This window comes from Phocoena phocoena, chromosome 17 (genome assembly GCF_963924675.1).
Source record: "Phocoena phocoena chromosome 17, mPhoPho1.1, whole genome shotgun sequence".
NCBI lineage: Eukaryota > Metazoa > Chordata > Mammalia > Artiodactyla > Phocoenidae > Phocoena > Phocoena phocoena.
This window is the reverse complement of record NC_089235.1, coordinates 39355509-39499687: the sequence shown is the minus strand read 5'-3', so window position 1 is coordinate 39499687 and position 144179 is coordinate 39355509. Positions and strand designations below refer to the sequence as shown.

General features: G+C 41.4%; 1 protein-coding gene across 1 annotated transcript; it reads left to right on the top strand.

Annotated features, from left to right (window-relative positions):
• The first annotated feature begins 34463 nt into the window (after positions 1–34463).
• CDH17 (cadherin 17) lies at positions 34464–133153 on the top strand. Its single transcript, XM_065895095.1, has 18 exons — positions 34464–34555; positions 45969–46039; positions 58659–58757; positions 74772–74906; positions 75835–75973; positions 78167–78325; positions 78433–78632; positions 82658–82789; positions 83104–83254; positions 88445–88660; positions 92317–92393; positions 94513–94704; positions 117974–118218; positions 121730–121860; positions 124006–124245; positions 128891–129007; positions 129142–129255; positions 132258–133153. Exons 2-18 carry the CDS (start codon positions 45989–45991, stop codon positions 132356–132358), a joined length of 2499 nt encoding a protein of 832 aa, XP_065751167.1. The 5' UTR covers positions 34464–34555; positions 45969–45988; the 3' UTR covers positions 132359–133153.
• Positions 133154–144179: the final 11026 nt, after the last annotated feature.

Below are 144179 nucleotides of genomic sequence, written 5' to 3'. Positions count from 1 at the left end.
AAATGAGACCCCGATAAGTGCGATTTTCTCAGTGACCCAGTTGGGCCAGCACTCAGGTTTCCTGATCCCAGTTCAATGCTCTTTCCACAAGAGTAACTGCCCTGCCACCTTAGTTGAAAGACTTAGATACAGGTCTTGGCTTTGCTAAGTATTAGGGAGCCTCAAAATCCTCATACGTAAAATAAGAAAAATGATACCAACCTCAGTGTTTTTAAGATGACGGAATGAGATAAGTAAAAGCGCTTTGCAATCTCTAAAAGGTCTTAAAATCTCTACAACGTTATTAAAGTGCTTTGCACGTATGAGGTGGCCTTAGGGCTTGTTTGCCCATCAATGGCTTCAACAGTGTTTGAGGGAAAATCACTGGTGTCAGTCTGACTGGCACGTGGAGAAGATCTTCCAGAGTAGGTGGGTCTCTCGGTGCCCACCCACAGCGGATTGCCCACCCCCGGTGTAGACACTCACCTACTTTGCTGACATATTGGACTGGCCTTGATCACTGTCCCTTGGAATGTCTAAAGCCAGTTAAAAAACATTAGCAGTTGGGGAAATGCCAATGCTATCTCTTCTGGCAGCAAAAGGAGAGAACTTGTAATTTGATTTTCTTTATTGTGTCTAGTCTCTGTACAGACTGGGAAATGAGAAATGCTATTTTAGGTGTGGAAGATGAGGACGACTGACTTGTAAAAACAATCAGATTGATAGTGACCTTGTCCATTTACCCGCTTTTAGGTGGAACAGTGTTCCACCCAACAGATAATTGAGACCCTAGGGTTTCATAGGTGCTTCGGGTTCTAACTGTGAGTATAGGAAAGAAGACAGAAGTGGACACATGGAATCCACCCCCTTTATGAGAAGGAAGATGCAGACTGTACAGCCGTGTGAGAGGGTGGCTGAAAAGATGAGATGAACCGAGAGGAAGCTGGGTTCTGAGTCCATCTGCCTGGGTTTGAATCCTGGCTCCACCTGTTCCCAGCTCGGTAACTTGGGCAAGTAACAATCTTTCTCAGGCTCAGTTTTGTCATCTGAAGGAAGAAATTGAACAAATGAATTAAGATTATCTACTTCTCAGGTTTTTGCAGGGAATAGTGGGAAAGTGCATAAAAAGTGCAGCTCCTGACACATGATGAAAGCTTTTAGTGATGTTTAATTATTTTCTTTATTCAAAAAAAAACCAAGAGCCTTCAGAGACTAGTCTTAGGAGGGAAGTCTGGAAGTAGGGAGGGGCTGTCTAACAAGAGACTGTCCTACTCTGTTATTGTAAATTCTCATTTTCCCATTGGGCATTCAATACAATTCTGATGGGTAATCCAGCCTGAATGCCCTGCCCAAAAAGTGGACCAAACTCTCTGCCAAAAGAGTTCCCCTTAGCAGCTGAGAACAGGCTAAAAATTTCAAAAAGCCTTTAGTAAGTTCTGAGGTTGCTAAGTAGCCTGTGTTCTGCATGTAAACAGAGGCGGAGGGAATTAGCTCGCAGTCCCTGAGGATGTATGTGGGGGGCATATTGTCTCAGCCCTCTTGCCTGGATTTCTTGTTTCCAAGCTTCCAATCCTCCAAAAGAGGATTCCCTAAGTTCCCAGACTCAGGAACTACCGCCTAGATATCTTGACATCAAGTTCCAGAGAAGCAGACGCCTCCTCTGCTCTCTGCTGTTTAGTGTTTTCCGTCTTAATCCTAGTTTACTGAGTGAGATACAGGCATCTTCCCTCCCTAGATGCCTGGCCCGATGTGTCTCTTCCTCATGTTAGGTGAGATTCTTGCCTTACTGCAATGTGGGGTTTTATCTTTTAAGGTCCAGCCTCCATGCCACATGCCAGCGTTTCCCATAGTGTGATCTCTGGTCCCTTGCACTCTGTGGTATTCAAGTGAGTTACGGTGAAAAGGGAGAATTCCACGGTCAAATGTATTCAGGGAAAATTAAGCTATAGAAAGTAAAATAGGCTTCTTTTAAAAAAATTGTAGTAAAATATACAGACCATTTACCATTCTACCCACTTTTAAGTGTAGATTTCAGTGGCATTAGGCATATTCATATTGTTGTGTAACCATCACTGCTATTCAGCTCCAGAACTTTTAATCTTTCCCAACTATCCATTAAACACTAACATCCATTCCCCTTCCCCCAGGCTCCTGGCAACCACCATTCTGCTTTCTCTCTCTATGAATTTGATTATTCCAGGTGCCTCAGATAAGTGGAATCATATAGTATTCGTCCTTTTGTGACTGGCTTGTTTCACTTAGCATAAGGTTTTCAGGATTCATTCACACTGCAGCATGTGTCAGATTCACATTCCTTTTTAAGGCTGAATAATATTCCATTGAATGTGTCCACAAATGTATTCCACATTTTTTTATCCATTCATCTATCAAGACACTTGGATTGCTTGTACCTTTTGATTATAATGAAAAATACCGTCATGAACATGGGTGTACAAATATCTGTTAGAGTCTCTGTTTTCAATTCTTTTGAGAATATACCCAGAAATGGAATTGCTCAATCTTTTAGGATTTCTATTTTTAATTTTTTGAGAAATCTCTATACCATTTTCCACAGCGGCTGCACCATTTTACATTCCCACCAGCAATGAATGTACAAGTGTTCTGATTTCTCCACATTCTTCCCAACACTTCCTATATTCGGTTTTTTTTTTTTTTGGTAACAGTCATCCTATTAGATATGAAGCGATATATCAATGTGGTTTTGATTTGCATTTCCCTAATGATTAGTGATGTTGAGTGTCTTTTCATGTTCTTACTGGCCACTTATATACTGTCTTTGGAGGAATGTCTATTCAAGTCCTTTGCTGATTTTTTTTTTTTTTTTTGTGGTACGCGGGCCTCTCACCACTGTGGCCTCTCCCGTTGCGGAGCACAGGCTCTGGACGCGCAGGCTCAGCAGCCATGGCTCACGGGCCCAGCCACTCCGTGGCATGTGGGATCTTCCCGGACTGGGGCACGAACTCGTGTTCCCTGCATCGGCAGGCGGACTCTCAACCACTGCGCCACCAGGGAAGCCCCTTTGCTGATTTTTTATTGGGTTTTCTTGTTGTTGTTGAGCTGTGGGAGTTCTTTATATATTCTGGGTATTAATCCCTCGTTAGACATATGATTTGCAAATATTTTCTCCCATTCCATGAGTTGTCTTTTTACTTTGCTTATGGTGTCCTTTGATGCACAAACATTTTAAATTTTGATGAAGTCCAATTTACCTATTTTTTCTTTTGTTGCCTGTGCTTTTGGTGTCATATCCAAGAAATTGTTACCAAGCCAGTTTCATTTGCCTGACATGCAGCCAGCCAAATGTAGAAATAGAGAGGTTTGCAGCAGAGAAAGTGTTTATTCACAAGGCAGCCAAGTGAGGAGATGGGAGAACAAGTCTCAAATCCACTCCCCAAAGGTGAGGGCCTTGGGATATTTATGGTGTAAGGAAGTGAGGTGGTCTGAGGAATGGGGAAAGATGATTGGAGGCAAGCAAAAGGTAAAGTAACTGGTGTTCTGTGGCATATCTGAGTTATATGCTTCTTCATGGGATGCACGTTCAGGAAGTGGCAGCATTAGCATGATCTAAGGGTGGAGTTTGGGGCCCTCTAACATCAAAAGTCATCCGTCAAACACTCACGCAGTCCCAGCTGGATGGCTGGTCATCAAAATCGGTTTGATCTGGGCAAGACTAGCTCCATGTTCCTGAAAAACAACTTCAACAGCTGTTACTGTTGAGGACCATACATCAGAGGCGTTATCTATAGGGGACAGTTAAAGGAGTCTTGTGATATATCGTCTAAGCTCCATGAAGCTTGGAGGGTATGCAATTTGCAAGAACAGTTAAGGTGAGCTTGATCAGTGAAGGCAGGTTACAGCATATTATTTATTAAGCAAGTTATGGTTTAAGAGTTCTGATGACTGCCTTTGGTTTCAAAATCCTTGCGGAATCCAATGTTATGAAACTTTTCTTCTATGTTTTTTTCTAAGAGTTTTATAGTTTTAACTCTTATGTTTGGGTCTTTGATCTATTTTGAGTTAAGTTTTGTATGTGGTATAAGGTAAGGGTACAACTTCATATATATATATATATAATTTTGCATGTGGGAAATAGGCTTCTTGCATCACCTAGAATTCATTGGTTGCAAGCAACTGAAACTGAGATAGGCTGATTATTGGTATAATTCTAGATAGTTCATAGGAATTAAGGGAAGCTCTGAATGGTAAAATCTCTGGAAGTACAGAATATGGCAATGATTTAGGAATCTTAGTAACAGGAACTCATGGACTGTTTCTAATGATGCTGTGATATGAGAGACTTAGCTCCAAAAATCTTGCATGTGTCATATTTGGCTGGGAGGCCTGTAAGTGGAAGTGTGTGTGTGTGTGTGTGTGTGTGTGTGTGTGTGTATTGAGGATGAGGTAGCATTGTTACTGAATTATCTCAACAAGCCCAGATGAAATGCAGGGTTTGGGTGGGTGGAAGGGAGAGAGGGAGTGATTCTCCAAAGGAAAACCAGAATGAGGTTACAAAAGGAAGTGGGAAGGGGTACTGGCTAGGCCAAACAATAAATACTTGCTACTTTATACTGAAAACTTTCTCAGAAGCTGACTGCTAATGAATACATTGTGAATCTCAAGGAGGCAGGAATAGAATATGGAATGTTTCCCATATCTATTTGTCTAAGATACTCTTAAGTGCATCTTACAGGATTGATGTTCCATAGAACATGTTTTGGGAAATGCTCTCATATGCTAGTAAAAATAGCTCTGTACTTGTACAATAGCAAGTTCAATCCAGGTTGACTCTTTTCTTCAGTGGGTAAATTAGACACAGCTACATAAAGAGCAAGGACACATACATTCATGTCACATACATCCAAGCACTGAGCTGAAGTGGGTCTGGACTTCCCAAGTTCGTGCTGGGAAGCTAGGGGTCAGATTCAAGTAATCCTCTTTCATAAACTCACAGATTTAATGATGACTTCACATAAGCCAAGCAGAAAAACAGTTCACAAAATTTTTTTGGTGTACATATTATCTATGTGATGGGAATACGTTTCTCTGTGACACTGAGATGTGAGAAATGATACATTTCTGTATTTTTAAAAATAAAATTAAATCTTAGTTCAGTACTTTCTCAGCAGGGCTGGTCTTTTTTGGGAGACCACCACTCCTTTGGCTTATTCATGATACTATGGGACTTATTCAAGGCCCAAACAGCTGGTCTCTAGGGAATGGTTATCTTCATCACTGTTCTGCTTTCTGATACACAGTAACTCCACTACGTGTTGATCCCCCATGTATTGGGCACTGACGCTCTAGGTGGCCTCCTGAGATGCCCCCACCACAGTGCTCTTCACCCCTGACCTCATACCTGGCATAGGGCTCTCAGTGTGGCTTCCCAAATCTCTTAGGATTGGCTTTTGCAGGCACCCATGAAGCCAAACCCAAACTCAAGTCCTTTTGTGTGTGGAGTGGCACAGTGGAATGCTGGGGTAGACCTGCAGAAGCCCCCTCTCTTTCCCAGGATCTGGGATTCCAATCCCATTTGACACTGAGCCATTTCTCTTTCTTACTTCAAAGCATGAACACCTCCGTCTCCTCCTCCTCTGTCACTTAGTGATCCAGCACTTGGGGTAAGGGGAGTGTAGCCCAGCAATCAAACTTCAGTCTCCTGAGACTTTTGAAGATCCCAGGGCTCTGTCCCCAGAGGTTCTGATTCAGTTCCAGAGTGGTGGGGCCCAGAATAAACTCCCAGGAGAGTCTGATTCAGCAGGTCTTCTGACCATACTTTATGGGCACTGGCCTAGATCTGGAGACAAAAGCCTGACAAGACTCCTCGCGGTGGAAAGATCTCAGTCTTTTGAGATGCCATAGTTGGTCTCCTAGTTTCCAAAAATGGACAGCATGCTTCTAAAGTAGCAACATACAACCAATATGGTTCAATTTCCATATCCTCATTGAATTTGCCATGACTCACCTCTGTAGAGCTGTATTTTGGAAATCCCTGTGAACAGAGAGAAGAGTGTCTCGCTATTGTGGCCTGGTAGGTCCTGGCAGGACCTTGGCCAGGTGCCTGGTTTGCTAACTCTTGATGTCTGACAGGCTGTGGGCTTGAAGTGATAGGAAGCAGATCAACGTGGGGGATGGACAGGGGCCTGTGTTCACGGGCATGGCTTGTCTTCCCCAGGGCACAATTGTGAATCCGCCATTAATCTGGGATCCTTTGTGACTTTCAGAATGGTCAGAATGGGTGCCTTTTTATTTTGTTGCCAGCGCCTCTTCTTCCTGCTTCTCCAAATTCCATGCACACATCCGTATTTCTATTGTTTCACAAATCCTGGTGTTTGAGAAATGAATGGCTGTCCAGCAGGACTGTAGTAACCCCCTCAGCTCAGGGAAGGAGGGAATGATGTTTTCTTTTGGTGTTGTTTGTTTTTTGCATTAGTAATTTTGTATTTGTTTTCTTTTTTTTTTAAATTAGTTGTCTATTTTATACATATTAGAGTATACATGTCAATCCCAATATCCCAATTCATCCCACCACCACCCCCCACTTTCTTCTCTTGGAGTCCATACATTTGTTCTCTACATCTGTGTCTCTATTTCTGCCTTGCAAATCAGTTCACCTGTACCATCTTTGTAGATTCCACATATATGTGTTAATATATGATATTTGCTTTTCTCTTTCTGACTTACTTCACTCTGTATGACAGTCTCTAGGTCCATCCACGTCTCTACAAATGACCCATCTTCATTCCTTTTTATGGTTGAGTAATATTCCATTGTATATATGTACCACATCTTCTTTATCCATTCAACTGTTGATGGGCATTTAGGTTGCTTCCATGACCGTGCTATTGTAAAGAGTGCTGCAATGAACAATGGGGTGCATATGTCTTTTTGAGTTATGGTTTTCTCAGGGTATATGCCCAGTAGTGGGATTGCTGGGTCATATAGTAATTCTATTTTTAGTTTTTTTTTTTTTTTTTTTTGCAGTATGCAGGCCTCTCTGTTGTGGCCTCTCCCGTCACGGAGCACAGACTCCGGACGCGCAGGCTCAGTGGCCATGGCTCACAGGCCCAGCCACTCTGCGGCATGTGGGATCCTCCCGGACCGGGGCACAAACCCGTGTCCTCTGCATCGGCAGGCGGACTCTCAACCACTGCACCACCAGGGAAGCCCTATTTTTAGTTTTTTAAGGAACCTCTATACTGTTCTCCATAGTGTCTGTATCAATTTACATTCCCACCAATAGTGCAAAAGGGTTCCATTTTCTCCACACCCACTCCAGCATTTGTTGTTTGTAGATTTTCTGATGATGCCCATTCTAACTGGTGTGAGGTGATACCTCATTGTAGTTTTGATTTATATTTCTCTAATAATTAGCGATCTTTTCATGTGCCTCTTGGCCATCTGCATGTCTTCTTTGGAGAGATCTCTATTTAGGTCTTCTGCCCATTTTTGGATTGGGTTGTTTGTTTTCTTAATATTGAGCTACATGAGCTGTTTATATATTTTGGAGATTAATCCTTTGTCTGTTGATTCTTTTGCAAATTTTTCTCACATTCTGAGGGTTGTCTTTTCATCTTGTTTATAGTTTCCTTTGCTGTGCAAAAGGTTTTAAGTTTCATGAGGTCCCATTTGTTTATTTTCGTTTTTATTTCCATTACTCTAGGAGGTGGATCAAAAAAGATCTTGCTGTGATTTATGCCAAAGAGTGTTCTTCCTATGTTTTCCTCTAAGAGGTACATAGTGTCTGGTCTTACATTATATCTTTAATCCATTTTGAGTTTATTTTTGTGTATGGTGTTAGGGAGTGTTCTAATTTCATTCTTTTACATGTAATTTCATTCCTTTTACATGACCAGGAATGATGTTTGTTAATTCCAAAACTTAAAGCCAGGTGGTAGGTGATTCAGGGCTCTCTGAAGCTGGGTTTCAGAAGGCAGAAATCAGGGCTTTGCTGGGAGCCTCTCAAGGCTTGGATCAGCCTTGCTTCTCAGAGGGTCAGGTTTGAGGATGAATGACCCGCATGCCACGTGCAATAAGCTGGGATGAATGAGAATGTGCAGTGGGAATATTCTTGGTAATGAGGATGGTGTTTTCTAGAATGTGAACCACGAGGCAGGACACTGGAGGCCTGGGACAAGCTTCAGCTCTTCCACAAATGTCTCATCACCTCTATGCTTCAGGATATTTTCCTCTAGAAAGTAAGGAGGGTTGGGCTAAATCTATTAATTCAAAAGTAAATGTTTACTGAGCTTTGATGATGCACCAGGCTGTGTGCTAGAGGGATGTGACATTAAATAAAGCCTGATGCATGGTCTTGTGATGATGCTTTCCAAGGTCTCCTGACGCTCCTGCATTCTGTGAGTCTATAAATGATGCCTACTCATGGCAGACCTTGAACACTGTGTTTTCACATGCATTATCATGACTGCACTGTGAGATGTGTCATCCTTCCCACTGCATGGGGGTCAAGTGTCTTGTCTAAGGAGACACAGCTATGAAGCAGCAGAACTGGATTTGAATCCTGATTTTCCAGTGTGTCCCATTGTCCCCTCTCCCCTTACTGCCACCCTGTGATTTTCCTGACTTAAAGGTTCAAAGTAAGGAGGAGTAAACTGGATGTGAGTGAAGACTGGATGGATCCTTATGGTGGGTGGCTGGTAATTGGAGAACTAATTGCCAATTGATAGCTGACCCTCCAGGCCCTGGATTTTAATTATCATGTAAGCAGCCATGATAAGCTTAGACTCATTCATTGGCAAAAGGAAGTGTGTGGGATGTGCAGAGGTTTCAGAGGGACCTTTAAGGTAACCAACAGCTCAAGTGGAGTAAGCAGAACAGCCTAGAGATGAGTCTGCAAGCTGCAGGGCCCTAGGAGAGGGGGCTCTGACAGCCGGTGAAGTCAACATTGCATGACAGATGCTAATGGACAAAGGTCATGGCCTCCATGGAGATGGGCATGAGGCATGCTCTGTGTCACTCACAGGCTTGCCCAGAAACCCAGGGACCCGAACCAAGTTGTCACCAGAGCCGCCCTCCTATAAAATACATGATTAATTATGATAAAATCTTCTTAAAAATGTAAGGCTCCAAGCTGGGTTTGCAATTAGCATGAAGAGACGGTGCTTCACATTCAATTAATTTTTATCTGACCTGCCTGATCTCCTGCAGCAAAGCTTGGCCACTGCCTTAAGGATTACATTCTCTGCCAGGGCCAGGGGGAGCTGCAGGTGGGGGTCCTTCCAGACTGGAGAGTGTATTTGTGAGGTGTGCAAACCGATCAGATGGGAGAATAATGAGATTCACTGTCCTCTCCCCTCCACCCCCCCACCCCCTGGAAACCTGGGGAAGTAAAATCGAGCCTGTTCTTTTGGAATTTGAAAGACAAATCAGGTGGCACAGTTTTTTCAAGAAAGCATATTTTTTCAATAGATGCAGAAAAAGTTTTTGACAAAATTCAACACCCATTTATGATAAAAACTCTCCAGAAAGTGGGCATAGAGGGAACCTACCTCAACATAATAAAGGCCATATACAACAAACCCACAAAAAACATCATTCTCAATGGTGAAAAACTGAAAGCATTTCCTCTAAGATCAGGAACGAGACAAGGATGTCTACTCTCACCACTATTATTCAACATAGTTTTGGAATTCCTAGCCACAGCAATCAGAGTAGAAAAAGAAAGAAAAGGAATACAAATTGGAAAAGAAGAAGTAAAACTGTCACTGTTTGCAGATGACATGATACTATACATAGATAATCCTAAAAATCCCACCAGAAAACTACTAGAGCTAATCAATGAATTTGGTAAAGTAGCAGGATACAAAATTAATGCACAGAAATCTCTTGCATTCCTATACACTAATGATGAAAAATCTGAAAGAGAAATTATGGAAACACTCCCATTTACCATTGCAACACAAAGAATAAACTACCTAGGAATAAACCTACCTAGGGAGACAAAAGACCTGTATGCAGAAAACTATAAGACACTGATGAAAGAAATTAAAGATGATACCAACAGATGGAGAGATATACCATGTTCTTGGAGTAGAAGAATCAATACTGTGAAAATGGCTATACTACCCAAAGCAATCTACAGATTCAATGCAATCCCTATCAAGTTATCATTGGCATTTTTTATGGAACTAGAACAAATCATCTTAAAATTTGTATGGAAACAAAAAAGACCCTGAATAGCCAAAGCAGTCTTGAGGGAAAAAAACGGAGCTGGAGGAATCAGACTCCCCGACTCCAGACTATACTACAATGCTACAGTAATCAAGACAATATGGTACTGGCACAAAACCAGAAACATAGATCAATGCAACTGGATAGAAAACCCAGAGATAAACCCACACACCTATGGTCAACTAATCTATGACAAAGGAGGCAAAGATATACAATGGAGAAAAGAGAGTCTCTTCAATAAGTGGTGCTGGGAAAACTGGACGGCTACATGTAAAAGAATGAAATTAGAAAAACTCCCTAACACCATACACAAAAATAAACTCAAAATAGATTAGAGACCTAAATGTAAGACTGGACACTATAAAACTTTTAGAGGAAAACATAGGAAGAACACTCTATGACATAAATCACAGCAAGATCTTTTTGATCCACCTCCTAGAGTAATGGAAATAAAAACAAAAATAAACAAATGGGACCTAATGAAACTTCAAAGCTTTTGCACAGCAACGGAAACCATAAGCAAGATGAAAAGACAGTCCTCAGGATGGGAGAAAATATTTGCAAAAGAATCAACAGACAAAGGATTAATCTCCAAAATATATAAACAGCACATGCAGTTCAATAGTAAGGAAACAAACACCCCAGTCCAAAAATGGGCAGTAGACCTAAATAGACATTTCTTCAAAGAAGACATATAGATGGCCAAGAAGCACATGAAAAGTTGCTCAGCATCACTAATTATTAGAGAAATGCAAATCAAAATTACAATGAGGTATCATCTCACACCAGTTAGAATGGGCATCATCAGAAAATCTACAAACAACAAATGCTGGAGAGGGTGTGGAGAAAAGGGAATCCTCTTGCACTGTTGGTGAGAATGTAAATTGATACAGCCACTATGGAGAGCAGTATGGAGGTTCCTTAAAAAACTAAAAAGAGAATTACCATATGATCCAGCAGTACCACTACTGGGCATATACCCTGAGAAAACCATAATTCAAAAAGACACATGCACCCCAATGTTCATTGCAGCAGTATTTACAATAACAAGGTCATGGAAGCAACATAAATGCCCATCGACAATGAATGGATAAAGAAGATGTGGTACATATATACAATGGAATATTACTCAGCCCTAAAAGGAATGAAACTGAGTCATTTGTTGAGATGTGGATGGACCTAGAGACTGTCATACAGAGTGAAGAAAGTCAGAAAGAGAAAAACAAATATTGTATATTAACACATGTATATGGAACCTAGAATAATGGTACAGATGAACCAGTTTGCAGGGCAGAAGTTGAGACACAGATGTAGAGAACAAACGGAGGGACACCAACGGGGGAAAACCGCGGTGGGGTGGGGATGGTGGTGTGCTGAATTGGGCGATTGGGATTGACATGTATACACTGATGTGTATAAAATTGATGACTAATAAGAACCTGCAGTATAAAAAAACAAACAAAACAACTAATACTAAACTTTCTTTGGGTTATTTGTATGGAAATATGTTAATATAAATGTTTCAGACATTACATGAAATTTCTAAAAATCTTATATGTTCTGGTATAATGTTATAAGTCATAATTCTAGTTATTACTTTAAAATGTGTATCTCAGAAATAACCAAATTTCCTTGTCAATTGCATTATTATGAACTTTCCTCAAATCTTTATCCGAGGTCATTGTTAAGTCTTTTGTCATTTACAGACAGTTCTGGGTGTACTCTGATGCTTTTGCAAAAATGTTCCTGTAAAAGGGTTTCATCTTCAAGGAATTCATGGAAAAGACTCTGACAAGTACAGGTTTCTGGTAACTGCCTATACTGCTGAACTGAATGAATAAGCATTTTCAGAACTCTAATGGAAAACTGATGAACTCATAAAAGTGCTAACAAAAGATCAAGATAAAAAAATTAATTACATGGGACTGAGTGAACTGATGAGGATGATTATAATTTTTGTGACTTTCTGTTTGAATAAAAAAAAAATCCCACAAGGACTCAGAGGCAAAACATATACAAATCAATTTTCACTGCAAAGTAAAGGAGCTGTTACAGTGGAGGACTACAGGACTGAATGTCAATATTATGACATAGTATGAGTGTGTTTCATGTTCGGTAATTGCAATCATTGTTGCTTTTGTTGTGGTCATCCATTTACAATGCTTAGTGTCAGTTTATTTATCTCTTGTAAAAATAAAATACAGTGTGTGTGTGAGAAAAACAAGCAAACAACAACAAAACAAACAAACAAGAACGCATATTTTTAGGGGAAAACTTCCAGTATCCAGAGATGATGTTGACCCTGCACTGGCAGAGGGAGAGGGGCAGGAACACAAGCCATGGGTTCCTGATGTTTTCTGTGATGCCCCAGCTTTAACTTGCCCATGTCTTGATTTTCCCCTCCCCTGCGCCACGCAGAGGGTCGGTGCACACGCTGGAGTGGGTGAAGCTTTCTCCGGGCTGCACAGCCAAGCACAGGCTCTGGCGAGAAGTGCCACATCTTGGGGCAGAATAGGACCACTGGGTTGAGCAGGGAATGCTAATGTGACCCCTGGGCTGGTCTCCTGATCTGAGGGCCCAGTCCTACCACAGGGAGGAGGACGGGGTGGTCACAGGAACCCGGAAGCACTGACTCTGGTTGAAAGCCGGGCGGATGGGATGGGGGAAGCCAATGGAATTGTTCACCAGAGAGAAAAGTCCGAGGCGGCTGGTTGGGATGGCACTTGAATGGGATGGGAGGATTTGGATCTCGGGATTTAGGGTCACTTTATTCAACCTTTACATAAGGCTGGAGTACAGTGGAATGCCACATTCCGGGAGGCCCGGAAGTTTTGAGTTTCAGGAAGAAGTGTTCAGAACTCCTACCTCCTAATCAGATTTGCTCAGAAAGCTTGAGTCAGACGCAGTTCCGCCTCCTCCCTGTTGAGTCATCTTCGGGAGGTTATTTAACTTTCTAATCCTTACCTTTATAACATGAGAGTAATAAATATCTCCCTGTTAGGGCTGATGTGAGGGTCAAATGGAATAATACCAGCATACCCATGGGTCAGCTGCTGGGGTGTCCTGAGCCCTCTAGCCTGAGAGACTCACCTTTTCCTTGATACCCTGAAAGTCTTACCTGAGGCCTACTCCACACACTGTGGCTTGTCCCATCTCCCCTCCTTCAGGGCTCTCAGAATTCTTGGGGTGATTTTGTTTTCCTCCTGATGGTTTCTCACTCTGATTTCCTGCCTCCAAAGAATTTTCAGGCCCCTTCTGCATCTTTCCTGCTGTAACTGCCCTCCTGTGACTCCCTGACCCCTGTCCCTTTTATTTACTAGGAAAAGCATCATTACCATGGTGGTTGTGTTTACTGAAGATCTGGGTCTAGTTGGGAGTGGTTCAAGAGGGTTTACAGCACAGACCAGACAACAACCTAAAGCTGAGTGTTAGGTATTACCCTTCTAATGTCTCTCAGCCATTCCACAGGCTGTCTCACTAGTCATCTGTATCAGTTAGCTATTGCTACACAACAAACTACCCACAATTTTTGGTCACAATTCTGTGCATTAGCAATTGATGATCAGCAATGTGGTTCTTCTGGTTTCAGCTGGTCTCTCATATGGATCGTCAGTTAGCTGTGGTCAGTTTGCTGATCTTGGCTGAACTCTCACATGTCCGGGGGCTTGGTTGGGACAGGTAAGCTCTATTACATGTGGTCTCTCAACTTGTAGCAGTTAAGCCCAGGTTTGTTCACATGGCAAGTGAATGGAAGCATGCAAGGTCTCCAAGATGTAGGCCTACAATTGGCACTCTAGTACTTTTACTGTATTCTGTTGGTCAAAGCAACTCATAGAATCAGCCCCGATTCAAGAGGAGACAAAAAGGAATCTCCTTTTGGATACAAGGAGCTGTAAAGCCACATGGCAAAGGTGTGGATACAGGGCAGAGTGAAGTACTGTATCTATGTTTTGTAATCTATGGCTCCATCTTTTCCCCTCAGGGTCTCTCCTATTGTCTTATTGTTGGATCTCCAGTCTCTCCTCCTGGACTGTCTGGATCTCTTTCCAAAGAGATCTCTTCTCCCTCTTCTAGGTTCCCCAACTCTTCTTCCTACTTGAAGAAGACTCCAACTTCTTGTAACTTTATTATGCAAAATGTTTATTTTTCTTTGTTGACAATGTTTTCCTTTCCAATCATGTTCTCACCAAAAATAGTCCTAAGTGTGTTGATTAAAGTATACCAGTGCTTCTCAACCTGGGCATTGGAGTCACCTGCAAAACTTTAAAAAATTACTGATGCCTGGATCCCACCCCCAGATGTGGGGTAGGCTTTGATGTTGGTATTTTAAAAAAATCTCTCCAGGTGGTTCTGATATGTAGCTAAGGTTGAAAACCAGTGGAATAAACAAAAACACCGTGTATCTCCAAGATGAATTTTGCTCCTTTTTTAAAATGTGGACATCTTAGAAGCTGGATTTTTTTTTTAATGAGCAAATTCCCTTTTCATACTACACTTGTGTAGTGTCCAGTGCATTGCAGATAGCTCACTAAATATGAGCCATCATCAGTGTTACTATTGCCATCAAGGATAGGACAGTGTGTTGGTAAGGAACGTGGGCTCTGAAGTCAGAACATTTCACCTCTCTCTGCCTCAGTTTCCTCATCTATAAAATGTGGATAATTAAAATTCTTACTTCATAAATATCTACTTACCTCATAGGACTGTTGTGGGGATTGTCTCAATGATTGAACTTAGACACAGAGTAAGTGTTCAATAAATGGTGGGTACTATGTAATTATTGTTTTATTCTTTCATCACCCCATTTTTTTTTAACTGAGCTCAGTTTTCTTTCTCTTTGGACCAGTTTCCAAATCAAATATGATGACAATGGATGGGGAGAGGTGGTGGTGCAGTTACACTGGAGCGTGCTGGGGCTGGAGGATGAGGAAGAGAGACATTTCCATTGCTTGGGGGAGCCCTCAGCTCTGCCAAGTCTAGATTAGTCACAGCATTAAGAAAATTCTTTCACAAACTTGGGAATTGTCTTTCTTTTCCAAGTTGAAGTTTTCTTCAGCCCAAACATTCATTTTAATGGAGGGAGCTTCAAACTTGTGCAATTACTTGAGTAGTGCATCGTTGGCACATTTAGCTAATTCAGATGTCCTGAAGATAATACATGTGAACTAGGATACGAAAATCTGCCAGGAGCCTGGGCCGGGTCTGGGTGCCCGCCTGGGTGGTGGGGTACAGTCAGCACACTGAGAGGGTAGTGGGTAGTTCAGAGGACATCTTGGAATCACAGAGAGAGTCAGCGGGACCCTTTGATGTCTAGACCCACATACAGGGTAACAGAGTCTTAGAAGAATTAAGCATATCCAAAATCATAACTGTGACTGGTAGAGCTCAGACTAGGGGAATCATGCAGATGTTAACTGTCATCGTGTCCTTCCTTGTGCCAGGCTTGTGTTGGGTCTCTATCTTTACCACCTCAGTTATATCTCACAATTCCAGCAAGTAGGGATTATTGGCTACATTTTGTAGCTGAGAAAACTGAGGCTTCAAGTTATGATGTAGCAGCAACTAAATGAAGAGTTAGGTCACCACACAGTAAGCCTGTGACACCACAAGGACTGTTTAAAGCATTGGAATGACTTAAAAAAAAAAAGAAAGAAACTCCTATAAAATTTCTGTTCACCCAGAAACAAATTGCTCACCTATGTGTAGATGCAGAATGGAATTAGCTCCATGGTACGATTATAGGAAGACCATAAGTTAAAAAAAAATCCTTTCCAAAAACTGAAAATCAGAAAACCCAAATCTCACTTCAATTTCCTCTCACCTTACTCATTGATATTGGAAAATAAATTAGAGCTCAACTTAAGGCTTTAATTTCTGATACAATGAAATCATTCTTGAAAGAAGCTAAAACTCAGTGTGACCTGAAAGAGGCAACATGGTATAGGGTAATGAGCAGTGTGATCTCATATTTTAAAGAACCAATTTGGGTTAAAACCTGGCCAGCCCAGAACAAGTCACATATATGGAAAATTCTGGAGGAAAGGGCATGGACAAGATCTTATTTGTTGGAAAAAAAAGTCCTAATTATAAAATATTTAGAAAATATACAATTTTATTATTATTATTTATAAACAAATGTATGGGGATAAGGAAAAGATAAATCTCAACAGCCCTATTAATGTCTCACAAGCATAAAAGAATTACAAAATTAGGATGCCGTAGAGTAGAGTGGCTAAGTTTTTAGACTTGGGAGTCACACTTCCTGGTTTCATATCCTGCTTGTATCATGTTTCTAGTTATGTTACTTTGTGTAAGTTTACTTAACTTCTCTGGGGTTGGGGACCCCTGAGTTAATGTATTATTATCTTCTTCCCAGTGCAGGATTCTCTTAATAGAAATCCTCTCTGAATTGTTACCTTATTGCTAGTAATATGTTTTTTTGATTTTAGGCAACCACTTTCCTGGTTTCTGGTCATTATCTTTGCATCGGAATGTCTGGGATTACCTCTTGTCAACTTTAATTCACCACTTGCCCATGGTTTCCTTGGCTTAGACCAGCTGCTCTTGCATTGTTTTTCACATTAGTCATGATTTGCAGAGCTTTGGCAAATGTACAGCAAGAGGCACTGTGGAGGGGAAGGCAGTTTCTCCTGTGTCATTCCCACCAGAAGGTGGTCATGGCATATCTGCTTGCTCTGGACGTGTCTGTTGGGTGTGTAACTCATGGATGGGTGTGTTATTTTCATGTCTGCACCCAGTGGCTTTGCCAAGCACTCAGCCTCTTACCTACTCCAGGTCCTCCTGGAGATAAGGCACTGCACTAAGGCAGGAACAAGGTTATCTGGGGGCCATACAGAGAAGAAAGAGATGACTGCTTTCCTAGCCAAAATACCACCACAGACAATTTTTTTTTTTTTTGGTGGTACGCGGGCCTCTCACTCTTGTGGCCTCTCCCGTTGCAGAGCACAGGCTCCGGACGTGCAGGCTCAGTAGCCATGGCTCACGGGCCCAGCCGCTCCGCAGCACATGGGATCCTCCCGGACCAGGGCACGAACCCGTGTCCCCTACATTGGCAGGCGGACTCTCAACCACTGAGCCACCAGGGAAGCCCCACCACAGACTTTTTATTAAATTAATTTTTTGGGGAGGAGAGTTGATTTACAATGTTGTGTTAGTTTCTGCTGTACAGCAAAGTGAAATCAATTATACATATACGTATATCCACTTTTTTTTAGATTCTTTTCCCATATAGGTCATTATAGAGTATTGAGTAGAGTTCTCTGTGCTATACAGTAGGTCCTTATTAGTTATCTATTTTATTTATAGTAGTGTGTATATGTCAATCCCAATCTCCCAATTTATCTCCCTCCCCAATCCCCCTTGGTCCAACACAAACTTTTAAAAGCAAACAGCACAAATGTTTCTATTACCACGTTCTTGGATTGGAAGAATCAATACTGTGAAAATGACTATACTATCCAAAGCAAACTACAGATTCAATGAAATCCCTATCAAATTACCAATGACATTTTTTACAGAACTAGAACAAAAAATCTTAAAATTTGTATGGAGACACAAAAGACCGCAAATAGCCAAAGCAATCTTGAGGGAAAAAAATGGAGCTGGAGGAAACAGACTCCCTGACTTTAGACTATATTACAAAGCTACAGCAATCAACAATATGGTTCTGGCACAAAACCAGAAATATAGATCAATGCAACAGGATAGAAAGCCCAGAGATAAACCCACACACCTATGGTCAACTGATCTATGACAAAGGAGGCAAAGATATACCTGGAGAAAAGGCAGTCTCTTCAATAAGTGGTGCTGGGAAAACTGGACAGCTACATGTAAAAGAATGACATTAGAACACTCCTTAACACCACACACAAAAATAAACTCAAAATGGATTAAAGACCTAAATGTAACATTGGACTCTATAAAACTCCTAGAGGAAAACATAGGAAGAACACTCTTTGACATAAATCACAGTAAGATCTTTTTTGACCCACCTCTTAGAGTAATGGAAATAAAAACAAAAATAAACAAATGGGACTTAATTAAACTTTAAAGCTTTTTCACAGCAAGAAAACTATAAATAAGACAAAAAGACAACCCTCAGAGTGGGAGAAAATGTTTGCAAATGGATCAGCAGACAAAGGATTAATCTCCAAAATATATAAACAGCTCATGCAGCTCAATATTAAAAAAGTGAAAAACCCAATTAAAAAACCCATGAAAAGATGCTCAACATCACTAATTATTAGAGAAATGCAAATCAAAACTACAATGAGGTATCACCTAACATGGGTCAGAATGGGCATCATCAAAAAATCTACAAACAGTAAATGCTGGAGAGGGTGTAGAGAAAAGGGAACCCTCTTGCACTGTTGGTGGGGATGTAAATTGATACAACCACTATGGAGAACAGGATGGAGGTTCCTTACAAAACTAAAAATAGAATTACCATGTGACTGAGCAATCCCATTACTGGGCATATACCCTGAGAAAACCATAATTCAAAAAGAGTCATGTACCCCAATGTTCATTGCAGCACTATTTACAATAGCCAGGTCATGAAAGCAACCTAAATGCCCATTGACAGATGAATGGATAAAGAAGATGTGGTACGTATATACAATGGAATATTAGGAATGAAAAGGATTCCTTAAAAAGGAATGCAAAGGATTCCTTAAAAAGGAATGAAAGCCATAAAAAGGAATGAAATCGGGTCATTTGTAGAGACGTGGATGGACCTGAAGACTGTCATACAGAGTGAAGTAAGTCAGAAAGAGAAAAACAAATATCATATATTAATGCATATATGTGGAATCTAGAAAAATGGTACAGATGGACTGGTTTGCAAGGCAGAAATAGAGACACAGATATAGAGAACAAATGTATGAACATCAAAGGGGAAAAGCGGGGCAGGGGGTGATGGTGGTGGGATGAATTGGGAGATTGGGATTGACATATATACACTAATATGTGTAAAATAGATAACTAATAAGAACCTGCTGTATAAAAAATGAATAAATAAGAAAAATAAGTTATGCAAGTGAAAAAAAAAAAGAAGAAGAAATAAAATAATAGTACCTTGAAATTGATATGATGATGCTCTCATCAGGCAAGTGACCTCTTTGGAGGGCTCTAGAAGACCCCTGGTGCTTGGCATTATGATGTAGATACTTCCTTCCTCACTTTGTAATGAACCTTGATCAAGTGTGTGTGTGTGTGTGTGTGTGTGTGTGTGTGTGTGTGTGTGTGTGTAAGAGAGAGAGTGATTGTGACAGTTAAGGGACAACTTGGCTGGGCCATGCTGCCCAGATATGTTGTCAAACATATGTGTTTCTGTGAGAGTGTTTTTGGATGTGATTAAAATTTAAATTGGTGGGCTCAAGTAAAGCAGATTGCTCTCCCTAGTGTGGTGAGCCTTACCCAATAAGTTGAAGGCCTGAACAGAACAAGACTGATTTTCCCCTGGGCAAGAATTCTGTCAGTCGATGGCCTTTGGACTTGAACTGCTCTTCCTGGTTCTCCAGCCTGCTGGCCCACCCTGCAGATTTTGGATTTGCCAGCCTCCATAATTGCATGAGCCAATTCCTTAAAAGAAATCTCTTGCTGTTGGTTCTGCTTCCCTGGAGAACCCTGACTAATTCTGGTGAGACAATAAGAGTATCAGTGTTCTCTGCTGCCTTGTATCAGCTGAGGGACTTCACTTGATAACCCTGCTCATAGCACTTTTTTCACAAAGATTCTGCATTTTAGAAATACTGTAGTCTTTTTGTCTTGTGCCTGCTTTTCAGTATTTCCTTACTTGGGATAAATTAAAAGCATAAAACAGGGAATAATATGGTCATTATTAGATTGTACTATGTTCAAGGGAATCTTAATTCAAACAAAGACCAAAGACACACACCACTCCTCTTCTGCTGACAAAATAAAAGACAATATAAGCCAGTCTCCATCAACGTAGTTCTATTATAAGGACCTACAAGGCAAGGATCATTTTAATAATTATAATATGATAATAATAACAATAGCTGCCACTTAGGAGCCCTTACCAATTATTGGGCATATACAGGACTTTACATATATTATTTCCTTAAACATGATAACAGATTTGAGCAGCCTCCCCAAATGTACCAGGGAATCACTGCAGGCTCCCAAGTTGTAGTGTTTAGTATCTCCCTAGGAACGGTACATTTTGAAAGGGCTATCTCCAGATGATTTTCTACTAGATTCTTTCCAGTTTAGTTTTATGTATCTTCAACTCTTCATGTGGTAGAGTAAATATGTATGGTGGAGGTTTTGTTTACCTAGATCCAATGACAGAAAAGCCAGCATCATCAGAGAATATGTTTATTCTGGGTAATCAAGTATTCTGGTTATATAGATTTCACATAACCATACACAGCTGAACAGTTGTCATAAATTTAATTCAATAAGATATACTTAATGCTCTGCCTCTGGAATGTAATTGCATTTTGATGGGTCATAAACCTCTTTAGGATATCTCACTGCCTTTGGGTCGTCGTCACAGTCATCAATTCTCACTGTATTGTACCACTACTTTTTTTTTTTTTTTGCAGGGGTATAAACTTTATTCCTAATATTTTATGTCATAAGCTGGGCAATAGTAACATGGGAGTTTAATATATAGCTTACATCCTTCATGCCTAAACTGTTTTAAACAAAAAACAAGAACAAAGATTCATGCAGTCTCTGCTTCCAGAGAGACCTGGTTTTGAATCCTGGCTCTGTTACTTACAGGCTGTGCAATGCTGAGTAAATCACCGAACTCCCCTAAATGTTAGTTTGCTTTTCTGTGACTGGGGATAAAAATAGAAGCTACCACATAGGAATGCTATAGAATATTGAAATAACAGGATACATTTAAAGCTCTTAGCATACTGTCCTGTTCCAGAATAAGTGCCAAAGAAGAATAACCTCTGTTTAAACATGCTTTAAATAGTCTCCTTGATTTTTTTTATGCTCTTTTTTTGACATCTTTATTGGAGTATAATTGCTTTATAATGTTGTGTTAGTTTCTGCTGTATAACAAAGTGAATCAGCTATACGTACACATACATCCCCATATCCCCTCCCTTTTGTGTCTTCCTCCCACCCTCCCTATCCCACCCCTCCAGGTGGTCACAAAGCACCGAGCTGATCTCCCTGTGCTATGTGGCTGCTTCCCACTAGCTATCTATTTTACATTTGGTAGAGTATATATGTCAATGCCACTCTCTCACTTCATCCCAGCTTACCCTTCCTCCTCCCCACGTCCTCAAGTCCATTCTCTACATCTACATCTTTATTCCTGTCCTGTCCCTAGGTTCTTCAGAACCATTTTATTTAGATTCCATATATATGTGCTAGCATACGGTATTTGTTTTTCTCTTTCTGACTTACTTTACTCTGTACGACAGACTCTAGGTCCATCCACCTCACTACAAATAACTCAATTTCGTTTCTTTTTGTGGCTGAGTAATATTCCATTGTATATATGTGCCACATCTTCTTTATCCATTCATCTGTTGATGGACACTTAGGTGGCTTCCACGTCCTGGCTATTGTAAATAGAGCTGCAATGAATATTTTGGTACATGACTCTTTTTGAATTATGGTTTTCTCAGGGTATATGCCCAGTAGTGGGATTGCTGGGTCATATAGTAGTTCTATTCTTAGTTTCTTAAGGGACCTCCATACTGTTCTCCATAGTGGCTGTACCAATTTATATTCCCACCAACAGTGCAAGAGGGTTCCCTTTTTTCTATACCCTCTCCAGCATTTATTGTTTCTAGATTTTTTGGTGATGGCCATTCTGCCCAGTGTGAAGTGATACCTCATTGTAGTTTTGATTTGCATTTCTCTAATGTGTATCACTACTTTCTAATCAATAGGATGCTAAATAAATGAGCCTTTATTGCATTACTTGCCACAGGGGAAAAGGGGCTGTGTTTGTCTATAAAAATATCATTTGAGGTCTATTTAAAAGTGTTATAAGGTAATGGGAAATAGGAGCTGTGAAATATACTTTCTCCTTACTCACTGCCCACCAGCACCTGTCGGGCTTTCTGGATGTTTTGTCCTGGATTTGCTGCCCGGATAGGCGACAGAGGCATACATTGTCTTCTGAACTCGCTTAACTTCTGTAACAGGTATTTATCCTTTCCCTGATGGTGCTCTTGCCCTCATTTCAAGGGGTAGGATTTTCACCCAGGAAATGCTCTGTGCATGGTGCCTGCAGGGACACCAATCACTGGTGTCCACAAAGTGCTGCCCAAGGCCTACCAAACCCAGACAGTGGAGGAAGGGTTTTGCAGGCGGACTTCCCTAGGTTCGAGGACAAATGAAGTCACTTGCTGGCTGTGTGATCCTGAGAGGATAATTCGACCTCTCTGAACCTCTTTTTTCTTATCTGTAAAATTGGGGTGATAATTCCTGTGCCATGGGGGAGGGGAAGGACTGTGAAGATTCAGTGAGGTAATTAATATAAAATGCTTAGTATGTGGTCTGGAATGATAATTCATGAACGGCAGTGAGTCTAATTGCTTGTAAACCCGCCGTCAGCTCAGATTTCCCTGACCATTGAAGACACAGAATCTCAAATTATGCTGTGAAAGGCTAAAGACATCCCCAAGATGTCTGAAAATTCCTGAGGCTTAATCTCAAGTGGACAGTCTGCCCCTTCCCCCTACACCCCCTTTGCTCCCAGGTCTCTAGCTCCTCTGTCTACAAGCACTACTTCTGTTTAGACGCTAACAAAGGAGAACAGTTCTTCTGTTTCAATACTCAACCACTGCGCCACCAGGGAAGCCCCACTCACCCATGATTGACCCAGATCCTTTGCTCAAAACATGATCAAGAAGGTAGGGAAAGCCAGGGTGTGTGTGTGTGTGTGTGTGTGTGTGTGTGTGTGTGTAACAAATTTTTTCGTTTTAAAGTTTTCTAATAGAATATGTCAAAATAAACAAAAGTAGAGAGAATAATGTAATAAACTCCCATGTACCATCATTGCCCAGTTGCTTTGGCAATTATCAGCTCATGCCTAGTCTTGTTTCATTTCTGCTGCCCTCTACCATACTACCCTCCCCGACAGCCGGAATGGATTCTTTTGAAGCAAATACAAAATAGCAAACCACTTCATCCATAACTCTTTTTATGTGTATTGCTAAATGAGAACCTTTTAAGAACTGAAACCACGTAACCATTTTCACACCTAAAAATGGACAACAAAAGAATTTCCCTATTTATATATATATATTTTCAAAAAAGAATTGGTTTGGGGGATTTGCTGGCAGTCCAGTGGTTAGGACCCTGTGCTCTCACTGCCGAGGCCCTGGGTTTGATCCCTGGTTGGTGAACTAAAATCCCACAAGCCTCAGGGTGTGGCCAAAAACAAAAAAAAGAAATAATTGGTTTGTTTCAATCAGGTCCAAATAAAGTCCACACCTTCTCTTAAATTTCTTTTAATCTATAATCTTTTTTTCCTTTTCAGTTTATACTTGGAAGAAACAGTCATCTGTCCTGTAGTTTCTCACATTTTGTATTTTGCAACCCTGAGTGTCATTTCATCTGTAACTTGTTTCTCTGACCAACATTTCCTATAGAGTAATTCTATTTTTTTTTTTTTTTTTTTTTTGCGCTACGGAGGCCTCTCACTGCTGTGGCCTCTCCCGTTGCGGAGCACAGGCTCCGGACGCGCAGGCTCAGCGGCCATGGCTCACGGGCCCAGTCGCCCCGCGGCATGATGGGATCCTCCCGGACCGGGGCACGAACCCACGTCCCCTGCATCAGCAGGCGGACTCTCAACCACTGCGCCACCAGGGAAGCCCACCTATAGAGTAATTCTTTAGACCTACAGTCTAGAATGGAAGGTTTGATCTGATTTAAGTATAATTTTTCCATCAAGAATTCTTCGTAAGTGGTATTGCATACTTCTTTCAGGAGGCAAACTGGGCGACCCGTGGTCTGTTTGTTGTAGTTTATCATCTTTGATTAGATCCGATTTTTCAGTAGGGATTGCAAAACGGTAATATTCTAATTCTATCATTCCTTCATTTATTCACTGGAAGACTTCAAGAAAGAGAAACTTTTCCTTAAAACTATTTGGTTACCCTGAGATACAGTTTGTATGGCAAGCGCAGGTTAAATCCTTGATTCTTACATGTGTTCAGAATAATGAATTGGTTCTCAGGCATCCTCCAAGGGGGATCAATGAGTTTTGTTGTCAAGTATAATTACAACCTCATGGATTTTAACATATTTGATGTGTTTCAGTTCATTGCAGTCATTATTCTTGTTGGTTTTCAAAAATTTCACCTTTTGCCTCTGAGAACCTCTTTCTGTTTGCTTCTGAATCCTTTGATACAACCCCAGTATTTTTTGATAACTTCCTTGCTGTCCGTTATGACAAATGTTCTAGGTACATTTTGTACATTTCCTGCTCCAGACCTAGAATCAGCAGTTTCTCCAAGGAGGCTTAGTTCCTTCTGTGAAAAGCAATATGTAAAGATCACAAGCTGGCTTTAGGGCTGCTCACTGCTTATGAGTTGGTCATTGTTTCTAGGATGTTTCAGTGGACAGAATGATAAAAAATATTTAGGAGAAAATACATCATGAGTTCCTGCTAATATTTTGAATTTGAACTTAGTACTGCAGGACTTTAACTTCTTTGATTTTGTATTTGTATATTTCTACTCTTCTGCCTAAAATCTTGGTTCCAAACAATATTAACATAATTACTTTTGACTTTACTATCTACATTTCAGAATGATGATATTAATATAATTGCTAGCAGGATGATTTCTGAAAACAGTTCAAGATTTTTAAAGTGATTTTTGTCCTTAGGTTCTAACCCACTAGGGTTCACAGAAATATTACTGTTTGTTTTTTTCTTCCTTTTTTAAAATTTTATTTCATTTTAATTTATTTTTGGTTGTGTTGGGCTGTGCGCGGACTTTCTCCAGCTGCAGCAAGCTTGGGTCACTCCTTGCTGCGGTGCGTGGGCTTCTCAGTGCGGTGGTCCTCTCCTATTGCGGAGCACGGACTCCAGGAGCACGGGATTCAGTAGTGGTGGCTCGCAGGCTTCAGTAGTTGTGGCATGCAGGCTCAGCAGTTGTGGCTTGCAGGCTCTAGAGCCCAGGCTTAATAGTTGTGTTGCATGGGCCTAGCCACTCCTCAGCATGGGAGATCCTCCCGGACCAGGGCTTGAACCCATATCCCCTGCATTGGCAGGCAGACTCCTAACCACTGTGTCACCAGGAAGCCTAATATTACTGTTTTTAAATTACTTGGATTAGTTCCTCTCAGGTTATGCTTCCGACTCAATACGCAGCGAAGTTCATTTGTTTAATTTGCTTTCTATTTTTAGGAATAGCTTCTTTTCATTTTGATTTAATGTTGTTTTGTAGTTATGTAAAGAATTTACATGGTTCCAATGTCAAATCTATACAGTCAGTTATATTCAGAGAAATTCTAGCTTCTGTTCTTATTCTCTCCGCTTTGATCCCTCGCTTCCCCTAAGGTAACTATTAACACAAATGTGGTTTATCCTTCTATTTTCTGAAGTATAAGCAAATGCACTCTTACATGTGTTTATATATGTACATAATTTTGTATACATACAAATATATAAATTTGTGTCTTCCCCTTCCTCATTATTAGATAAATGGTATCATACTATATATACTTTCTTCAATCCTGCTTTTTTCACTTAATAGTTATCCTAGAGATTGCTCCATAATGGTATACAGAAATCATCCTTGTTCCTTTTAACTGCAAACTATTCATCGAGTGAGTGCAGCACATTTTATTCAACCAGAACCTTATTGTGGGTATTTTCGTTGCTTCTAGTTTTTTTGGTTTTTGGTAATAACTAGTGCTGAAATAGATAACCTTGGACATACATGTTTGGATAATTTTTCCAGTGTATCTATGGGATATATTCCTAGAAGTGAGATTTCTAAGACAAAGGGTAAATGTAATTTTGCTAATATTGCCAAATTCCCATCCACAGCGTTGTAATACCATTTCGCATTCCCGCTGCTCTCACTAGCAGTGTATGAGAATATTTCTTTCTCCATAGCCTCTCCAACAGGACTTGTATTTTAGGTTTTTATTAATCTGATAGTTAAGAAATAGTCTTTAACTGACAATTGTTTTTTATTTTTAGTGAGGTACAGTTTTTCTCATATGTTTTGGGGCTATTCGCATTTCTTTCCTGTAAACTAGTGTTCATATTGCTTGTCCATTTTTTTTTTTTTTTTTTGCTGTACGCAGGCCTCTCACTGCTGTGGCCTCTCCCGTTGCTGAGCACAGGCTCCGGACGCGCAGGCTCAGTGGCCATGGCTCACGGGCCCAGCTGCTCCGCGGCATGTGGGATCTTCCCGGACCGGGGCACGAACCTGTGTCCTCTGCATCGGCAGGCGGACTCTCAACCACTGCGCCACCAGGGAAGCCTAATTCTTTGAACAATATTGGCTGCTAGGCCTGGTCTGAGCTGAGCTCCAGTAAAGCTAACCACTTCCTCATTAGCTCAGAGAGAGGGTGACCTTCCTCCAGACCAGCTGAGAGACAGACTGGATCCAAGTCAGCCAGGTGATGCCCTTGCTGCATGACAAGGGAGGTCAGGGGGACATCTAAGAGGATCCAGCTGGGGAAGAGATCTGGGTAGAAAGCGCTCTATGGGATAAAGCGGTTGGTGTTATCAGCGCATGGAAATGACACCCGGGCAGGTTTCACAGCCCGGGCAGGATTCCCAGCGAAGTAACTCTCAGAAAAGGTGGAGTGGAAGGACAGCTGGTGAGAATGCTCCTAGGGTGGAAGTGTTGACGTTTTGGCTGTGGCTCTGTGAGCTGATGCATCTGCCTAGCAGACTGAGCTGCGTATCTGATTGTCGTGCCTGGTAGGTAAGTAGAGCTGCGTAGGAGACGTATTCTACAGGAGCTCAGCCCAGGGCAGCTGTGAAGTGCTTTGATTTTTTTTTTTTAATTCACACCTGGATTCAAGCCTTGGAGAGTCCATTTTTATCTTCTTTGTTCCTCAGTTTCCTTATTTGTAAAGTAATAAAAATAATGACCTCACAGTTTCGTTGTGAGGATTAAATGAGATACTGTGCTTAGACCAATTAGGAAAGTGCCCGGCAAAGGCCCGCATTAGATCGGTGGGTCTCAACCTGAGCTGTGCCTTTGGTACCAAGAAGAACCTAGAGGTGGTTGCTGTCAGGTCATCAAACACCAATCCTATCAGAATCCCTATGATTCCATGCAGCCAGGGCTAAGAACCTCAGTCCTGAAACTTTATTATTTGTCTTCAGAAAATTCTTTCAGGGGTTAGAAAAGAGTGGTGGGTTTTGGTTAACTTTTAGTCAAGTCCTGTGTTGTTAACTGTTATTAGTTTTCTTTTGTATTTGTAACTTAGAGACGGTACAGCCACCTCTGTCTTGATATAGTCCTGGTTCTAGGCAGCCCCCTTTGTTTCTCATGTTTAGGGAGCAGATTTAAAAATAGTCCCTCTGGAGCCCTGCCTCTGTGACACACTGGTCAAGCTCATCAGGTTTAAATTAGGGGCATGGGGGTGAGTGGGATTGTAGCAGTTTAATTCAAGATGCTCTGCAAGGCCTCCCCCATGCTTTGTGAGGGAGACCTGGTGTTTCCTGAGCGTTCATTGGTGACCCCCGAGAATCTCTCCGCAGTGGCCCCCCTCCTCCCCTCCTCTGCACTGTGAGAAGCTCCTGAGGACTGGCAGAGGCAGGGGAACTAAGTGGATCGTAGATGTGAGATTTCAGTTCCTGGATTTTCTCATGTAGCAACTGGGAGATTTCAGGCTTAAGATAACAGAGGTTTTCCAGAAATTCTCCTGGGTTGTTACTGACACTAGGCTTAATATTACCCAGAGTGGAAAGACCAAAGGGAGAAAAAAATTTCTCCTTTTTCTTCCGAGTTGCTAGGTGTGGTCATGTAGAAAGAAAATTTTCTTCCCTTTTGGGTGGGGAGTGAGTTTAAAGGGTTTCTCTAGTGTTGAACTGCCTGACCTGAAACACTAGGAGAGAGACCGAAGGGCCTGTGGTCCGTCACACTGTCTTCTCCTTCCTTCTTTGCTCAGGGCAAAGATAATCTTCAAGTACTGAAATGTTCTTATTCACATTTTTAAAAGTAAAACATAAAAGAGGAGATCAAATAATAAGTAAAATAAGTAAAACAAGTATATTTAGGTGAAAATAAAATGATTAAAAACCCTCAAAACATCTATGATCATAGAACACAATGAATTTGTTCTGAAATGCCTGGTCTGAGGTAACTGCAAATGTTTAGCCTGTGTCTTGCATTTCATATCAGGGTGGGTTTGGCTGCAGGACTTACCTCTTCCTTTTTTTGTTAACAGCTTTATTGAGATAAAATGAATGCACATAAAGTTCACCCATTTAAAGTATAGAATTCAATAGCTTTTAGTATATTTACAGAATTATGCAAGCATCATCACAATGAATTTCAGAACATTTTCACCAGCACAGAAAGAAACCCCATATCCTTTAACTATAACCCTCCACCCCATCCCCCTACTCCCTGACCTCAGGCAACCATTAATCTACTTTCTAGCTCTATGAACTTCCCTGTCCTGGACATTTCACATGAATAGAATCATACAGTGCTTGGCCTTTTTTTGTCTGGCTACTTTTGCTTTATCCATGTTGTAGCATATGCCAGTGTTTCATTCCTTTTTATGGCTGAAAAATATCCTATTATGTGGATATACCACATTTTGTTTATCCATTTGGCAGATGAATGGACATTTGGTTGTTTTTACTTTTGGTTATTATGAATAATGCTGCCAGGAACATTCATGTACAAGGTTTTGTTTGAACGTATGTTTTCATTTTTCTTAGATACATACCTAAGAATGAAATTGCTAGGTCCAATGGTTTAAGTTTTTGAGGAAACTTCCAGAATTTTTTCCCAAAGTGTCTGTATCATTTTACATTCCCACCAGAAGTGTATGAGGATTCTGATTTCTCTACATCCTCTCCGATACTTGTTATTATGTGTGTCCTTTTTATTATAGCTATCTTGATGGGTATCAAGTAGTATCTCATTGTGGTTTTGATTTACATTTCGCTTACACGTAATCATGTGGACCATCTTTTCATATATTTGTTAGCTATTTGTGTACCTTCTTTAATAATGTCTATTCTTACCCTTTGTCTATTTTTATTAGATTTTTATGTATTTATTTTTGAATTGTAAGAGTTTTTTTATGTCTTCTAGCTACAATTCCCTTCTCAGATATGTGATTTGCAATATTTTCTCCCATCCTGTGGTTTGTCTTTTCACTTTTTCAATAGTATTCTTCGAAGCACAGATTCTTAATTTTGATGAAGTCCAATTTGTTTTTTCTATTGTTTGTGCGTTTGCTGTTATATCTAAGAAACCATTGCCAAATCCAAGGACATACAGATTTACCATTGTTTTCTTCTAAGGGTTTTACAGAGTTCTTACACTTAAGTCTTTAATCCGTTCTGAGTTAATTTTTCTGGATGGTGTGAGGTACGAGTTTGACTTCATTCCTTTGCATGTGGATATGCAGTTGTTTCAACACCATTTGTCGAAAAGGCTATTTTTTTCCCAGGAAATACTTCTTAAGGACAACATTTTCAGAGGCAGTCCCAATGTTTTGTTGTCTAGCGAGAGACTCATAAGCAGAGAAGGGAAACCAATGTTTATTGAGCCCCCAATATCCAAGTCATAGAGTCCTCCTAGACAAGGTTGGTGATTTCCAGGCATATCCATTGCCAGTCTCCTATTTGTACCCATGACAGGAATTACTAATCAATCACAGCACACATGCTACCAGGGCTAGCATGAGGCAGTGGTGTCCCAGGAGGATCTGTTTGGGAGGAATTTGGTTAATTTTGGATATGTTGAGTTCGTTGTGCGTTTGGGAAGTGTAGATGGCGCTCTGGCAAAAATTGGTTGGACTAAAAAGACTGAAGCCCAGACCAAGAGAGAGATCTGGGCGGTGAGAGAGACTTGAGACTTTGGTGTACAGATGGGAACAGATCCAACCTCCTAGAATGAGTGATGAGGCCAGACAACTTGGGATTGACCCCAGGAGTCTGGTGAGGCTACAAATAGGACTACCAGGGACTGGCTCGAGAGGTAGAAGAAAAACCAGGACTGAGTACTGGCAAGCAAACCAGGGGTAAAGGGCAATTCAGGGAGAGCTGTGGATAGTTTCAGATGTTTTAAGAGGTCTGGTAAGGTGCAGCCCGGAGAGCGTCTCTGATTATCACGAGGAGGTGTTATCACCTTGGCGAGGGCAGTTTCAATGGGGTACAGGAGGTGGAAACAAGATGCAATAGTCTGGGCAGTGAACTGGATGTGAGGAATGACCCATGCTGGTGAAATCTGATAAGAGAGACAGAGATAGGTCTCAGAAAACCAGCAAGCTTATTGTTATTTCTTGGAATTAAGAAAAATCTGAGGTCAAATAAAACATTCAGTAGACTGAAAAAAAATGTCTGAGGCAAGATGAGCATCTTTGTGTCTGTCAGATTCAATCTTCGTGTACATCAAGTCAACTGCAGTGTTGTATGAGACAGATCCTGCAGAAATGGATCCTAAATGATGGGGGGAAATTAATATCAAGCACAGGCCTTGCTAAAGAATATTTACTGGTGGATAAAGCACAGAATCCTTAAACTGTGTTTCTCAGAGAAGGGTCCATGTGATTACCCACATAAGGAATCCAGAGGGCTTTAAAAATGTTGATCCCTGGGATGCACCCCAGACCTACTGAACCAGGATCTCATGACATAAGGCCCAGTTTTAATAAACTCTTCAGATTTAGAAAGTTCTAGAAGGCATTTGTCCAATGTATGGCTGATGTGGATATTTCCTAACCATTCCAGTCACAGGATTCTCTAGCAGTTTCCTGACATGGGTAACTAGCGCCAGATCAAGGACCTTGTCTAATTGCCTGGAGCAACCATCTAGAGATGGAGTAAAAATATTTCTGAAATAAACAACTGCAAACCGGATCTACTCCTGTCAGAATAGAGAGCAGGGGAAAAAACCTCTTTATTAGCCTCAAACTGTCTTTTTTGAACATTTTTAGGTTGAACACAGGTGACTCTTAGCTAAGATTTTGCAACTGCATTATGTATGGTTCGGTGTTTCTTGGCATTAGTGATTTATTTTCTTATCTAACTCTTAAATCATTTACTAATTCCTTAAAGTGTCCTGGTTTGGAAAATTGCCCAAAACAACAAAAGAATCCCAAACTCAATCAAACCCACAGACAAGTATAAGAGCTGTAAAAGTAGGGGGTGTATTGCTTATATTTAAACGAACACTGTCCTGGCCAGTGAGAGGAATTAGGGAAAATTCTGCTTCAGCCTCAAAGATTCACTAGCAGAAAATGAGTTTCACCTCATCCCACTAAATAAATATGGAACAAAAGATGTAAAATATTGGTTTGAGGGGGTACAAAATCGTTCACTTGTCTGGGTTCCCATCAGCCTTTGTTGAGCCTGCCTGCAATCCTATTTGGAAATATGGAATTAAACAACTGAAAGGAGTTCAATTCTAAAAAGTATTTACTGAGTGCTAATGGAAGACAAAGTTTCTGCCATCATTAAGTTAACCTTAAGAGACAGATATCGAGTAATTTAAAAATATTATTGTTACGTATGTATGTATTATCCAACTTCTGTCAGGTGAGGCTGTATGTTGATAGGCCCATGATAAAATGTTCTCAAGACACATGATATGTAATGCAAATAAAGTCCATGTTAAAGTGTAAGTGCATGAAAAATGGAAAAATATAGCATTCGTAGACTTCATTTATCATGAGTTTTAAGTAATAGGAATATTAAAAATGTAACATACTTTGAATTTTAAGAATCATTCCAAATTTCATAAAGTTTTTATCTGGGAGGCTCTCCAAACTTTATTCATTGCTGACTAGCACTGTCCATAAATTAAATATTACTTACATATTTTCTAGGGCTAATGTTTGAGGAATGGTTAAAACATTATTATAGACAGAAGTGCTAATATGTTTTAATACCATGAAGCTGTTCGTCAGAAGTATTTGCCCAAATCTTTCCAATTGTTCACTTGTTTCCATCATATACATAATTTATGTCTACTTCGCTCTGATACAGGGAATTAGTAATCTTCATCAATTAGATTTTCCTTATTATTCCTATTATTACTGAGTCAGTATTAAACTACTGAACTAGAAATGCCTCATTTTTGTGTGAAAATGGGTTCCTAAAATGCAGTAGTGTTCACTCTGAAACACAGGGCAAAACGTGCATGCTCTTAATCTTTGGATTTAATCTAGAATTATAAAATCCAGATAATTTTATAAATTATAAATATATAATTTAATACATAAACGATGAAACACATAGCTCTGAGCACCATGCTAACCTGTTATCATGGAGAGCACAGGAAAAGCCTTTATAATTCAGAGATGCAATCACCTGTTAATTTCTCTGATGGCTTTTTTAGAATTTAATCAATCTGATGCTCTGACTTGGAAGCTACAGCCTAGAGGTAGCATAAAATATATAGGAAAGCCCAGTTCAGGAACTTGGCCATCTCCTGTCAGTAACGGCCTCACACAGAGGGACTTCTTCCTGTAGATTTTTTATTACTTGGAGCCAGAAGGAAAATAATCTGGCAAGTTCAACACTTGCGGTGAATAGGTTGGGCTTTGACTCAGACAGACGAGGGCTGGAGTCCTGATTCTGTAATCACAGGCTGTGTGACTTGGGCAAGAGGTAAAACCCCTCTGTGCCTTCGTTTTCTGTTTATAAGATGGAATCCACTTCAGGCCATGTTGTAAAGACTAAACAAGAAAACATCTTTTTAAACATATGCTATGAACATAGCTGTATAATATTGCTAAGAAACAAGGATTAAAAGTGATACATATATATACATTCTTTTACAGAAAACTTTATAGATTTAAACGTACTTTTTGCATACCTTATTAAAAAGTACAAAAAATTTACAAAGAAGAAGCAAACTCCTTTCAGAGCAATGCCATGAGATTCTTGTCATTGATTCGGGGAGGTGAAACATACAAGAGGAAGCTATTTGATTTTGTGGAACCAGGTCATTTCATTCAGCTCAGGGAGGGCACAGATGTTAAGAATGTGAGAGCTGCTTAGTCTCACTGACCTCATTTCCCTAAGTGTAGTTATCTTGGCTGTGAGACAGAGGAAGAAGGATCTTTCCTGGGCCTGCTGGTCCACTGAGTATGCTAACCACTGGCACACAACTAGATGGTTTCACTTCACGGTCCCCAAGATAAACGAGGCTTAGAGCAATCACTAAGTCTTCTCAAGGGGATCTGGGAAGCAAGAAGCCCATCTAGACAGTGGGCTGTGCTCTTGTGCTTTCATTGTGCTAGATGTACACCTAGCAGATGGAAAACACAACACAGCTCAGGAGAAGCCCAGAAATGAATATCAGAATGGATATCAAATTTGACACAAAGGTGACCTTGATTCTCATCTTTAGTGTAGATTCCAAGAGTGACTGAGGGGTGGGAATCAGGAATCTGTCTAAAAGAGCCCTTGCCTTAAGAAATCTGGGGCCATGTTGTTTAATCGGAAACCTCATTCTGAGTGAAAAAAGTAGTAACTTGCTCTCAGGCAAATCCATTCTGAGTGGTGAGAAAAAGGACTTGGTGTGTGGTTTGGGGGAAGGCTACTGCTGGTTGTTTCATGCAAACTTTGAAGAGGACCCTTGGGTTTCAGAAGCAGGTACAGCCCATTTACATCACTGGCTGTACCTTCTGAGTCATTTCCCATGTCTCTCGTGGCTGGTTATCAATGAACTGAGTCACTGCTCAGACATGGCACCCTGTGCTTGTCTGTGTTTAAGACGGAATCTACACAAATATATGTCAGCTGAGTCTTCTGTGCTAAGTGGTGGGGGAGCAAAATATGGATGAAACTCTTGGATATCATGGACCTCGCACTCTACAGATAGTTGAATACACAGAGAGTTTTTCCACTTTAACTTCTTCTTGTCTTCTAATTTATTAAACCTACATTCCAAAATTCAGAAACCTGTTTTGAGATGTATTAGATGTGAATTAACTTCTTTTGGTACAAACGCATTTCTTTCCTGGAATACAATACCTTTTATGACATCTGATGGTTCCTGAAAATCAATAAAGCCAGTCGATGGTTAATGTTTGACTGAAGGTGAAGGGAGAGGCTGGGGAAGCAGAGCAGAGCAGGGGAGTGTCCTCTGGGGAAGACACTCAAGTCCCAGCAAGAGTCTCAACAGTTGAATGGAAGAAAATAACTTTTAACAACCATTCTGTTACTTACAGAAAGGTAAGCGTTGACATGTCTTAACTATGTCGATAGCGTATTTCTTTAAGAATGACAGAATAGATGGTGAAGGGATTACTTAAGTTGCTGGACAAATTGATTCCTTGAGGGGTGCTATGTATCATTTGCTGGGAAGGAAAGTTTATTCCTAGTGTGATAAGTTTTGTTTACCGAGCATAATTTCTTTCGTGGTTTCTTTTTATTAGTCTATATCTTTTATAAATTCATTGGATGAAGTGGATTGGCTTGAATCTAGCTTGGTAGTGACATTAAAGAAAAGAATAAACTTTTGGATGTTTAAATGTGGATTACACCCATTCTTTGTAATTAAAATATAAAAAAAGTTCCTAGCCTGAGATGCCCTGGGGCTCTTATACTCTACAAATCAGGGCTGGAATCTCATTTTCACAAAGTGTCATATCTCAGATGTGGCCTTCAAAAATTAGAGTGAGATTCAATTCAGGATTTTTTTTTTTTTTTTTTTGCGGTATGCGGGCCTCTCACTGTTGTGGCCTCTCCTGCCGTGGAGCACAGGCTCCGGACGCGCAGGCTCAGCGACCATGGCTCACGGGTCCAGCCGCTCCGCGGCACGTGGGATCCTCCTGGACCGGGGCACGAACCTGTGTCCCGTGCATCAGCAGGCGGACTCTCAACCACTGCGCCACCAGGGAAGCCCCCAGTTTAGGATTCTTAGGACTGACTGCCCAGGACACAGCAGGGAAGGGGAAAGTCATAGGAGGAAAAACGCCCTTTCTTAAAAGAAGCGGAATAAGATTTGAAAACAGACAGATCTGCCTTCCCAATTGGGAAAGCAAGGCTGGTGTGTATGTTGGTCAGATTCTGGTCCTTCTTTCGGCCACATTGGCAGATGTAACATCAACTAATGTGTGATTATTTTGAGATGTCAAAACGTGTACAGCTTATTGGTGTCTTCAAAGGTCCAGCCCCTGCCTCTGTCTCAGTTTTTTCTTCATTGTGAGTGACTTTCTGGGAACAGATGCCCTCTGTGATGGGGGATACCAAAGAGGAGATTGGAAGAGCAATGTATTCTCTAATATTTTCTTGTCTTTATTTTTCTTCAAAAACTTAGATAGCAAAGGAGGAATAATTTGAAAGAAGAAGAAAGCATATGTTTAGGTGACATGGAAAATGGATGGCATTCAGCTCTCACCAGGAAACAAATGAGTCTTACTGAGTGAGGGTTTATCATGGACTGTTGGGTGTATAGTTTATGAGTCTTCAGGGTTGGGCAGATGGATTAGGCCAGTTTCATCATTTACCAGCCAGCAAGCACTGAACAGATTGCTTAAGCTCACTGTGCCTTAATTTTCTCATCTACAAAATGGAGATATTTGCCTAACCAAGTGATTGTGAGAGTAAATTAGATCAGCGTGTAAAGAACTCATTACCTTGTCTGACACCCAACAGACGTTCAATGAATATTATCTCTTCTTTCCATGAGAAAGTTCAAGCAGGTGACGCAGGTCAAACTGAGAAGTTGCTGTTTCATTCTCTAGGGGAAAAAGCCCAGTAATGCTGCAATAACTACATTGTCCATTGTGCAAGGGAGAAACCAATTCTATGCCAAAGAAGTGGGGTCCAATAATATGAGAGGATGAGAAAACACTTGAGTTTTTTTTTTAAATGAGACATTTTATTTATTTATTTTTGAGGTTTTTTGTTTTTTTTAACATCTTTATTGGAGTATAATTAAGCAATTATAATGGTGCGTTAGTTTCTGCTTTATAACAAAGTGAATCAACTATACATATACATATGTCCCCATATCTCTTCCCTCTTACGTCTCCCTCCCTCCCACCCTCCCTATCCCACCCCTCTAGGTGCTCACAAAGCACCGAGCTGATCTCCCTGTGCTATGCAGCTGCTTCCCACTAGCTAGCTATTTTATCTGTTTTGGTAGTGTATATATGTCCATGCCACTCTCTCACTTTGTCCCAGCTTCCCCTTCCCCTTCCCCGTATCCTCAAGTCCATTCTCTAGTAGGTCTGTGTCTTTATTCCCATCTTGCCCCTAGGTTCTTCATTTTTTTTTTTTTTTAGATTCCATATATATGTGTTAGCCTACGGTATTTGTTTTTCTCTTTCTGACTTACTTCACTCTGTATGACAGACTCTAGGTCCATCCACCTCACTACAAATAACCAATTTCGTTTCTTTTTATGACTGAGTAATATTCCATTGTATATATGTGCCACATCTTCTTTATCCATTCATCTGTCGATGGACATTTAGGTAGCTTCCATGTCCTGGCTATTGTAAATAGAGCTGCAATGAACATTATGGTACATGACTCTTTTTGAATTATGGTTTTCTCAGGGTATATGCCCAGTAGTGGGATTGCTGGGTCATATGGTAGTTCTATTTTTAGTTTTTTGAGGAACCTCCATACTGTTCTCCATAGTGGCTGTATCAATTTACATTCCCACCAACAGTGCAAGAGTGTTCCCTTTTCTCCACACCCTCTCCAGTATTGGACCTGCCCACCAGAAAGACAAGATCCAGCCTCAGCCACCAGAACACAGGCACTAGTTCCCTCCACCAGGAAGCCTACACAACCCACTGAACCAACCTTAGCCATGGGGGACAGACACCAAAAACAACGGGAACTATGAAACCTGCAGCCTGTGAAAAGGAGACCCCAAACACAGTAAGTTAAGCAAAATGAGAAGACAGAGAAACACACAGCAGATGAAGGAGCAAGGTAAAAACACACCAGACCTAACAAATGAAGAGGAAATACCTGAAAAAGAATTCAGAATACTGATAGTAAAGATGATCCAAAATCTTGGAACTAGAATGGAGAAAATACAAGAAATGGTTAACAAGGACCTAGAAGAACTAAAGAGCAAACAAACAATGATGAACAACACAGTAAATGAAATTAAAAATTCTCTAGAAGGGATCAATAGCAGAATAACTGAGGCTGAAGAACAGATAAGTGACCTGGAAGATAAAGTAGCAGAAATAACTACTGCAGAGCAGAATAAAGAAAAAAGAATGAAAAAAATTGAGGACAGTCTCAGAGACCTCTGGGACAACATTAATGAGGCATTTTAAAGCCCCTGTGATGTTTCACTATAAGCCTTCTGGTGAGGTGTGGGCGTGGCATCCTTTGAAACTTGCTAAGATGTCCCCTGGGAAAAGTCACTGTCATTCAAGGTGAAGATTGCATTTCTGGTACCTCCTCCATTCTTTTATGAACGGCAAAATGTATCCTGGCAGCAACTCGACTTCCTATTCCTTTGTCAAAGGAACTCTCTGGAGAGTGTGCTCTCGCTTTTCTTCCAGGTCAAGAGAGATGACTCTGAGAAGGAAAGCTGAGCACCACTGTGTCCCTTTCTCCAAAGGCTGACAAATAAGTGCTTTTATGGCTCTTAGTTTACACAGATAGACATATACATATTTATTTGTTGGCATACAACTGTATTCCTTCAGAAACCTCTGGTGTTGAATTTAGAAGGAGCTAGTTGTTCTGTGGTCTCCCCAATGATTAAACAAGGAAAGAGTAGTGACTTTTGTTAGGGGAATATCTATCTATCTATTTGTTACTTGTGAGAACAAACATGAATGTTTATTTAGGTATAAGAAATATTAACTTAATAAAAGCAGACATTCACCTAGTGGTTGAGGTTTTAACCATACTCAAGATGATTTTTTCACTTATGCATATATGATGGACAAAGCTATCCTTGGCTATTGTGTATGTGACACAAAGAAAACTTAATTTCTCTTAAAATATTCTGTAAGCCTGACACTGAGTTCTCTCATCCATGATATTCTGAATCAATGATTTCTTACCGTGTGTTAATTATTTTAAAACATTAGGACTTGTGTTTCTGAGTAAGAGATAAAGAGAAATCAGAAAAGTAGATTTATGCCCTTAAAGAATATTTAAACTAAGGATGAGCACCTCTTCCTCACACAGAGGGTCTGTGCTTGGTCTCTGCAGTCAGACTGACACCCTTTCCTCAACCTCGCTGAGCTGTTTCCTGTCCTGTGCGATGACAACAGGACCTGCCTATAGGATTGTTGTGAAAATTAAATGAAATAAGTCTTCCAAAGTACTTAGCTTAGTAAATGTTCATTAAATGCTAGTTTTTTAAACTTTCAATTATTAAAAAAAACTAGCTAATGAGTGAGATTTCATAGTGGTATGGCATCCTTTATGAAGATAGAACTAAATTTATTTCCGCCTTACTCTCTTGCCCATCCCAGTTGTCAATTATGATTTAATTACAGAAATCAGAAAGTTAGCCTACTACACTCGAGCATGACTGTGCATTTTTTCCATTAGAGTCCTTGCCTCAAGGTCACCTCATAAATGAGCTAGTATTATAGCAAGTCTTTTGTTTTGTTTTGTTTTAAATCTCAGTGTTTAAACCATATGGGATGGGATCTAATTGAGATTTACCTCGTACTGAATTTGTAAGGCCAGAATGTGTAGTTTTATTATCTTGACAAAATACTCATCTGTGCACTTTATAATACACAAAGAAATGTTGTATAATGCATGAAGCGACACTTTGTCAAAAATAATTAAGCCACTTTTTTGAGAAATAGTGATTTCTACCCTCCTTTTTAGGCTAGAAAAGACCCTTGTGATGTTGTTCTGCTAGATATGGAAGAAAGAAAGTCCTCCCTCTGTCTCCCTTGTAGAGTTTCTGGGGTGGAAACCTGTGTACCTCAGAGAACTCAACACTGACATCCTTCCTGCCATCCTGCTTAAGACGTCAGAGAAGCACCACGGGGTGGGGGGGTCGCCGTCTGTGTCCCCATGTGGGGGGCCTCCCTTCCCTCTGACCTCCTCACCCCTCCTGCCCCTTCCCTTGCTCACGCTGGGCGAGTGCCGGGTGGGACAATAGCCGGAATAGCCGGCTGGGAGTAAGAGTGAGCACACTTCCTAAAATATCCCTTAGAACTCATTATTATTTTCTTTAATAATTATGCTTGTAATTTGTATTTAAGTCAATCATAGAAATTTAAAATATTTTAAGAGGAGCCATCTATCCTCTCATAAGACTATTTACCTGATCATGAACCTATTGATTAAGTAAGAAATCACCCTTAATTTTGCATATGTGTAAATCCAGATTTTCATATGCTGAAAGATTGGCATACTTATTGCGAAGTTTAGGGAGGGGACAAAGTGCTTACATTTATGTGTATGTTGGGTGGGGAGGGGGCAATCCACCCTTCCTTTTCCTTCCTTGGTCCTTCCTTCCTCCCTCCTAATCAGTCTGAAGTGCAAGGCAGCAGCCCAGATTTTATGCCTGCCTGTCTGTTTCTAGCTTATTGATGGTCACTTTCATTGGGTCCTTAATTTGCCAAGAGTGCAAATTGGTCAGATCCTCCTGTGATTTTTTTCTAAACCTTAAGTGATATAATTGGTGCCAGAGGTTTGTGAGTGAGAACACAAAAGATGGGCATGATTGATCTGAACATTACTTGATGAACAATGGTGCGAGCAGCCTTTTCATCTGATCTTTATTCATATCTGGCCTTGCTGTATAATTTATGCTGCTCTTAGCAATATACAGTGCAGAGGTAAACTAAATGGCACACAGGATCATTTGGTGCTGTTTGGTTCTGGTGACGTTATGAATTCTAGTCACATTCTTTCCTGTCCACATCACCTATGATATTTGAAAACAAATTTTGCAGTCCTCTCCTCTGTACCTTCTTTGTCCTTTGGAAATGTGTGGTTTAGCCTTAGAGCATGGTGACGTGTTTTAATTCAAAGCCCTTAACTTTTCTTTTTTTTTAACGAAAAGGATGGGCCATGACTGACTCGATTTAAGGTTTGCCTATCACTTAGCTTTCGTAAGAGGGGGGAAAAAAATCAATGCTTATGTATTGATTTACTTGCAGAGTTTGAGAACTGGGACCTAGAAATTTCCTGTCCTTACCCAGATAAATGGCAAAATGACAGGAGTGTCTAAAAATGCCTCTTGGAGTCTCTGGAGCCCAGCAAGAGATTCAATCAAGCTTGGAGTGGACCCCCTGGGATGCCGTGGGCACTGCATGTATAATAACTGGATAAAGCCCCATCCGAGGCCACCCCATCCTGGGACGGCAGTGCCCCTATCAGTCAAAACTAGAGTTCCTTGATATATTAGTTTGCTAGGGCTGCTGTCACAAAGTACCACAGACGGAGTGGCTTAAGCAATAGAAATTTATTGTGTCACAGTTCTGGAGGCTCGAAGTCCAAAATGAAGGTGTCTGCAGGGCTGGTTCCTTCTGAGGACCATAAGAATTGGTCTGAGGCCTTTCTCCTGGGCTCTCAGACGGCTGTCTTTCCCATGTGTCTTCATGTTGTCTTTCCTCTATGAGTGTCTCCACATCCAAGTTTTCCCTTTTGATGACGACACCAGTCATATTGGATTAGGGCCCACCCTAATGACTTAGTTCTAACTTCATTACCTCTGTAAAGACCCTGTCTCCAAATAAAATCACATTCTGAGGTACTTGGGGCTTAGGCTCCAACATGAATTTTGAGGCAGGGGACACCATTCAACCCATAACACTTGGCTTGGTTGAAAAATGAGAGACTGCTGAGGTGAAGGTCAGAAGGAAATGAGGAGAGAGGGTACAAATCAGAAATAGATGTGCTGTAGGAGCCAAATCTCCTAGACTGATGGCCCTCTGAGAAGGCAGGCTCATGTCAGCATCTGAAGAAGAAGGGCAGCTATGGAGTGAAAAAAAACCTTTTCGAATTTTTGCAAAGATGTGTAATAGATTCAATGCCGCTAGATGTCTTATTTATCAGGATGCTTGTGCTTTCATAGAGAGAATAAAATATGAATAGAGTACAGGTGTGAAAGTAGCCAGGCAGTGTGATCTTGGACAAGTCTGGTAACTGTTTTGACCCTCACCTCTTGATTTTTGATCTTCGAGAGAGAAATTTTCACAGTACCTGCTTCATAGGGTTCTTATGAAAAATCAATAAGATAATTCATATAAATCTCTCAGCATGTGCTGAGACAAAGGGCTTCTAGTAGATGTTAGCTGCCTTTGTGTTGTTATCCTGGCTGGACACAGATTCAGGATATGGAGGGTTTCAGTGTTTTCTGGGCTACGGTGAATTAAACAAAGGCTTCAGCCCTAATCTGCAAGTCCAGCAGCCCTGATTCTGCATGTGTAAGTGGTCCAAGATTAAAGCAAGTGGTGGTGGCTTTTTAAAACTCCCCCTAAACCTTTGACCTCTGTTGCTAAGGATGTACTTGCCATCTCAGATAGTTGCCATAGAAACTGTCTGAATTTAGTCTTTGTACCTGAGGAAACCCTGACAAATAGCAAAAATTCCCAGCAGATGGTTGGATCAACTATTTCAGGTAGTTCAGACGAAATGTCACTGAATTATCTGGAAATCTACTCCAATCCTTTGCCAGGTAGGGTTTGTGAAATAATCTATCAAGTGTGTATGGCTTGGTGATTTTAGGCAATCTCAGTTACAAACCATGGTTTCCCTCCAGCATCATTATGATCCAGGATGTGGTATTCATTAGTGAAATTATGTCTGTAAAAAGAGGAAATATAGGCAAGACTTGTTTGAGAGGCTGGAGTCCTCTTCTGGAATAATCCTAGCAGTGGTGTAGTTTGCCTTGGATCATTCAGATGAAGGCTTTGCCTGGCCACTTCATTTGGCTGTGAGGGTGTTGCTGTGAAGGGTGCTTCTTGAGTATCCTTATGGCCAGGGCCATTGAAAGCTGGGAATTGTGATAGGAGCTCTCCTGTGGGACAATATTTAATTTCTGACTAAGCAAACTTGGGTGGCAGAAGGAATTTTTATTTGACAGACACTGTTCAAAATATTAACTTATTGAGTCCCATAATTCTCAAAAGTAGATACTATTATTATCCTTGCTTTACAGACGAGTAGACATTAGTCAGTGAAGGAGCCAGGATCCAAACCAGACAAACTAACAACCACATGGTATGATAGATTTGTCCACAAAGAAATCACGAGACCCTAGGCATGGGAGCAGAAAGCAATTCCTTCTGTTTCCCACCAGAAACCCTTCCGTGAAGGATGAAACTAAATGTAAATGACAAAAGAAAGGATGAGTGTAATGTTACGTTTACTTTTTAGGTTCCATTAAAACACCCCGGACAGTGGCCTGTTTGAGCATCTGACTAAAATAAGGCATTTAATTTATTTTTATTTGCTTTTTATCATTCAACTTACATGTCTTTGGAAGATTGAAAGTGCTAAAAAAAATCATTTCAAGTGGAGATGGTGTATATATCAACCAGCTCTTAACCTATTTACTGAACAGAAATCTGTTTGTGTATTTAAAAGAGAAATAATCCTCTTTGTCAACAATAAAAATTTATTACTTTGCATCAAAATAAATCTTTAGATTTCAAATTAGTTTCCTTTAACATTTTCTGTTTATTCTGAAAGCTCTTATAGATTGGACAAATTCATAGAATACCAATGTTAGACAATCACAAGTGTTTTAGAAGTTAAGAAACATCTGTTGAGAGCTTAGTATGTGCAAGCCATACTATGAAGAGCCATGAGAGGTTAAAAAAATATGATTTTAAAATGAGGCCTTTGTCTTGAAGGACTTTGTATTCTAGTAGTGGCAGCAACACAGACATGTAAATATGTGATAAAAAATAAAATGCAGGCAGGAGGGGCCTTGAGAGGAAGATGCTTCTGGCTGGAAATCAGGGAGATTTCATGAAGGATGTAGGTTCTAGCTCCATGAAGCAGACCTTGTACCCCTTACTTTGTCATCCCTGTTCTTAGCACAGTATCTTGCACATAATAGAATTATTAAATTCAGTGATTTTAAAATAACTGAATAAGTTGGTCTTAGATGGTAGGGTATGAGAAGTAAAAGTAGAAGTGAGAAAGGATAATCTCAATCCAGCTTGATTCAGAAAATATCAATTGTCATTTACTCCAGGTGGGGCCCTGTGCCAGGTGGGGAGAACAGCCAGTGACAAGTTGTGGAGACAGGGAAGCTCGGTGCAAAGTCCGTGGGGTGCTCAGCATTACTGGGTGTGGTGGGTGTGGGAGATAAGGCCAGATGAGTAAAGTGGAAGCAGCATTTAAAGGATCTTGAGGGACTTCCCTGGTGGCTCAGTGGTTGGGAACCTACCTGCCAATGTAGGGGACACGGGTTCGAGCCCTGGTCCGGGAGGATCCCATGTGCCGCGGAGCAACTAAGCCCGTGCAGCACCACTGCTGAGCCTGCGCTCGAGAGCCCGTGAGCCACAACTGCTGAAGCCTGTGCGCCCGGAGCCCGTGCTCCGCAACGAGGGTGGAGGGCCACAGCAGTGAGAAGCCTGCGCGCTGCAATGAAGAGTAGCCCCCGCTCACCGCGACTAGAGAAGACCCACGTGCCAGCAAAGACCCAACGCAGCCAAAAAAATAAAAATAAAAGTTCTTGAACGCTGAGGGGTTTGAGGAGAAAGATCCTCCAATGTGTCATTATTGTCTGTATTTTTACTTCTCTTAAGCAAATATTGGTTGATAGCTGATCATGTTTATTTGGCTAATATAAAAAAGACCAATTAGACTTAAGAATACCAATTTATTCATTTAGATACATTTCATATTGCAATATGCTAGAACCTGCGATTCTTATTTGTTTCTGTGTGTTTCCAAACCCCGTGAGCAGTCTAAAGCAGCAGAAAAATGTCTTGTTTGTGTTTGACAAGGAGCCAATTCTAAAATGATGTTTGGACACATCGACCAGACTAATTCTGTTGCAAAAGCTCATTTCTAAACATTCACAAAATTTACAGATCTAATTGCACTGAAGGGTTGTAGTCCTAGCTCTTCCTTAACATAGCTGTAGATCCTTGGGACAAGTTACTTCATTTATATAGCATGTACAAGCAATATGTACATTTTATACGTCTCTACATCTCTACACCTACAGCTACGTCTGTTCAGCTATCACACTGTGTAGGGTATAGCAGAAAGACTCGAAAGGCTCTTTGGACTTTGGCATCTGACAGATCTGGTTGGAAACATGGCAATATCACTTCCTAGCTATGTGTCTGAAGGTGAATGGCTTAACTTTGAACCTCAATTTCCTCATGTACAAAATAAGAGTAACATTTCCTAACTCATTATGTCTGTGAGAAACTCATAAGAGCACTCATTTATTACTGAGCAATTGCTATGTATTTTCCATTTGAGGAAACTGAGGCCCAGAGAGATTAAGTAATACACCCACGGCCACACAGCTAATGAAAGGCCAAGCTGGGTTTCTGGTCCAGGATGACTCAGAGTTTACCTTCTGTACCTCTGACATCCTGTTTGTAAAGGTCCCTCCACTAATCTACCCTATAGAATGATGCTTAATAAATGCTCATTTCTATCTTTATCTCCCAGGGCATTTGTGAAGCTAAAATGTGATAGTACTTTGACCTCTATAAAGTTCAAATATAAGCTATCCAAGAGTAAGGAATTAAACAATTTCAGGGTCTAAATTTTTAGAGTAGTTAGAATTTTATAACCATTTTCCCATGCTGATTATACTGATGATATAAGTTCAATGCAGAAAACTTTAAAAAATAAAGAAAAAGATAAAGAAATAAACCAAGATCATCCACAATCCCTAGAGGCAATAAAATAATTGGAATTTTAGTGAAGTGAATGCATTCTTCATTTCCCTGGTTTTTTGTTTTGTTTTGTTTTAGCAGTCCAATATTATGATAGGCAACAACCCTGCTTTACAGGCCATGTGGGAAATTTATCTCAGATCTTAAAATCAGTTAGTCATGATGTGTCTTAGGGTGAAAGTTATAATTTCTGTGAAATGCAAAGGCACGAGGAAAAAGGAAAAATAACATTGAACAGAATAGAAGAGGGGCAGAGTTTGGATTTTTATTGGGTTGCTTTTGAAGTAATAAGTACATTTTTTCCTTAGATGTATGGCATAGTTAACAGCAAGGTTTAGAAGAGCAAAGAGGCAGCTGGTGAGGTCTTTGAATGAAGGGTTGTGAACATTCTTGGGTTCTTTCTGCTTGAAGAAGCTCATCCATTTGCAGGTTTGAATCAGCACCACTAACATTTTAGTATCTACTTATTGTGGCATTTGTCAAAACATATATCCCCCACGCATATAATGAGTGAAAATTATACTTATTGCCTACCATTGAAGACTCTTAAATGAAGAAGACTAATAAAGTGAAGCGGTTAGTAAAGATGGAATTAGCCCACACTTGTTTCCAGATGTTGACTTGTGGTTGCTGTGGACAAGGTATCAGGAAGCTACTGGAAGCCCAGGCTGTTCCACAGAGCAGAGGCTGAACTTCAGGAATGCCTTCTACTAGGTTTATAAATGAATATGATCCAATGATCCTTTATGCTTGGAGAAGCATGGTTTTAACAGGATTGGCAACTAATCAACTTATCTCCGGTTTATTCACAGGAGTTTGAATAAAGAAAACCATGACGATGCAAGCCCAACTGCACTGCTTGTGTCTCTTTACACTTTACTTGGTAAGAGAAGAGAATGTTCCTTATTTATTTAGTAGAATATTCCCAGTCATCCTTCTACCCCGTACCGGGGAAGCAACGGCTATCATCATTTAAAAAATAGTCTATCAAAATTAACTCATTGTGAGCAAAGGACAATTTGCCCCGATGGACTATTTTTGTTGAAACAGCTACAAGTCATATGTCCAACCTTTAACCAGAGGTGCGCTTTCTCCTCAGCTCTTAAAAGCCAATGTCACTTCACGGGCAAGGTTTAAGCAAATCCATCTACTTAGCTTTAGACCATCGCATACAGCTCAGGGAATCTGGAAAGAAAAGTATACTGATACATGTGTTAGTCTATGTCCCTTAATCTTGACTTTTTTTTTTTTTTTTTAACTTTGACCATGAGAAATTACCACCGAAATTAAGAAAAGCATTTTCTCCATTTTTGACCCTGCTCTGCTCTGTACTTTTCTTCCCGTATATGGCTTGAAGTTTTCTGACCAAATTTGTGTTTAGTCACTTGTTGAGCTAACCCTATCGACTCGGGCTTCTAGAAATTGGAGCTGGATGGAACCTGGGGAGACCAGACCTTAACCTCGGGTAGAGACAGGGATGCTGTCTTCACTTTCCTTATGAAGCTCATAAAGGTTATACACTTGCCAATCTGTTGTATTATGAAGCAAGATTATGGGGAAGCATTTGCTTTCTCCCTAGAAGGAAGCTACTAGATCCTCATACCTCTAATCTTGGTTCCTTTCTTCTAAAACCCAAATATACCATATTGAATCTCAAGTTCCAGAGAGCCCCTGAGAGCCCACACAGTTCAAAATATTTAGAGTGAAATACAGCCAAACTTGTAAACCTACCAGAGCTCTCCCCTTGAGGGGAAAATCTGCAGTTCAAACCTTACGAGCAAGGTACATCCTCACAGACCAGGGCTTGAAGCGTGTAGCTAAGACTGCCTAAGGACTGGGTCTAACATCCCCACTTGACTTCTCTCCTCTTCCTACCCTCTCAGATGTCCTTTGCTATCTGTATTATCTCAGAATGGTGGTGAAGTCAGTGCCTAGTTCAAACTTGGCACTGTTATTGATTGGTGACAAGAACTTGGGTGAATTACTAAGCTCTGAACCTCAGTTTTCTGCCCTGTGAAATGGGTCTAATAATAGTACTTGCCTTATGTGGCAATTAAATGAGATAATGCATTTATCAAGCCCTTGAATCAATGACTCGCACAGTCTAAGGACTTGATAAATATTAGCTATTATCATTACTACCATGTTTTAAATATTCAGCGTCTACACTCAGATGGACTCTGACCTCCATGAGGAGAACTGTGTTTTAGTCATCTTTGCAGCCTCAGCACATAGCACAGTGCCCGGAACAAGTTAGGACTTAAATACATAATTACGGATTTATATTAGGAAACATTAGGAAACAACAGTGAGACCTAAGAGAGAGAGAAGATTCTGTCATGATAATTTGACATTAGCAGGATCATCAGCTTCTTGTCTGAGAAGGGGACATGCATTTTTCTTCCTAGATAAAGGATGAAAGTAAGTTTTCCTTTTTCCCTACTCTCACCCCAGTGGGATTTTTACCTGGAGTAAGAAATACTGCCCAAACTACTGCTGGCGGCAAGAGCCTTGCCCAGGAGACAGCCACGTGCACAGCTGTCTCTGGGTGAAGGAGGGAGGCTGAGGCCTGTGTGCTGGCATTTCAGGGGCATTGGGACGGAGCCATTTCTCTTCTGCCTTCACCGACCCCTATGCCCAGACCCTCTCCTGTGAAGGCTGGAAGTCCAGTTGGAACTTCTTTCCTTCAGCATAAGGCTTTATTCAGCAGAGGTAGCCATTTAAAGTGATTGCCAGTCATTTATTCTATACTATGAGTGGCTCTCCTGTTCTTTCCTGAAAACTGGTTCTCATAGGGGGTTAGAAACACTGCACGAATATATTATAAGGGCACTGATGAGAGGGTTTGGGAAAGAGTGCTGAGTAGGGAGACAGGGAAATCAAGGAGAAGCCAACTGTTTTGGAGTCTTGCCTGGGACTATGCTTCTTCTGGAAGGAAGAGCTGACATACGTACTATATAAACAGAGAACTCTTGCTGGAATGTACAATGACGGTGGCTACTAGGCAGGCAGATCTGATAACAGCATGCGTCCTTTGCTGGCCCGGAAGGCAGTGGAGCAACGTGGTGCAGAGCTGGGGCTTGGTGGTCCAACAGAGCTGGCACCATCCCACAGCAGCACCAGTTATATGTGCCTCTGCTGTGGGACTCCTCCAGAGCTTTCCTGATATTGTTGAGGATCAGAAGAAATGACATGTGTGGAGGTTCTAGTTCCATAGCTGCCATACAGGAAACACTCAAAAATATCAGTTCCATTCTCTCCCTACTTTTCACCTCTTTATGCAAGATGGTGGGTTTTATTCTTCCAACTCTTTTCACAAATTTCCACCATAGCATTCTTCCCAGTTATGGATGTATGGCTTGATGACTCATGACGTGCCCATGCATTTTGAAATCTTTATAGCTCAGATAGCCAGGTTAATGGGCAGGAAGAGAGATTTGTTGCCCTGATACGAGAACCCAACCCAACTTTGAACATTGCAACTGAGACTTATCCTTTATTTCTCATAGGTGAGCCAGCTCGTCTACCTGGGAAAAATGCAGGCTTATTTGTGAGGTTTGCCTGACTAATGTAGTTTTCCTATAGATGCCATCACTGGTGTGATCAGCTGAAAGATGGGCTGCTTGCTGATGTGAGCAGAAAGTTGATGAAGCCATTTGCTGTTAAGCAGTAGCCCCTCAAAAAGCACTGCCCTCGTCCTGTACCAACCATGGCACCTACATCTTGTGTCCTGCCTTGCAGAGAAACTGCTGGAGCTGGAGAAGATGTGGAAAGGAGTGGAAGGGAGGAAGAGCCCCCAGAGGAAAATACACTTTGAGAGGAACTGATGAGCTAGAAGTCTGTATAGTTATTGTGTCAGTTAAGAATGCTTTTAGCTACAAGCAACTTTAGAGTGTTTCTAGTCAATAGGGATTTATTTTTCTCAGACAACGAGAAGCCTGTTGTGGGCAGTCCCAGGCAGGTTTAGCAGTTCTGTGATGTTATCAGAGATTTGGGTTTCTTTCTCTTTGCTCCACTGTTGTTTGAGCTGGTTTATCCCCTTGTGGTTTCATGATGGCTGCCACAGCTACAGACATGAGGTCCATTGCTTGAGCAAGACGAACAGGGCAGAGGCCAGCCACATCTGTCTTTCTTAATCAGGAATACAAAATCTTGACCAGAACCGTTCCCTCACCTCCACCCAGGCACAGCAGACTCCACCTTTTGTTTAACAAACCAGAACTGGGTCACTTGGTCACCCTCCTAGCTGCAAGGGAGTCTGGGAAAGAGATCACTTGTCTTCCCAAGGGAGAGAGGCTGGCAATGGCTGGGGACAGCTAACCCAAGGGCCTGACACAACTCTGAGGGAGAGGAGACCAAATTCCAAAGTCTTCAGTGTTCTTTTTGTTTGTTTGTCTGTTTTTTACATCTTTATTGGAGTATAATTGCTTTACAATTGTGTTAGTTTCTGCTTTATAACAAAGTGAATCAGTTATACATATACATATGTTCCCATATCTCTTCCCTCCTGCATCTCCCTCCCTCCCACCCTCCCTATCCCAACCCCTCTAGGTGATCACAAAGCACCGAGCTGATCTCCCTGTGCTATGTGGCTGCTTCCCACTAGTTATCTATTTTACGTTTGGTAGTGTATATATGTCCATGCCACTCTCTCACTTTGTCACAGCTTATCCTTCCCCCTCCCCATATCCTCAAGTCCATTCTCTAGTAGGTCTCTGTCTTTATTCCTGTCTTACCCCTAGGTTCTGCATGACATTTTTTTCCTTAAATTCCATATATATGTGTTAGCATACGCTATATGTCTTTCTCTTTCTGACTTACTTCACTCTGTATGACAGACTCTAGGTCCATCCACCTCATTACAAATAGCTCAATTTCATTTCTTTTTATGGCTGAGTAATATTCCATTGTATATATGTGCCACATCTTCTTTATCCATTCAACCAATGATGAACACTTAGGTTGTTTCCATCGCCGGGCTATTGTAAATAGAGCTGCAATGAACATTTTGGTACATGACTCTTTTTGAATTATGGTTTTCTCAGGGTATATGCCCAGTAGTGGGATTGCTGGGTCATATGGCAGTTCTATTTGTAGTTTTTTAAGGAACCTCCATACGGTTCTCCATAGTGGCTGAACCAATTCACATTCCCACCAGCAGTGCAAGAGTGTCCCCTTTTCTCCACACCCTCTCCAGCATTTATTGTTTCTAGATTTTTGGATAATGGCCATTCTGACTGGTGTGAGATGATATCTCATTGTAGTTTTGACTTGCATTTCTCTAATGATGTTGAGCATTCTTTCATGTGTTTGTTGGCAGTTTGTATATCTTCTTTGGAGAAATGTCTATTTAGCTCTTCTGCCCATTTTTGGATTGAGTTGTTTGCTTTTTTGTTATTGAGCCGCATGAGCTGCTTATAAATTTTGGAGATTAATCCTTTGTCAGTTGCTTCATTTGCAATTATTTTCTCCCATTCTGAGGGTTGTCTTCTGGTCTTGTTTATGGTTTCCGAAGTTTCATTAGGTCCCATTTGTTTATTTTTGTTTTTATTTCCATTTCTCTAGGAGGTGGATCAAAAAGGACCTTGCTGTGATTTATGTCATAGAGTGTTCTGCCTATATTTTCCTCTAAGAGTTTGATAGTTTCTGGCCTTACATTTAGGTCTTTAATCCATTTTGAGTTTATTTCTGTTTATGGTGTTTGGTAGTGTTCTAATTTCATTCTTCTACATGTACCTGTCCAGTTTTCCCAGCAGCACTTATTGAAGAGGCTTTCCTTTCTCCACTGTACATTCCTGCCTCCTTTATCAAAGATAAGGTGACCATATGTGTGTGGGTTTATCTCTGGGCTTTCTACCCTCTTCCATTGATCTTTCTTTCTGTTTTTGTGCCAGTACCATACTGTCTAGATTACTGTAGCTTTGTAGTATAGTATGAAGTCAGGGAGCCTGATTCCTCCAGCTCCGTTTTTCGTTCTCAAGATTGCTTTGGCTATTCGGGGTCTTTTGTGTTTCGATACAAATTGTGAATTTTTTCGTTCTAGTTCTGTGAAAAAGGCCAGTGGTAGTTTGATAGGGATTGCATTGAATCTGTAGATTGCTTTGTGTAGTAGAGTCATTTTTCACAATGTTGATTCTTCCAATCCAAGAACATGGTATATCTCTCCATCTATTTGTATCATCTTTAATTTCTTTCATCACTGTCATATAATTTTCTGCATACAGGCCTTTTGTCTCCTTAGATAGGTTTATTCCTATTTTATTCTTTTTGTTGCAATGGTAAATGGGAGTGTTTTCTTGATTTCACTTTCAGATTTTTCATCATTAGTGTATAGGAATGCCAGAGATTTCTGTGCATTCATTTTGGATCCTGCTACTTTACCAAATTCATTGATTAGCTCTAGTAGTTTTCTGGTAGCATCTTTAGGATTCTCTATGTATAGTATCATGTCATCTGCAAACAGTGACAGCTTTACTTCTTCTTTTCCGATTTGGATTCCTTTTATTTCCTTTTCTTCTCTGATTGCTGTGGCTAAAACTTCCAAAACTATGTTGAATAAGAGTGGTGAGAGTGGGCAACCTCATCTTTTTCCTGATCTTAGTGGAAATGCTTTCAGTTTTTCACCATTGAGGACGATGTTGGCTGTGGGTTTGTCATATATGGCCTTTATTATGTTGAGGAAGTTCCCTCTATGCCTACTTTCTGCAGGGTTTTTATTATAAATGGGTGTTGAATTTTGTCAAAAGCTTTCTCTGCATCTATTGAGGTGATCATATGGTTTTTTTCCTTCAGTTGGTTAATATGGTTTATCACATTGATTGATTTGCATATATTGAAGAATCCTTGCATTCCCGGAATAAACCCCACTTGATCATGGTGTATGATCCTTTTAATGTGCTGTTGGATTCTGTTTGCTAGTATTTTATTTAGGATATTTGCATCTATGCTCATCAGTGATATTGGCCTGTAGTTTTCTTTCTTTATGACATCCTTCTTTGGTTTTGGAATCAAGGTGATGGTGGCCTAGTAGAATGAGTTTAGGAGTGTTCCTTCCTCTGCAATATTTTGGAAGAGTTTGAGAAGGATAGGTGTTAGCTCTCCTCTAAATGTTTGATAGAATTCGCCTGTGAAGCCGTCTGGTCCTGGGCTTTTGTTTGTTGGAAGGTTTTTAATCACAGTTTCAATTTCAGTGCTTGTGATTGGCCTGTTCATATTTTCTATTTCTTCCTGATTCAGTCTTGGCAGGTTGTGCATTTCTAAGAATTTGTCCATTTCTTTCAGGTTGACCATTTTATTGGCATAAAGTTGCTTGTAGTAATCTCTCATGATCTTTTGTATTTCTGCAGTGTCAGTTGTTACTTCTCCTTTTTCATTTCTAATTCTATGGATTTGAGTCTTCTCCCTTTTTTTTTGATGAGTCTGGCTAGTGGTTTGTCAATTTTGTTTATCTTCTCAAAGAACCAGCTTTTAGTTTTATTGATCTTTGCTATTGTTTCCTTCATTTCTTTTTCATTTATTTCTGATCTGATTTTTATGATTTCTTTCCTTCTGCTAACTTTGGGTTTTATTTGTTCTTCTTTCTCTAATTGCTTTAGGCGCAAGGTTAGGTTGTTTATTCGAGATGTTTCCTGTTTCTTAAGGTAGGATTGTATTGCTATAAAATTCCCTCTTAGAACTGCTTTTGCTGCATCCCATAGGTTTTGGGTCGTTGTGTCTCCATTGTAATTTGTTTCTAGGTATTTTTTGATTTCCTCTTTGATTTCTTCAGTGATCACTTCGTTATTAAGTAGTGTATTGTTTAGCCTCCATGTGTTTGTATTTTTTACAGATCTTTTCCTGTAATTGATATCTAGTCTCATAGTGTTGTGGTTGGAAAAGATACTTGATATGATTTCAGCTTTCTTAAATTTACCAAGGTTTGATTTGTGACCAAAGATATGATCTATCCTGGAGATTTTTCCATGAGCAACTGGGAAGAAAGTGTATTCTGTTGTTTTTGGATGGAATGTCCTATAAATATCAATTAAGTCCACCTTGTTTAATGCGTCATTTAAAGCTTGTTTTTCCTGTAACTGATATCTAGTCTCATGGCATTGTGGTTGGAAAAGATACTTGATATGATTTCAGCTTTCTTAAATTTACCAAGGCTTGATTTGTGACCCAGGATATGATCTATCCTGGAGAATGTTCCATGAGCACTTGAGAAAAATGTGTATTCTGTTGTTTTTGGATGGCATGTCCCATAAATATCAATTAAGTCCATATTGTTTAATGTATCATTTAAAGCTTGTGTTTCCTTGTTTATTCTCATTTTGGATGATCTGTCCATTGGTGAAAGTGGGTGTTAAAGTCTCCTACTATGAATGTGTTACGGTTGATTTCCCCTTTTATGGCTTTATTTGCCTTTTGTATTGAGGTGCTCCTATGTTGGGTGCATCAAGATTTACAATTGTTATATCTTCTTCTTGGATTGATCCCTTGATCATTATGTAGTGTCCTTCTTTGTCTCTTGTAATAGTCTTTATTTTAAAGTCTATTTTGTCTGATATGAGAATTGCTACTCCAGCTTTCTTTTGGTTTCCATTTGCATGGAATATCTTTTTCCATCCCCTTACTTTCAGTCTGTATGTGTCTCTATGTCTGAAGTGGGTCTCTTGTAGACAGCATATATATGGTCTTGTTCTTGTATCCATTCAGCCAATCTGTGTCTTTTGGTGGGAGCATTTAATCCATTTACATTTAAGGTAATTATTAATATGTATGTTCCTATTCCCATTTTCTTAATTGTTTTGGGTTCGTTATTGTAGGTCTTTTCCTTCTCTTGAGTTTCTTGCCTAGAGAAGTTCCTTTAGCATTTGTTGAAAAGCTGGTTTGGTGGTGCTGAACTCTCTCAGCTTTTGCTTGTCTGTAAAGGTTTTAATTTCTCCATCAAATCTGAATGAGATCCTTGCTGGGTAGAGTAATCTTGGTTGCAGGTTTTTCTCCTTCATCACTTTAAATATGTCCTGCCAGTCCCTTCTGGCTTGCAGAGTTTCTGCTGAAAGATCAGCTGTTAACCTTATGTGGATTTCCTTGTGTGTTATTTGTTGTTTTTCCCTTGCTGCTTTTAATCTGTTTTCTTTGTATCTAATTTTTGACAGTTTGATTAATATGTGTCCTGGCATGTTTCTCCTTGGATTTATACTGTATGGGACTCTCTGTGCTTCCTGGACTTGATTAACTATGTCCTTTCCCATATTAGGGAAGTTTTCAACTCTAACCTCTTCAAATATTTTCTCAGTCCCTTTCTTTTTCTCTTCTTTTTCTGGAAGCCCTATAATTTGAATGTTGGTGCATTTCATGTTGTCCCAGAGGTCTCTGAGACTGTCCTCAGTTCTTTTCATTCTTTTTTCTTTATTCTGCTCTGCAGTAGTTATTTCCACTATTTTATCTTCCAGGTCACTTATCTGTTCTTCTGCCTCAGTTATTCTGCTATTGATCCCATCTAGAGTATTTTTAATTTCATTTATTGTGTTGTTCATCACTGCTTGTTTCATCTTTAGTTCTTCTAGGTCCTTGTTAAACGTTTCTTGCATTTTGTCTATTCTATTTCCAAGATTTTGGATCATCTTTACTATCATTATTCTGAATTCTTTTTCAGGTAGAATGCCTATTTCCTCTTCATTTGTTAGGTCTGGTGGGTTTTACCTTGCTCCTTCATCTGCTGTGTGTTTTCCTGTCTTCTCATTTTGCTTATCTTACTGTGTTTGTGGTCTCCTTTTTTGCAGGCTGCAGGTTCGTAGTTCTCGTTGTTTTTGGTGTCTGTCCCCAGTGGCTAAGGTTGGTTCAGTGGGTTGTGTAGGCTTCCTGGTGGAGGGGACTATTGCCTGTGTTCTGGTGGATGAGGCTGGATCTTGTCTTTCTGGTAGGCAGGTCCACATCTGGTGGTGTGTTTTGGGGAGTCTGTGGATTTATTATGATTTCAGGCAGCCTCTCTGCTAGTGGGTGGGGTTGTGTTCCTGTCTTGCTAGTTGTTTGGCATAGGGTGTCCAGCACTGTAGCTTGCTGGTCGTTGAGTGAAGCTGGGTGCTGGTGTTGAGATGGAGATCTCTGGGAGATTTTCACCGTTTGATAATATGTGGAGCCGGGAGGTCTCTTGTGGACCAGTGTCCTGAAGTTGGCTCTCCCACCTCAGAGGCAAAGCACTGACTCCTGGCTGCAGCACCAAGAGCCTTTCATCCACACGGGTCGGAATAAAAGCAAGAAAAAGTAGAAAGAAGGAAAGAAAGAAAGGAGGGAGGGAGGGAGGAAGGAAGGAAGGAGGGAAGGAAGGAAAGGAAGAAAGAAAGAAGATAAAATAAAATAAAGTAAGATAAAATAAAATAAAGTTATTAAAATAAAAAATAATTATTATGAAAAAAAATTTTTTTTAAAGAAAAAAAGAAGACCAAAAACAAACAAAACCAAAACCAAAAGGACGGATAGAACCCTAGGACAAATGGTGGAAGCAAAGCTCTACAGACAAAATCTCACACAGAAGCATACACATACACACTCACAAAAGGAGGAAAAGGGGAAAAAATAATAAATCTTCCTCTCAAAGTCCACCTCCTCAAATTGGGATGATTCATTGTCTATTCATGTATTCCCCATATGCAGCATACATCAAGTTGATTGTGGAGCCTTAATCCGGTGCTTCTGAGGCTGCTGGGAGAGATTTCCCTTTCTCTTCTTTGTTCTCACATCTCCCGGGGCTCAGCTTTGGATTTGGCCCCGCCTCTGTGTGTAGGTCGCCGGAGGGCGTCTGTTCTCCGCTCAGACAGGACGGGGTTAAAGGAGCAGCTGACTGGGGGCTCTGGCTCACTCAGGCCAGGGGGAGGGAGGGGCACGGAGTGCGGGACGAGGCTCTGGTGGCAGAGGCTGGTGTGACTTTGCACCAGCCTGAGGCTCGCCGTGAGTTCTCCCGGGGAAGTTGTCCCTGGATCCCGGGACCCTGGCAGTGGCGGGCTGCACAGGCTCCCCGGATGGGGGGTGTGGATAGTGGCCTGTGCTCGCACACGGGCTTCTTGGTGGCGGCAGCAGCAGCCTTAGCATCTCATGCCCGTCTCTGGGGTCCGCGCTTTTAGCCGCGGCTCGCGCCTGTCTCTGGAGTTCCTTTAAGCAGTGCTCTTAATCCCCTCTCCTCGTGTACCAGGAAACAAAGAGGCAAGAAAAAGTCTCTTGCCTCTTCGGGAGGTCCAGACTTTTCCCCGGACTCCCTCCCGGCTAGCCATGGTGCACTAACCCCTTCAGGCTATGTTCACGCCGCCAACCCCAGTCCTCTCCCTTCGCTCCGACCAAAGCCCGAGCCTCAACTCCCAGCCCCGCCCGCCCCGGCGGGTGAGCAGACAGGCATCTCTGGCTGGTGAGTGCCGGTCGGCACCGATCCTCTGTGTGGGAATCTCCCCGCTTTGCCCTCCGCACCCCTGTGTCTGTGCTCTCCTCCGCGGCTCCTAAGCTCCCCACTCCGCCACCCACAGTCTCCGCCCGTGAAGGGGCTTCCTAGTGTGTGGAAACCTTTCCTCCTTCACAGCTCCCTCCCACTGGCGCAGGTCCCGTCCCTATCCTTTTGTCTCTGTTTATTCTTTTTTCTTTGGCCCTACCCAGGTACGTGGGGGAGTTTCTTGCCTTTTGGGAGGTCTGAGGTCTTCTGCCAGCGTTCAGTAGGTGTTCTGTACGAGTTGTTCCACGTGTAGATTGTCCTCTGTGTTCTTGTTTGTTACTATTTTTTTGTTGGACAACCCAGATCAACTTAATCAAGATTCAATAACCAAGGGATATAGTACAAGACCTTTTCCCCCATGATTTCATCCTAATTGTTTTGGGGTTATTCCCAGTGTTTCTATAAGATAAGAGTGTACTAGCTCCTCATAAAGAAATGGAAAATAAATTCTCTTCTCGCCAGTTCTTCTTTCTTTTTTGGTTTTACCTGTCCAGTTCCCCAAACCATTAACTTTCCGTATCATACTTCTAATTCTAACCTATCCCAGCCCTGATTCCCACAACAAGTAGGAGACCTGAAGAACCACTCGGGAAGGAGGGGGCACTGGCATCGGTGTGGGTGCTAGATCCTTCGTTCCAGAGGGTGCTCTCTGTGGTGGGTTTATGGCTGGCTGCCCCTTCTTGCATTCTGCCTGCTCCACTCTGCCTCGCGACTCCCGTTAGTGACCAGTCCTGGTGAGAGATGAAGGGATGGCAGGAACTACTGCCGAATGCACCCTCCTGCACATCCCCATGCTGCCAGCTTCCCACCCCCCTCCCCCCACCCCAGGCTGTCTTGGCTGCTTCTGCTGTTGTGTAGTGTGGGTAGTGGCTAAGAGGGCTGGGTCTGGAGTTGCAGGCTCGAATCCTGCTTCCTGCACTACCTGGGCAAATTACTTAACCTCTCTGCGTCTCAGTTTAATCACCGGTGAAACAGAGCTGGCAATAATAATTTACCCTATAGGGTTGTTGTTGGGATTCAATGTGTTTAGGACAAAGCTCAGCATATATTAATTTAGCAAGTGTGAGCTCTTCTTGTTGGGTGCCAGGCAAGCATTGTACTAAACACGTCTACATATTTTTTTCCCCTTAAAAATTCAATTGTCTTTGAGGTGCCTGAACTCTAGCGTGCTGGGAATCTGCCATGGATTTCCTTATAAACTAACAGGAGTGGAATAGAGGGGTTTTAAGAAGCTGGTGTAGGGGCTTCCCTGGTGGTGCAGTGGTTAAGAATCCACCAGCTAATGCAGAGGATAGGGGTTCGAGCCCTGGTCCGGGAAGATCCCATATGTCGCGGAGCAGCTAAGCCCGTGCGCCACAACTACTGAGCCTGCGCTCTAGAGCCCGCAAGCCACAACTACTGAGCCCATGTGCTGCAACTACTGAAGCCCATGTGCCTAGAGCCCGTGCTCCGCAACAAGAGAGCCACCGCAGTGAGAAGCCCTGGCACCACAACGAAGAATAGCCCCTGCTCACTGCAACTAGAGAAAGCCTGTGTGCAGCAACGAAGACTCAATGCAGCCAAAAATAAAAAAGTTAAAAAAAAAAAAGAAGCTTATGTAAAACCATGTAGAATTTAACAGCATAGTGGCATTATGGGAAGATCATGAACTTTCCTTCAGTTAGAACCCAGTGTGTGTGCCATGTCAACTGCGTATGGGTTTTACTCTGGGCAAGTAGCTAACCTCTGTGAGCCTCATTTATAAAACAGGAGTGTTAATTTCTCCCCACAGAGTGATTGCTTGAATGGTTAAATGAGAAAAGCAGTGTTAGGCTCTAAGCAAACCATTTTGACATAGTAGAACCTCAACAAATATTAGACCCCTTCCTGCCTGTTTTGACTACATTTCACATCGTTTTGAGCCAGGTTAGAATCTTAGGTTTCATATATCAGTCCTGGAACCATAAGAAAATCAACAAGTGACACATATACATTCATAGTAGATGGTGATGTTAATTTTTTTTTTTTTTGCTAATTTTCTTTTTCTTTCTTTTTTTAACAGACAACTGGATATGGCCAAGAGGAAAAGTTTAGTGGACCCCTGAAGCCCATGACCTTTTCTATTTTTGAAGGCCAAGGAACGAATCAAATCATATTCCAGGTAATGGCTACTCTCGATCACTGTCATCTTGATTTTGCAGGCTCCCTCTTTTACTCCTTTATCTACTGTACACCCAGAAATAAAATATAGGCATAGTAGATCTCATTATCAAGAATGATTTCAGAAGCGAGTGGCTTCAGTGTTATAAGACGTTGTACCTAACTTCCTCAATCGGACTTCCTCAGTGGTGTCTGGGGCAAGTACTCCCATCTCTGGGGTGGGGACCTTGGTGCCTGTAGACTCTGCCTCTTCCCCCAGGGTGGGAAGGGAACCTGTCTCTGGGGTGACATGGCCATCTGAGTATCTGTCTGTTCAATGAGCTGGCTGCTTGAAGCATTTGAAGATGCGGGTTCTCTGGATTGCTGCTGGAATGGTCTGCTTTCCTCACCGCCTCCTCTGAGCCCATCCCTGGGCCCTCACCCATGGGTTGGACAAGGCACAGTGGGAGGCAGTCATCTCATTTAGTTAGTTAACTGAGAAAGCATCAGATTGAGGGGTGGACTGCAGCCTTAAGGGCACTGAAATAATCCCGGAAATGTAATGGAGAGAGGGAGAAAAACAAACTACTGCATTGACCAGAAATCCCCTGGGGAAGCCTGCTTGGCCTTGGAGTGGCTGAGGATGCTTTGATGAGCCTCTGGGTGTGCCCATGATCTCCCATCCCGTGCACTGGGGGAGCAACAGAGGGTTGCTAAACTACCATCTAAGGTGGATGCCTTCTGTTAACTGTCCAAGCACTTGTTTCGGCAGTTCCCGTCCACAGAGGAGAGACTGAAAGCTGCCTCATGCCACCTTCTGTCATTTGGTACCAAATTAGTGCAAAGGGTCTCCATAGTATGAGCTGTTGGGGGTGCACGTGTATCTCTGTGCCCTGCTGTGGTTATTTTAGAGGCTTTGGCCTCTCCAGTCAGGGAAGCCGGCACTGAGCGAGGAGCAAATGCTTTGAGAGCTGGAGGCTAATAAGAGAAGAGTGTTCCAGCAAAGACACAGCTTGGACACCTGCCCTGTGCTGGGAGAGGGCAGGGCATGCCCCGAGTTTTAGCAGAAGGCCAGCAGAGAGCCTAAAGAAGAAGGTAGGAGAGGAGGCTGCAGAGACAGGAAGGGCCCTGACTTCTAAGGCTCTTAGATTTTCTCCTCAAAGCAGAGGGCCTGAATCAAGTTTCCATTCAGGGCTACAAACTGGAGGGGGGCGGGAAACGGAAGAGGTTGCAGAGGAACTGGTTGGGAGTCTATGGCAGGGCGCACACAAGTGGTGATCTCGTTAACTAACTTTCCCCCCCTTGCCAGGGAGCACTTAGTTATAGATATCTTGTTTCCATTTTAAAAATTCTGTTCAAGATGTAGAGAAAAAACATATGGACACCAAGGGGGGAAAGGGGGGTGGGATGAATTGAGAGATTGGGATTGACATATATACACTGATATGTATAAAATAGATAACTGATGAGAACCTACTGTATAGCATAGGGGACTCCACTTGGCTGTACAGTAGAAACTAACACAACACTGTAGAACACCTATACTCCAGTAAAAAAACATCCTGTTCATTTGTGTACTTTTATGCTTCATAAGCTGGTAAGAATGCTGTGGGCTAGGCACACGTTCATCTTTTTTTTCGGATTTGATATATTTGTATTTATTTTTATTGGGGTATAGTTGCTTTACAATATTGCATTAGTTTCTGCTGTACAACAGAGTGAATCAGCTATATGTATACATATATCCCCTCCCTCTTGGACCTCCCCCTCCCATCCCACCCATCTAGGTCACAACAGAGCACCGAGCTGAGCTCCCTGCGCTATATAGCAGGTTCCCACTAGCTATCTGTTTTACACATGGTGGTGTATATATGTCATTCCCAATCTCCCAATTCATACCAGCCCCCCCCCGCCCCCGCCCCGTGTCCACACGTCAGTTCTCTATGTCTGTGTCTCTATTCCTGTGTTGCGAATAGGTTCATCTGTACCGTTTTTCTAAATTCCACATATATACGTTAAGATACAATCTTTATTTTTCTCCTTCTGATTTACTTCACTCTGTATGACGGACTTTAGGTCCATCCACGTCTCTACAAATGACCCAATTTCGTTCCTGATGGTGCCTATTGTTATAAGGCACTATACTGGGTACTGAGGATACAAGATGACCCCAACACCATCCCTGCCCCCGGTGAGCTCATAGGGTAGTAGAAGGAAGCTAACAAGTAAGCAAACAATGTAGTGAAGGGTTCTGATTGGAGTCTGGTGGGCTGCAGAGGGAACCAAGTGCAGATGGAGAAAGAGGGCTCGATTTTAAGTGTGGGCGGTAGTGGTTGAACAGAAAAGGTTTCACTGACCCCTCAGCTGAGTATTTAAAGTTGAACAGGCACTCACAGACAGAAAGCAGGCCCTGGATACAGTATGGGAAAAAGCACGGGGGTGTGCAAATCAGCAAGAGAATGAAAGATAACAGGTGGTTTAGGGTGTGCAAAGGTGAGGCTGCCGAGGTTGGGTGGTGGGGATGGGTGTCCAGACAGGCCCTTTAACCTGTGGTAGGCTGCAGGGCACCTGTGGAGGGTTAAAGAAGGTGTGAAGGAATTAGACTGTGCTTGCACAGACCTACTCTGTGATCACTGTAAGTGTGGGATGAAGGGGGTGAGCCTAGAGGTGGGAAGGCTCTCGGGACAGTTTGCCATAGACCAGTGGGAAGCGGTGGAGGCCTGGTTTAAGTAAGTATAAAGGGGGAGTGGAGGGAAGGAGAGGGGTGGGAGCAATGCAAGGAAGTCACACCTTCTGGGGTTGGTGACTGAATGAGTGCCGTGGGCGAGAGGAGGTGTTTAGGGTAACTCCGAGGCCTCTGGCTTGCTTCACTGGCTGGTTAGTGATGTCATTCAGAGAGAGAGAGAGAGAGGGAAGGAGAGAGAGAGAAGGAGGGGAGGGGAGGGAAGATTTATGGGAAAGTCAGTAAATAAGTGTTAGGCCTATTGAATTTAAGGTAATATGTGGGGTTAGCTAGGTGGAGATGTTGAGGAGACAGTGGCCATGTGGGTCTGGAGATACAGACTGGGGAGCCTTCCTCACACAGGTGCTAACCCAGTGCTTGGGTGTGAAAGTCCATCTGTAGTAAGTATCTCAACGGCCCACAAGGGCCAGGTGATTGATGAATGATGCTATCTTGGGATAAGACAGGCAGTGGCAAAAAAACAGATGTAGAAAAACCCCCAACTGTGCAAACGTGAAATTAAAAGTCTTCTGATACTTGGCTCCAGCATGTGGGACACAGGGAATAGTGGGGACTGTGACAAACTGAGGGTACATCAAAAAGTATAGCCTTAATTCAATTCCAGACCATTTCACAAGTCAGAATTTGTGTACAGTATTACTGGATTCTATGGTTTTTCCACAAAAGTCAGAAATTTTTATATTTATGTAAAATTTCCTGATCTAAGAATATTGGCATAGTAAAAAAGTCATTTTATAATCTAAGCAAAATGTACTTGTGGGCCAGAGAGTCTGTGGTTACTTCTGCAACCTCTGTTTGAGGAGACTCTTGAGCAGAAGGGAGAAGATGTTCTGTGACTACAGGTCCACGTGCCATGGAACAGAGCCAGAACTGTACCTAGAGGCAATGTCCAGCTAACAAACGTCACACACCTGGAAACTGCTTCATAGGATCCTTCCACGGTCTCTCAGGAGCCCAGCCAGTAAAATCATTCCTTGGGTTACTCCACTTCTTTTTCTGTTCTTTTTCCATTAGCCACACTACAAAGCTGTCTCTTCTTGACAGAAAATGATAGCCCAACTGCCATGGCTGGATGCTTCTTGTTTATGGGTGTGTGTGTTGGAGTGGAGGAGTGTAGGCCACGAAGGGGATTTTCTTCTAGAATCTCAGAGTCTTTGTTCTAGAAAAGACCTTAGAGATTTTTGTACCAACTGCTTGTTTTACAGATAGGGAAACTGAGGCTTAAATAAGTTAATGGCATAACTGATATTAGAACACTGATATTCTCATGTTCTAGTCAAGCATATCATGCTACTTAACACCATATACAAAAATTAACTCAAAATGGATTAAAGACCCAAATGTAAGACCAAAACCATAAAACTCCTAGAAGAACACATAAGCAGAATACTCTTTGATATAAATCGTAGGAATATTTTTTGGATCTGTCTCCTAAAGCAAAAATAAACAAATGGAAACTAATTAAACTCAAAAGCTTTTGCATAGCAAAGGAAACCATTGACAAAATGAAAAGACAAACTACTGAATGGGGGAAAATGTTTGCAAATGATATGACTGATAAGAGGTTAATATCAAAAATATAGAAAGAGCTCATACAACTCAAGATCAAGAAGCGAACAACCCAATTAAAAAATGGGTAAAGGGCTTCCCTGGTGGCAGAGTGGTTGAGAGTCCGCCTGCCGATGCAGGGCACACGGGTTCGTGCCCCGGTCCGGGAAGATCCCACATGCTGCGGAGCGGCTGGGTCCGTGAGCCATGGCTGCTGAGCCTGCGCATCCGGAGCCTGTGCTCTGCGACGGGAGAGGCCACAACAGTGAGAGGCCCGTGTACCGCAAAAAAAAAAAAAAATTGGGTAGAAGACCTGAATAGACATTTTTCCAAAGAGGACATGTAAAAGGCCAACAGGCACATGAAAAGATGTTCAACATTGTTAATCATCAGAGAAATGCAAGTTAAAACCACAATGAGATATCACCTCACACCTGTCAAATGGTTATCACTAAAAAGAACATAAATAACAAATGTTGATGAGGAGAAAAGGGAAACTTCATGCACTGTTGGTGGGAGTGTAAATTGGTGCAGCCAAGGAAAACAGTGTGGAGCTTTCTCAAAAAACTAGAACTAGAACTACCATATGACCCAGCAATTCCGCTCCTGGGGTATATATCTGAAAAAAATGAAAATACTAATTTGAAAAGATACATTCACACCAATATTCATAGTAGTATTATTTACAGTTGCCAAGATATGGAAGCAACCTAAATGTCCATCGGATAAAGAAGATGTAATTATCTATCTATCTATCTATATATATGTGCACACACACACACAATGAAATACTACTCAGCATAAAAAAGAATGAAATTTTGCCATTTGCAACAACATGGATGGACTTGGAGGGTATTATGCTTAGTGAAATGTCAGACAGAGAAAGATAAATACTGTATGATATCACTTACACGTGGAATCTAAAAAATAAAACAAACTAGTGAATATAACAAAAAAGAAAAGACAGACACAGAAAACAAACTAGTTGTTACCAGTGGGGGGAGTGCAGGTGAGAGGGGCAAGTTAGGAGTAGGGGATTAAGAGGTACAAACCATTATGTATAAAATAAATAAGCTACAGGGAAGTCTTGTACAACACAGGGAATACAGCCAGTATTTTGTAGTAACTATTAGTGGAATATAACCTTTAAACATTGTGAATCACTATGTTGTACACCTATAGTTTATGTAGTATTGTACGTCAACTATACTTCAATTTAAAAAAAGGCCAAAATAAAAAGTAGGTTACATAGCAAAAAAATAAAGTAAAATCTGGCGTATACAAAAAAAAAAAAAATAGCATACTGTGCTCTCTCCATCTTCTTATGTGGAAATGATGTGGAAAACCCAGCCTTGGTAAGATGTACTTTGAGCTCTTTATTACAGTGGTGGGAAGGAGTTGTCCCACTTCCCTCATCTGTATCACTTGAAATATTCTTACCTGAAGTCAGGGAGGAACAAAGCAAGCTTTTTGCCCCATGAGGTTGATCCTTGGGTTATTAACATGTCCTCCAAAAAAAGAAAGAAAGAAAGAAAAAAAAAAGAACTAAACACCTACAGACTTCTCTCACTGAGGATTTTCAACTATCCCCAGCTCTGTACTCTCAGGGGCTTCCAGATCTAAGGATAGTATGATACATATCTCAGATAGGTAATTATTTTTCTTCTTCTTCTTCTTCTTTTTTGCTTCAAAGGAGTAATGTTATTTTATAATTCTCCCCATTTATTAGTTGCTTAGTACTTGATTTTTAAAAGTGCACATTAAAAAAATGAGAGTTGAATACAGGACTTTGGAATAAAGAGGTCAGGGATACCAAATAAATTGAGTCCGTTTTTAGTTTTCTTCATGATAATTAAAGATGATTCCGCAACGATGGCCATTTTACACAGCTCGTTCAGGAGGGCTTCTAGTACATGCAAGTGCATGTACTTGATACAGAGGAGGATCTCACGAAGTTTCAGTGACGACTAGAAATATCATAAGGTGACTATGGACAATCTATCAACACCTGTTGTTGTCACTGGACAGAGAATGCTTCCAGTTTTCCAATTCACAGCCGGAACCAAGCTCTCGGATCTTCCACTCGTCTTCACTGGCCAAAAGAAAACTTTGTAATGGCTGATATTTTTTCCTTACAATTTCAATGAAGCCTTAGATTGGATCACATGAAAATGTCTCCGCGTATCTTCCAGAACTCCCCAATACCTTCCTTAATAGCATATTCAGCACAGTTCTTGCACTCTTGGGATGTAAATCCAATTAATGCTCTCCCTGTAGTACCAATTCTCCGATCACTTGTCAATTTTTAAAATTTGAGCTTCTATGTAATGAGGAGATACATAATAAAAACGGTCCCCAAGGACACTGTAAGCCATGTATTGAGAGCCTTCTGAGGTTTCTGTAACTTCTTGATCTTCAAAACTCTCTACATTGCAAGCTATCTCCATTTTCCCTTCGTGAGGAAAAGCCATCGTTTGGACGCCCTTCAGTCCATTCACATTTGAGCCCCGAATGGCACTAGCGATCTGTTTTCCCAGAGCCAAGTCTTGATATCATCTTTGGTAACATTGCAGTTCATCACATACAGGCTAGCTATGATGCCTGATGTGAAAGTTTGTTTCTCAGTTTGCGGTTTCGCTCAGCTCCTGCCTCCCGCAGATTGGCTCTCGGCTGCTCTAGCGGCAGCATGAATCTCCTCACTGCAAAGCTGAAATTCCAATTTTGTTCCAACGCAACTGTCACAACACCCTGAAGCAAGCTGTTAAACCACATCTTCGGGCAGGTGCAGCTCCCAGGTCAGGTTTAAGAACACTGAAATCCCTCCTTGTGAACCAGCCCAGTTGCTTCCTTCTCTGGACAAGAGTGCGCTTCTCAGGCAGGTCAGACTCACCAAAGAGAAACACACTGCAGCCAGGAACACGTTGGACCAGATTCTCACCAAGGCTTCTAGCCACAGCTCCACACTTCCACTCCAACACCAGAGAGAGGGTAAATGGGAATCAGGTCCACTGCTCCCAGGCAAGGATGGATCCCCTCTTGAACCTCCATATCAATTGGCTGGAAGGCCTCCAGGCAGGCGGCCAGAATGGAATTGTGTAACTCAGCAAGAGAAGCTGCTATTGTAATGACTGATCTGTTGTCTTTTTTTTTTTTTTTTTTTTTTTTTTTTTTTTTTTGCGGTACGCGGGCCTCTCACTGTTGTGGTCTCTCTCGTTGCGGAGGACGCACAGGCTCAGCGGCCATAGCTCACGGGCCCAGCCGCTCCGCGGCATGTGGGATCCTCCCGGACCGGGGCACGAACCTGTGTCCCCTGCATCGGCAGGCGGACTCTCAACCACTGCGCCACCAGAGAAGCCCTGTTGCACTCTTGATCAGAAAATATATTGAACACTGATACCTCAGGATGTTTCTGTCCATTTTTTTTTCAAGAAAAGCTGCTTTCGCTGCGTTCTCAACAATGTATTATTTTCTTCTGGCTTCTGAAATGTTTCATAAACAGGCAGCCAAACGGAGCCCCAGTCTGTGTCCTGCGCACGCACCAGGCGGCACTTTTAGGGCGGCAGAGGCTCTCCGGGGAGGTTGCAGTGCGAGGTCTGGGCGGACACCGGCGCTGGGACCCCCTGCGCGGTCCCGCCCAGGTTCTGGTGTGGAGTGGCCCAGACCCACGTGGGCCGAAGGGTAACCAGAGGGACTCACTGAGGGCCCCGGGAGATTCCAGCAGGGGGATCAGCGTCCGCGGGCGGCGGGGCCCGGAGCTAGGGGCGGCCGGGCCCGGAGCTAGGGGCCGCCGGCAGCGGCGCCGCCCCGGGCCCGCCTCCAGCCTGCGACTACGCCGGCAGCTCCGCGGTTTGGGGGGACGCACCTGCGGGGATGGAGGACGTCGCTGTAGGATGGCCTCTTTTTTCTTTGTAATGTGTGAGATACAGCTTATATATCTTAAGATCTACCCTTTTGTTTTTGTTTGTTTGTTTTTGCTTTTGCGGTACGCGGGCCTCTCACTGTTGTGGCCTCTCCCGTTGTGGAGCACAGGCTCCGGACGCGCAGGCTCAGCGGCCATGGCTCACGGGCCCAGCCGCTCCGCGGCATGTGGGATCTTCCCGGACCGGGGCACGAACCCGTGTCCCCTGCATCGGCAGGCGGACTCTCAACCACTGCACCACCAGGGAAGCCCTGCCCTTTTAAAATGTCCAATTCAGTGGTTTTTAATATGTCACAAAAATGTACAACCATCACCACTATCTGATCCCAGAACACTTTCACCAGCCTCAAAGAAGCCCTGTACCAACTAGCAGTTACCCCCTATTCTCCTCTCCTCCCAGCCCCTGGCAAACACTCATCGACTTGCAGTCTCTAGAGATTTCCTTTATAGACATTTCATATAAATGGAATCATGTAACATGTGACCTTTTGTGTATAATTTCTTTTACTTAGCATAATGTTTTCAAGGTTCATCCATATTGTAGCAGGTATTAGTACTTCGTTCCTTTTTTTATGGCTGATTAATATACCATTGTATGAATATAATCATTTTGAATATCCAGTTGCCATTTGATGGGCATTTATGGCTATTATAAATAATGCTATTATGGACATTCATGTACAATTTTTGTGAGGATATATGTTTTCCATTCTCTTGGATATATACCTAGGAGTAAAATTTCTGGGACATAGTTAATTCAATTTTTAACTTTTTAAATAACTGCAAAACTGTTCTGCAAAACAACTGAACCATTTTACATTCCCACCAGCATTGTATAAGTGTTCTGATTTCTCCACATCCTTGCCAACACTTGTTACTTATCTGTTTCTTTATTGTATTGATAGCTATCCTAGTGGAGTAAAGTGATAGTTCTCTGTGGTTTGGGTTTGCATTTCCCTAATGATTAATATCTTTTAATGTGCTTATTGGCTATTTGTATATCTTCTTTGGAGAACTGTCTGTTCAAATCCTTTACCTCTTTTTAAATTGAATTATTTGTCTTTTTATTGTTGTAAGAGCTCTTTATATATTCTGCATAAAGTTTCTTATCATACACGTGATTTGCAAATACTTTCTCACATTCTATAGGTTACCTTTCACTTTCTTGATAGTTCATTTGAAGCACAAAAGCTTTTAATTTTGATGAAGTTCAATTTATTTTCTTTTTTGTTTGTGCTTTTGCTATAACATCTAAAAAACTCTTGCCTCATCCAGAGTCACAAAGATTTATGCCTGTTTTTTCTTCTCAGTTTTCTAGTATTAATTCTTAACATTTAGGCCTTTGGTCTATTTTTAGTTAATTTTTGTGCATGATACGAGAGGTAGGGATCTAACTTCATTCTTTTGCATGTGGATATCCAGTTGTTCCAGCACCATTTGTTGAAAACACTATTTTTTCCCCATTGAATTATCTTAGCACATTTGTCAGAAATTAATTTGACCATAACTACAAAAGTTTATTTCTGTACCCCTGATTTTGAATCCATTGATCTATATGTCTGTCCTTATGCCAGTGCCACACTCTCTAGAATACTGTAGCTTTGTAGAAAATTTTGAAATCATGCAGTGTTAAGTCTCCCAACTGTGTTCTTCTTTTTCAAGATTGTTTTGGTTATTCTGGGCCTTATACATTTTTATGTAAACTTTAGGATCATCGTGTCAATTCTACAAACAAGACAAAATAATTTTGATAGGGATTGTGTTGAATTCGTATCTCAACTTGGAGAACAGTACTATCTTAACAATATTAAGTTTTTCAAGTTTTGAGCACGGGATGTTTTTTCCATTTATTTAGATCTTCTTTAATTTCTTTCAACAATGTTTCGTACTTTTCAGTTTACAAATCTTGTATTTCTTTGGTTAAATTTATTCTGAAGTATGTTATTCCTTTTAATCCTATTGTAAATGGAATTGTTTTCTTAACATCATTTTCCGATTTTTTTTCTTTTTTTTCGTATATTGATCGTTTATCTTGCAACCTTACTGGACTTGTTTATTTGCTGTAAAACTTTTTTAGATTCCTTAGGATTTTCCATATGTAAGATCATATCATCTATGAATAGAAATACTTTCACTCATTTCTTTCCAATCTGGATGACTTTTATTTCTTTCTCTTTCCTAGGATTTCAAGTACAATGTTATATAGAAGTGACAAGATTGGGCATCATTATCTTGTTCCTGATCATAGAGGGAAAGCTTTCAGTCTTTCACCATTATGTATAATATTAGCTGTGGGTTTTTCTTAGATGCCCTTTATTAGGTTGAGGAAGTTACCTTCTATTCCCACTTTGTTGTGTATTTTTTTTTATCATGAAAGGTTGCTGGATTTTGTCAAATGATTTTCTGCCTCTATAGAGATACTCATCTGGTTTTGTCCTTTATTCTATTAATATGGGGTATTAAATTAATTGATTTTCATACGTTGAACCAGCCTTGTATTCTGAGATAAATTCCACTTGGTCATGATATATAATTCTTTTTATATGTTGTTGGATTCAGTTTGCTAGTATTCTGTTGAAAACTTTTGCATCTATATTTATGAGATATTGCTCTGTAGTTTTATTTTGTTATTTTTTTTTTCTGTTTTGCATATAAGGATGACACTGGCCTCATAGAATAAGTTGGGAAGTATTCCATACTCTTCTACTTTTTGGAAGCATTTGTGAAGGTTTGATGTTAATTCTCCCAGACTTTTTAGGTAGAATTCACCAGTGAAGTTACCTGGTCCTGGGCTTTACTTTGTGGGAAATTTTTTGATTACTAACTCAAGCTCTTTAGTTGTTATAGTTCTATTCAGACTTTTTACTTATTCTTTAGTCAATTTTGGTAGTTTTTATCTAAGAATTCATCCATTTCACTTAGGTTGTCTGATTTGTGGGAAAACAATTGCTTATAGTATTCTATTTCATCCTTTTTATCTCTGTAAGTTTGGTAGGTAGTACTGTCCCCTCTTACATTCCTGATTTTAGTTGTTTGATTCTTGTGTTTTTTAAAAAATATTTATTTGTTTTTTTATTTATTTTGGCTGTGCTGGGTCTTAGTTTTGGCACGCGGGATCTTTTTTTTTAGTTGCGGTGTGCGGGCTTCTTAGTTGCGGCATGTGGACTTCTTAGTAGTGGTATGCATGCGAGATCTAGTTCCCTGACCAGGGATCAAATCCAGGCCCTCTGCATTGGGAGCAGGGAGTCTTACCCACTGGACCACCAGGGAAGTCCCTCTTGTGTCTATTTTTTTCTTGGTAAGTCCAATTGAAGATTTGTCCATTTTGTTGATCTTTTCAAAAGACCAACTTTTTGTTTTGCTGATTTTCTCCTTTGCTTTTGTGTTCTCCATTTTATTAATTTCCACTCTAATCTTTATTTCCTTCTGCTTGCTTTGGGTTAGTTTATTCATCTTCTTCTAGTCTCTTAAGGTAGAAGATTATTGATTTGATATTTTCTTCTTTTATAGGCATTTATAGCTACAGATTTGCCTCCATGTACTGCTTAATCTGTATCCCATAAAGTTTGGTATGCTGTGTTTTCATTTTCATTCATCTAAAAGTATATTCTAATTTCCCTTTTAATTTCCTCTTTGACCTGTTGGTTATTAGAGTGTATTGTTATTTCCATATATTTGTGGTTTTCCCACATTTCCTGCTATTTGGTTTTAGTTTCTCCATTGTGGTTAGAGAACATATTTTGTATGATTTCAATGCTTTAAATTTATTGAAACTTGTTTTGTGATCTATCATATGATCTAGCCTGGAGAATGTTTAATGTATATTTAAGAAGAATGTGTGTTAGGATTTTGTTGGATGGAGTGTTCCATAGATGTCTGTTAGCTTCTGGTTGGTTTACAGTGTTGTTCAAGTCTTCTATTTTCTTGTTGATCGTCTGTCTGTTTGTTATATTCATTATTGAAAGTGAAGTTTTCAAGTCACCAACTATTATTGTTGAATTGTATATTTTATCTTCAATTCTGTCAGTTTTTGCTTCATGTATTTTGGGGTCTGTTGGTAGGTGCATATATGTTTATAATTGTTATAGAATCTTGATGGATTGACCCTTGTATCAGTATAGAATATCCTTCTTTTCTCTAGTAATAATTTTTATCTTAAAGTTTGTTTGTTCTAATAGTAGTATAGCTTAATTTCACCCTCATTTTGAAGGACAGTTTTGTTGCATATACAATTCTTAGTTGGCAGTCTTTTCCTTTCAGCACTCTGAATATGTCATTTCACTGTCTTCTGGCCTCCATGAGAAATCAGCTGTTCAGTTTATTGAGGATCCTTTGTATGTGATGAGTCTCTGCACTTCCAAATTCTCTTTTTTTTTTTTGCGGTACACAGGCCTCTCACTGTTGTGGCCTCTCCCATTGTGGAGCACAGGCTCCGGACTTGCAGGCTCAGCAGCCATGGCTCACGGGCCTAGCTGCTCCACGGCACGTGGGATCTTCCCGGACCGGGGCATGAACCTGTGTCCCCTGCATCGGCAGGTGGACTCTCAACCACTGCGCCACCAGGGAAGCCCTTTTTGTTTTTTTTTAAATAAATTTATATATTTTTATTTATTTATTTTTGGTTGCATTGGGTCTCCATTGTTGCATGCAGGCTTCCTCTAGCTGCGGCAAGTGGGGGCTACTCTTCGTTGCAGTGTGCAGGCTTCTCATTGCAGTGGCTTCTCTTGTTGTGGAGCATGGGCTCTAGGTGCACGAGCTTCAGTTATTGTGTCACGCACTCAGTAGTTGTGGCTCACAGGCTCTAGAGCACAGGCTCAGTAGTTGTGGCACATGGGCTTAGTTGCTCCACGGCACATGGGATCTTCCTGGACCAAGGATCGAACCCATGTCCCCTGCATTAGCAGGTGGATTCTTAACCACTGCACCACCAGAAAAGTCCCTGTTTGTTTGTTTTGTGCTTTATTATGATGAGTCTAAGTTTGAGTCTCTTTGAATTTATTGTGTTTCAAGTTCAGTGAACTTCTTGGAAGCATAGATTAATGTTTTTCTCAAATTAGGGAAGTTTTTGATTAGTCTTTCTTCAAATAATCTTTCTGCCCCTTTCACTCTTTCCTTTTCTTCTATGACTCTCATTATGCATGTTTGCTTGATGATGTTCCATTTGTCTCTAGGGTTCTGTTAATATTTCTTCTTTCTTTCTGTCAGGATGGATAACCTCAATTGATCTATTATCAAATTCACAAATTCTTCTCCTGCTAGCTAAGACTTACTGTTGGGCCTTTTCTAATGAATTTTTCATTTCAGTTATTATGCTTTTCAACTCTAGAATTCTTATTTGTTTTTTTAAAAAATAATTTCCATGTCTTTATTTATATTCTCTATTTGGTGAGACACTGTTATCATACTTTAGTTCTTTAGAGATAGTTTCCTTTTGTTTCTGAACCTGTTTAAAATAGTTAATTTAAAATCCTATTTAGTAAGTCTAACATCTAGACTTCCTTGGGGACAGTTTCTGTTGACTGCTATTTTTCCTATATATGGGCCTTACTTTTATTTGCATGTCTCACAATCATTTGTTGAAAACTGGACTTTATAAATAATATGATGTGGCAACACCAGAAATCATATCCCATTGTCTTCCCAGGATTTGTTGTTGTTGCTGTTTGTTTGTTGAATGACTTTCCTGAATTAATTCTGTAAAGTCTGTATTCTTTGCCATATGTAGCCACTGAAGTCTGTTTGGTTAGCTTAGTGTTCAGCTAATGACTTAATGAATTAAGATTTCCTTACAAGCCTAGAATCAATAAGTCTTCCAACCTTTGCCAATAGGCTCTGTGTACTTGTTGGGTACATCTTCAAAGATGTGGCAAACAGTTTACAACTCTGCCTTAGCCTTTACTTCCTGCTTGCACAGAGCCTCAAGGTCAGTCAGAGGTGAGAGATTAGGGCCTTCTAAGGTTTTTTCTGGGCATGTGCACAGCTCTACTTATGAATGTGGCCTTTTAGACTCCCAGAAATCTATTGGAGATTTTTGATGCTCCCCTGGCCCCTTCAAGGGACATCTCATTCTCAAGCTTTACCTTTTAAGTGTTTTAGTTAGAGTCTTATTTGCATCAACTGCTATCACTGTCTCAGGCAGCTGCAGTGTTAAGCAACTGCTGATGATTATTTTCAACAAATTCCCCAGGAAGAAAATTGTTTGCAGTGAGTGAACTCTGAGTTGGGTCAAATAAAGACAAGCTGCATGAATAGGTATTTCCAGGGAGCTTCCAGATAGGTTAGATAATATCAGTTCTTTGGGGACAGGACTTCTGGGAAACTCCAAACTCCTTCTACCCCCTACATAGTACCATGGTTGTGAGGCTGTTGGTTTTCAAGGCCACTGCATATCCTGAGAAAGGATGATGGAATTAGGGCAAGTCAAAGCAACTACAAAGCTTGGTTCTAACTGATAGTAATTTTCTTAAATAAACAGTCCTTGGATTTTGCAAGCCACAGTTCTACGCATGTAACACATCAGCTGTTTTTTTTTTTTTAATTCCATTTCTTGCCAACCGACATGAATACACTTGGTACTGTTACAATCATTATCTAGACTTACTCATGTTCTCCTTTTGTTACTTTACACCATATCATTGTTCTTTTGCTGATTCATAATTTATAGAATGAACATTTTAATGCTTAAAATTCATTAAGTTTATGTGTTATATAATTTTATACCTTTCTTTTTTTGACCATTTAGGAGTTTTCAACTTTACCAGTATTGTAGGCTACTATACTACAAGCATGCAGTTTATTGTTTAAAAAATATTTCCTTAGAATAAATTCTATTTAGTAATATTTGCTATCAAAGGCTACAAACATTTTATGTCTCAAGTTATTTCCAAAAGGATTATACTAATTTATATTTTCATCAATAATATGTGTGTTTATTTACATCCTTTACAACATTGACTATTAGTTTTTATTTTTTAAATATATAAAAATATATTAGGGGCTTCCCTGGTGGCACAGTGGTTGAGAGTCCGCCTGCCGATGCAGGGGACACGGGTTCGTGCCCCGGTCCGGGAAGATCCCACATGCCGTGGAGTGGCTAGGCCCGTGAGCCATGGCCGCTGAGCCTGCGCGTCTGGAGCCTGTGCTCCGCAATGGGAGAGGCCACAACAGTGAGAGGCCCGTGTACCGCAAAAAAACAAACAAAACAAACAAACAAACAAAAAATATATATATATAAAATTATTAATGAGGTTGAACAACTTTTACATCTGCTTTATTTTATGTGAATTTTCTATTCTTGTGGTCTTAAAAGTATTATAGCTATCCCATGAATAATCATTGGTATTTTCTTTACTTCTGAAAAAGTGAGATTGTCATATAGAACTTTATCAATTAAAGCCACTTTTAAGTTGTTTTCCTTAATATTAAAATGTCTTTTAATCTTTGTCACAATTTGTAGAAGTACTAAATGACATCTTTTTTATCCTAGAAAAGAAGCTACCCTTTTTAATGTTACTTAAAAGCTAGTAGTATTATAGCTTTCCGATATTCCCAGAAAAGTCTCATCTAACTTTAGCTACAATTTAAAGCATCTACTGGCTTTCGTCAATGTACTGAATTATGTCACATATTGTTTCTTGAGGAAAATGTATTTTGAATGTACATAGCTAACGTTCAAGCAGACTTTTAGAATTCATCACTTTAAAAGCTTAGAATTTCTTATTTTAGTGATTGTACAAATGAAAACGTTACCTGAAATTGGTGACTTACTACAAATTCTACAACATTGTTTTTCCTTACAACCTAATCTAATGTTTGCTTTTTCCCAGTTTAAGGCCAGTCCTCTTGCTGTGACTTTCAAACTAACTGGGGAGACAGATGACGTATTTCAGATACAACCAGATGGACTTCTGTATCACAGCAAAGCCCTGGACAGGGAAACAAGAGCTGTTCACAAACTCCAGGTGAACTGAGACCAGACAAAGGACACTAACTCTAATCTCTCTGAGCATTCTTTGTCCTGGAAGTATCACTGGCACCTTCTTTCCTAGCACAGAATCCTGTTTCAGCTCTCCTGACACTAATGACATGATTTGCAAATCTCATTTGTCTTTTTTAATTTAATTTTATTCTTTAACAACTAGAGAGGCGTGTGGCAAAGGTATCCTCTTTTTTAGGCTTTATGACCAGAGTAACCCAATTTATATTGCTAAAGCTCTTAGATGGCATTACTCATCAAAATGAGTGGAAACCTGGATGGCACCTGGATCAAAACTAGCCAGTACTTCTCTGATATTTCACTGGTGTCTGCCTATAGCTGTTGGGTGGGCTCTGGACCCACAAAGAAGGCGGCACTGGTACTAGATGGAGCTCCTTTGGGCCTTGCAAGAAGCAGAAGTAATCAATGACCAAAGTCAGAGGCTGCCTAGAGAGACCCTTCTCTCTCTCTTTCCCCCTTAGTTTTCATGGTTTGTATCTCTATCTGAATGATAGAGAGCTAGTTGTGGGGAAAAGAGCAAGCCAAAAGCTTTCTGTTTAAATTTTACTACTGGCTCTGCAGATCAACCACTAAAATGCCTCTGTAACAGGACATATTTTCATACCCTCAAGGGTCAAAGTGTTCTTATTTTACTGATTCCAGCTATTTATAAAAAAAGCATGTCCAGTGTCCAGCCAACCCCACTGCTGGAAAAACACAGTCATGATTAGATTGATTTAACTGATAGGGCCTCTATTTTAGCAGCTCCCAATTTGGGCTCTTATGGGTGTCTTTCTCCCCTGTAGTGACCAGGTTATTGGTTATTTGGGCTCTAATTTATTTCAAGTGACTTTTGAGTGTGTGATATGAGGTCCAAACTCACCAAGGAGGTTTCCATTTCCTGTCAACATCAGGTCTCAGCCCTGGATGCTCACGGCAATACAGTGGAGGGCCCAGTCCCCATCACCATAGAAGTGAAGGACATCAACGACAATCGACCTGTGTTTCTCCAGACAAAGTATGAAGGCTCAGTAAGGCAGAATTCTCGCCCAGGTAATAGGCAGGAGCCTGGAGATATCTGTGGAAAGATGGAAGTGTAACAGGCAGAGGGGCAGATTTGTGTGGCTAACATGTGTAACTAGCATTCATTAAGGACTTACCATCTTATTTAAATTTTATTTATCTTATTTAAACTTCACAGAAATCCTCTGGGAGTTGTTTTGTTATCCCCACTGCTCTAGGACACAACTTCTCAACGTTGGCACTATGGACATCTTGGGCCTGATAATTCTTTTTTTGTTAGGGGCTGTTCTGTGCATTATAGGATGTTAGGCAGCATCCCTGACATCTATCAATGCACCAGATGCCAGGAGCAACACTTCCCTTCCAAATTGTGACAGCAAAGATGTCTTCAGACATCACCAAATGTCCCCTGGGGGGCAAAATCACCCCTAGTTAAGAATCACCATTTTAGGGTGAGAATTTAGAACACCTTACAGCTTTAGAACATTCTGGAAAGGTAAGCTTACTCTCCCACATCCTCCCAGAAATCCACATTCTCATGGTCACTGCTGGCTTCCAGTTCTTTTTCTTCTCTGACTTCAGCTCCTAGCTATGACTCATCCCTTCACTCTTTTACTTTTCATTTCTACAAAAGCCCCTCATCAAAGCATAGGTGTGTGTGGCAGGCTTTACTGAAGATTTAGAGGAATGAAGGAGCATCATGTCATAACAGTGCACAAAATAAACATGAATATTAGACTGTGAGTTCTCAGAAAGACTTTTGGCCATTTCCATCAACTCACTGTCAAACTTCCCTCTGTGTCACTTAATCGCTATCTCTCACTCTTCAATGCCCACTTCCAATAACTCAGGAAGCATATTCCTTCCACTTTATTATGTGGAGCAATTTCACGTGTCTCTGTCCCTGAGGTTGCATACCAAAGGTTCACCACTAAACTCTGCCAAGTAATAATCTTCCAGGTCTTATTCTTTACCAATAGGGTTTTCTAATTCAGTGATTCTCAAACTTTTTGGTCTCAGGCCCCTTGTATTCTCATAAAAACTATTGTGGACTCCAAGAAACTTTTGGTTATATCCAGTGGTGTGCTAGTAAATTTTAATAACTGTCTCTCTGGGGAGAAAAAAACCCTGATTTGTAGAATTTGTCAATTTCTGTGGTATAAGTACTCTCACCATAACCTATTTTAAGCTACCACTGGTGTTAATAATTGGCTCACAAAATTTCTGAAAATTCAACTAGGTCTCACGAGTTGACTCCAATACGTCACTGGTTATATCTATCAATATTTATCGTATTTGAAATTAAAACTGAGAAATTAAAAAATATTTATTTAGTGATTGATTTAAAGTAATAAGCATATTTTAATAAAAATAACTATTTTCAAAGACAAAAGGAATGTTAAGAAGAATGGCATTGTTTTAATCTTTGCACATCTCTTTAATGTCTGGATTAATTGAGAACAGTTGAATTCTCATTTCTGTTTCTGCATTCATTTTGTTGCCATATGCTGTTTTGGTTGAAACATTTAAAGAAAAACTCTCCTTACACAGTGTTAATAGTGTAAAATAACGCTTCAGATAACTGTGGATATTCTTTGATACTAGACCAAAACTCAACAAGTGGTGGTTTCTTAAATGTTATTTTCAATGTAGAATCCGAAACCATATTAATGCCTTTTTTGGGATACTCCTTTATGCTAAAATCCATCAAATTATATTTTTTTGTTTTTTTTTTTTTGCGGTGCGCGGGCCTCTCACCGCTGTGGCCTCTCCCATTGCGGAGCACAGGCTCTGGACGCGCAGGCTCAGCGGCCATGGCTCACGGGCCCAACCGCTCCGTGGCATGTGGGATCTTCCCGGACCGGGGCACGAACCCGTGCCCCCTGCATCGGCAGGCGGACTCTCAACCACTGCGCCACCAGGGAAGCCCTTATGTTGTGATTTGAATGGGTCTTTCACACATGTATGACCCTAAAAATGGTCTCAAAGACCTCTAGAAGTCCCTAGACCATAAGAAACCTCATCCTAGAGGAAAGGGGCAGAATAAAGAATTAAGAAACCTCATCCTAGAGGAAAGGGGCAGAATAAAGAATTATTTCACCACTGATATGAATTATGGCACCTTCCTCCATTCTATTTCTGCCTCTTAGAAGGCAAATGTGTCTGTGGTTGGTTTGGGTTTCAATTAATATCTTTTTTTTCTGGGTACATTTTGTTAAACAGGAAAGCCCTTTATGTATGTCAATGCTACAGACTTGGATGATCCAGCCACACCCAACGGCCAGCTTATTTATAAAATTATCATGCAGCTTCCCAAGGTCAACAATGTCATGTACTTTCAGATCAACAACAAAACAGGGGCAATTTCACTTACTCTAGCAGGTAAGTTAAGTGATGTCCTCATATGACTCTCTGAGGCAGTTAAAAGGACCTAGATCTGTATCACCTTCAGAGACATTTCCTTTTCTTTTCTCTCCTACTTCCCATAGGATCCCAGGAACTGGATCCTTTGAAGAATCCTTCCTACAAGCTGGTGGTCTCAGTGGAGGACATGCGAGGCCAGAATGAGCATTCCTTTAGTGGCACCACATCTGTGGATATTACGGTGAAGGAGAATATTTGGAAAGCACCAGAACCAGTGGAGATTGAAGAAAATTCAACTAATCCTTACCCCATTAAAATCACTCAGGTAGTGCCCAAGGAATGCCTAGAGCCTACCCAGTCAATCAGCACTCACATTGTAGGGGCCCACCCTCATGGTCTTCACTGACATTTCTGCATAGCATCATTAGGAAGCAAACTAAATAGACAAGGTCTCTGGCCCCAAGTCTCTGGAGTTTGCCATCATGGGTAAACTCTGGACTTTACAACTTGGATTCAGATATATATGTGTGTGTGTGTGTGTGTGTGTGTGTGTGTGTGTGTATATATATATATATATATATATATATGAGTTTTAAAAGAGAACTTCACTCACCTTCACCTTCCAAGTAGATAATACTGTTGTTCCCTGTCAAGAGTGTAGGATATGGCTGCCCTAGAGTGGGCTGTATATGGTACATGTACATGATTCAAATTGGGGGCTGCAAATTATTTTTGAAAGGCTGTTTCTTATTCCTTTGGGAAAAATCTCTATGCGAAAGACTCAACCCATCACAGGCTGAGGAACAGAGATAAGACTGGTCAAGTGTAAAAGCTGAGCAGATGACCTTTACCCTTGGAGCCCACCCCTGCCAACTCCATCTCCTGTGGGTACCTCTCCCCTCCATTCAAACCCTCCCCCGGTCCCACCTCTATGGCTGGTGTTCATCCTGAGCCCCCTCCTCTTTCTTTAGCTCCTGGAAATCCACTCTGGGGTTCACCCAGATCTGATCTTTTCTGGAAGATCAGGAAGTTTCTTGATGCAAAAGCTGTGAGTTAGTGGGAGAGCACTGGATTTGGAAGCAGATAAACTGTTATGAGCCCCAACTTCTCACCAATAAAATGGGGATAATAACAGATCTTTGGGTTGTTGTGGAAATTAATTAGTATCTGTGGAAGTGAATAAAGGTATTAACGTTATGAAGGAGTTGTAGTCTGTAGTAGCCCTAATTTTTTTTAGATGACACTGTTGTTGCTAAGGGGTCCTGGAATGGCCTATCCCACCATATCTATTGTCTAACTTGAAAGGATTTTTATTTATTAAACGTTGAATTAATGAATTTCACCTTCAGAGGAAAAAAAAAAAAAAGAATGAAAGCAAGAAATATTCTGCTTTACCAGCTAAGAAACTATGTCAGGACTCTTTACCGTGAGAATTTCAGATTGGGTTCCTTTACTAAAGTCTTCCTGTTTATTGTTTAGGTTACCTTCATAAGGATTTGTAAATGCTAAAAAGAACACATACACTTGTTTTCACTTAGGGCTGTCAAAGAAAAGAAAATCTAAAGAGCCACACCCAATACCTAGGCCTGGGGAAAGTACTTTGTGTGGCTTGAAACTGAATAAGAGTGGAGGGGGACAGCTCAAGAGAGAACTTAGGCTGAATTTTTAGGACATCAAAGGAGCTCGCTTACAACTAAGAACATGGTTTTTGTCTTGGACAGAGGGTGTGCTTAAATAACTAGAAAGGGATACCCTTCCCAAGCTGGTTTGAGAGAATAGTTTAGTGTGGAAATTTCAAATGGCTGTAAGACTAGAGGCAAGTCACTTAAATTTTTGTGCCCTAGTTTCCCCATTTATAAGGTGGGGATAACAATAGTCTCTACCTCATGGGGCTGTTTGAGGATTTAATGAGATAACATATAAAAGTGTTTAGAATTATGTCTGGAATGGGGTAAAACCCTCAGTACGTGTTGTTATTAGTAGTAGACTATCAGATAGGCCAGGCTCTGTCTGTATCAAGTAGATAGGTCTTAGTATTGAGTTTACTGATTTTTTTTTCAAACACCTTTATTGGAGTATAATTGCTTTACAATGTCGTGTTAGTTTCTGCTGTATAACAAAGTGAATCAGCTATATTCACTTATATCCCCATATCCCCTCCCTCTTACACCTCCCTCCCACCCTCCCTATCCCACCCCTCTAGGTGGTCACAGAGCACTGAGCCGATCTCCCTGTGCTATGCGGCTGCTTCCAACTAGCTATCTATTTTACATTTGGTAGTGTATATATGTCCATGTCACTCTCTCACTTCGTCCCAGCTTACCCTTCCCCCTCTCCGTGTCCTCAAGTCCATTCTCTATGTCTGTGTCTTTATTCCTGTCCTGCCCCTAGGTTCATCAGAACCATTTTTTTTCTTAGATTCCATATACATGTGTTAGCGTATGGGATTTGTTTTTTTCTTTCTGACTTACATCATTCTGTATGACAGTCTCTATGTCTATCCGCCTCACTACAAATAACTCAATTTCGTTTCTTTTTAGGGCTGAGTAATATTCTATTGTATATATGTGCCACATCTTCTTTATCCATTCATCTCTTGATGGACACTTAGGTGGCTTCCATGTCCTGGCTATTGTAAATAGTGTTTCAATGAACATTTTGGTACATGACTCTCTTTGAATTATGGTTTTCTCAGGGTATATGCCCAGTAGTGGGATTGCTGGGTCATATGGTAGTTCTATTTTTAGTTTTTTAAGGAACCTCCATCCTGTTCTCCATAGTGGCTGTATCAATTTACATTCCCACCAACAATGCAGGGGGGTTCCCTTTTCACCACACCCTTTCCAGCATTTATTGTTTCTAGATATCTTGATGATGGCCGTTCGGACCGACCGGTGTGATGTGATACCTCATTGTGGTTTTGATTTGCATTTCTCTAATGATTAGTGATGTTGAGCATCCTTTCATGTGTTTGTGGGCAATCTGTATGTCTTCTTTGGAGAAATGTCTATTTAGGTCTTCTGCCCATTTTCAGATTGGGTTGTTTATTGTTTTGATATTGAGTGCATGAGCTGCTTGTATATTTTGGAGATTAATCCTTTGTCAGTTGCTTGGTTTGCAGTATTTTCTCCCATTCTGAGGGTTGTCTTTTTGTCTTGTTTGTGGTTTCCTTTCCCATTTGTTTATTTTTGTTTTTATTTCCATTTCTCTAGGAGGTGGGTCAAAAAGGATCTTGCTGTGATTTATGTCATAGAGTATTCTGCCTATGTTTTCCTCTAAGAGTTTTATAGTGTCTGGCCTTACATTTAGGTCTTTAATCCACTTTGAGTTTATTTTTGTTTATGGTGTTAGGAAGTGTTCTAATTTAATTCTTTTACGTGTAGTAGTCCAGTTTTCCCAGCACCACTTTATTGATTTTTTTTGCCAAGTTGTTTACAAAACAACTCTAGGAGTTGGCAAATATTCTTTGTTTTAAAAAAGTAATTAATGAGTTAATTTATTTCTTTTTGGCTGCGTTGGGTCTTCGTTGCTGCACGCGGGCTTTTCTCTAGTTGCAGTGAGTGGGGGCTGCTCTTCGTTGCGGTGCGTGGGCTTCACATTGAGGTGGCTTCTTTTTTTGTGGAGCATGGGCTCTAGGTGTGTGGGCTTCAGTAGTTGTGGCTTGTGGGCTGTAGAGTGCAGGCTCAGTAGTTGTGGTGCGTGGGCTTCGTTGCTCCACAGCATGTGGGATCTTCCCTCATCAGGGATCGAACCCGTGTCACCTGCATTGGCAGGCGGATTCTTAACCACTGCGCACCCAGGGAAGTCTGTTGGCAAATATTCTTATCCCTGAAGTCTTCATGACTAAAGACTTAAGGGAGGAATGTTCTTTATTTATGTGTCATTTGTCTTGCTTAAATAATAGCATGGTGAAGAACTGAAAGTGTCGCATCGTCTTCACTGGTGAGTTCTGGGAGCTTGTTGTCCATCATGGCTTAGTGATCAGATAATGCTGCTACTAAATACATTTTGTTTCTTAAATTGGTGTTTCATGACATGAAATCTTCACCTTCGGACTTCCAAAAGAACAACCCACAAACTCTTTAGAGGGTTCACAAAGAATTGCTTTAGAGAAGAAAAATACCCCTCTATGCTTATTTGGAGCAATATAACTTAGTACAAAGGAGAAAAAAGCGGAGGGATTATTTTAAGCTGAAAACGAAAAATGTAATTTAGTAGTTATAAGAAACCACAGACATCTAAACAAGGTTGTCAGAAATTTCAAATCGAGAACCAGAAGATCGTTTATTTCCTTTCCAGTTCTCCCTGTCCGGATGTATCTTTCCTAACAATTCACTTTGGGCCCTGTAGGTGCGGTGGAACGAACCAGGTGCGTTATATTCATTAGTGGAAAAGGAGAAGACATCAAAATTCCCATTTTTAATTGACCAGGAAGGAGATATCTATGTGACTCAGCCCTTGGACCGAGAAGAAAAGGATGCAGTGAGTAAAATTAGGAGGAGTTTCACAGGTGATGAGATCCTGGGCCCATGGATATCTGAGAGCAGAAACAATTTTACCTAACACCCAGCCCCCCACCAATATCCCCCAAACTGTGTTCTGAAGCTCAGGGCATTATTGCTCTCAGAGACATGATAATACCCTCACAAATTCAGCCCATTTTATATTTTCTCATTTCCCAATTCTAAGCGAATTGATGATAAGGGGATAAATGAAGTAGCGTTGAAATGGTTGTTTTCTCTGCCTTTTAAAGGGGATGATGAAGGATTCATGTCTTAACTCTGATCTCGTTGTAGTATGTTTTTTATGCGGTTGCAAGGGATGAGTACAGAAAACCACTCGCACTTCCACTGCAAATTCAAGTGAAAGTTAAAGACATTAATGATAATCCACCTACGTGTCCATCTACAGTGACTGTACTTGAGGTCCAGGAGAATGAACAAATAGGTAAGAAACTGTATCTGTCCTCCCTATGTTAACTCTGTAATCCCTTTCTCCTCCTTGTCAAGTAAAAGGTGGGCAGGTAAACCTGATTGGGGATCAGTGGTCCATGCCCAGCACAGCATAGAGGTAGACTAGACTTTGGGACTCACATAGGTACAGTATTTAATTTCAAGCAATATCTGGGAAGAGTTTTTCAAAATTGGACATTTTATAACCATTACTCATACTCCTAGCACTGTTACTGCCACTACTATTACTACTACTACTACCACCCTTACCACTACCACTAACACTGTAACCATTTACACCAGTATCCTGTATCCATGTATAAGGTTATCTCTTTGCAAGGTTTTTTTTTAGATTTTATTTATTTATTGGCTGCGTTGGGTCTTCCATTGCTGTGCGCCGGCTTTCTCTAGTTACAGCGAGCGGGGGCTAGTCTTCGTTGTGGTGCGAGGGCTTTTCATGGCAGTGGCTTTTCTTGTTGTGGAGCACAGGCTCTAGGCACACAGGCTTCAGTAGTTGTGGCGCACGGGCTTCAGTAGTTGTGACTCATGGGCTCAAGAGCGCAGGCTCAGTAGTTGTGGCGCACGGGCTTAGTTGCTCGGCGGCATGTAGGATCTTCCCGGACCAGGGATCGAACCCGTGTCCCCTGCATTGGCAGGCAGATTCTATTTTTTTTTCTATAATTCATCTATTTTATTTATTTTTGGCTGCAGTGGGTCTCTGTTGGTGCACGCGGGCCCTCTCCAGTTGTGGAGAGCATGGGCCACTCTTCATTGCGGTGCGCATGCCTATTGTGGTGGCTTCTCTTGTTGCGGAGCACAGGTTCCAGGCTCACGGGCTTCAGTAGTTGTGGCACGCGGGCTCAGCAGTCGTGGCACGTGGGCTCAGTAGCTCCGCGGCACATGGGATCCTCCCGGACCAGGGCCCGAACCTGCGTCTCCCGCATTGGCAGGCGGATTCTTAACCACTGCGCCACCAGGGAAGCCCCTGCGAGGTTTCTCCATAGATTCTTATTTGCCTTCAACAAACTCAGTGACAGGTAAAATCCCATCAAGCTTGGTAAATAATTTAAACAAACATTCACACCCAATGTCAGATGTCCTGCAATTGACCCTTGATTGTCCCTCTCTAGGAAGCTGATAATAGCTCATGAGGCTGGAAGATGAAGTTCAAATCCTATCTGTTTTTGACCTTTTGTTCTTGACCTGTTTTGTTTCCTTGTACTGTGCCAGGATAGCTTTAGTTTTGTACAGGGACGACTACTATTAGAGCACTGTGATTTCTGGGAGTTTTATGACTTTGCTGGATTTGGGACACCTATTGTCTATTACCCCTTGGTGCTGAGCCCATTGGCTGAGCAGGCTGGCATTGCTTGAAGTGTTTTTGTCTGTTTCGTGTACGTTTCAGGGCTTACGGGGTTAGCAGGCTCTCATGACTACCATTCCCAGGGCTTGGCTGCCCTTGTAGGCAGATCCTCACCTGCCTCATGGGCATTCTCATCATTTTCTTTTGATCTCTTTACTCTTCTTGCCACACACTTTTCACACAGTGCTGTGTGTCTGTCTTGGTGGACACTGCTCACATGGCCTGCTTGCTCAATGCTCACTTTTTTTCCTTCTTGCTGTCAAGAGTCATATGTAGGCTCTCTATTGTCACTGTGTTCTGCTTAGGTCTTCTCTTTTTCATTTATTCCAGTCATTCTTACAATGGGAAGTATTAAACGACAGTTTGAAGGATTTCAGTTAATTTTAAGGAAGAATCTTCTAAAGTGACAGTGGAGTAACAATGAAATGTGTGACAATAGCCAAGAAACACCTATGGCATCACCCTTCTTGAAAATATGGGATGGTCTGTGATGCTGAATGAAGGCAGAAGACCTTTGAAGACCTTTGTAGATAATACCTCAAGTCTCTTTGCACTGGGCCTAACATTTAGTGTATCAGTCATCTATGTTGCATAACAAATTGTCCCAAAATTTAGCAGCTTAAGACAGCAAACATTTATTATCTCACAGTTTCTGGAAGTCAGGAATCTGGATATGGGGTGCATGCCTTTGATTCAGAATCTAGATGTGAGGTGAGTGCCTTTGATTCAGAGAGAGAGAGAAAGAGAAAGGGAGAGAGCTCAAGAAATGGCAAGTAAGATGGAAGTCAGGGGCTTCCCTGGTGGCGCAGTGGTTGAGAGTCCGCCTGCCGATGCAGGGGACACGTGTTTGTGCCCCAGTCCGGGAGGATCCCACATGCTGCGGAGCAGCTGGGCCCGTTAGCCATGGCCGCTGAGCCTGCACGTCCAGAGCCTGTGCTCCGCAACGGGAGAGACCACAACAGTGAGAGGCCCGCGTACCGCAAAAAAAAAAGATGGAAGTCAATCTTCTTATAACTAATCTCGGAAGTAACATCCCATAACTTTTGCTATATTCATTAGAAATGAGTCACTAGGCCCAGTTCGCACTCAAAAGGAGGAGGTTACACCAAGGCATCAATATCAGGGTTGGGGGGATTGCTGGGAGTCACTGTAGAGGCTGCCTGCCTTATTTGGGAGGAGGACAGTACTAGTTTTCTGAAGCTGCTGAGGATGTCATTGTTGGTAAAACAAATTGTTCAGGGATGCAGCATGTTCTTTGCATCTCCAAAAGTGAGAATTTATTTTGTAACAATATTTCACAAAGTCTTGAATTGTGGACTTAATGGACCAGGAATTCTTATAAATCAACACAGATTGAGTCTATTCTCTATATGTAGCCCAAAGGGGTACAAAAAATGTCCCTGCCTTTTGGGGGCTTACTGTCTAGCTCAATAAAATACTCAATTATTCCTTAGTACATTTATATTCTCCTGTTTGGTGTCTTATATTGGCCAGAATCTTGTGGGACTCATGTCCCCAAGTCTCAGCAATAACAACATTAATTCTGAAATCCCACCTGCTACCAAGACCTTTGTGTTCATACAGGAACTTTATCCTCTGGTAAAAGCCCCACCTCCCTAAAGTATTTCTGAGTGTCCCAAGAGTTGCTGTATGTACCTCTGAATCAGTTTGGGCTGCCACTTGTTCCTGGCCTTTGTCACTCAGGGACATGGCACTTCTTTGACTCCTGGCTCATTCATAAGTTCTCTGTTCCCAATGAGTGGTGTCTCCTACTGGAATTTCCCTGTCACTGACGTCAGCAGTCTTCACGGTACCTCTGACAGCTGGAGGTTTCCTCCGTGGTGAGAGAAGGACAGTGTCCTCTGTGTTATGCTCACTTGCTGGGGCGAAAGGTCCAGAGCAGGGCTGCTCAGACACCAAACAATCACAGAAGTTAGCAAGACGCTCTTTCATTCCAACACACAGATGCTTTTCTTACAAGGGCAGATGCATGTTCCAAAGGTGACTCGGTTGTTTGTGAAAGCGGAAATGGCAGCAGCTGCAACACTAGATACGTGTTCTCTTCTGCTACCCACGTTGCCCCGCCTCCCCAGCCCATGAGACACGTCTGCACGTGCCAGCTCCATTATAGACATAACATAGGTACTTCCATTCCTCCCCTCACAAACCCTCCAAATCTCCCTGTAAATCAGTAGATGCAAAGTAACATGGGGAAGGGGATGAAACCGACCTCCGCAAGTGGGGAATATATATTCAAGTTTTAGCCCTCACATGGGATTCTGGCTGTGTGTAGAGAAACCCACAATTCCCATTTCACAGAGCAAGATGACCCAGCACCTATCAGAACTCAGCCAGACCTGGGTGAAGCACTGAGTCAGAGCCGAACTTCTGGAACTCCCTGGACTGAGACGTCAACAGAAGTAAAACTTAGGACCATAAACTGCAGCAAGGCAGAGACGGTCCCTGCTCTCCGTCCCGTGCCCGTCTTTATCTTTGGGGTGGAGTCAGTCTCTGCCATTTTTCCAGGAAGTTACTTAGAAGTAACCACGGTTGGCTTGTCCTTGTTTAGTTTTACCATTTGCCTTGTGTATTAGTGTCTGAGGGTGGCCGTAACAAATTACCACAGACTTGGTGACTTAAAACCACAGAAATTTATTTGCTAAGAGTTCTGGAGACTAGAAGTCTGAAATCAAGGTGCCAGCTAGGGGAGAATTCTTCCTTGCCTCTTCTGGTTCCTTGTGGCTCCTTGGCTGCTTGTGGCAGCAACGCTGCGGTCTCTGCGCTCTCTTCACATTGCCTCCTCCTCCGTGGGCGTCTCTGTGTCTTCTCTTCCTCTTATAAGAACGCCCACCACTGGATTTAAGGCCCACTCCAAATCCAGGATGAGGGACTTCCCTGGTGGTGTAGTGGTTAAGAATCCGCCTGCCAATGCAGGGGACACAGGTTCGATCCCTGGTCCGGGGAGATCCCACATGTCATGGAGCCATTAAGCCGCATGCCACAACTACTGAGCTTGTACTCTAGAGCCCGCGAACCACAGCTACTGAGCCCGTGTGCCATAACAATTGAAGCCCGTGTGCCTAGAACCTGTGCTCTGCAACAAGAGAAGCCACCGCAATGAGAAGCCCACACACTGCAACGAAGAGTAGCCCCCTCTTGCCACAACTAGAGAAAGCCCGTGGACAGCAAGAAGACCCAACATAGCCAAAAGTAAATTTAAAAAAAAACCCAAATCCAGGATGATTTCATCTCAAGGACATCTGAACTGTGTCCTCCCAAAATTCATATGGTGAAGTCCTAACTTCCAGCACCTCAAAGGGTGACTATTATTTAGAGATAGGGTCTTTAAAGAGGTAATTAAGTTAAAATGATGTCATTAGTGTGGGTCTTAAGCCAATATGACTGGTGTCCTTCTAAGAAGAAAAAATCTGGACAGATACAAGTACAGGGGAAGACCATGTGAAAACACATGCACCAGACAGCTATCTACAAGCCAAGGAGAAAGGTCTCAGAAGAAATCAACCCTGCTGACACCTTGATCTCAGACCTCTAGTGTCCAGAAACTGTGAGAAAATAAGTTTCTGTTGTTAAAGCCATCCAGTTTGTGGTACTTTGTTATGGTGCCCTTAGCGGACTAAGACACTTCTCCACACACTGCGCTACTGAAAGGGTTAGAAGAACCAACATCAATCTAAGAACTTTAGTCTGCTGCTCAAAGTTACTTCCAGTGCTTTCTAGGGACCTGATTCTTCAGTGAAATCATTTTTTAACAGAGTAAAAAGAGCCTATAATGGATGGGTTTCCTTCTTTTCTTCTCTACAGGGAGCAGTATTGGAACACTTATTGCTCATGACATGGATGAAGAAAACACTATCAACAGTGTTTTAGGATACAGAATTGTGGATCAAACCCCCAAAGTTCCTAGAGATGGACTCTTCCTGGTCCAAGCCTACTCAGGAATGTTCCAGTTAGCCTTGCAGTCCTTGCGGAAGCAAGACACCCCGCAGTACAACTTGACAGTAGAGGTGTCTGACAAAGGTTAGTATCACCTTCCCTGTGTCAAGAGTGATAACACTTGTTTTCTTTCTAGTTGTGATTTGCTAGGCTGCTCTGATGCCTGGGTGTATTACAGAAGGATGCTGTTTAAGAGTTCTTGCTTCCTATGTAAAACACAGCACAGAGGCAGCAGGTCCGACATGGTAATGGCCAGAGTGGCGGCTTAGGCAACATTATTACGTTGGTTCCCTGAGAAGAAGATGCCCAAGAGGAGATTAAATATATAAGGATTTTATTAGGGGAATTGCCTATGAGAAAAAATGGGGAGGGATACAGAGAAGGCTGGGAGAGCCATCAGACCTCAATACAAGACGGACGCTGAGTGAAGGAGAGAAGGAAGGACAGTGGTGGGAGTACCATAGACCACGAAGCAGTCAAAGGGAAGCTCAGCAAGGTCATTAGGGGTCCAAAGTTGGCCGTGGAAGGAGTCTGTGATCTCCAAAACAGGCCTACCTTAGCCTGCGGCCTTGCTCTGTCACTGGCTTGGGGCAGCCAATGGGAAGCAGGGCCTTGGTGCAAATGTGGTGACGGGTTTCAGAGCACGGCGGCATGTTGTCAATTAAGATCCCTGGTGTTAGGGGTTGGCGAGGCACGTCGTCATGGCCACCATGGTCACAAACAGGAAAATTAGTTGTACTTCCCAAGTCTCCCTTTCAGACTCAAAGGATTCTACTGTATGACAGTGAAGGAAAAATGTATCGTTTGGGAGGTTTTGTCTTCTTATATTAGCTTCTAGGCGGCCATTTGACGATATCTGGAGACATTCTTCCTTAACGCCTTATACAATTTCAAAACAAGTGGTTTTTAATCTTTGTTAAGTCATGAGACCCTTTGAGGATCTGATGGAAACTATGAATTCCTCAACAAATGTACACATTATCAACAAACTGCACAGACACACAAACTTACATGAACTCAGGGATAGGCTTATTTTAAGATCATTAATACTCCTAGGCTAAGAATCGTTCTTTAACTGGCACTGAATCTTAGATTACCAAATAGTTCAGTAATTGTTATGCTACGAGAGAGAGATTATACAGGTGTGCTGAAGTAAAGAGCACCATTTTATACATTTTTTTTTTCATTACACAGTTGCTGAGATACTGAAGAGAGCTGGGGTTTAGCGGGCCCTCGAAGCAGAATGGTTGAGACATAGTGATTAGGCAAATATTGAGGGCCTAACATACTGTCTAGCATTATGTTAAGAGGTACAACAGAAGTGGGTATAATAAATCATCCCTGCCCATGATGAGCTGACAATCTCACACCATTAGCCAGCCATTCTTTCAGCAGTTATTGAGCAGTTACCGTGATTGAGGCACCATTCAAGGTACTGGGGATACACAAATGAATAAGACCCCGTGTCTGTCCTCAAGGAGCATTTGTGGTAGAGGAGATGGACATGTGAATAAATAAATTGTAAGAAATATATACAAGGTAGCCCATGAAGGCAATGAGGGACTCAGTAGAGTGGTAGAGAGCTGATAAAGCTTTCTGGAAGAGGTGTCATTGCTCTGAACTTTGATGGATGAATATGACAAGTTACAAAATAGTGTGAAGGCTTACAGAGGAGAAGAAAGCCCATGTGAAAATGCATGGGGACCTGAAGCAGTTTGAGGCTGCAAGAGCATCAGATTACAAATTGTCTGTGTACCTGAGTACATCTATAGACTATACGGACCATATTATACAGTATATTTATATATAGCTACATATGTGTATTGATGGAGTTAAACATCCAGTTGCGTACTGTAGAAAATTAGACTGGTAGGCGGTAATTAACATAGTTTCACCTAAAATCAGGGAAGGTCTGTTAGCCAGGAGGTCCACTGCTGGCCCAAATAAGGTCTGTGCAGAGCAGGGAGCCAGTGAGTTCAGGCCCTGGGACCTCCTGAAATCTTCAGCCATTCTTGCTGTCTACAAATGATCTGGGGACTGGACTCAACTTGAGTTAACATCCACTTATTTGTAATACCGTTATTATTAGATTACACGCCTGGCTTTGTGTCCAGTGCACCGAGCACAAGCTTTAGAGCTAGACTGTGTGAGTGTATTTGTCAGGATCCCAGCAGGAAACAGACAGCCCCCTCAAAAGAAGTAACCAAAAAGTGTTTAGAGAGGGGATTATTTGTAAAGGCTGGGGGTAGGGGTTATGGGAAACCAACAGGGGGTGTGAAGCACAATGGCAGCCTTTCTTACCTGAAGGTGAGAAGGGATGAGGGAAGGTAACATCCCCTGAAGGAACAAAGCCTGTTCCTGTGACTATAGAAGAGGCTGCTGGCAGTGGGGAACTAGACCCTGACCCTGTTCCTCCTGCCCTTCCTTAGATCTCCTGCCAGTGCTACCACTGGTGGAACCCAACTTCTACCCAGAGGGCCAGGATGCCCACTGATGCAGTTCCCAAGGTCAGCCTCTGGGGCACAAAGCAGGGTGAAGGGAGGAGAATGGACAGAGAGGGAAAAGGAACGCATGGATTTGAATTCTGGCTTGAACACTAGTTAGTTGTATGACCTTGGTCAGGTCACCAACTTCTCTGTCCTTTGGCTTCCTCATTTGTGAACTCAAATGATGTGTGTGAACTCATCATGTGTGTGAACTCATTTGAGTGTGAACTCAAACTCAAATGAGAATGATAATTGTACCTACATCACAGAGTTAGAATGAAGATGAAATGAGTCATGCAAGCAAAGCACTTAATATGGTGCCTGGTACATAGAGAGTGCTAACAATGTTAGTTAGGACGAGAACCTTGGCTCTGTTGCAATCTACATTTTTTAGATAATCTGACTACTGCACAGAGATTTTGAGTGACATTTCCGAGCTCTCACACGTCTGATAAGTAGCAGAGACAGAATTTGAACAGTGGGGTTCCAAAGCCCAGAGTCTTAGCCCTTGTATAATACACTACTTCATAGCTAGAACAATGGAAACCCCAACAAAAAACCTATCATGTTGGTTCTCACTGTGGATATTTCCCTGGGGATCCCATCCCCACCTGTACTCCATGCTCATCTTGGACCTAGGTTGAACCTGCTGTCTCTGACTAGGTCTCTGAATTGTCAAACCCAACCCTCAAAGCCTATGCCATCTCCCAGAGTTCTATGAGCTACCTCTGCCTCTGTAGGCTGGGCAGCAAGGCCTTTTGAAGGGGGCTAATTGTACCTTTCCTCCCTCACTTGGGCCTTCCCTTTGGGCGGGGGGGCAGAAGGGATATAGGACAGTAAGTGCTGGAAGTGTTCAGAGTAGGAAAGACAACCCTCTGGGATGCTCAAAGAACTCTTTCTAGAAGGATAGTTTTGTACTGGGCTTTGAAGCCTACATAAGTTTCACTAGCCAGAAAAGAGAGGCTGCTTCACAGAGAAGAAGCCATCTTGCTTGGGGACAAGCCTTACTGAGGAGGGGGCAGGAAGAGGGAGTGGGAAGCCCAGGGGAGCCTCTCGTGGGGTTTTCTTCAGCCCTTGGTGACCTGCTCATGGGTGCAGGTGGGGAGCAGAGAATCCTCTCACCACACAAATCGCATGTCAATAGTAAAATTGTGGCTATGGTCGTCACTTTACTTGCCAACTGTTTTTCTTGCAGATTTCTGATTTTCATGCATGATTTTCAGTGAAAATTTCTGATGTGACTTTGATTTTCAGATTTCAAGACCCTCTGCTTTGTGCAGGTCGACATTATTGATATCAATGATCAGATCCCCATCTTTGAAAAATCAGATGTGAGTAGTTATCACCTTGCTTTTTCTTTACTTTGTTCGTATTTACCTGACCCCTACTTCTGGAATAAAGACACAAACAGTAGTTCGGGAAAATGCCAGACTTAATATCTTAGTCAATGCACTGGTACCAAACTCAAACACCGTCTTCAGTGGAACTCTTCAGGGAACAGTAACATTCACGGTTATAGTATCTGGAAGCATCTGTTTTTTTTATTAAAAACTTTTGCCAACAGCTCATTTATTTCAAGGACTGCTTGGAAGCTACAGCCAGTGTATAGCAGGACAATAAATAGATTACTGCTAGGTCTCAAACAAGCATGTGTAGTCAGAGTTTAAAATTTTGAATACTGCCAATTTAAACTCATTTTGTATTTATTGGAAAAGTGAAAAGGGGAAGAAAAAAACGAATCTCTGGTTTATGCCAAAAAATGTGCCCAAGACATCTGCAAGAATTAGAATTGGGAAAAAAGAGCAGGAGAAAAAGGATCAGTTGAGTATATCAAGAAGAATTCAAGTTAACTTATTATTAATGTGGGGGTAGTTTGATCGATACTTCCCTTAAAATGGATGCCTCTATTTATTTATTCTGGAGAAGAGAGAAGCCTTTTTGGGTAGATTGTTATGTTTGAAGTCAGTTTATGAGGCGGCCCAGAGCCTTGTGACGATGTTCATAAATCACAATAGGGATAAGGCAGTGACAAAGAACGGGAATTGATTTATGGGAGGGTTTGAGGAGGTAAAAAGTGTGACAATATAACTTGTATAGTAGGCACTGAGGTTAAGCAAGTGTGAGAGTAAGAGCCTGTTTCTACTCTGCCTCCATTCTCTTGGGCGTTTGATCCTTTCTGTGTGTTGTAGTTTCCTTGCATTACATCTAGACAGTGTTTTTAGATTGAGGGTAAGAGTCCTGCTTTAGGAATCTCAGAGCTTGGAAAGGCAAACTGGGCCTTAGAAAGGTGAGTCCACTTCTTTCCTTGCTGTGGTCCTTTCCTGGACCCTGCCTGTTACCATCTTCGTGATCATCATGCCAAGAGACATGATCTGGGGGATTTTCAGCAGAGGAGTGGAAGATGGTCTAGGTCAGTGTTAATTAAGAGCACCTGCTTTGGAGTTGGACAGACATTGGTTTGAATCCCAATTCTGTGACCAGCGAGCTGTGTGGTCTTGGGTGGGTTTTACCTCTCCAGTCTTTTGCTCCTCTGTCAAATGGAGATGATAATATAGCTACTCAGTAGGGTGCTTTTTTGGGGGGGGGCGGGGGGCTCTCACTGCTGTGGCTTCTCCCGTTGCGGAACACAGGCTCCGGACGTGCAGGCTCAGCGGCCATGGCCCACGGGCCCAGCTGCTCCGTGGCATGCGGGATCTTCCCGGACCGGGGCATGAACCCGCGTCCCCTGCATCAGCAGGCGGACTCTCAACCACTGTGCCATCAGGGAAGCCCGGGTGCTTTGTTTTGTTGCTTATCTTTATTGACCACTTATTATGTGCCAGGCATTCAGGGGTTTTATATGCATCGTCTCTGTAAATCACCACAGCACACATGAAGTAGGTTCTGTTATTATTATTATTATTATTGTTATCATCATTATCATCTCCAAGGACAGATGATGAACCTGAGACTTTAAAAAATTAGATAACTTATTTCAGTTCACCCAGGTCATAAGTGACAAGCCTAGGATTCATACCCAGGCCATTTAACTCTGAAGTTCAGGCTCTTAACCACTATTCCCTGATTGATTTAAGAATTAATTAAAATAATGTAAAGTGCCTGCCACATTGTAGGTACGCAATACATAGTAGCTATCTATTTGTCTCAACTATAATGATAATTACGGTTATTAACATATTGGATGTGAGTGGAGGGATATGTTTTAGAATCCTATCAGTAGATCTCTGAGACGTTGTGTTTCCTGGTACAATGGATATCAGTCTACAAGTATGACTGATGTCAAAATCAACTGTAACCCACTCATTAATAGAAAAAAACATGCTTGGTAAGTATTGATGCAAACTGTGACTTGTGTCCATTCTGAAACCAAGGAGACAAGTTTGCCCTTTGACAATTGTACTCGATGGCAACGGACATTCTCATTGTTTCCTTCCCCTGTTTCCTTCTTAGTATGGAAACCTAACTCTCCCTGAAGATACAGCCATTGGAACTGTCATCTTAACCATCCAGGCCACCGATGCTGATGAACCATATACGGGAAGTTCTAAAATCCTGTACCGAATTACACAGGGAGACAGTGAGGAATATTTGGAGATTGAAACAGATCCCGAAACCAATACTGGATATGTCAAGGTTAAAAAGGTAAATAGCACATTGAATGGAATTTGTCTTTTTCAAAGGTTAATTTACTTAGGACCATTCAAGGACCTATAAGCAGAGGTGACATATTAGCAGTGACCTCTCAGGTGTGTGATGGACTCCTGGAACACTCTCAGTCATTCCTGTCCACCCAAAAGACAGAAGGCAGGATTCTTGTTCTGGGTCTGTCACTAACTGACCAAGTAGCCTTTGCAGAGTGAGGTAGGATTGACAAATAAAATATATAAACTACAAGATAGAGAATTTTTCAGTATAAGTATGTCCCATGAAATACTTGGGACATACTTATACTAAAAAATTGCTTGTTGTTTACCTGCAATTCCAATATAACCAGTTGTTCTATATTTTTATTTGCTAAATCTTGGGCAAGGTGGTGCTCCAGGCTTTATTTCTCTCTTTGCAAATGTGGGGTATTAGACTAGATGAACCCTGTGAGCCCTTTAGGCTGCTAGACTCTTTATTCTAATGGGCCAGCCATTGACTCCTCTTTAATAATGACTGGAAATTGGTAGGTCTCCTTTAATAGACAAGTTTTAATAAACAAGTTTACTCTTTCATGGCTTCTTCCCTGCCTACCCCTTACTTTCATCTTTTGTGGTATTGCTACGTCCACTGGCTCTTGCTTCGTCTCTCCCTTTGTAAGGACTGGGTAGTCTAGAGCCAAAATCTTGATTACCATGATACTTGCTTTTTAATAGAGGGTCTTCCCATCCTTCCCTCAGTCTAATCCCATCCCCTACTGTGTACAGCTGAAGTTTGACCCTTTCCTCCATGGCTGCCTCATTTATGCTTTAGAGCATGTAAACCGTTTACCAGATGACTCAATAGGAAGCAGCGCTTGTCATCCAATGTAGTTAGAATTAAAAGGGGTCAGAGTTACAGCAATCGAGACTTTGCAGACATGGTTGAATGCTGAAGGTTTGTAGGGCAGTGTGTTGGAGGCTGCAAAAGAAAGCTCTGGAGGAAAGTTTTGACCCAGAATAAAGGAAAGCTAAAGTAGAGGCTAAAAATGAAGACAGAATAATTTCACAGAAAATAGATAGAAGCACAGGGAGAAATGTGCTAATGCTGACGGAAGCCCTGAGGCAGAATCTCAGAATTCTGATACCATTATGACTATATAACCTACTTCTGACAAAGGGCCTCACTGAGTTTTAGCTGCGAGGTTTTTGTGTGGACCTACTCAAGACATTAGTATTTTGTGTGAGTCTGACATTTGGAAAAGGTGCCATAACATCTTCCCCCTCTATTCATGGCTGCCTACATGGAGACAAAGAACCCAGAAGGAAAGGCTAATTTTCAGAGTTTGCAGTGGGTGGTCCAGGCAACATACGTGATCTTTTTGCAGGAGGTAGGGGCAGATAGCTTCTATTCTCCCACAGGCCCAGAGCTCTCTAGGCATCTAAGAGAAGATAAAGCCCTGTCTATCTCAGTATGAATGAGTCCCACATGTCAGTAATTTTTCATGATGGCTTGTTGTGAATCAAGTTAATTGGACCATTTGTGGCTAAAGGGCACCTATAGGGAAAAATTGGTAACCTTGATGATTAGCGGTAGGTAAGGGCTGTAAGTATCCTCCCACATGCTCTTGACACGAGGAGGTATGTTACAGTAGAGCAGGCCTCTGGCCAAAATCTTTGTCACATCCTTATTTTGTTTGTGGTTATATTCCAAGTGTCCAGAATATCACCTGGCACATAGTGGAGGTTCAATAAACATTAGTTGCGTTGAATAAATAATTGAATTCTGTGCCATGTACAATTAATGACAAGCTGGGACAAAAACCAACGTCCAACTTGTGCTTTAGGCTTGTGACGTCACAGCTCTCTGTCCCTCAGGCACTGTGGGCACAGTGCTCTAGTGACAGGATTCATCTGACTGTCCACAGAAAAGGTGTTGATACACACAACAGAACTGGCGTCCTGGAACTATGAAGGCTATAAGCTGCTGGACTAGCCAGATGCCACACTCTTGTTCATTTAATGACCAAGAGATATACTATATTGTTAACCAAACTGCATGTCTTGAATACTACTAATATCACAAAACCTCTCTGTAGGATCACTTTGCTAATTAACAAACCTTCTAGGGCAGCTTGAGATAGTGTGAGCTCAAAGCCTGTAGTAGCTGCCTCTGGAGTGTGGATCTCTGATTAGGATCTGTCAAATGCTAAGTGACAGCCAGCCCAGAGGTGTGGATTCTTGATGAGGATACACTAGATGTTAGCCAACTGCCCCAAGGATGTGTGTACTCACACTGACAGATGTATGTATTCATACAGTTTTCAGTATTTTAAATAAATTAGACTCTATTATGTGGTTTTTCGCATGTAGCTTAGCCTTACTTCTAATTCCCTCCCCATTAAGCCATCCTTTGCTTCTGAACCATTGTGATGATCATTTTTTAAAAATTTAAAATCCCAATGTAGACTACTTTTTTTTTTTTTTTTGCGGTACGCGGGCCTCTCACTGTTGTGGCCTCTCCCGTTGTGGAGCACAGGCTCCGGATGCGCAGGCTCAGCGGCCATGGCTAACGGGCCTAGCCGCACCGCAGCATGTGGGATCTTCCCAGACTGGGACACGAACCCGTGTTCCCTGCATCAGCAGGCGGACTCTCAACCACTGCGCCACCAGGGAAGCCCCAGACTACATTTTTTTTTTTTTAACATCTTTATTGGAGTATAATTGCTTTACAATGGTGTGTTAGTTTCTGCTTTACAACAAAATGAATCAGTTATATATATACATATGTTCCCATATCTCTTCCCTCTTGCGTCTCCCTCCCTCCCACCCTCCTTATCCCACCCCTCCAGGCGATCACAAAGCACCGAGCTGATCTCCCTGTGCTATGCAGCTGCTTCCCACTAGCTATCTACCTTACATTTGGTAGTGTATATATGTCCATGCCTCTCTCTCGCTTTGTCCCAGCTTACCCTTCCCCTTCCCCATATCCCCAAGTCCATTCTCTAGTAGGTCTAGAGTCCTTATTCCTCTCTTACCCCTAGCCTCTTCATGACATTTTTTCCCCTTAAATTCCATATATATGTGTTAGCATACGGTATTTGTCTCTCTCTTTCTGACTTACTTCACTCTGTATGACAGACTCTAGGTCTATCCACCTCATTACAAATAGTTCAATTTCATTTCTTTTTATGGCTGAGTAATATTCCATTGTATTTCCTAATATTTTCTTCTTTTTTTTAAACATCTTTATTAGAGTATAATTGCTTTACATTATTGTGTTATTTGCTTCTGTATAACAAAGTGAAACAGCTCTACATATACATATATCCCCATATCCCCTCCCTCCGGCGTCTTCCTCCCACCCGCGCTATCCCACCCCCTAGGTGGTCCCAAGGCACCAAGCTGATCTCCCTGTGCTATGCAGCTGCTTCCCACTAGCTATCTATTTTACATTTGGTAGTGTATATATGTCCATGCCACTCTCTCACTTTGTCCCAGCTTACCCTTCCACTCCCCATGTCCTCAAGTCCATACTCTACTTCTGTGTCTTTATTCCTGTCCTGCCCCTAGGTTCTTCAGAACTATTGGGTTTTTTCTTTTAGATTCCATATATATGTGTTAGCATATGGTATTTGTTTTTCTCTTTCTGACTTACTTCACTCTGTATGACAGACTCTAGGTCCATCCACCTCACTACAAATAACTCAATTTCATTTATTTTTATGGCTGAGTAATATTCCATTGTATATATGTGCCACATCTTCTTTATCCATTCATCTGTTGATGGATTTAGGTTGCTCCCATGTCTTGGCTATTGTAAATAGAGCTGCAATGAACATTGTGGCATATGACTCTTTTTGAATGATGGTTTTCTCAGGGTATATGCCCAGTAGTGGGATTGCTGGGTCATATGGTAGTTCTATTTTTAGTTTTTTAAGAAACCTCTATACTGTTCTCCGTAGTGGCTATATCAATTTACATTCCCACCAACAGTGCAAGAGGGTTCTCTTTTCTCCACACCCTCTCCAGCATTTACTGTTTGTAGATTTTTTGATGATGGCCATTCTGACCCAGGTCAGGTGATACCTCATTGTAGTTTTGATTTGCATTTGTCTAATGATTAGTGATGTTGAGCATCTTTTCATGTGTTTGTTGGCAGTCTGTATATCTTTTTTGAAGAAATATCTATTTAGGTCTTCTGCCCATTTTTGGATTGGGTTGTTTGTTTTTTTGCTATTGAGTTGCATGAGCTGCTTGTATACTTTGGAGATTAATCCTTTGTCACTAGTTTCATTTGCAAATATTTTCTCCCATTCTGAGGGTTGTCTTTTCGTCTTGTTTATGGTTTCCTTTGCTGTGCAAAAGCTTTGAAGCTTCATTAGGTCCCATTTCTTTATTTATTTTTTTTATTTCCATTTCTCTAGGAGGTGGGTCAAAAAGGATCTTGCTGTGATTTATGTCATAGAGTGTTCTGCCTATGTTTTCCTCTAAGAGTTTTATAGTGTCTTGCCTTACATATAGGTCTTTAATCCGTTTTGAGCTTATTTTTGTGAATGGTGTTAGGGAATGTTCTAATTTCATTCTTTTACATGTAACTGTCCAGTTTTCCCAGCACCACTTATTGAAGAGGCTGTCCTTTCTCCACTGTACATTCCTGCCTCTTTATCAAAAATTAGGTGACCATAGGTGCATGGGTTTATCTCTGGGCTTTCTATCCTGTTCCATTGATCTATATTTCTGCCAGTACCATATTGTCTTGATTACTGTAGCTTTGTAGTATAGTCTGTAGTTGGGGAGCCTGATTCCTCCAGCTCCGTTTTTCTTTCTTAAGATTGCTTTTGCTACTTGGGGTCTTTTGTGTTTCCATACAAATTGTGAAATTTTTTGTTCTAGTTCTGTGAAAAATGCCATTGGTAGTTTGGTAGGGATTGCATTGAATCTGTAGATTCCTTTGGGTAGTAGAGTCATTTTCACAATATTGATTCTTCCAATCCAAGAACATGGTATATCTCTCCAACTGTTTGTGTCGTCTTTAATTTCTTTCATCAGTGTCTTATAGTTTTCTGCATACAGGTCTTTTGACTCCTTAGGTAGGTTTATTCCTAGATATTTTATTCTTTTTGCTGAAATGGTAAATGGGAGTGTTTCCTTAATTTCTCTTTCAGATTTTTCATCATTAGTGTATAAGAATGAAAGAGATATCTGTGCATTAATTTTGTATCCTGCTACTATACCAAATTCATTGATTAGCTCTAGTAGTTTTCTGGTAGCATCTTTAGGATTCTCTATGTATAGTATCATGTCATCTGCAAACAGTGACAGTTTTATTCCTTCTTTTCCAATTTGGATTCCTTTTATTTCTTTTTCTTCTCTGACTGCTATGGCTAAAACTTCCAAAACTATGTTGAATAATAATGGTGAGAGTGGACAACCTTGTCTTTTTCCTGATCTTAGTGGAAATGGTTTTGGTTTTTCACCATTGAGACCGATGTTGGTTGTGGGTTTGTCACATATGGCCTTTTTGATGTGGAGGTAAGTTCCCTCTATGCCTACTTTCTGGAGGGTTTTTATCATAAATGGGTGTTGAATTTTGTCAAAAGCTTTTTCTGCATCTATTGAGATTATCATATTGTTTTCATCCTTCAATTTGTTAATATAGTGTATCACATTGATTGATTTGCATATATTTAAGAATCCTTGCATTCCTGGGATAAACCCCACTTGATCATGGTGTATGATCCTTTTAATGTGCTGTTGGATTCTGTTTGCTAGTATTTTGTTGAGGATTTTTGCATCTATGTTCTTCAGTGATATTGGCCTGTAGTTTTTTGTTTTTTGTAACATCTTTGTCTTGTTTTGGTATCAGGATGATGGTGGCCTCGTAGAAAGAATTTGAGAGTATTCCTCCCTCTGCTATATTTTGGGAGAGTTTGAGAAGGATAGGTGTTAGCTCTTCTCTAAATGTTTGATAGAATTCACCTGTGAATCAATCGGGTCCTGGCATTTTGTTTGATGGAGATTTTTAATCACAGTTTCAATTTCAGTGCTTGTGATGTGTCTGTTCATATTTTCAATTTCTTCCTGTCTCAGTCTCTGAAGGTTGTGCTTTTCTAAGAATTTGTCCATTTTATTGGCATATAGTTGCTTGTAGTAATCTTTCATGATCCTTTGTATTTCTGCAGTGTCTCTTATTACTTCTCCTTTTTCATTTCTAAGTCTGTTGATTTCAGTCTTCTCCTTTTTCTTCTTGATGAGTTTGGCTAATGGTTTATCAATTTTGTTTATCTTCTCAGAGAACCAGCTTTTAGTTTTATTGATCTTTGCTATCATTTCCTTCATTTCTTTTTCATGTATTTCTGATCTGATCTTTATGATTTCTCTCAAAAAAAACTTAGGGTTTTTTGTTGTTATTGTTGTTCTTTCTCTAATTGCTATAGATGTAAGGTTACATTGCTTTTTGAGATTTTTCTTGTTTCTTGAGGTAGGATTGTAGTGCTATAAACTTCCCTCTTAGAAATGCTTTTGCTCTATCCCATAGGTTTTGGGCCATTGAGTATTAATTGTCATTTGTTTCTAGGTATTTTTTGATTTCCTCTTTGATTTCTTGAGTGACCTCTTGTTTATTTAGTAGTGTGTTGTTGAGCTTCCTTTTGTTTGTATTTTTTACAGTTTTTTTTTCCTGTAATTGATATCTAGTCTCATAGTGTTGTGGTCAGAAAAGATAATTGATACGATTTCAATTTTCTTAAATTTACCAAGGCTTGATTTGTGACCCAAGATGTGATCTATCCTGGAGAATGTTCCATGAGCACTTGATAAGAAAGTGTATTCTGGGCTTCCCTGGTGGCGCAGTGGTTGAGAGTCCGCCTGCTGATGCAGGGGACACGGGTTCGTGCCCCGGTGTGGGAGGATCCCACATGCCGCGGAGTGGCTGGGCCCGTGAGCCATGGCCACTGAGCCTGCGCGTCCGGAGCCTGTTGCTCCGCAACGGGAGAGGCCACAACAGTGAGAGGCCCGCGTACCGCAAAAAAAAAAAAAAAGAAAGTGTATTCTGTTGTTTTTGGATGGAATATCCTATAAATATCAATTAAGTCCATCTTGTTTAATGTATCATTTAAAGCTTGTGTTTCCTTATTTATTTTCATTTTGGATTATCTGTCCATTGGTGAAAGTGAGGTGTTAAATTCTCACCTCACTGCGTGAGAACCTCACGAAAGAAGAAAGTGTTACTGTCACTTTCCCCTTTTGCCTTATGTACTGAGGTGCTCCTATGTTGGGTGCATCAAGATTTACAATTGTTATATCTTCTTCTTGGATTGATCCCTTGATCATTATGTAGTGTTCTTCTTTGTCTCTTGTAATAGTCTTTATTTTAAAGTCTGTTTTGTCTGATATGAGAATTGCTACTCCAGCTTTCTTTTGATTTCCATTTACATGGAATATCTTTTTCCATCCCCTCACTTTCAGTCTGTATATGTCCCTAGGTTTGAAATGAGTCTCTTGTAGACAGCATATATATGGGTCTTGTTTTTATATCCACTCAGCCAGTCTATGTCTTTTGGTTGGAGCTTTTAATCCATTTACGTTTAAGGGAATTATTGATATGTATGTTCCTATTACCATTTTCTTAATTGTTTTGTGTTTGTTATTGTAGGTCTTTTCCTTCTCTTGTGTTTCCTGCCTAGAGAAGTTTCTTTAGCATTTGTTGTAAGGCTGGTTTGGTGGTGCTGAATTCTCTTAGCTTTTGCTTGTCTGTAAATGTTTTAATTTGTCAGTGAATCTGAATGAGATTCTTGCTGGGTAGAGTAATCTTGGTTGTAGGTTTTCCCCTTTCATCACTTTAAATATGTCCTGTCACTCCCTTTTGGCTGCAGAGTTTCTGCTGAAAGATCAGCTGTTAACCTTATGGGGATTCCCTTGTATGTTATTTGTTGCTTTTCTCTTGCTTCTTTTAATATTTTTTCTTTGTATTTAATTTTTGTTAGTTTGATTAATATGTGTCTTGGCATGTTTCTCCTTGGATTTATCCTGTATGGGACTCTCTGTGCTTCCTGGACTTGATTGACTATTTCCTTTCCCATATTAGGGAACTTTTCAACTATAATCTCTTTAAATATTTTCTCATTCCCTTTCTTTTTCTCTTCTTCTTTTGGGTCCCCTATAATTCTAATGTTGGTGCATTTAATGTTCTCCCAGAGGTCTCTGAGACTGTCCTCCACTCTTTTCATTCTTTTTTCTTTATTCTGCTCTGCAGTAGTTATTTCCACTATTTTATCTTCCAGGTCACTTATCCATTCTTCTGCCTCAGTTATTCTGCTATTGTTTCCTTCTAGAGAATTTTTAACTTCATTTATTGTGGTGTTTATCATTGTTTGCTCTTTAGTTCTTCTAGGTCCTTGTTAAAGGTTTCTTTATTTTCTCCATTCTGTTTCCATGGTTTTGGATCATCTTTGCTATCATTACTCTGAATTCTTTTTCAGGTAGACTGCCTATTTCCTCTTCGTTTGTTTGGTCTGGTGGGTTTTTACCTTGCTCCTTCATTTGTTGCATATTTCTCTGTCTTCTCATTTTGCTTAACTTACTGTGTTTGGGGTCTCCTTTTCACAGGCAGGTTTGTAGTTCCTGTTGTTTTTGGTGTCTGCCCCCAGTGGGTAAGATTAGTTCAGTGGGTTGTGTAAGCTTCCTGGTGGAGGTGACTGGTGCCTGTGTTGTGGTGGATGAGGCTGGATCTTGTTTTTCTGTTGGGCAGGACCACGTCCAGTGGTGTATTTTGGGGTGTCTGTGAACTTATTATGATTTTAGGCAAACTCTCTGCTAATGGGTGGACTTGTGTTCCTGTCTTGCTAGTTGTTCTGTAGTGGGTTTCCAGCACTGGGGCTTGCTGGTCATTGAGTGGAGCTGGGTCTTAGCATTGAGATGGAGATCTCTGGGAGAGCTCTTGCTGATTGATATTATGTGGGGCCAGGAGGTCTCTGGTGGCCCAATGTCCTGAACTCAGCTCTCCCACCTCAGAGGCTCAGGCCTGACACTTGGCCAGAGCACTAAGACCCTGTCAGCCACACAGCTCAGAAAAAAAAGGGAGAAAAAAGAGAAAGAAAGAAAAATAAATAAAATTATTAAACTAAAAAATTTTTTTAATTATTAAAAAAAATTTTTAAAAAGAAGAGAGCAGCCAAATCAATAAACAAATCCACCCATGATAACAAGTGCTAAAAACTGAACTAAGATAACCATATAAATCAGAGACTAGTCAGTCGCATACAACAAACCCAAAGTCTACAGTTGCTCCCAAAGGCCACCACCTCAATTTTGGGATGATTCATTGTCTATTCAGGTATTCCACAGATGCAGGGTACATCAAGTTGATTATGGAGATTTAATCTGCTGCTCCTGAGGCTGCACAGAGAAATTTCCCTTTCTCTTCTTTGTTTGCACAGCTCCTGGGGTTCAGCTTTGGATTTGGACCCGCCTCTGCATGTAGGTCATCCTCTGGTGTCTGTTCTTCGCCCAGACAGAAGGGGGTTAAAGGAGCTGTTGAATAGGGGGCTGTGGCTCACTCAGGCCGGGGGTAGGGAGAGGTATGGAATTCAGGGAGAGCCTATGGTGGCAGAGGCCAGTGTGACATAGCAACAGCCCAAGGCGCACCATGTGTTCTAACGGGGAAGTTGTCCCTGGATCACAGGACCCTGGCAGTGGTGGGCTGCATAGGGTCCTGGTAGGGGAGGTGTGGATAGGGACCTGTGCTTGCACACAGGCTTCTTGGTGGCTGCAGCAGCAGCAGCAGCCTTAACGTCTCATGCCCGTCTCTGGGGTCTTCGCTGATAGCCATGGCTCGTGCCCTTCTCTGAAGCTTGTTTAGACGGTGCTGTGAATCCCTTCTCCTCCTGCACCCCAAAACAATGGTCTCTTGCCTCTTAGGCAGGTCCAGACTTTTTCCCGAACTCCCTCCCGGCTAGGCATGGTGCACTAACCCCTTCAGGCTGTGTTCACGTCGCCAACCCCAGTCCTCTCCCTGGGATCCAACCTCCAAAGCCCCAGCCTCAGCTCCCAGCCCCTGCCCGCCCCGGCGGGTGAGCAGACAAGCCTCTTGGGCTAGTGAGTGCTGGTCGGCACTGATCCTCTATGCGACAATCTCTCCGCTTTGCCCTCTTCAACCCCGTTGCTGTGCACTTCTCTGTGGCTCTGAAGCTTCCCCCTCTCCGCCACCCACAGTCTCCACCTGCGAAGGGGCTTCCTAGTGTGTGGAAACCTTTCCTCCTTCACAGCTCCCTCCCACTGGTGCAGGTACCGTCCCTATCCTTTTGTCTCTGTTTTTTCCTTTTTTCTTTTACCCTACCCAGGTACATGGGAGTTTCTTGCCTTTTGGGAGGTCTGAGGTCTTCTGCCAGCGTTCAGTAGGTGTTCTGTAGGAGGTGTTCCACGTGTAGATGTATTTCTGGTGTATCTGTGGGGAGGAAGGTGATCTCCACATCTTACTCTTCCGCCATCTTGAAGCTCCTCTCCCTGATATTTTCTTAATCACAATTCTATCAGCACCTGTTCATCTGAATTACAAATGTCCTAACAGCAAGTAAAATTCACCGAGGAGTGCACACTCCACAACTGAAGCCCCTTGTGCTTCATGAATCACTTCTGCACACGCTCCTTTTCTTCTCACGCCAACTCTGAGGGAGGCAGAAATAGCCCCACTGTACAGATGAGGTTCAGGCCCACAGCAAGATACAGTCAGTCCTCCAGGGATGGCAGAGTTGCGAACTTGACCCCAGGCTTCTGACTCCCTTCAGGAAATGATTTCTGTTGGGGCCTGGCATTGCCATTTACTAGCTCTGCGACCTTGACCGAATGTTGTAAACTCAGACCTCAGTTTTCTGATCTGAAACATTGGTGAAATGGCAGCACCTTCTTGATAAGGACATTGGAGGATTCAGTGTGAAAATACATATATAGCTCTTAACACAGCCCCCAGCAGGTAGCAGTCAATTTAATAAATGTCCAGCATTATCTTAATTCTAATTAATTAGACTGAAGGCAGAAGCCAGGATTCTGCCTGTGGGTAGATGTGTTTTCGCTTCTGGCCAAGGGGAACAAACTTGTCTAATCCAAGAGTCAAATGGTGCCCACTGGGGACTGCTGACTCAGCCTCTCTATGGGAGGACCTGGAAATCAGTAATTTTAGTGCCCTGCAAAGTGTTTCTCCTTTACTCTTGCATTACTACCACACTTCACTTTTGATACCAGGTTTGTGTGTTTTCCACACATCAAGCCATTATCCAACACCAGGTCGATGTCCTACAATTTAACTCAGTTCTGACACTGTCTGCCTGGAGATAGCATCAGACCCCACAGGTTAAGGGCTCAGTCCCACAAGACTCCCCCGCACCCCACTTCAAAAGTCAATTGCAAGTCCTAGGTTGTCACCTGTATTTCTGACTGACTGGCTATGAATCCCATGACTCTCTCCTTGGGTTGGATCATTTGCTAGAACAGCTCACAGAGCTCAGGGAAACATATTTACCAATTTTTATTTAATAAAAGATATGATAAGGGATATAGAAGAGCAGCCAGATGAGGAGATACATAGGGCGAAGTCTGGGAGGGCCCCAAGAGTAGGTGCTTCTGTCCCATGGAGTTAGGGTGTGTATCCACTTTCCCAGCACATGGATGTGTTCACTAACCCACAAGCTCTCTGAAGGCCTTACTTTGGGGATTTTTACTGAGGCTTCATCATGTAGACATGATTGATCATTAACTCAATCTCCAGCCCCTCTCCCCTTCCAGGGGCGGGGAGTGGGGTGGGTGTGGGGCTGAAAGTTCCAAGCTTCTAATCATGGCTTGGTCTTTCTGGTAACCAGCCCCCATCCTGAAACCATCCAAGGAGCCACCAAGAGTCACCTCATTAGAATAAAAGGCACTCCTATCATCCAGGAAATTCCAAGGGATTTAGGAGCTCAGTGTCAGGAACCAGGGGCACAGACCAATATATACATTTTTTATTGTTTCACTTGCCCCAAGTGATGCTTAGGATTAAGCAAGTTTTAGAAGTGCTGTCCTCTCTCTGTTTACTGCTGCCCCAAGCTCTCACCTGTTGTGTGGTAGATCATCATATCCTTGGGACCAAGCAGGTGTCAGGAGCCAGGAAGGCTATTTCTTTGAGCCCAGCCTGGCTCATCAATAACTCTCCTGGCACCCCCTTTCTTGAAATTCAGGGGTTTGTTTTGGCTTTAATTTTTTATACAAATTTTGTCACTTCCTCATTATGGCTGATTCTTTTTCATTCTTAGTACGTGACTTATTTTTAACCAGCAAGGGTATCATCTGGAAGACTAATGTGCACTTTTTCCTCATCACTGATGATTGGTGTAAATGTTAAATATCCCCAGTCTCAATTCCTTTCCTTCGGCACTTTATCTCTGCTTCCAGGTGGAATCTAAATCAGGGGGTTTGACCTTTTGAGCAGTTGTATGCAGAAGAGCGATTGTGGCATGAGCATATGTTTTCAGCTTACCTGAGGAATAAGTTGCCCAGATGGGCCCGAGGTAATCCCAAGAGGCCGTGAGGGTCTCTTGACCTGGCTTTGCAGGCCTGCCATGTCATGAAAGACAGTATATGTGGTTTGACAAGGCTCGTCCTTGATTCAACTCTGCTGATTATCATTGGCAAATTTAGCATCGTCCATTTCTAATTTTATCCCTGGAAAACTTGGTTCAGTGTTTTTCCTGGTGTGAAAGTTAAGCAGACTGATTGATGGCAGGCTGATTCTTCCATTCAGTAAGTGTTTCAGGAGTACTGACACCCTCTCCTAGGAGGGTGACTCCCAAGAGACTGACACTGGTCTCCCTGCCCAGGTCAGATGAATTCAAATCCATCCCTCCCATGGCTGCTCCCAGAGTTAACTTTCTACAACACAAATCCCTGCCCTTGTCAGTCTTGCACTCACCACCTCTCTCTGCTCATCAAGGATAAAGTCCCAACGTCTTAGCTTGATGTGTATCTTCTCTGTCATCTCTCTCTTCTCTCAGCTTCACATGTTCTGTTCTGGTAACACAGGCTGCTCCACCTCTGCAGATATACCATCTCATTTCTTTACCCCTCACCTCTGGTGACCACATGAAGGGATGGAAAAGCCAGGGAGGGGACTTAGGACCTGATGGTAAGAACGGGGGGTGTGCATCCTCTGCCTGAGCACATAGAATGATGTGCTGCCTGTCTGAGCTTGGCTGTGGCTGGACCCACAAGGAGCAGAGTGCGGTGTCCTTTATCCATGCAGCAGGCTTGCTCTGGGGGCCGCTGCCTTCCTGCTCCATCAACCAGACCTTCTCAGTTTGACACCCCTGCCCTTATCCCCTGAGATGATGAATGGGTCCCTGGGAGTCAGATGCTCCAGCTTGCACACACCTCCTCACAACCCCCCAGGGGAGCGGCCCTTTCAGACCATGTGGTAGTGATCAACAGGTCATCATGGGGTTGTGCCCTGTGGGCAGTGGGTGCTTACCTCTATGAAAAACCTCATTTTTACATCGTAGCTAGCTTACAAAATTTTATATCCTGTATTTTAACAAAAGTCAATTGATTCTTATTTTCTATCTCAAATGACCTTAAGTCTTCATACTTAATTCTTTCTCTTCCATATGGGCAAACTTTCTATTATACTTTCTTTTGAACTAGAAATTGGGTTGTGATGTTGTGTGTGTTTGTGTGTACGTGGAGGAGAGGGTTTCTAGAGAGTGGGGATTTTCTCCAGAATCTCTTTCCCACTGGAGTCTGCAAGGGCTTGAGAAGGACCAAGACCTTCTCATTTTTATCTATCCTAATGGATATACTATGGGCACTGCATGTCAGGGAAGTGATGAGAAGCAAAGGAGAATATAACACAATTCCTCTCCTCAGAGAGCTCATGGTCAATAAGGATCTAGAATATATAACCAAACAATTAGAATCCTGAGTTAAGTGTGATGAGATTACAGAGGACATGGAGCTCACCCATTTGGGGATAGAGAGGAAGGTCCAGGGAAGCCAATATGGTGAGGACAGCATTGAGCCAATTTTTGACTGAGTGGGAGAATTTTTTCAGATGTTGGGGAAGGGCAGGCCAAGCTAATGCAATCACGTGTCAATTTTTCTCTTCGTGAAAGGATACTACCATTTTTGTTTAACTGAGGAGAAACTGATATAAACTCAAGTTAAAGAGCTGACAGCTCACCAGGAGATCCTGTGTCCTCCAGGCCTGGAAGAGTGAATAAAACAGTGCAGTTCCCATAATCTATAATGTGCCTTTTGGGCTTTACTTTGGTTCCTTCATCTTTTTGAGGTCATGGGTACCTTTGAGACTCTGACAAAAGCTACATATCCTCCCCCTACCAAAAGATTCACATATGAACATATGTATTGTTAAACAACAAAAATTCAATTGAGTAAATTTAAGGATCAAATTGGCTTTATTAAATACTTCATAAATCAAGTGTCATCCGACTTAGCAAATAGAAAGAAGCTACACCAAGCTGTAGAAAAGAAAAGATTTTTTAAAGGTAGAAAGGGGGCGGACAAAGGAAATTATTAGCAAAGAATGCATTGTTTCAGACAAGGTTGCCCCCCTAAGGGGAACAAAAGGGCCTATGGGGTGGATTACCTCACTAGTGCTGACCAGATAATTCAAGACTGACTGGTTAAAGGTTGCATTCCTGGAGCAGGGATTGAAACTGCAATAGGTTAGTTATTAAGTTTTGATTTGCTTACATGGGGTTTAGCACAAGTGACTCCGTTTTGGGCCTGCCGTTTCTTTTTAACAATTTTCCCCTTTTGATCAGACTCTCAGCTTATCTGAGAGATGTGATCAAAATGTAAGGCATTAAATGCCACTATCACATACCTCTCTGTAGTTCTCCCAGCTTCCGTTGATCCTCTGTGTGGTACTCACAGGTCATAATGTTTTTTTGCTTAATCTCTGTGATAGTCACAGGCATCAGCTTCAGGTTCACAATTTTTAAGTTGGTCATTCGCTTTGTCTCTTTTCTGATGTTCTAGTCTTAGGGAGACTTGATAGTTAGCAGTTGTGAGCATGCATTTAATGCTTTTTTTTTGCAGTACACGGATCTCTCACTGTTGTGGCCTCTCCCATTGCAGAGCATAGGCTCTGGATGCGCAGGCTCAGCAGCTATGGCTCACGGGTCCAGCCGCTCCGCGGCATGTGGGATCTTCCCGGACCAGGGCACGATCCCGTGTCCCCTGCATCGGCAGGCGGACTCTCAACCACTGTGCCACCAGAGAAGCCCTGCATTTAATGCTTTTGAGAGAATACAGCACATGAGGGAGAGTACTCTGATTCTAACAAGCAGGATAATTCCCAATGTCTGGAGTGCACTTTGGAGCCATGGTCCCCAAGACCCAAACCAATCAAATCAAATAAGTCAAAGAAAGACTCCATGGCAGAAGTCACTCTTTTAAGCCAAGAGGAGTGGCTTGCTCAGTGATCTTATGGAACTGAATTTCAGCTTCCCCAGAAGTGTTACTCCAGGTGCAGCAGGTGGTATTGGCCACAGTGCAGACACCTCCTTGCTCAGCTAAAAGAGAATCAAGGGCTATATTATTATCAAGAACAACTTGGGCCAGAAAGCCTAAAGATTTTTTTGTTGGACAGCTATTGCTCTAACAGAGGATTTTTCAATATGTTTCAATATTTTCAAGAGTTAAGGAAACGTTCCTGATCTAGTCTCATTGACATATACTCTTTTTTTTTCCCTCTCATTTACATATATTCTTAACTGGGGAAGTATGGCCCTGCTAAAGGAAGTGAATCCTGAGTCATGAATACCTCTTGATAATTCCTTTCTAACTCAATGATGTAAATCCAGGGGAGTCAACCAATGAGGTGTCTCAGTTTGTTTGTGAACATTTAGGGGAACAGTTAGATAACCTAAGAGACATTGCCTGATATGTACCAGCTGTCTAGGTACATAAGAAGAATGACAACCACCACAGACAAAGATAAATCCTGTCGGGACACAAATCACTTCCACCAAGGTGGCACTGTTAATAGGTTCACTCGCAGGGATAGTTGCATTTGCCTGTTCAAGCTAGATGTCAGTTAGGTTTTCTCCTAGCCTGAAATAGTAGTTGTTTTAAATTTCAGAGGTTACCTCCCTTAGCAGTGGTCTGGAAGATACAGATGATGGTGTTACCTTTCCAGGCCAACGCCAGAGTAAAAGAAAGGGAAAGAAAAAAAAAAGTTTCTTGTTGTTCAGTTGAAGTACGAAGTCTTGATGTGGTGTCTTGGAAGGAAGCATCTACCTCAGTGTCATCTACTTCTCTTCCCAGTCAATTTGATTTGGAGATTTCCAGCATTTGTATAAGACCAGATGTCAGGTGGAGTCTTCTTCAGCTGTGAGATGTGTATCCAAGCTTTAAGACCCTGAAGTTTGGCTGCCATCTGGGTAGTGAGGAGGACCTGGTATAGTCCCGTGCAAGGAGATTCAAGGGCAGTGTTTGTTCTTAGTGATTCCAATTCAGAAGGGTGGGAGAAAACTGGAAACATTCGTTTGGAAAGTTGTAGCCAGATATTTGAGGAAAGTAGAAAAATTCAGGATCCAGTCCAGTTTACAGGTATATAACAAATCCTTAAAGATAATTAGCAGAATTAGAATCTAATATAGATAAAGGTACAAACATAATTTATTAAGCAGTTAATAAATTTAAGTAGTTATTCCTGCTGTTTTTAAAAAATCTTTTTAAGGATAATCCTACTAAAACTTAATTTGTTTGCATTAAATTTGCCTTGATTATTTACATAAGTGCAGCAAGAATAGTGATTGACTATACAAGCTCTTTTTAAGATTGCTTTGCTGGAACCTTGGAAGCAAGGTACTCTCTGAGTCTATGTACATCTCTCTCAAATGTGACAATTCAGTCCAAGCCTTGGTAATATGGTCAATGTTTCCAGTTGTGTTCCATTACAGGAGAACAGATTCTTATTGAACTTATGTGAATGACCACCTATATTGCCATGAAAAGAATACATTAAGAGTTTCTAAATTCTGGAGAGATCATGTAGAAAAAAATGTCATTTTTGTTTACAAAGGTATAGTGTATCAATTGCTGTAAGTCATAGATTGCTTAAGTGAAAAGATTTCTTTAAATCTGGAAAACCAAAGCATTAAGGAACCAGCAGTGTTTTAAAAGTCATACAAATTATAATCAATCATCCTCCTCATTTTATTTAATCCAATGTAATTAATACTTGCTCTGTTTGAATCTAGTTTTTCCACTAGCTCTGGAAATTCTTACTCAGTTTAGTTTTATGATCTTAAAATGGCGCAGTGGTTGGGAGTCCGCCTGCCGATGCAGGGGACGCGGGTTCGTGCCCCGGTCCAGGAAGATCCCACATGTCACGGAGCGGCTGGGCCCATGAGCCATGGCCGCTGAGCCTGCGCGTCAGAAACCTGTATTCTAGAATACCTGTCAGAGTCCTTTTTATGGATTTCTCTGAAGATGAAGCAATTTTGTAGGAACGTTTTCGCAAAAGCATCAGAATAAAAAAATTAACTATCTGTAAATGACAAAATCCTTAAAATGCCCATTATTAAAGATCTGATGAGAATTCATTATAATGGAATTGACAAGGAAATTTGGTTATTTTTGTAATATGTAATGTTTAAGATAATAATTACAATTATGACTGATAACATCATACCAAGAAATAATAGATTTCCAGGAATTTTATCCCATTTCTGTAACACTTATAACATGTATCTATACAAATATAACATAAAGAAGGCTCAGTATTACTTGTTTGATGATTTTTCCCATGTAATTTAACATATCAAATAAGCCTAATTAGTGTAACATCTCTCTTTTTATAAGGAGAAAGAAGAAATCTTTTCTGATTTTTCCAAAGGCCCTATGGAAAATCCCAAAGTTATTTCCAGGTCAAAAAGACTTCACTTAGAATTTGATTTGGGGAAGTTTGCCAAAAACTTCAAAAGGTTTTGGACACTTGGCTAAAAAGGATCACAGATCATTATGAAACAATACTTAATTATCCACTTAATTATCCAAAGTGACAATAAAAGATTTCAAGAGCAAATGCAATAAGTTACATACTTCTGAGCCAAACTTTGCTCTTTTAATATTGAGAAGACTCAGTTTACTTAAGTAATCAAAGACCTGATAATAAAGATATAAAACACAAAAAATTATTTTGATAAAACACAAAATCTTTGCTTTCCAGGCAGGTTATTTTAAAGATAAAGAAAAAACTTTGTTTAAATTTCTTATTAAGAGTAGATCTCATTTATTAGTAAATCTAATAAAACTTTGTCCTTTTAACAGAGGAAAGAAAATTAAGTTTTAGTTTTACATAAGTATACTACTGGTATTAAAGCTTATTTTAAAACACTTATAATAACAATTTAATTTTTAGCCAACTTGACCACACAAGATTTCCTCATTTTCCTTCTCTTTTTCTGTTTCTCTCTTTCATTCTTCTTAACTTCCTATATCCATAGTTTGTCCTTTTTTTTTTCTTCCCATTTTGAAATAACTAGTTTTACTTTAGAGCAAAATCACTTTTATTTCCCTCAACAAAATGTATCTCCACACTTCATACCCTTTTAACCAAAAAAAAAAACAAAAAAACTCCAAAACATATCCAATTTTCCTTGCATACAGAGTTGTTTCTTATTATTTTTAATTGCATATATTAGAATTCTTAACCCTTAGAAAACTTAATTTATAGTGAAAACTTAGTAAGCAGTTGTGAACTATTCCACTAGCATTCTTTAGATTAGCAAATTTGTGAATACATTTCATAATTTTTAGAAATACATGCTTCTTCATAGTAAAATTTTTAATGTGGCACAAACCATATATACTAATAGAGCCAAATATCTTTAGTTCCTCTGCAAAAGGAAACCAAAAGTAGGTAAAAATCTACGTTCAGTAATTAATGTTTTAGTATTTTATATTATTTAGAAGTGATCTAGATATTCAATGAACTTCTAACATTTAATTTAGCAAAATGCTAAGGGTGTAAGTTATTAAAGAGAGACTAAGTACACATACCATAAAATATAATTATTGCAGAAAAAAGTTTACCTAAAAATTCTTATCCCACTTACATCTATCTAAATCACTTGCTCCCAACTATTATGTTTAGATTACCCATGAAAACTTCATGAGACATTAGACAAAGTCAGCCATCACCCCAAGCTTTTTTTTTTTTTTAATTTTTTGCTGACAAATTTTGTAACAGAGATAACATGGACTTATTTGACTAATAAACCCATGTAGAATAAAATTTGTGTGCCTGTATTATATTCAGTGTAATTCTAGACACATTCTATTTTAATTAAACCAGCAACTTTAAATTAACTTTGATACAAAATATTTTCCCAGGATATATAAAACAGAAAAACATTTGGATTAGCCTCTATTATATTTTTGAGACTTTCTATGAAGACTAAATTTATATAAATGCTTGTTTGTTTAAGCCAGCTAAATAGAACTCTTTTGTAAATGAGTTTTAGCAATACCATACATCTTTAACACACGTATATGTAGATACACACGAACATACAGATGGATGCAGAGACCTTATCACATCTGTTTTACTAGTTAGTAAAAGAGTTGAATTTAAGTTGTTTTTTTTGGTCCTAAATTTCAAATGACCTTTCCCCTTTATTTTTTTCTTCTGATAAAACTTACCTCCCTGAAGTTTGTACTTTAACATTTACATCTCAGAGGCACAGGGAAAGAATGCAAGTTATAAGCCTTTTAAGATAAAATAGGGGCGGTTTGGAGATTGGTAAAAGGAATAGGTGAACTTTGAATCGCCTCTAGAGCTGCATATCTAGATTTGTAAGATGAAAAGAATTGCTCTTGATTCCTCAAGGAATTGGTTTGAAACCTAAATGACATCATCAATAGCTTGTCAGTTTTCAGCCTGTTTAAATGGTAAATGTTTCTGGCAGTATTAAAGAACTCCATGGACCCAAGAGGTATCCTCAAAGAAGGTGCAAAGGTTACTACCTTTCTAGGATCCAGAGTTACCCCCAAAGATAGCGAAAGGAAAAAACTGACAGCCTGCTTGCCCTAGGTAGGCAGAAAGCCAAGCTAAGCTCTTATTTTATTAATAAAAGGTAACTAATTAATAGTTTCTTCAGAGTGGAGAGGCAATTCAGACAGAAGATTACCAGAATGAATATTCAAATAAAGGAGGATGGAGGGGAGCAGTAGGAATTATGTCAGTCCTATAGTCTTTTTTGGGCACTATTTTGGAAATTTTAAGTCTTTTGGAGGCTTCTGCATGCCCATTAAAATAGGTATTCCTTGATTTTAAGTGCAATTCTTTTTTTTTTTTTTTTTTTTTTTGTGGTACGCGGGGCTCTCACTGTTGTGGCCTCTCCCGCTGCGGAGCACAGGCTCCGGACGTGCAGGCTCAACGGCCATGGCTCATGGGCCCAGCTGCTCCGCGGCACGTGGGATCTTCCCGGACCGGGGCATGAACCCGTGTCCCCTGCATCGGCAGGTGGACTCTCAGCCACTGCGCCACCAGGGAAGCCCTAAGTGCAACTCTTAAATGCTTTTATGTAATTGGAACGTTTGCTAGGACCCTTAGCAGCAAATGGAGTTCAACTTCCATTACTTTCTGTTCAGCCATATTTGGGACCTCAGTCTGATGGTTACCAAGCCAAGTTCTTATGCACAAAATTCTAGGTTGTCTTTAGTAAAATTTTGGCCATTTTTTGTAGGTATTTATAGCTCCTGAGACATAGTTTTTAGACATAAAATAAGCAGGTATGCGGGAAGGTGGTACACTCAACTCTTTAGAGTTTATGGATCTCATTAGCTATGCTGAACTAATACCTAAAAGGGCTGTGCCACTGACTTGGGGATTGTGCATTGTTTTACCATGTATTGTACCTTGTTGCACAGAAATTTTCTTTAGGTTGGCAGGTGGTCTGTATCAGTCTAACCTGTTCTATGACCAACTTATCCTAATACAGGAGTCTTTGAGTTAGGTGGTGAGCATTCTAACAGCCCTTAAATGCTCCATCTGTACCCACCAAATTTTGCAGTTTTTTTGGGGGGGGGCTTCTGAGATCTCTGCTAGCAATAGCCCTTGTTACACAAAATAAGACAAACAAACACGTACACCTTAACACACCAGAGGTAACCAAGAGAATGTTGTGCACACCATCAGCAATTCCCAGCATGGATTAAGTCAACGGACTCCAGTAAATGGGGACTGTGGACTGGAACTAGGGAAAGGGATGCTATACAACCGAGGGGAACTTCAGACAGAACCAAGGCCTAGGGACTCAGATTCTGCATGGAACCATCAGCCAGCTCAAGTTGACCCACTGAGCCCTGGACTGGAAAGCCAAGTGGATCAGGAGCTAAACACAAACAGAGTGGAGCTCAGAGGGGTTTACCCCCAGCTCTTGGAAATGCCAAGAAGGACAGTGAACTTACAGTTTTTGAGGGGTACCACACCTGTGTTTCTCATTGTCCTCAAAGCTGTTGTAAGTCTCCTTCAATCCCACCACTGCCACCAAATTTGTTAACAAAAATTCAACTGAGGAAATTTAAGGATCCAATTGGCTTTAGTAAACAGTTAATGGATTGGGCATTAGCGACCTAGCAAGTAAAAGAACCTCCGCCAAGCTGTAGAAAAGGAGAGGTTATTAAAGACAGAAAGGAGGCGGAAAAAGGAAATTATTAGCAAAGAATGCATTGTTTCAGGCAAGGTTGCCCTCCTAAAGGGAACAAAAGGGCCTATTGGGCAGATTACCTCACTAGTTCTGATGAGGTAATTCCAGGTTGATTGGTAAAAGGTTGCATTTCTGGGCAGGGGTTGAGACTGTAATTAGGTTAGGTATTAAGTTTTGGTTTGTTGACATGGGGTTTAGCACAAGTGATCCCATTTTGGGCCTCTTGTTTCTTTTTCACAATGCAATATTTAGATTTTGGTTTCTAGGAGTTCATGGATCCCAGGAAACCCTTTCTTCCCCCTTTAGAAGCCCTACTTTAGGGTCTGTCTCACTCCTCAGGAGGGCTCTAGGATTAGGATTTTTTCCCCATAGAATTATGGATTCTGCCTTGAGAGGAACCTTAAAAGAATGTAAACCAATTGTTTGGGTGATATTTAAAAAAAAAAAAACAATTGCTTAAATGATACTTAAGTCCTTTTATGCTAGCCTGACATGTATTGTTTAAGCCTACTCTTTTTTTTTTACGGTACGCGGGCCTCTCTCTGCTGTGGCCTCCCCCGTCGCGGAGCACAGGCTCTGGACGCACAGGCTCAGCGGCCATGGTTCACAGGCCCAGCCACTCCGCGGCATGTGGGATCTTCCCGGACCGGGGCACAAACCCGTGTCCCCTGCATCGACAGGCGGACTCTCAACCACTGCGCCACCAGGGAAGCCCTGTTTAAGCCTATTCTTGAAAGCTTCCAGAGTTAGGAACTTGCTTTTTGAAGCAACTCTTTCTGTCTTGGGTAGCCCTAACCGTTAAATTCTTCCTCAAACTAAACCAAAATTAGTTTCTTGATTTTCATTCCTGGTCCTGTCCGACATGGCTTGAACAAGAGCAGACCATCTATCTCTTGATTGTGTCTGCTAAACTCTCCCACCCTCCATGAGTTTAAAGTCTTTTATTTTGAGGTTTAAGTCCTGAGGTTTCTGGGAAATCATCCTCCACCAATGTGAAAATCTCTGCATAAGCACTTCCCAATGACTTCTGAGAACCATCTTGAGAGAATCAGTAAGTTTCTGCTGAATGAATGAATTACTCAAGGGTTAATAAATTTGAGGAGTGCTGCATTGATTTCCTCTTCTAGGAGAGTCAGAACACACATTAGCATATTAAAAGTCCTGAGAAGGGCTTCCCTGGTGGCGCAGTGGTTGGGAGTCCGCCTGCCGATGCAGGGGACACGGGTTCGTGCCCCGGTCCGGGAGGATCTCACATGCCGCGGAGCGGCTGGGCCCGTGAGCCGTGGCCGCTGAGCCTGCGTGTCCGGAGCCTGTGCTCCGCAACGGGAGAGGCCACAACAGTGAGAGGCCCACGGTACCGCAAAAAACAAAACAAAACAAAACAAACAAACAAAAAAAAAAGTCCTGAGAAGTCCTGCAGCAAAAACTTTTCCATGGCTCTATTATCCTGAAAAGTAAGTTTTTGCTGACACTAGATTAAGAACTGCTGCTCTGTAAGCGTTTTTTCAAGGAACATAGGGAATGAATCTTAAGAGAGCTAATTATCCCCCAATTAATTTTCCTTCTTTTTTTTTCCCTACACAGCCTCTTGATTTTGAAGCAGTAGATGTTTACAATATTGTGTTCCAAGCAGAAAACCCGGAGCCTCTGGTGCTTGATGTACAGTACAATGCCAGCTCTTCTGCTACATTCAGACTTATTGTGACAAATGTGAATGAAGCACCGCAATTTTCCCAACAACTATACCAAGCAAAAGTCAGAGAGGATGTGGCTAAAGGCACTAAAGTGGGCAACGTGACTGCCAAGGATCCGGAAGGTCTGGACATAAGGTAGACGAGAGCAGTGCTGGGCAGGCCTAGCCGTGCGCTGTGACCACAGATGGTGGGGAGGAGGAAGGGCTGGGAAGGGCAGAGAAACTGGCCTGACTCCAGGACTCTCCCCTAAGGGAGCAGCCAGCAATCTGAGGCCATGTCTCAGTGCACTTGGTGAATCTGCCCTTGGTTCTGGCAGGTGCCAATACCCTGGGCAGTGCCAATACCCTGCCAATACCCTGATCAGTGAGAATCCAGGCTCGGGCAAGCGGGAAGCGGGTCAGATTCCACCCCAACCTGCCTACTGCAGGTCCCAGCTGAGAGCTGGTGAGTTCAGGAGGTGGGGTCTAGAGACTGGGCTGTCCAAAGCTAGGCCCTCTGTCTGGACCAGTCGTGGGACCAGGGTCTGGGGAAGAGTTCCAGCCCCTAAGGCGGACTGGAGTTCTAAACAGGAGAATAAAGCAAAAACCTGACTCAGCAGACTCAGCCACCTGACAAGGTGAAGGGAATCTTCTCAAAGGGGGTCGTATAGGATCCTCAGCTTTGCAGAGAGCAGGTCTGGGGCAACAAGACTCATTCCAGAACTCAGCCCTGGAGAGATGAGTACATGGGCTGAGAAGGTTAAACAAGATGTGTAACTCTTTCTACGTTAGCAATTCTCAATCTTTTTTTTTTTTCAGTGCAATAGAACCCACACAGATTTGCCTTAAATATGTACAATGATAATTAATTTTTCTAAGATAACATATGTATGCGTATGTATCCATATCTGTATCAATATCTATAATCTTTTTAAGATCATCTAGTTAATAAGCACACAGATAGGACTTGAACCCGGATCTTTTGCTTCTATTGTAGAACATCAGTCCTACTGTCCATGGCATGACAAATATTTTAGCATGACTTAAAACCCATGCATGTGGTTATGAATGACAATTCCTTAAGTGCCTCTAAACATTTAAGGGGAGTTTTGCCTCCCATTGAGCGATCATTTAGGCAATTGGAATCAGTTCCAAGACCTTTTTCTTATTGTCTGTCTGAGTAAAGATCCCACCCACTGTTTTGCTCTGCAAGCACTTGTCAACTTCATAAAGACAAATATGAGGGCTTCCCTGGTGGCACAGTGATTGAGAGTCCGCTTGCCGATGCAGGGGACACGGGTTCGTGCCCCGGTCCGGGAGGATCCCACATGCTGCGGAGCGGCTGGGCCTGTGAGCCATGGCCGCTGAGCCTGTGCGTCCGGAGCCTGTGCCCCGCAGCGGGAGAGGCCACGACAGTGAGAAGCCTGCATACAGCAAAAAAAAAAGACAAATATGAGAAAGGAAAGAAGACTTGGGTTGTACTGTATGGATAGTGTAGATACTGCTCCATACATCAGTCACTAATTATGATGGGGCACAAAATGTTCCTAATTTAACAACCATTTATTGTTTAACAAATGCTTCTCTCTCCCTTATGAGAATGCTATGAAAGTTATTAGTCAGAGACAAGTGAGTAAAAATTTGAGTTTATGAGTGGAGAAATCAAAGGCATTTAAGATCATTCCTCAGATGGATCCAGGAAAAGATATAACGTGTGTACTATTAAGTTAAAATCAGGAAGATGAGAAAGAAGACTGAGAAAGGGGGTGTCCTGTAAGAGACAAATGAAAACAGTACTTCATGAATGAGGATGATCAATAGATCGAATGCTAGTAATGAGTCAGTTAAGAATTAAGGATGACTGCAAAGCTGCCAAAGCCGGAGCAGTTTAATTCTTTTCTTTTCTTCAGGTCCATAAACTTAGAATCCATTAGCACCCAGTGGCTCCTAATCCAATGTATCAGTAAATATTAGAGATTCTTTCATTGAAATATATCCAGAATCCACCTGCTTCTCACCACTTCTGCAATGGTCCAGGTCCCCATAATCATCTCCTCCACCCCTCCCTGAGTCCATTCACGGCAATCAGAGTGTAGGTGTTTAAAAAAATAAATCAGATCATGTGAGTCCTCTGAAAACCTTCCAGAGGGTGTCTGTCTCACTCAGAAATCCCGACTACATAGGAATTTTTAATTCACCGACCATACACATAACCTAACACAGTGCTTGGCATATAGAGTATTCTAACACTGGGGAAAAATTAATTTGAACTAACACATTATAACTTCTTAATCATTCTCCTACTACTGGACATGTAGGTTGCTTCCAGTATTTTTTTTTAAAATTCTAGAAAAGTTTTGAATGTATGTATATAATTCTTTTTCTTAACTTCTATTCAATTGTTTTTTATTTGGAGAACATTTCCAGAGGTGGGATTCTTTGACCTAAAGATATAGACATCCTTCTGGCTCTTAAGTATTGTTCCCAAAAGGCTATAGAAATTGGTTTTCCCGTGGTTCTAGGCTTGTCTCTCTCAAATTCACCTTTCATACACCTACCAATGAGTTCCACTGAAGACACAAACATGACTAGGTCACCGTCCTGCTTACCACCATTCCCTGGCTGCCCACTGCTTCTCATGATTCAGCTCTTTCCAATCCCTCTGGCTTCATCTTTTGCCATCCACTGCGTCCTATTGATATGTTATCCCACCACTGCTGGAATGTCTGATGCCTCCACACCCTAAGCTACTCCTTGGCCTCTCAGCCTTAGTTCATACAATTCCTTCTGCTTAAAGCATCCTTCTTTGTCCTGCTTTATTTAACATCTACTCTTTCAGAAAGACTTCTCTGATTCCCTTTAATTTATTTGGGATTCCACATGGCCTCTTTGTATTCACCACATTTTACTGGAATTATCTGTCTCTGTGTCTGTCTCCTCCACTGGCCTAGAACCCCTTTGTGTAATCTCCTCTCTGATATTTGCTAAGCCCTCAATAGATGTCTGCTGAATGAGGAATTCACTGTGCCACCCACCAGTAGCCTCTGAGTATCCACCCATTCACACATTTCCACCAATGAGTGTTCAAGTTTTCTGAGAGGGGGCGGTTTGCTAATCAATTTTAAAAGATAATTCCAGGTTGTTTTAATTGAAATTCTTTGATTGCCAGAAAAGTTTAACTTTTTTTCTGCTAGAGTTTGTGATGATACCTTTTCTTTTTTTTTTTTTTTTTTGCGATACGCCGGCCTCTCACTGTTGTGGCCTCCCCCGTCGCAGAGCACAGGCTCTGGACGCGCAGGCTCAGCGGCCATCGCTCACTGGCCCAGCCGCTCCGCGGCATGTGGGATTCTCCCGGACCGGGGCACGAACCCGTGTCCCCTGCATCGGCAGGCGGACTCTCAACCACTGCGCCACCAGGGAAGCCCCCTCGATACCTTTTCTTTTAAAACAATTACAAAAACCACTTTGTAAGGATGAACAAATCCTCCCTTTGAAGGCAGATGGTATGCAAATAAAGCAGTAATAATATTAGATCATGTTTCTTTAAATATGTTGTCAGTAATATGCAAGGGATAGTGCTGATATAATGGCATAGTGATGCATAAACTATCTTTACGTTTTCATGCAGAGTAATGTGGGCTTCCTTTTGCTCTTTTCTCTTACTAAAGTTATTCATTAAGAGGTGACAAGAGAGGTTGGCTAAAAATTGACCCCGTCACCGGCGAGATCTTTAGTGTGGCTCCGTTGGACAGGGAAGCTGAAAGTCTGTATCGGGTACAAGTGGTGGCAACAGAAGTAGGTGAGCCTAAATAGATAAATAAATTTAAAACATAATAAATAAAAGGTAACACAAATGATTAGGGGCTACATCAGTAGAAATGGGAAGGAGGGTGAGGTGGGTGGGAAACTGGATCAAATTGTCAGAATATCTTACAGTGGAAAAATGAAAAGGGTACAAAAGTGGAGAGAAGTGCTCACACCTTCTTGGCTTTGTTCAAGATGAGAACCCCCGTGCCCGGTAGCAGGGCTCTTTCAGGCAGGGATGCACCTGGAGGCTGGCTAGGCTTCAGGGCTGCTGCTCACTCTGTGGTGTCCTGAAGGGACCACAGCTTCTAGGAAGGTTCCTGTGTCCCCACTGAGCTACCTCCCTTCCTCCAAAGTGGCTGTGGGTTTCTAGGGAGCAGGGTCAAACCACTGACCTGCCTACCTAGACTATTACTTGCTCCTTCAGGCTTAAATTGCAGTGACCGAGGTCTCATCCTTTTGAAACATAAAATGTTTTGTTCAATATTCTCAACTTTATATATGCCAGAATCACCCAGGAGCTTGTTCAATACAGATAGGAATTCACCTTGCAGATTCTGAGTTGGTAGATTTGGGTGGCCCTAGATAACTGTTTTGATGAAACCAGGTGAACTTTTGAAAGGAAAGATTTATTGTAAAGATAAGCCAAGGAAGTTTGAATCTTATATAGCTATAAAAATAAACTCACAGGAATATTATGCTTACCAGTGATAAGGCTCGTGATGAAAACACTGAGTTTCTTTACGTTTAAATGGAATTTTCCAACTTGGAGTCGGGATTCTGTTGATCTTATGCTGGTCAGAGCCTCTAATGAGACAATAAATATATCTGCCTGGCTTACCAAAAAATTAGAATTGAACAGATTATGACTAAGTAAATATAGTTTTATACCAAAGAAGGAAACTTTCAAAATGTGAAGCCCAGGGTTGGGAGCTGGAATGCGGAACATTCCAACAGGTGGGAATCATGAAAATGGTCCCTGTCTGTGAAAAGATGAAGAAAAACAAAAGTACTGCAGTCACGTTAAACCAGTGAGGGTAGACATGCAGAAGCATGTGTCGAACTTGGAATGGTGGTGTGTGAGTGGACGGGCCTCGCTGAGGCAGGTCGGGGACTGGCTCTCTCTCTTCCTCCTAGTTGATGTGCTTCTAGCACATACCACTATCACACTCCATAAATTTAACTCTCTATTTAAAAGTTCCTGATTTAATCAGCAGGAAGTTTCTGGCTAAGCCTTTGTGCTGTGCCTTCCACTAAAATGTACTGTGGGGTCAGCGCTTCGCTTTGGATGTGTCCTAAAGGCCTCTCACATTTTAGAAGTTTCATGAATCGAAACCAGGGTTCAAAACCCTGCTCTGTTTGCAGTTGTTGGCCCTGAAATGATACACATTGATGAAATGACTTCCTCCTTTGGTTAAGGAGACAGCCGACAAGAAAAGCAGGCAAGTAGTGTTTACTGGAATTGAAGCAGGTCGGAGTCAGAAATTGTAGAAACATCAGGGAGAATGAGAACAGTAAGTGTTTACGTTGTACTGACCATCCTGTTCTAAGCACTTACCCCTCATACAACACTATGGGGTAGGTACTATTATTGACCGTATTTGATGTATGAAGAAACCAAGGTACTGAGAAGTAACTTGCCCATGATCACACAGTTACCAATTGTTCAGGCTACAGAGGTCAAAATTTTCTCCAGGATACCACAGCAAATAACAATTGTACAGCTCTGTACGATTTTCTAAGAATACATGTCAGATCCTCATAAAGTCACGTTTTACAGCTGAAGAAATGAGCCTTAGAAAACTTAATGAACATGCCTAAGTCAGTGTTGAGCGACTAAAGGTGTGGGCTCTAGAGTCAGATCCCCTGGGTTGGAAGCCTCTCTACCGCTATGTGACCTTGGGCAAGTCACACAACTTCTCTGAACCTCAGTCTTCTCATCTGTAAATGTACACCAGTGTTGTTTGGAAGTAATGTATATAAAATGTTAGCACATAATTCTCATCATCAAGACTTTCTAAGCAGAAAATGAAACTAGGTCTGAATTGTAAATTTTTTTTTTAAAGAAAAGGAAATATCCTTTCTTACTGAGAGGAGAATGAGAAAGCAGATACCATCTTTCAATGATTCAATTTCTTAGGTGGATCCTCCTTGAGTTCCACGGCGCAATTCCACCTGACCCTCATGGATGTGAACGACAACCCGCCGCGGCTGGTCAAGGAGTACACAGGCTTGTTCTTCTGCTATCCCCCTAAAGCACCCGGAAGTCTCATTTTCGAGGCCACTGATGATGATCAGCAGTCATTTCGGGGTCGACACTTTACATTTTCCCTTGGCAGTGAAAGCTTACAAAAAGACTGGGAAGTTTCCAAAATCAATGGTGAGTTGTCAAAAGAACATCGAGAAAAACACTGATGGGCAATGGAATGAGTTTTTATTTGCCTTGGTATGCATGCAGCACTCAGCACAGAGCTTTCTTCCACGCTCCAGGAAGGAAGTTCATGCTGTGGAAACTTGCACAGGCAAGCTCTCCAGAGGGTTAAAAGCCCCCGGGGTTTGGAGGAAAGAAAGATTGTTAATACACAACATCTCTCTTAGTGTACATGAATAGTTGGGCAATCAGAGCAACATTGCAAAATTTCCAATGGCAGCTGAGAAACAGGTTTCATCATTATTTTTTATTAAATAAATTTATTTATTTTATTTATTTTTATTTTTGGCTGTGTTGGGTCTTCCTCGCTGCGCGGGCTTTCTCTAGTTGCGGCGAGGGGGGGCTACTCTTGGGTGCGGCGTGCGGGCTTCTCATTGCGGTGGCTTCTCTTGTTGCTGAGCATGGGCTCTAGGCATGAGGGCTTCCGTAGTTGTGGCGCACAGGCTCAGTAGTTGTGGCACGCGGGCTCTAGAGAGCAGGCTCAGTAGGGTGGCACATGGGCTTAGTTGCTCCACGGCATATGGGATCTTCCCGGACCAGGGCTTGAACCCGTGTCCCCTGCATTGGCAGGTGGATTCTTAACCACTGCGCGCTAGGGAAACCCGCTCATCATGATTTTTAAAAAGAGCTTTATTGAAATATAATTGACTTACAATTAACAGCACATATTTAAAGCATACAATTTTATAAAAATCAATATATGTATATACCATTGAAGCCATCAGCACAATCAGATAAGAACAGTTCCACCCCCCCCAAAGTTTTATTCATCCTCTGCTGCAATCCCTATTTTCCACCCCACACTGTCCATCCCTCACCCCCAGGTAATCACTGATCTGCTTCCCGTCACTATAGATTCGTTTGCATTTTCAAGAATTTTATCTAAATAAAATAACAGCATGTACTCTCTTTTTGTTTGGTGAATATCACTTAGTATACATATTTGGGGATTTCACCATGTTGTTGCATATATCAACACTTCACTCCTTTATATTGTAGAATAATATTCCATTGTATGACTAGATCATGATTTATTATTCATTAACATATTGATTATTACTTAAATTGCTTCCAATTTTTGCTATTTCAAATAAAGCTGCTCTGAAAATTTGTGAACAAGTGCTTCATAGGAGCTATGCTTTCATTTTTCTTGGTTAAATACCTACAAGTCATCCTATGGTAGCTATACGGTCAAATTTTTAAGAGAATATCAAATTGCTTCCCGAATATTCTGTAACATTTTACATTCTCACCAGTGAATGAGAATTCTAGTTGCTTAATATTCTTCCCAATGCTTGCTATGCTCAGTCTTTTTAATTTTAGCCATTGTAGTGGGAGTGTAGTATTTCATTATGTTTTTTTTTAATATGGTTATATGAGTTGTTAACATATTTATTGACTTGTTTTTTTTTTTAACGTCTTTATTGGAGTATAATTGCTTTACAGTGGTGTGTTAGTTTCTGCTTTATAACAAAGTGAATCAGTTATACATATACATATGTTCCCATATCTCTTCCCTCTTGGGTCTCTGTCCCTCCCACCCTCCCTATCCCACCTCTCTAGGTGGTCACAAAGCACTGAGCTGATCTCCCTGTGCTATGCAGCTGCTTCCCACTCGCTATCTATTTTACCTTTGGTAGTGTATATATGTCCATGCCACTCTCTCACTTTGTCACAGCTTACCCTTCCCCCTCCCCATCTCATCAAGTCCATTCTCTAGTAAGTCTGTGTCTTTATTCCCATCTTGCCCCTAGGTTCTTCATGACCAGTTTTTTTTTTTTTTTTTTAGATTCCATGTATATGTGTTAGCATACGGTATTTGTTTTTCTCTTTCTGACTTACTTCACTCTGTACGACAGACTCTAGGTCCATCCACCTCACTACAAATAACTCAATTTCGTTTCTTTTAATGGCTGAGTAATATTCCATTGTATATATGTGCTACATCTTCTTTACCCATTCATCTATCGATGGACACTTAGGTTGATTCCATGTCCTGGCTATTGTAAATAGAGCCGAAATGAACATTTTGGTACATGACTCTTTTTGAATGATGGTTTTCTCAGGGTATATGCCCAGGAGTGGGATTGCTGGGTCATTATGGTTTTAATTTATATTCTCTTAATGACTAATGGTGTTGAACATCTTTTCATATGCTTATTTGCCATCCGTGTATCTTCACTGGCATAGTGTCTCGTCAAATGTTGTGCCTGCTTAAAATATTTAGCAGTTTGGCTTCTGTTGTTGAGTCATAAACATTCTTTATATAGTCTAGATTCAAGTTCTTTGTCAGATATATGTTTATAAATATTTTTTCCCAGGCCATGGCTTATATTTTTATTTTGTAACAGTGCCTTTTGAAGACCAAATTAAATTTCTTTTTTTTTTGTGGTACGCGGGTCTCTCACTGTTGTGGCCTCTCCCATTGCGGAGCACAGGCTCTGGACGCACAGGCTCAGCGGCCGTGGCTCACGGGCCCAGCCGCTCTGTGGCATGTGGGATCTTCCCGGACCGGGGCATGAACCCGTGTCCCCTGCATCGGCAGGCGGACTCTCAACCACTGCTCCACCAGGGAAGCCCGCCCCTAAATTTTTTTGATGACATCTGATTTACTGACTTTTTTCTTCTATAATTTGTGACTATTTTGTGTATTAAGAAGTTTTTGCCAAGGTCACTAAATTTTTCTATTTTTTTTTCTCCCAGAGGTCTTATAGTTTTAGCTTTTACAGTTACGGCTATCTAATTGTTTAAACACTATTTATTGAAAATATCATTTTCACATTGAATTGTCTTGGCAGCTTTGTCAAAAATCAAGTGACCACATATATATGAGTCTATTTCTGGACTTTCTTTTCTGTTTCATTGATCTCTTTGTCTTTATAGCAATACTCTAATGTTTTGATTACTGCAGCTCAATAATAAGACTTGGAATCAGGTAGTGTAAAGGTCCTCGCTTTGTTCTTTTTCAAAACATTTATTTTGCATTTCTATATAAATTTTAGAATTGAATTTGTCTATTTCTACCCAAAAAATCTATGCAGATTGTGATTGAGATTGTGTGAATCTATAGCTGAATTTGGGGGAGAATTTACATCTTAACAAAACTGAATTTTCCAATCCATGAATATGATTATGTCTCCACTTATTTAGGTCTTCTTTACTTTCTCTGAGCAATGTGTTTTAATTTTCAATGTATAGTTCTTATAGAATTTCCCCTAAGCATTTCATATGTTTGTGCTATTTTAGATATTTAAAAATTTTAAATTTTTAAGTAATTCCAGGATGTGGGAATATAATTGATGATTTTTGTATATTGATCTTGTAGCCTATAACATTGCTGACCTCACTTGTAAGTTCTCTCTCCCTCTTTTTCTTACGTTTTCATAGATTTTCTATATAGACAGTCATGTTGTCTGTGAATTATAGGTTTTCTTTCCTTTCCAGTCTGGATGGCTTTTATATATTTAGCTTGCTTTCTTAGCGGCTAAAGCCTTCAGGACAATGTTGAATGAAGGTAGTGAGAGCAGAAACAACTTGGCTTGTTCCTAATCTTAGGGAGATGGCATTCATAGTCTTTCACCATTAAGTATAAAGTTAGCTATAGGTTTTTTTGTAGATGCCCTTTATCAGACTAAGGACTTTATCTTCTATTCTTAATTTGCTGAGAGGTGTTTTTTGGGTTTTTTAAATTAGGAACGGGTGCTAAAAATTTCAGGTGTTTTTTTCTGCATCTATTGAGACGATTGTATGGTTGATTTGGGGTTTTGGTTGTTGTTGTTTGGGGGGGGTGCGCAGGCCTCTCACTGTTGTGGCCTCTCCCATTGGCGGAGTACAGGCTCCGGACACGCAGGTTCAGTGGCCATGGCTCACAGGCCCAGCCGCTCTGCAGCATGTGGGATCCTCCCGGACCGGGGCACGAACCCGTGTCCCCTGCATTGGCAGGCGGACTCTCAACCACTGCGCCACCAGGGAAGCCCTGACTGGAATACTTTTAAACTTATTGAGACTTGTTTCTTTCAGTACTTTAAAGATATTTCTCCTTTGTGTTCTGGATTGTATTGTTTCTTCTTCGTTCCTTTGAATGTCATGTGTCTTTTTTCTCTGGATGTCTTTACAATTTTCTTTTTCACTAGTTTTAAGTAATCTGAGTATTATATGCCTTGGTGTAGTTTTGTTCGTTTTTCTTTTTCCTAAGATTTGTCTGTCTTCTTGGATCTGAGGATTTAGACTTTTCATCAAATTTGGAAAAAAGTTAGCAGTTATTTCTTCAAATATGTTTTCTCTTTCTAATTCAGTGTTTGCGGCCACTATATGGAACATAACTACCATGAGTAATGACAACCTACTATGTTTAGTATTCATTTCTACAGAGAAGTCATGAATTGAGAACTTGAAGGATGCTTTAGCATCCTTTTTGACATTTTGGAGGGTACCTGTGGAGTGGTAATACTTTTGGTAGTTTAACTCATACTTATATCTAACCATTTCCTAGTCAACTTTAGTATTATATGATACAGAGATGAACTTTATTGCTGCTCATCCAGGGGCCTGCAGTTGTGTTCTCATGTCAGTCATTTTTTCCATATTCTGACAGGAACTCATGCCAGGCTCTCCACCAAGCACACGGGCTTTGAGGAGAGAGTTTACCACATCCCAGTCCGCATCAGTGATAGCGGTCGGCCACCCTTGGAAGGGACTGTCTCTTTATCAGGTAGATATTTTGCTGCAGGCAACTTGGGATAATGTCTGTCAATATGGTAGTTTGTAGGAATTCTTGTCTTTGAGATGGGATTCTACAATTGTTCGCTCGCAAATTTACCTACAAAATATTGTTCTGTTTTTCAGTTACTTTCTGCAAGTGTGTGGAAAATAGGTGTTTCCAGCCAGCAGGTCACATGCCTGGGATACCTACTGTGGGCATCACAGTTGGTGTACTCCTTACCACCTTTTTGGTCATCGGTGAGTATAATTTCTCAGATTCAAGGATTTCTGTTCTGGGCCTTGGAAACATAAGCTCACATCAGGGTCTGACTTCATGGACTGGTGTGGGGCTGCTCAAATGGCAATCTAGGCAATAACCAAGAATATAGATCACCAGTAAACCATATCCAACTTTCCTGACTGGGAGCTACTGCTTTAGTACCACCCTCTACCTCTCACTGCCTTGCTGGTTAGGTTGGGAAATACAACATAAGAGGCTTTAAAGAATAAATTATTGTACGTTATGATTAGTTACCAAGCTTTCATGAGGAAGGAGAAAGAAATGCAGTAGCTGTGCCTCTGCTATGTGTCAGGCACTGTGCTTGGTGGGGAACACAGTGACAGATGTACACAGATCCATCACGCACAGAGCTTATGGTCTAGTCTGCCATTGTTGGAATAGGTAGAAGCTAGCCTTCTAGTGGAGATGCTGGCATACCTGAAATGTTGCAGAACTCCCCTTTTTATGTTTTGTGACTGTGGGCCTTGATTCTTTATTATCTCAGAATAATTCCACTGCATCACAGGCCTCTCTCTGCCATGGCCCCTGGCCTGGTTAGATAGCAGAGTTCCCTGTCTTCTTTTTTGTAAACAGCTCAGTGCCTACTGTAGTCCTTACCCTCTTTCAACTGGTGTCTTCACCACAAGTTAAGTATTAGAAGTAGATACTTCTTCTGCCCATTTTTTAATTGAGTTGTTTGTTTTTTTGCTGTTGAGCTCCATGAGCTACTTGTATTTCACCAAAGAAGACATATAGGTGGCCAAGAGGCACATGAAAAGATGCTTAAAATCACTAATTATTAGAGAAATGCAAATCAAAACTACAATGAGGTATCACCTCACACCAGTCAGAATGGCCATCATCAAAAAATCTAGAAACAATAAATGCTGGAAAGGGTGTGGTGAAAAGGGAACCCTCTTGCACTATTGGTGGAAATGTAAATTGATACAACCACTATGGAGAACAGTATGGAGGTTCCTTAAAAAACTAAAAGTAGAACTACCATATGACCCAGCAATCCCACCACTGGGCATATACCCTGAGGAAACATAATTCAAAAAGAGACATGTACCACAATGTTCATTGCAGCACTATTTACAATAGCCAGGTCATGGAAGCAACCTAAGTGTCCATCAACAGATGAATGGATAAAGAAGATGTGGCACATATATACAGTGGAATATTACTCAGCCATAAAAGGAAACGAAATTGAGTTATTTGTAGTGAGGTGGATGGACCTAGAGTCTGTCGTACAGAGTGAAGTAAGTCAGAAAGAGAAAAACAAATACCGTATGCTAGCACATATATATGGAATCTAAATAAAATGGTTCTGAAGAACCTAGGGACAGGACAGGAATAAAGATGTAGACGTAGAGAATGGACTTGAGGACGTGGGGAGGGGGAAGGGTAAGCTGGGATGAAGTGAGAGAGTGGCATTGACATATATACTCTACCAAATGTAAAATAGATAGCTAGTGGGAAGCAGCCACATAGCACAGGGAGATCAGCTCGGTGCTTTGCAATGACCTAGAGGGATGGGATAGGGAGGGTGCAAGGGAGACTCAAGAGGGAGGGGATATGGGGATATATGTATGCATATGGCTGATTCATTTTGTTGTACAACAGAAACTAACACAGCATTGAGAAGCAATTATACTCCAAAAAAGATGTACTAAAAATAAAAAGTAGATTCTTCATCGATTCACCTGTGTAAAGGGGTTTATAGAGTTCCACATCCTTTCTCTTTTAAAGGAAGAGCTGGGATTATTCTAGGTCTTCTTAATTGCTCTCTTGGCATCTGGTCTTTTCTGCCACCATCCAGTCTACCACATTGGACTCTGATTCACAGCTCTAAAAGGGATCTCATTTCCTTATACTCTTCCATTCGAATTCCTCATTATTATGGCATAGAAGGGCCTTTGTGACATGACCATTATGCATCCTAATATTGCATGGTGACCATCATTTCTCTTTGAGAACCACAGTTTGGTGCACACCTTTTATACTAATTGAGCTGGCTTTTGAGGTTTACTCACTTATCAAACTCCCCTCTACTTCTATGCCTTTTCTTATTCTATTTGTCCTCTCATCTTGAAAGGATTTTTGAGTTTTTATGCCATGGTTTTCTAACATGACCATTTACTCTCATAATTTTACAACAAGTTAAAGATTGGATGAGTTTGGTGATCTAAAGATAGAAGTAGTAGGATCTTGTAGTTTCATACCCTTACTTTTTTCAAAATAGGAGGGTTGGGATTATTGCAAGATTCTTAACGGGCTTCTGAGCATGCAGTCTTTTTTGCCATGATTCCTCTTGTAAACTTACTGCCAGGTTAATTTCTTAAAAACAACTTACTTTTCCAGATAAGTCTCTGATTTATAGTATACATAGTGCTAAAATGCACAATGTAATTTTGTAGTAGGTCAGAGATGGGGGAAACCAGAGAGGTTAGGTAGTGTACTCAAGCTGGAGCAACACGGAAGATGGCAAAGAAAATGTAATGCTTGATGTGGACGTGGTGAAAGTAGGCTTTAGGTAGGTGAATTGGTCTAAGAACAGCTTTCTGGTTTTTCTCATTGGACTACTTCCTCTAGGGAAGAGGAAGAAGAACTGGAATCAACATTTATTGACTGTGTCTGAAGTTCAGGAATTCTGTCTAATGCTCACACACTTAGTCTTCAGGGTAGCGTAGGCATTAAGTCCTATATTCCTTGATAGAGACCCAGCGATAGCCACCAGCTTCGACATGACTTGGGACTTGTTACATACTTACTGACAACAAGATAAGTGGTAAGCTTACTTATCCAAGAGAGCCCATGCCTAGAATCTCTTAATCACCAGGACAATGAAACTTTGTTGAACCACAAACAAAAATGAAATTATATGAGTCATTTTTTCCTATGCAGGTGCTACTTTATAAACGAATGTGACAGTACATTTTAAGACTCCATCTCTTTGACTCTGAATTTTCTCTTTTAGGTATAATTTTAGCTGTCGTGTTTTTCCAGATAAAGAAGAATAAAGGCCAACATAATGTTGAAAGTGCTCAGGCATCTGAAGTCAAGCCTCTGAGAAACTGAATGTGAAAAGGAGTGTTTTGAGTCTATGTACCAAGTGCTGTTTCAGTAACACAACCATTTAATCCCATAATTTTGCTTTTCATCCAACATGTGCACTATAATTTTTTATGATATACCTTCTTGCCCTTTACTATTTTATTACTCTTAGATATTTCATGTGCTGTAGACGTTAGAGATATTTTCCATTTTCTCATGACACTTTTCCACTCTGCAAAAGCCTTAGCTATTTATCCAAACACAAAAATGTATGTGCTTTTCCCTCTTAGGGAAAGAGGGGCTGATGAAATACTCTGTTCATTTTTTTCTTCATTAAGAGATCTATCAGTCATCCACCACAGCACATCCTGGATTCCATTTATGCTTTTTCTAATTCCATCCCGTGTCTCCTTCCTCCATATCTCCTTTGGTATTTCACTAATTTGAAAACATTTGTTGGAGGAAAGAACAAAGCTAAGTCTCAGGGAAAAAAATTAAAGCGCAGACCTGTCCCTTAGTTTGAACAGAAACTTTTTGTTGTTATTAGCCTCCTTTAGCCCCACGTGGCTTATGTTGCTTTTCGTTGGAGGATTTTGCACTTGGGAACAGCATGAGACCACTGCAGACCATGCAGAGGCCTGCTTCATAAACCCTGGTGCAAACACCAGCCACTACCTACCATGCTCACATGCTGTGCGTGTTTTCTTTATGTGTATATTAATAAAGTTTCGGTTATTATATATTTAACAGTAGAGGAAGATAAGGAAGCACAAAAGATGTAGTGACAAAAATCAAGAATAAACATTGGCTTTGGTTTTGTTTCTTGGATCTCTTTGTCTCTGCTTCCTGGTTCTCTGCATTTGTTGAGGGAAGGACTAGATAACAATGGTTATCTATCATTTATCAAAATTGCCTCCCATGTAGAATTAACCCATAAAGAGGGGGTCCACAATGAAATAAAAATTCCCTGTGCTCACGACTGTGGACTGGGGTGTTCGAGGCAGATACACTAGGAATTTTTAAATTTTAAATAAGAAAACCTTAGAGATTTGGAAGCATTTCGAGGCCCTGGAGCTGTTTTCTGGCTTCTGATTTGAGGCTTGAAAGCATTCAACATTACACAGCCTCTCAGAATTTTCAAGAATGTTTGGGAAAACAACTTGTATCTGAAAAGGTGCTCCTACAATGACGACTGAAGCAGGCCATGGAGTTCTGTTTTTCATAAATAATCCTCTTTGAGGGCTTTTATTATATTTTTTTAAGGCAAAAAAGTAAAACAAAAGAAAATATCCGAACTCTATTTCTAAGACCTCAGTGTTACTTTCTTGTATTGATATAATGTTATCCTGTGCTTCAGGATAATATTGAGCTCTCTTACCTGTTTTCTTTCCACACAAGGCTCGTTGGAAATCTCATAATGGGCGAGGTTCTCTCTTGTCTCACCATACGCTGAAAGACAAAACAAGAAAACAAAAATCTAAGAGCACCAACAGCAGATTATATCCCAACCTAAGGAATGGTTTAACTTTCTCAGCAACTTCTGTAGGTATTTTCTTGTGTGTTTTTGACCAAGAGTGACTGTGATATGACATTTAGTTCACTTAAAATTGCATCATTGCTAGCCCTGCTTATTTTCCGGAAAGCACTTTATCATTCCTGAAAGACTGAGGCAGTCCCAAGGCAGGTCTGCTCGGAGGGCTTAGGGATGCCTCCTGCCTCAGTTCAGGGTTGTTCTCTCTGGACCAACTTGTATCACCGAATAATAGACTGATCACACATAACCTTCTCGTCTAAAATCACTCATTAGTATTCACATTTCTTGTGCTGCTCTTCCTCCGGGTGGGCCTTCCCTCTAAACCTTCTCTTCCTTCCATGACCAGACCACCCATTCCTAAAGGCTTAAAGACCAATTTATAGACTGGTCCCTTTGGGAAGCCTTCTCTTAGGAAACTACAGGGTACCAGGCCACTACTTCATCTAAACTACCATACTGTGGTGAGGAAAATTCTAGGATCTATTCCCTCTTCTGGTAAAGATGGTTCCATTTCCACTGGAAAACATCCTCCCCTCCCCTTCACCTGGCTCTTCTACACCTAGTCTGTATAGTTTGAGTAGAGTCAACTTCCTGTTTTCCCCCATCTCCCCATCTCTCACTTCTAGAATTGTGTTGAAACTCTTAGAAAATAGCTCTCTTTAAGTGGAATTTGCTAAACTAGTAGAAAATAAACTCAGAGCATTCTAGTTACCACAAAAGGTAAGCCTACCCCAGAACAAGGACCACACAGTTGAGAGAAGATTCTGAAGATGTTGAGTGCCTGGATCCAGCTGTGCCTGAAGGCAACCTTGCCCTGGACTTTCCTATCCTGTGAGCCAGTACATTCCTTATTACTTAAAGCTCAATATATTTCTGCCCTTGCAACCAAGAGTGCATGTTTGTGCCATTCTTATGGACCTTAGGTTCTACAGTTAGGGCCCATTTGATCTCCTTAACTAGTCTGGGACTTCTTGGAATCCTCTCAATGTCTCTATGACAAGTCTTGGCTCACAGTAGCTCCTCTATAAGTTTTTGAAGAATGAATACATGAAATAGCTGATTCATGTAGGCCACTTATGCTACTGTCATCTTAGAGCCACCCACCTGACAAACTTGAAACTAATCCACTCTCTGTTTTTAGTTACAGTATCCTCAAAGAGGCATTAAACTCCCACTTCACTACACTCCGTTTCCCTACATACAAACTCTGACGCTCCGTTCAAATATCCTCAGAGCTGAATGCAGTGGTGAATGAGGCTGTGAGTGACAAAGCCCTCAAGAATTTCTGGATGGTTAAGAAATAGCAGGGAGAGTGAGAGGGTCTCAGGGTGGGGGTGGGAAGTATAGGGGCAACTCCTGTGAGTAGCTATGTAGAAAGTCTCAGGGGTTTCTGGAGAGCAGTAAATTAAGAGTAGAGATCTCAGGGTGCTGGTCCATGGTCTAGACAACTCACAAGCAGGAAGCTGAGATTACCTCTGAAGCATCTAGGGCAAGAAGGAAATAATTTGTTTCCAAGATTCTGTATAATGCCATATGCATCACGGGAACTTGTTGAACTTGGAACCTTAAAAGTTACCTGAAAAGGTACAATATCTTACAATTTGATTTTAAAAACTCATTTAAACTGTCTTGAAATGTACAGTTCAGTTGCATTAAGTCCATTCACGTTGTTGGGCAATCACCACCATCATCCACCTCCAGAACATTTTCATCTTCCTGAATGAAACTCTACTCATTAAATAAGAACTCCCCCGGGCTTCCCTGGTGGCGCCATGGTTGAGAGTCCGCCTGCCGATGCAGGGGACGCGGGTTCGTGCCCCGGTCCGGGAAGATCCCACATGCTGCGGAGCGGCTGGGCCCGTGAACCATGGCCGCTGAGCCTGCGCATCCGGAGCCTGTGCTCCGCAACGGGAGAGGCCACAACGGTGAGAGGCCCGCGTACAGCAAAAAAAAAAAAAAAAAGAACTCCCCATTCCTTCCTACCTCCAGTCCCTGGTAACCACTATTCTGACTTTCTGTCTCCATGAATTTGAGTGTGCTAGGTACAAATGGAATCATACAATATTTGTTCATAATATCAATGTTTTAAAACAGGTTTTACAATAGTAAGAGAGAGAAAAATAGCATTCAAACCTAAAAGTTATCTTATGAGGAAACTCAAGACTAATGCTGTTTTTGATTTTGTTGCATTCAAATGTGTCACACATTGTATATACATTTTGCACACCTGCGAAGATATCCATACAATGTATACACAATGCAGGTGTGTTCTCCAAACACCACTCATTGCTCCTAAATTTCTTCTCACCAAAGCCTGTCTCATTCTGACTGAGTCCCAAGACTGTGGTCAGGTGTCGGATGCCCAGCTCTCTACCACAGGAGTGCTCAATGGGTGCAGGTTAGAAACACCTGGGGGAGTTTTTCAAAAATACTCATTCCAGAGCCCTACCCCCCAGCTGAGTCAGCATCTCTGGGCAGGGCGCCCTAGCTTTAATATTCTGAAAAAATATCCCCATGTGAGTCTAATGTGCAACCACAGCTGAGCTCCCTTATTCCAGACAATCCCCAGAGGGGTTAGTACCAGTCTGGTGTGGAATATGATCTTTTGTAGGCTCTGCATCAGCGTCTTTCTTCAGAACATCACCTTCCCAATCCTCTCAATTTTCGGGGCACCTTTAATCCTAACCAGGCCTGCTTAGACCCTTTCCCAGATGCAAACATGGGCCACGCCCCAGAGTTCAGGGAAGGTAGGAAGGGCTTTGTCAAGAGAGCCATTCCTTGGCTCATAGAGATCCTTCAGCTAAGAGCAGCCTGGTGGGTCCAGCCCCAGGTCACTCTTGCCAGCACATCGGAGCCTATGAACTCCAGCCACGAAGCTGAGAAGGAAGAAGTTGGTTTCACCTGCAGGAGAGCAGCCCCTTTGTAGACCAGAGCAAAAATTACTGTGAAAACACACGTTTCTGTAAAGTGACCTTCTTGTGCTTTTGCTCGGAGAACTGGCTATTTAAAGGGAAATTCCTGACAGTGTTAACAAAAATAAATAACATTTTTTATAACACAATTATTTCCCATTTTATTGGTTTTTCCACTTTTACCTCCTAGCATAGTTCAGGCTCCATTCGACATTTCAGAGTGACTATATGCTGTGTGTTAGTCGTGTGTCAGCCACCTGGGCCCTTAAGACAAGGAGGACGGCCTCCTGAGATGGTAGATAATTCTAAAGGGTAAGGGGCTGCCCTGGAATCCAGGGCTAAGAATGTCGATGGCTAAAGCACAAGTCCCACTTTAGGCCTCCACAAGTTATTTGCCACGAGCAGTCATTGGTTTCTTTGGACGGAAATCAAAACTCCCCTTTTTTTCATGTGATCCTTATCCTGGAAGGGCCGACTGAGTGCACAGTGGGACAGGAAGGGGTGTGACGAATGGCCGGTTATGGAAACAAGTGTTCATCTGATTGAGAGAAAGAGTTCTCATTTTTTCCATTGCAGCACTTGGGCTGAGGAGAAGTCCAGGATTTGGAGGGCTGCATTTGGAAGGGGAGGAGGGTATGCAGAAGGAGGTGGGAATAAAAATAGGCGCTGTGTGTACCCAGCATTTCAGTTAGTCTCTTGAATTAAGCACAGGACAAGGGGAAACAGAATATATTTTTAGTAACAGAAGTTAAACTGAGCCTGTTTGGCTCCTGGCCAAGAAGAGATCCCGGAGGCAGATTTCCGGGGGCTCTGCTCTGGGACGACCAGAGTCAGCCGTGGCCTTGGTTGGCGGTGGACGCAAAGAACCAGGGAAAGGTCCACTGTGGGGCAGGAGGATAGAGGCCCCAGCTGAGGTTCCCTGCTGAGTTTTGCCTTTTGTGGTGGGGTCTCAGACAGCCTTCCTGGGGCCTACGAGGGGGAGGGATTCCCCTGAGTAAGCAAAGTTGGCTTGGTGTATGCTCGCAGAAATCCCAGCACAGGGATTTTGACCCTGAGCCGTGATGGAAGGTTGATGGGTATTAAAGAAGAGAAGGGACTCAGGCCCATTATACAGCTCTGAGAGAGCCTGGGCCAGGCGGGAGCCGAGCCCCGAAGCAAAGACTGATGGAGGAGCCCATGTTCGGCAGAAACCACTGATCTTAGAACCCCTACTCTGCCAGGTCGCTGACTAAGGGTGTGATCCTGAAGGTGAAGATGGCCGTCAGCCAGCTCCTGCAGTGGGGGCCTCTTGAGGGAAGGTCTGAGCCTGACCCCCCAGGGCTGTCATAGTTAGTTTGCTGTTTTACCCTTTGCTTATTTTTCAGATATTTATCGAGCCCCCATCATGGCCAGATACTGAGTTGGTCACTAGGAACACAAACAGCAGTAGCTAATAATTCTACATTTATAATGTGCCCTGAACTATTCTAAATGCCTTACAAAATGTTGTCATTGAATTCTTACAACAACTGTATGAATGAGATACAATTATTATGTCTATTGTACAGATCAGAAACTGTGATAGAGAAAGCTTAAGCATGTAACTCGCTCAAGGTCACAAATAAACTATCCCAGAAGTCTTACTCTGAAGGTCACGCCCAAAGCTACCGTATTTCATCTAATCTATGGAGCCGAATATTGTAAGATGTGTTATTTTATGTGACACTAAGAAAGAAAAGAGCACTATCAGTTAGCTTTGCTGTACCATTATAGGATTGCATCCTCAACTTGAGATGTTAAAATGTGAAAAAATGTGAGTCTTGAGTTGACAGCTGTTACACAGAGACACTGTCTCTCTCCTCATGGGCTGCACAACTGCACAGAAGAGACCACCTAAACAGTCATCATGCAATGAGGTGAGCATCAGGTATCACCAAGGTGGAGCACACAGATTGCTGCGGTGATGAGAGAAGAGAGACCTTCACTTTTTTTTTTTTTTTGCGGTACGCGGGCCTCCCACTGTTGTGGCCTCTCCCATTGCGGAGCACAGGCTCCGGACGCGCAGGCTCAGCGGCCATGGCTCACGGGCCCAGCCGCTCCGCGGCATGTGGGATCTTCCAGACCGGGGCCTGAACCTGTGTGCCCTGCATCGGCAGGCGGACTCTCAACCACTGCGCCACGAGGGAAGCCCTAGAGAGACCTTCGCTTTTGCCTGAGGGTCTTGGGAAACCCATCACAGAAGTGACACCCAGCTGTGCCTTAGCGTTTCTCCAAATACAGAAGGGGAGGATGAAATGGGAAATCTGGGGCATTTTAAGGGCCATCGTTGATAATGAATGCTAATAATATAGCAATAGCTAACAATAGCTAATCATTAAGCACTCACTGTGTGCCAGGAACTGCCTAAGGGCTTTCTATGCATCATCCCATTTAATCCCCACAGAAACTCTATGAGAAAGCACTCTTGTCAGCCAGAAACCTGAGGCGGAGGAGGTGAAGCAATTCATCCCGCAGGGCACAGCTAGAGGGAAATATACTAGGATAAGGATCTCTGGAAGCCTGACCCCCAAGTTTCAGACTTTAACCACACTGCTAGACCACCTCTCAGAAGTAAATTAGTCTGATAACACTGTACTGTATAACTGAAATTTGGAGGACAGTAGAACTTCAATGTTCTCACACACACACACAAAAGGTAAATATGTGAGGTGATGATTGTGTTCATTTAGATAGTTCAATGGGAGGAATCCTTTCATAATGTGTATGTAACTCAAATCATCACGATGTACACTTTTGAATACTGGATTGGCCAAAAAGTTCATTTGTAACATCTTACAGAAAAACTCGAACGAACTTTTTGGCCGAGCAAATTTTATTTGTCAATTACTATACATCTCAATAAAACTGAAAAAAAGAAAAAGAAGAGAGTTAGTGATGAGACATGTTCACCAAAGTCATTCTCATCCACTGAGCTCTCCGTTTCCTGGGATAAGCGCGAATGAGGGCTGGACATTGTCAAACACAAGGATTGAAGAGAGACCTCTGGGAGACCCGACTCTGAAGTTGGGCAGAGAATGACTGATGGGCGGGAGGTTCTGGAAGGGTTGCTCAAGACAGGGACCTCAGTCATTTCAACTATCAAGTATCTGCTGAAATCTCGTCCTGAGCAAAGGTCTGTGCCAGGCATTAAAGGGGACTGTTGAAGGAAGTCGTGGCCTGAGGGCCAATGCTGAATAAAAGAAGTACAGCGTTGAATCCCTCCTCAGGCCTGCCTGGTGCGGCACTCTGACCTGGTCTCCTGCCTCCTTCCTCTTGCTCACCATGCTTTAGCCACACTGACCATCCGGCACTTCCTTGAGGAGGCTGAATGCCTTCCATTTCGTTCCTTTATGCGTGCCTTGCCTGGAACATTCTCCCAGCTCCAGCCTCTTTTGTATGGTTTGCCTTTTCTCTTGCTTTAGGTCTCTGTAAAGTTGGTCTCCTCTGAGCTGTCCTGCCAGTTATTTTCCTACCTGTTAATTTTCTTCCTAGCACTTTTCAGAGTGTAGAATATGTCCTTTATTAGTTTGCATCGTTGGGGGCAGAAATTTTGTTCACTGTTGTGTCCCAGCACTGAGCATCGTGCTGGCATATTGTAGACACTCCCTATCTGAATGGATGAATGGCTTAGCTTAGAATCTAATCATGGAGCCAAGAGGTACATCTATGATACAGAAAATAGCTGCTGAACTTCTCAAGGAATGGAGAGACTGATGTGGGTGGAAACTGTCAAAGAGATGCAAGCATTGAACAGGGTGGGCAGAATTCAGAGACTTAGGGATGGCCTTGGAGAAGAACCAGTTGGGGGAGATAATGCAGTCTGTAGGAGAACAAAAAATAGTTTTCTCTTTCCTTCAGGTTTGAAGCACCTTTATTTTCAGTATCTGGAATCACCCTAGCTTTCCTTACCTCCTGAGCTCTCCTTCAACTTACTGTAACATGGGTGAAAGCCATGGCGGCCAGTTGTCCAGCCTTCTCTCCCAGAGTGCTTTGGTGGACTCCCTTCAGGGACCAAACACAACATTGAGACTGAACTCTCATATGGCTCCTCAGCCTAGGAATGGGGATGTTTGGGGGAAACCTTTATGGATGCCGTTCTCACTTCCAGCATCACGAACAAAGTGATTCCCAATGTCCAGAAAGGACCTCAGATGGCCACATTTTAGAATCCTTTCAAGGATTTTAGAAGCAGAGATATAGCTCAATAATTATAGTGTCTTCAGTCAGCTATTCCTGTCCCCTCGCCACCCACTCACACAAATCTAATAGAGCACATCATGTGATTCACTCTCTTAATAGTTGTACTTGTACAACTTTGAATTTCATGGAGTTCCACACCATAAATTTTGAAGGTCAAGATTTGTTACCATTTTATACATGTTTTGCCTTATTTATCTTACACGTCTAGAAGGATGTCTGTCTACAGAGTATTAAGTCTTATTTTTATTACTTATTCATGTGTTTACCTCTCCTCACCCCACCTCCTGAGGGCAGGAGACCATGTTTTATTATCATTGTAACTCTGCTGCCAGCAAAGCATCTTTAACAAAAGTTTCTTGGTAAACTTGAATTAAATTGAAGAGTTCCAAGACCTTCCAGAAGTTCAGTTCTCTTTTTAGCAGAGCAAGTTGCCTCAATTCACCTGAGCCCAAGGTTGTTGCCTGTTAACCATATAAACCAAATGCCTGCCCTCCTTGTCAAAGACTATTAAAGAGCAGAAATCTCATTTTAGCTTTGATTGATCTGTGACTTAATTTGGGAAGCCTTGCCTCACCCAAGATTAGACATTATTGAACAAGAAAACAGAGAATGAACTAAAATAACTTTCTGCTATAATGGAACAACAATTTAAAAATTTAAGCAAAACTCTTTGCCATCAACCCTTTAAAAAGCATCTAATTATTTCAGAATTCGTAGGGCATATTAATTGCCACTTTTCAGCCAAGGACAACACCGTGCAATGGAGCTAGGAATGAAGTCATTTTGGTACGTGTTTTCTGGAACTGTGCCCTGAATAGTTTTCTTCTTGACATATGTCCAGCTCTTTAATACAGCTTAACATTAGTAATGCTCATAGTTTGTTTATAAAAATCATGTTTAGAATACAAAGGAAGCATGGAAAAATTCTCAGAGTGAGGGAAAGGAGAGAAAAGTAAGGAAGAAAACAGTTGTTGAGGATGAGTGAGCATTTACCCTGAGAGTGCGCGATGAGACTGCTCTGTCAATGAGAGGCTTATCCAAAGAGTCATCCCAATGATTGACATGACATTTGCTCCCTGAATTAGGACACTCTGAATTTAGCTAAGGATTATCTTCTTCAGATTCATGCATTATTCACTTAATCCACAAATGACTATTTATTACTTTTTTTTCCTGCGAAGCAGGCAGAAGCAGTGGTAACAACCCCTATAGCTTTTGTTCATGCAGTTTCCTCTCCATTAATCTTCTCATTCAACAGAACCCTGTCAAGTCTTCAGAAGGAATTGTGGATGTTCCCAGACTCCAGGTTCAAGGACTCTTCCACCAAGTGATTATTAAGTAAATGTTTGCAGTAATATTTACCCACTTTGGACTGTTCCTATCTCTGGTATTTCACCACAATCAGAGCCTGATCCTAAGATCAACTGGGAAACATTTTAAGGAAATAAAAGGTAAAATTCCTTTGTGAGGGCGGAACTATGGAATTACAGAGAGACTTGGTAAATTCTCCCCAGCAGCTGGGAACAGTCAGCCAGAGAGTGATGCAGAATTCATAAACCATGTTAAAAGTTTTGGTGCCCTGGAAAAAGCTCTGAAATGTTCCAATCATTAAATTACTCAACTGAAATCACTTTCAGATGAGCCAATTCAGAGCAAACATTACCAAGCTTTTAAACTACATCATATGTTCCAAAAGTAAAATGGAAAACAATAAAGCAGAAAGGTCTGTTCCCCCACTGGCTTATGCAGGTGATTTCAGATTTAATACAAAGAAATCTCCAGTGTGTCTGCCCTCAGCACCAATAACGTGAATAAGCTTGGACCACTGATTCCAAGGAGTTTAATCTTTAAATTGTTCTGCCAATTAGAGTGGTTAATGTCAGGACACTTCATAAGTGGTAGATGTTCAGTAATGTTCATTTCACCGATACGTAAACACATGGATAAATAACATCTGATGAAGAGAATAAGGTGAAAACTCCTAAAGTTTGGCAGAGTAAGATAGCCCTATGAAAGAGGATAAAAACAGAGGTCAAAAAAGTAAGACAAAAACTTGCAGACTAAAGCGTCGACAAAAATCAGAGAAGAAAAGTATAAAAAGGAGTAAGTGGTTGACAAGATCAAATGTAGTGAGATGCCTTGGACTGATAAGTGTCAAGTGGATTTAATAACAAAACGGTAATCTGGATGATGATAGTTGCAATTTGCATATAAGACCAATTAAGTAGGCAGCCTTTACCACTACCTCCAACTTCCTGCGTTCACACCCTTGTATAATCCCCTACCAGGAGTGTGGGCTGGATTTAGTGACGGAATCCTAGTGAATAGAATCTGGCAGAAGTTATGGATGTTACTTCTGGTGTTAGGTAGCAGGAAGACTGTGGCTTCTCTCTTGGGCTGCCCTCTCATTCTCACTCTCTGATTTGCTTTTTCTGCCACGTTGTGAGCTGTCCTAAGGAGAGAGTTACATGACAAAACCCCTAATGTTTCTGGCCGGTAGCCAGGGTGAACCTGAGGCCTGCCAGCAGCCATATGTACCCAAGCACATTTCTGCAGTCACTTACTCTGTTAAGAATATGTATTAATAAACATGGATTATTTTCATTGGTCTCAAGAAGTACTGCTATGCTATTGCTGAAGATCACAGGGTAGCCATTCTCTCACCTAACAGCAAAGAGTGGTGGCCCTATGGGCTTAAGGATTACTATGGAAGACATCCCTCCTAAATGACTGAGCTAAGAAGATGTATGTCTTCTCACATTCAATTTACTCTTTAGTCTCCCAATTCATGGTTTCATCTATTGCTTCAATGTCTATTTAGAAAATTCCAAACTGTTTTGACTAAATAGGCAAAATAGATAACTAAGAGCCAAAACAAAATGCTTCAGAAATTGTGATCTTTTAAAATGGGATGTGTTTTAAAGTCACTTTCTCTTTTGAAAAAAAATACCTGAAGAAAAACATTTTAACAGGATTGATTAACACAGCCATTTGGTTGTGGTTATTTTGATACAGGAAGTATTTTGATGTAACTGTTTTGATCACAGTATTCTGTTGCTTCATCAGAATGAAAAATTACAGTTTATTTTTTAAAATTATCAACTGATATACCCAATAAATTAGTGGATATTTCTACTCTGATCCTCCCCTATCCTAGATCACTTTGATCTTAATTTCCAGG

Coding starts and splice junctions, on each gene's coding strand:
- CDH17 (XM_065895095.1), top strand. CDS start 45,989: ATGACGATGCAAGCCCAACTGCACTGCTTGTGTCTCTTTACACTTTAC. Junction 58,758..74,771: donor CGAATCAAATCATATTCCAG/GTAATGGCTACT, acceptor GCTTTTTCCCAG/TTTAAGGCCAGTCCTCTTGC. Junction 78,633..82,657: donor ACCCCATTAAAATCACTCAG/GTAGTGCCCAAG, acceptor TGGGCCCTGTAG/GTGCGGTGGAACGAACCAGG.